The sequence below is a fragment of the Lycium barbarum genome, chromosome 11 (genome assembly GCF_019175385.1).
Source record: "Lycium barbarum isolate Lr01 chromosome 11, ASM1917538v2, whole genome shotgun sequence".
Lineage (NCBI taxonomy): Eukaryota > Viridiplantae > Streptophyta > Magnoliopsida > Solanales > Solanaceae > Lycium > Lycium barbarum.
The window spans coordinates 106014753-106138460 of NC_083347.1; the positions used below are offsets into that span (position 1 = coordinate 106014753).

Consider the following 123708-nt stretch of genomic DNA (forward strand, 5'->3'; position numbering starts at 1 on the left):
AAGATATCAAAGCCTACCAAAAGAAGAAGTTCTTGCGGGATGCTCGGCAGTACTATTGGAACGAGCCTTATTTGTTCCGAACATGCGCTGACAACATCATTCGGCGTTGTGTTCCTGAAAGTGAAGTGATGGCGATTCTAAAGCCTTGCCATGACTCTCCTGTTGGGGGTCATCATAGCGGAAATTGAACCGCAACTAAGGTACTTGAGTGCGGCTATTACTGGCCAACCATTTTTCATGATGCTAATTTATTAGTGCGGTCCTGTGATCAATGTCAAAGGCAATGGAATATTGGCAGAAGGAAAGAGATGCCTATGAATTTTGTTATGGAGGTAGAATTGTTCGATGTATGGGGGATTGACTTTATGGGACCCTTTGTGAGTTCGGGTGGCATGAAATACATCTTGGTTTCTGTGGACTATGTGTCAAAATGGGTAGAAGCTGTGGCTTTACCTAATAACGAGGCCAAGAGTGTCATGGGGTTTCTCAAGAAGAACATATTTACTCGCTTTGGTACTCCGAGGGCTATAATCAGCGATGGTGGTTCACATTTTTGCAATAGAGCTTTCGCGGGACTAATGGAGAAGTATGGGGTCAAACATAGGGTGGCAACACCTTATCATCCTCAGACAAGTGGGCAAGTTGAAGTGTCCAACAGGGAGATCAAAAGTATTCTAGCAAAAACGGTAAATGCAAATAGAACTGATTAGGCCCGCAAGCTCGATGATGCTCTATGGGCATACCGGACTGCTTTCAAGACTCCGATTGGGACTTCACCCTTCAAGCTTGTGTTCGGAAAATCTTGTCACTTGCCGGTTGAACTTGAGCACAAGGCTATGTGGGCGCTGAAGAAACTGAATATGGATTGGGAGGAAGCAACCAAGCTCAGGTTGTTTCAACTAAATGAGATGGATGAGTTTCGATACCAGGCATATGAGAGTGCAACACTTTATAAAGAAAGGATGAAGCAATACCATGACAAGAAGATCCTGAAGCGAGAGTTCTACAAGGGTGACCCTGTGTTGCTGTTTAACTCTCGGTTGAAGTTGCTGCCTGGTAAGCTTAAATCAAGGTGGTCTGGTCCATTTGAGATGGTAGGTGTTTCACCCCATGGAGCAATTGAGTTAAAGTTCGGGGATGGAACTCGGACGTTTAAGGTGAATGGGAAGAGATTGAAGCACTATCACGGGATGGTTTTGGAGGATAGGATTGTTAACAGATACAGGTTGAAGCACCTCGGAACGAACAATGATCTGGTGTACCACGATAAGGAGTGAATGGTCACCACCGTTGTGCCACGACATTAAATCAAGCGCTTCTTGGGAGGCAACCCAAGTGTAATGTTTATTTTTCGTTCTGTTGTTGTTTTCAGCATATAGGGTAATGTTTGTTTTGGTGCAGGATGCACAGATTAGACACTGGAGACGATCTACCGCCAGAATCTACGGTCCGTATAAAATATACGGTCCGTAGATGGAAGGGTAGATTAAGAAGAAAAAAACATGGCTCTCTGTTAATGATCTACGCCATAATCTACGGTCCGTATAAAATATACGGTCCATAGATGGAAGCGTAGAACATGAGTCTGGTAAAAGCTCTTTCTGTCCTTGATTTACGCCATAACATATGGACCGTACAAATTATACGGACCGTAGAATCTGGCGTGAACCAAGGATCGTCAGATCGAGTTACCATCGCAGATCTACGAACAGATCTACGGCCCGTGAAAGTTATACGGTCGTAGATTAAGAAGCGTAAAGGGCCAGGTAAGTTTAAGTGAGTATTTCACGAAAAAAAAATAACTGAAGGAATATAATCAATTGAGCGTTTATTCTTTTGCTTCAACTTCTAATCCAAAAACTACTGATCCTCTCCCTCTCAAATTCAAACACCCTGCATTCACTCCCTCTAATTCCTCCACTACCAAACCACATCCCTAAAAACACTCCTCACCCACCATACCTACGAAAACCTAAAAACCTTCTCACCCATAACAGTTGAAGCAAAGAAGCAAAAAGGCGTTTTATTAGTATTTTGTTCCTACTAATCTTCTTCAGTGAGGTTACTCAACTCCGTCCCTATCAGGTTTGCTAATGCTCTCATAACCTAATTATGATCGCATATGTGCTTCTTAGATACCCTTGTGGGTAAATTCTGGGGTTTTTACTGATTAAGGGTATAAAATTTGAAATCAGGTGGGGTGGGGATTTGATTGTGTTGCTAACCAGTGGACTCATGGGAAACGAGAAATCGAATTTCCCATTGGGTCGGTGGGCATTTCAAGTGCTTATGTCTTTAATTGATATAACCATTCGTTATGCCCACCAACTGTCCGACAAAATGCTTGAATGAGAAATAATGGTAGATTGGGGTGAAGTCTGAGTAACCCCAACATGATACGAGCAACATAACAGGGTTCCATGTCTAAGAATAAGGTTTGAATGCATAGGATCAGGAAAAGTCTGGGCAATTGATTTCAGAGCCAAGTATATATACGGATGAATTTACGAACCGTAGAAATTATACGGACCGTAAATTTGTGTCGTATATATACCATGTGCAATGAGTCTCTCTGTTCCTGTTTTACGATATAACTTATGGACGTATAAATTATACGGACCGTAACTTGTGTCGTAAAATAGTTGCCTCAGTTCCCAATTCCTTTTCCAAAATTTTACGAAGAGTTATACGGACCGTAAAAATTATACGGACCGTATAACTCCATCGTAAAATCTCCATGAACAGGTATATCATTCTGTCCCAAATCTACGGTCCATTTTATGGACCGTATGTTTTTCACGGCCCGTATATAAAAAAAACAGTGTGAATAATGTTGCATCCTTGTCTACATGTTCATCATTACATATACTAATATGCAGTCCACAGGTATGGCTAACACAAGAGGTCGTGCTCAGGGCACAGGACAAGGTCGAGGACGAAGCCGAACCCAAGTCCAAACTAGGCTCCGCGATGAATACCAAGCTCTTGTTGCCCGAACCACAAGGCTGCGAAGAGCAGCCCAAACACCGGCACATTCCCCATCTGATCAGAGGAGCAGTAGTGACGGGGAGCACTCATCAAGCTCTCCTGACTTGCCTAGTCGAGACGAGACGACTATTGCACCGGAAGAATCTGCTGATGAAGGGGCGACTAATGCATCTGAAGAATCTGATGTTGAAGAGGTGGCACGCCTAAATGAGAACAGAATGAAAGAGCAGTCTGAGCATGCTGTTAAGTTCTTGGTTCAAGGCTCGAAAGAAATATATGATAAAGGGCTAGAGCCAAAGGAAGGAGGACAGGGTTTCCGCCGGAACATCTATGAGGAGAGGCAGATCAGTTTCGAAGGGTTGGAACACTTCCCAACCATACAGGCTATCATTGATCACCATGGATGGGGATTCCTTAGCCAGCCACTCGGCACATATGTATCATCTATTGTGAGAGAATTCTACGCCAATTATGCGGCGGAGATAAACAACAGGTACAGGCCATCCCAACAAGCAAAAACAGTGGTACGGCTCCAAAAGGTGACGATTAGAGGTGTACGGATTGATTTCTCCAGCAAGGCTATCGACCGTTTTTACTTCAGGGACAACTATGAACCGCCGGCAAACATTGTTGAGTTAGACTATAGATTGGCGGGGAACAGGACTGACCAAATGAGAGAGGTACCGTGGGTGGTCTCGGTGATTGCTAGAGGGAATCCAGGTTGGCGCACAAATTCTGGCGTTCCGATAAAAAAGAAAGATCTTTCAGTGGAAGCACAATTCTGGTGGAGTGTCCTAATGCACAGGCTACAACCAACTCAGACAGATAATCAGCTCACTATAACCCAGGCGATTGTAGTGGCTTCCATCATGTCCCGGTATGCAGTTGATATAGGGAAATTGATAGCCGATGAGGTTCGAGTACGGGTAACTCAGCCTGGTCTTTCGTTGGTTTTCCCATGCTTGATTACGGCCCTTTGTCTGAAGGCTAACATCCAGAAGTTTCCTTACTGGGACCATAAGCTGGAGGCAAAACACATCTACAGTTTGATCAAGAGCAAAGACAAAGAGGTTAAGGACAGGTTGGCAGCAGCCCGAGGGGGTGTGACAGCCCCAGAATTTGTGCCATATGAGTATGATCAGCATGAGGAGGAGGGTACGACATTAGAGGATACCACTGCGGGTTTTGAGACTGTTGCCATGACAGTACTTGCTCCTACAGCGGGTCTGGAGTCATCGTCAGGCCCCACCCTTTCCGCAGCCCCTGGGGTTGCTACTGAGCTGGTTCCCACGACTGCACCACCTGCTACAAGAGTCACTTCCACATCTACAACACTTCCTGGATGTATAATGATTCCATTCAACAGACAGAACTTCCATGACTCCTATGTAAAGGCAGACAGAGCCAATCAACAAATCACTAGCCTACTAGGGGAGTTGGAGGAAGTTATAGCACGGGCAGTTCGGAAGGAGATGGAGCCGCTACAGGAATCCCTTACCCAGTCTCACCGTCAAATTCACTCAAGACTTGATGGGATTGAGAGGCGAGTACTTGAGTTGGAGAGGGTATCGTCATCAGCAGACCTGAGATCAGTGAAGAGGGATATTACTCAGCTCAAGGACGAAGTCCTTGCACTTCAGGTAAAAGAGGGGGGCATGTTTGAGAGTCCCTCCCAATCAGCTATGCCGATTGACTTGGCATCTTTGGTACCAGTGGTGCGACTTTCTAGGGAGAAGCCCTCAGCCCAAGATAGAGGCAAGAGGCCGAGGGCAGAGGATGATGATGAAGAGGTCGACATAGTGGAGTTAGAAGAGCGCCAGCTGCGGCTTGCCACGCGGCAATCTATGGTGGATTTCCACTACACAGGGGCATCGAGCAGTTTGGATCCCCCTGTTGAGCAGACGGTACCTAGCACTCAAGTACCAGAGGAGGCCGGGAATTCTGTTCCACCAGCGGACCTACTTCCGCAGACTCAGACCGAGCCTCCCAGCAGCATAGTTGACCCAACACCCACTGAGACTGATGCAGTGGAGGCTCGGTAGGAGGATCATCGCACATAGTGTGCCTCAGGTAGTCCTATCCCTTGTTTTGTTTTTGCTTACGCTGATACACTGAGGGCATTGCATGCTTCTTTAGTTGGGGGTGGGACTATTTGATAGAAGTATAGTGTAAATATGTGTTTAGGAACCCCCTCGGCTTTTCTTTGCCAGAGTTCTTTTCCTGAGGGGGGTTTTATGTTGTTGAAACTGGCATGTTTAGGATGTTGCTTAGGTTGAGTAGAGTAATTTTGACTTATTTGGTGTTACTTTGTAACTGATGGCATGTGTTGTGGTTTGTTGAAAATTTTGGACCCCTCGAAAATTTTGAAAAATGCATACTTAGAACAGTTATTGGTTGACATGATTGATTCTTTATATGACATTGTGATTATTGGGGTATTGTGTGTGATGAATGACTATTTAGGAGGTCACAATTGTAAAAATGATTGTCCTTATGCCAATGTGTGTGTGAGTTGTTAGTTTAACTCTGTTTAAGCATGTATAATCTAGAACTTGCCTGGTTGGTCTTGTTTGAAATCCGAAAGTTAGTTTGGTTGTGAAATGATCTTAGGCTTTCTTTGTGTAAATAGTCACTTTGCCTAAATAAGCCTTACCAAAAGCTGAAAATATCACTAGTTTCCCTTTTTGAGCCTTTTGACCCTTTTTCTTGGCTAGCCGAATGAAACCTCACCCGTTGTGAAATTTATCCATCTTCGCACCCGTTCCCTCCATGATGCTACTAGATAGATGAGGCAAAGCGCCTAAGTTGGGGGTGAATTAAATGTGAAGTAGATGTTAAAAACATAACTTGGGGGTGGTGGAGTTTGCTAGTAGAGAGTCGATGTGGTAGTTGCGTGTATATATATATATATATATATATATATATATAAAATCAGAAAAATGTAACACAAAAAGAATTGCAAGTTGGATAGGAATAAAACCACATCGAGGTCGAAAAATTGAAAGAAAATAAAGGGGTTGGAAAGAAAAGAGGCGAATCAAGGTGAAGAGATGTTGTAGTGTTCAATGAGGGTGAGTCACTAATATCCAAAAAGTATCCTACACATCCCTAAGCTGACATTACAAGCCAAAACAAGTCCTAATATGATCACAACCGAACGAGCCTAGGATGAAAACATAGAAAATAAGGGCAAGCCTATGGTATTTGCATGTGTAGATATGAAATTCTTTGTGAGTGTGAGTGTTTTTCTCTTCTCTTTCATCTTCGTCCCATTCTTGTTGCATATGTGTGTTGGGACATTCTTTGGTCTATGTGAGGGCATAAGGATGAGAATTGAGCAAAATAAAGTAATCGCCTAAAGTAGCGTTTGTGTGCATTATAATATGTTCGATAATGTAATGTCATGCATTGAAGCTTCATTGTTAGTCATAATATTCTTGGGTGGTGCATATGGGTTAAAATAAAAAAAATGGGGTGGTCTGTGGAAGGAAAACGTGCATGCCAGGAGTTCAGAGTCAAAACCAATGTAGACATTAGTACTCTGCGATATCTAAGTGGTAGATTGAGTCATTGTGTTGTGAGACTTGCTTGAGGACAAGCAAAGACTTTAAGTTGGGGGTGTTGATGTGCCGTGAAATTATGGCACATTCGATACTCTTTGGCTATGAGTTTTACTTGTTTTTAAGGAGGTTTTGGTCTTTTTGATGTGTTTGTGACATGTTGCAGATGTTTAACGTATTTCGGGAGCAAGTCATGTAAATGGAGTAAATATTTGTGCAAAGAAGAGAAAACTAACTGCAGCCTGATCTTACGGAGGAACATACGGACCGTATAAAATTCACGGTCCGTAAAATCCAGCGTAGAAGCTTGACAGAAAGGGTTCAAACTTGAAGTGGAAGTCCGGGAGGAAGTACGGACCGTATAATATTTACGGTCCGTAAAACTCACCGTATGTTGATTCCAGAAGAGTCTTAAAAGAGAAGAGGATTTACGGCAAATTATACGGACCATATAATATTTACGGTCCGTAAAAGTGGATCGTGCAATCTGAAAACTGGAGAGATTTTATGGAAGACTTCACTGATTCTACAGACCGTATAAAATGTACGGTCTGTACATTGTTCCGTCGAGGGCAATTTTGCCAATCCTATTTCGCACGGCTTGGACTCTTATAAATACTTGATTTTAGGTTTCTTGTTCATTATTACGACAGAGCTCAGTTTTTACTTTCCTTAGCATTATTTACTCATAGTTTTGAATTCTTTTGGGTGATTACAAACAATTGCAAGTAATTTCAAAAAATCCAAGTAATCAATTGTAAGCATTATGATTCCCATTATTTCTTATTGTTCTTCTTCTTCTATGAGTAGCTAATTTCCCTTGCTAGGGTTGTGAACCCAATAATGAGTGTTTTGTGATTGATATACACATAATGGATTATTAGGGTTTAGTTATTCTTCATTCATAATTAATGGTTGCAAACATTGATTACAGCTATAAACCTTGATTTATTTGGGAAAATAATTAGGGTTGGTAAGAATAACTAACAAGGACTCAAAGCTTTAAACTTTGTTTAATAAATTCACTTAGGAATAAGAAGAATTTACTTGGCATGATTAATCGTTCTTCATGGTTACTTTCTTATATTTGGGAAAATCATAGAAAGACATAATCTTTATTTATTGGGAAATAGTAGAGATTCACATAGAGATTAAGTGCATTCAGATAATGATCCATTATAAGTATATCAAGATCAATACCCATGATCATACATCCTATCTAGCGGGAACACAATCTTAGTTTCTTTTACCATAAATTTCCACAAAAGCAAAGTAGATAGCAATTAGTTATTGAAACACCAACTTTCACCAAAATAGTCGGATTAAGACATTAGACCTAGAACATAGCATCCTACGACTTTAGTAACCTTTTCACACCATATTCCCTGTGGGATTCGACCCCAACCTTGTTGGGTTACTATATTTAACAACGTCCGCGTTATACCATTAATAGGTGTAATTTGAGCGTATCAGCTTGTACGTGCAAATGCTGAGCTCCAAGCTGAGAATGCTTTCTTGAATGAGAAGGTGGATGAGCTTCATGATAAGCTGATTGAAAATCAAAGAGATGCTAGTGAGCAAGTGAATAATGTTCTGAAAGCCTTTGCTCGTGCTTCCTGATTCCTCTCCTTGTTCTATCCTCCATATTCCAGTCCCTCAAGCTCCCCCTCTTTTTCCTCTGTTTATGACATGATGTCTTAACTCTTTAGCTATCATATGTGTATTGTTTAGATTACTGCTTTTGGATAATGATTGTTACTTCATCCTATGGGCAAATTAATTTGATGAATGCAACGATTATTTTGTCTTTATGCCATAAGCTATCATCGTGTATATTTATGTTTCATAGGATGCATACTCATGAATCTTTTTTATGATGCCAAAAGGGGGAAGAACTGGAAGATTGATATGTGATGATATTATGGCAATGTTTGTCTTCCAGTTGAAATTATTATGTTGCTAACTTGTTACATGTGCCTTGACAATAATGGTATGCTTCGCAGGGGGAACAAGTGGGAAACTGGTTCTCAGGGGAAACATCCGTCTATGAGTTTGTCATCATCAAAAAGGGGGAAATTGATAGTTCCAAGTGCATTCGTGTTTTGATGATTGTCAAACGGTTTCAGAATCAAATAAGAGACCTGGTCTGTAATCTGCTCTCTATGCACCTTGCACTGTCGGCAGAGACAGCTGTAAAGCCGAGCCACTTGCTGCACACAATTACAACAATAAGCTGGCCCATGCTTTAGGTCAAAATTGAAGAGTGGTCTCTTTTCAACCCACATGCTCCCACTATATATACAACATGATGGAAACATATTTGGTAGACTTGAGAATCGAATCTAAATCATGCAAAGCTGCCAACACAAGTTCTCAAGATCTCTCAAGAACAAAGTCACTTTCAAGCTGAAGAATCAGATCCTGATATGAGTTTAGTCTATGTTCTTTAGGTTGTTGTAAGTCTTTGTTCATGTGCTTTAAACTGTAAACCTACTCTTCCCAAAAGGAAGCTGTTGTAGGTATATCAAATTCTTAGTAGTTGTTAGACAGTTTACCTTTCAATCTATTAAGTGATACCCTCAGCTAGATTTAACTTAGGTGTATTAGTTGGGTTTGGCTAGAGGTAGTCAACCTTAGTGGTCCTTAGCTAGAGTTAGCTAAGTGGAGTGGCTTGCAATCGGAGTATTGCAAGTGCGAAGGGACTACGGGGGTTAGTTCCTATGTTGCATAAGCGTTATTGTAAGGGTGAGGGATTATGGGAGTTAATTCCTAAATTACGATAGAGTTGTAACCTGAAGTTGCTCGTGTAGTGGAGTAGAAATCCTACTTGTGTAGATCGTGGTTTTTAATCCCTTGAGTAAGGAGTTTTCCACATAAAAATCTTGTGTTGATTCTCGTACTGCATTGCATAAGGGAACCGGTAGACGACCAGGTCCCTCACATACTGTTTGGTGAACGCATAGCCTGCATCAATATTTCTTCACTATCAAAAACTAAATTAAATTAGTTGAACCTTGGTAGAAAAGAAAACTTAAGCAAACTCAGAATTACATCCCACAACATTATCTAGTTCCGTCAAAACTCAAATTAAGTAGATTTCAAGACTTTTTCAAATCCATGATCCTTTAGTTTCTTTTTATCATCTTAACGAATTGTCTCAAAATTAGCCAAAAGCTGCTTAGGTTCAAGATTCTTTTTTCATGACCTCCAACCTAGTAATAGCCAAAACTAATCTAAATAACCTCACATACATATTCCTTTTCAACCATGTTTTGTTGATCTAGTAGTCGAGTAACAGAATAACAAACAGCACTAATTAAATCTTACTTAGGAAATACTCCCTCGGTGCCAATTTAAGTGTCTTACTTTCTTTATCTTCTGTCCCAAAAAAAATGTGTCTTTCTATATTTAGTAAGTTGACAATTCAAACATCCTATATGGAAAGTTTATAACCATAAGACTTGAAGTACATTTTAGTACATTATACATATCTTTAGTTTAGGACCATAAGATTCAAAAGTCTCTCTTTATTTCTTAAATTCCGTGTCTAATCAAGCTAAGACACTAAAATAGGACGGAGGGAGTAAGAATATTGCTTAGGCTATGTATTGAAAGAAATAAATATGTGTTGTGGCGATAAAAGGTGATTGATTAAATTACACACGTGTTAGGTCCATGGTCAAACCCCCGTATGATTGAACCACACTCTCGTATCTTGTACCTTTGGAGTTAAACTTACCATCAATGCAGAAGATAAAACACAAAAGGTTACCAAAATGATTGACAGAACTGAGTGCGTTACTGACCTTTGAAAATGTGTTCACAGAACATTTATTTATTGTCATTGAGTGTTCCTTTTAGTATCATCAATTGCTACCAAATTAACACAACTAATCAATGAATACAAGCATGTGCAAAATCAATTTTGCAACGACCGATTTTGCAGCGACTTGCTTAGTCGCTTTGAGCCTTTTGCATTATTTTCCCCAAAATTCTCTTCCCGTAGCTTCATCTTGGTATTTATGACTTGCGTGGATGGGTGTAGCAGTTCCTGAGGCAATCGAGCGGGTTTTAGATTGATTTTGGTGGAATTAGAGATTACTAAGTTAAGAAAATGAAAATATTGACCAAAGTCAACATCGGTGGTAAATGCGTCATTTTCAAAGTTTCGTTGATTCCATTGGGTCTAGAATGTGATTGTGACATAGTCAGACCTTGGTTGGGTCCCGAGGTGTTCGGGTGTTATTTGGATCATTGGTTGGAGATATAGGATTTTGATGGTTTGGAGTTGACCTTGGTCAACTCCGGGTCAAGACGACCTCTTTTGGGAATTCCGAGTGCTCGAGCAAGTTCATAGCATCGTTTATACTCAAGTTGCATATTTGGTTTGTGTATGGGGGGTTCCGAACGAGTTTCGGATGTTGAATCAGAGGTTCTTGAGACTTCACCATTTGCTGGCTCTAGTGTTTCGCACGTGCGCCAGTTGGGCCGCACTTGCGTAACGTGGGTTGCAGGTGCGAGGGAAGGGAGTTAGGCAGGTGGTCGCACTTGCAAGAGAAAGTCTGCAGGGACAGAAGTGCACCTGCGCCAAGTTGTCTGCACCTGTGGACATTGAGTTTTAAATGATGCGAGCTTCTGTGCGTAGGAGAGATCTCATAAGGGTGGAAAATGTGTTGCACCTGCGAGGATTGCTGGATAGAACCCCTAAATTCCCAATTCGAAATTCATTCTTTCTAAACACATTTTGGGAGCTATAGAGCTCGGATTTCAGAGATTTCAAGTGCTAGATTCAAGATTCTTCTTTGGGGTAAGTTCTTAACCTTAATCTAAGTATTTATTAATGATTCTATCTATCCATTATTTATTGATTCTTTCCATGATTTAAGTGGTAGATTAAGGGTTCTTCCATGGAAATGAGTGTTATTGAGATTAATGAAATTGAAGGTCCAATTGTGGTTAGAACTTCATGATTTCTAGGATTATGACTATTTAGACTAAGGGTAAGATGAATTTAAGTTGATATTCTAGTTTTTCCCTTAGGGGCTCGGGGTTACCTTTCTAGGTTTGTTTTTGGGTTCCGAATTAAAGAATAGCAATATGGGTATCATTGGATTCATATAACTCCGTAGAGTACTACTTTGACTATATTGAGCCCCATTTTCTATTGAAATTACAGCTTCGACCTTCGAGGTTTGGGATGGGATTTTTGGGTTGACTTCTTGGACTCGAATCCTTTATATGGCAATATGGGTACCGTTTTATTCTTATGTAGATACTGTATTTGAACAGATTGAACTCGTTCGAAAGCGCAAAGGAAGGGAAAGGCCTTTGAGTGACTCTTCGACTTTGGATTTAGGCAAGTTGAGACTTACTAGACCATTTATGTAGTGTTATGTGTTGGTTAAAGTAATTAAGAGGTGTAATTGGAAATTGGGGGTCCCGTACTTGTGTGACGAGAACTTGTGCGTGTACCGGTGTACTTGTATGGGTAACTAAACTATGTAAGAATTGTGCGAATGTGACAAAGATTAGGTGTTTAGCCTTTGGGACTTGGAGATGGTTGGATAAATTCATTAGGTTGGTATGGTTGTTACTTATATGATCGCCATGTTTGGTTGACATAATGTGAATATTGCCTTGTAATTCATTCATCACTCCACATCTCGTCTTAATTATGAAAGAGGAACTAATCTTGATAAATTGAATTGATATTATGCACTTGCATGATGTACGCATATCCATTACATTCATTCATGATATTGTTGGGATTTGATTGATAAGATACACGAAAGGGACCTTGGAGGCCGGATGTTGGATATGGTATATGGACGTATTAATGATAATATTATAGCCAGTTTGGCTGGAACCCGATATGATCCGGGAGATTTGGTATTCCGGGTGGGTATATGGACCTCATGAGTCCCCCATGGGTCACGTGAAACCTGCTGCAGGAGCGTGTGTATACCAGTACATATGGCCATTGCATTGCACATTATTCACTTGCATTGCATACTATTCACTTGCGGTTCATGCTATCTTTAGTTGTTTGACGTGTTCCTATACCATACTTGTCCAGAAGGTTGGAAAGATTGAATATTTATGACTATGCTTAACAAGGAACATACTTTATGAGTTGATCGAGTTGTGGATAATATCTTATCTAGAACTTTACCTACTATTTTAGAGTTTTGAATTAAATTACTTAAATCTTCATATCTTCAATAAGATTTTTTACAACAAGAACCAAGGTAGGTGTATTGTAACAAATTTCTAACATTTTATTAATTTAAAAAAGACACTTTTCCAATATAAATAAATATAATGAAAAGATGTATCTTATGAAACTAAAAGTTTTATCTCATGTGAGAATATAAGAGTTATAAACTATAAGCACGAAAATAAGACCAGCGATAATTAATTTATATATGCATATAGAAAAAACTATATACCTATTGTATCTCAACTAACCGATGATGCTCTCAAGAAATTCCCTCCTCCAACCTCAAAACAGTACCCCCGATGGGGTCATTTTCTTATGGTGTGCTTCTTCAATGATATGAGTCGTATCTAGACCATATTCATTATGGGGTTTTTTTATTGAATAAATTTGGATAATTATATCTCCCAAAAACCTCTCTATTGCTCGATAGTTATTAGTGTTTTCTATATGTCAAAAGTGGCATTGATAATGCTTACACGTAGCTATATCAAGCTGGCAGTTGGTACACTAATTTAGGGCTTGTGCTATAGTGGAAAATTAATTTAAGACCTACAACAAACATCTCCTAAAAATTTTAAATTCAACAATCAAGTTATCATACATGAAGTCAAAACCCACAAATTGAACGGGGTCGCAGATGCCCATCATATGGTACACCGTACTAGAAACACTTGTGTCACCGATCTAAATGAGCAAATATCCTTTTATATGAGACTGTTGATCCCATACTCTATGATCTGGGACTTTCAATCGGTTCAAAATCATTAATAGGACATGTTTGCAGGACACTGACCTACAATAATAAGACTTCAATTGCAACACCTGAGTGACATATTTGCATACGGTGTAACACTATTCCAGATGGTTACCAATGAAGTCAACATAAATGTGAATGGACAACAATTTCATCAAAGATCATACTCTATGATCTGGGACTTTCAATCGGTTCAAAATCATTAATAGGACATGTTTGCAGGACACTGACCTACAATAATAAGACTTCAATTGCAACACCTGAGTGACATATTTGCATACGGTGTAACACTATTCCAGATGGTTACCAATGAAGTCAACATAAATGTGAATGGACAACAATTTCATCAAAGGATAGAACCTCTTGTTAAACAAGAAGATACACTTGAAGCATTATTCAACAAAATATTGAGAAACATGGGTTGTCAAGGAGAGATAACAAAAACATTTTTCCTCCTGGGGCACGTTGTATTGGAACGGGAGAAAAAATCGTTCAGCTCCATGGAATATTTATAGGTGACTTCAAGACATAAAATTTTAATGTTTACCTTCAAAATGAGGAGCACCCCAACATACTTGACACAAAAGCAAAAAACATTAGCATTTGTTCCAAAGCTACCTTTTCCTTGGCTATGGTTACTTGAACATTTTACCTTTATTAATGCATTTCTTTTTTGTTGAAAAAAAACCCCGTAAATTAATTCTTGTTTTACCATCTTTTATATAACAAATCTAATTAGCTACTAACACTACTAAAAAACTAGCAAAAACCGACGACGAAAACCGACGGACCGCGTCGGTTTTTTCAATGAAACCGACCCTTTACGGTCCGTCGGTTTACATAGCCTCACTTTTTGAAAACCGACGGACCACGTCGATTTTTTCCGACGGATTGCGTTGGTTACGTGGTCTGTCGGATTTTATCCAATAATTTTAAAAAATAAAAAAAATCGACGGACTTAGTCGGTTTTTTTAATTTCTGATTTTTTATCTTATATAAAAACAATATATATTTTATGAAAAAACCGACGCAGTGCGTCAGTTTTTTATTTAAATTTTTTTATTTTAAATAAAAAAACCGACACAGTGCGTCGGTTTTTTCATCAAATTTAAGAATTAATTTCCAGAAAATCGACGGACTGAGTCAGTTTTCTAGAAAATTTCCAAAATTAATTTCCAGAAAATCGACGGACTGCGTCGGTTTTCTGGAAAATTTCCTGCATTTTCTGCAGCCACACCTACACAGAAGTGGATGACTAGCCTTTTCTAATTTTTTATAGAAGCGCATTGCTTCTTCATTAGGAGGTTCCTCAAAATTTTGCTCAGGTTCAAACCCAGACTGTACGCCAAAAGCATCATTAACCATATCATTAACTCTATCATATTGGACATGACTATATTCCTGCGACACAATACTCTCACCGACAACCATATTGTAAAATATACCATTGACCCCATCAGTCTCTCCATGATCAAACCAAACATAATTACTTAAACCCACGACTATATAAATGAATCCTAACCGCTTCCGGTTTCAAATACTTCATACTCCGGCAATGAGAACAAGGACACCTAATTACCCCTTCATTTTGAAAAGGGTGAAGTGTCATTTCATGTGTGATAAACCCATCAACACCTTCAACAAATTTATCAAGTACACCCACACGATTACTATTATTCATATTATACATCCACATACGATCCATCTACAAAAATATACCCACAAATTATTGAGGTTATAGAAATATATTATAACTTAAGAATTCTAACTTAAAATATAACTTAACTTAAGAAAACACAATCCCAACCACTTCTAACTTTGAATTCTCAATAACAATTCTAACTTTAATAATTTATGAATTCTAACTTTAATATAATTTTGAAAAGCACAATCCCAACCAATTCTAACTTTGAATTCTCAATAACAATTCTAACTTTAATAACTTATGGATTCTAACTTTAATTCTAAAAATTGAAAAGTAAATCTAGTCAAATAAAGTCTACATTTTAGTTTTGAGGTTATAGAAATATTATAACTTAATAATTCTAACATAACTTAATAATTTTAACTTTGAAAAACACAATCCCAACCAATTTTAAAAATTGAAAAGTAAATCTAGAGAAATAAAGTCTACATTTTATTATTGAGGTTATAGAAATACTATAACTTAACAATTCTAACTTTGAAAAGCACAATCTCAACCAATTCTAATTTGGAATGATCAATAACAATTCTAATAACTTATGGAATTCTAACAAAAAGCACAATCCAACAACAACAAAAAACTAGTCAAATAATTAAAGTATACATTTTTGCACATATTCAACATCAATAATATTACAAAGAATGATAACTAAGCTAACACAAATACATTGACAAAGAACATGAAATATAGCACAATCTCAAACCAAAAAAAAGACAAGTAAACTAGTCAAATAAAGTTTACATTTTTTTCACAAATTCAACATTAATAACATTGCAAATGATGTTTAACAAAGCTAAATAGACTAGAATTAGGCCTAAAATCTACAAATAAAACTAAAATTGAAAGAATTTTAAAAGCCCTAATTTAAGAGAAACTAACCTCAATTTATTAACTTCAAAATGGGTCTGGAGTAGGTGGGGACGCGCTGTGCAGGCGGCGGGGAAATGGGCGGCGGGGCTGGGCGGAGGGGAGGGAGGCGGCGGGTAAGGTTTGAGGGGAATGGGAGTTTTAATTGGGAAGAGGAGAAGAAATGGGAATAAAACCCGTCTGCCATGTTTTTAAAGAAAAATCGACGGGCAAAACCGACCCTGTCCGTCGGTTTCTTAAAAAAAAATTGTTTATTATTTTTTTACAAAACAAAATGAATTGCATATTATTTAAAATATTTTTAAAAATAAAACCGACATCGTCAGTCGGTTTTATATATTTTTTTTTTAATAAAACCGACGTGGGACGTCAATTTTTTTTGGGCGGAAATATATTTTCAAAATTCTACCAAAAAAACCGACGTCGTCTGTCGGTTTTCTAATTAAAATAATTTAAAAAATTAGAAATGCAAAAAACTGACGCAGTGAGTCTGTTTTCCGTCGGTTTTTTAAACCGATGCAGTGCGGCGGTTTTTTATCCGTCGATTTTTGGCAGTTTTTTAGTAGTGTAATATGGTTGTTTCATTAATTGGATATACGTTCAGATGCACAATGCATAAAACATTCGGGACATTTTTGCAAATTTTAGTAATTAAAATCAATGATTATCTGTAACAAATAATTCTAACGACTTTTCTTTTACATTTTAATTATATTGGTTAATTTTCATGAGAATTTAAAATAACGGTGTTAAGGGGGCTGGGTTAAGGGTTTTTTCGGGGGGGGGGGGGGGGTGAGGGAGGGCGGGGGATGTTAGGTCTTTTTTAGGGGGAAAAGGGGTCTGGGTTGATCTAGTGCTTTTCTTAGAGGGGCATGCTAGGGCTTATCCCTTATAGGTTTTGGTTGAGCCCGGCCCCTTAGAAAGTCCCTCTTATAGGAGTCAGACTTTTAGGGTTTGGGTCGGGCTTTTTAATGAGCTTCGGTTAGCTTTGATTTTTTTATTTCTTTTTGCTTTTGTGCTTTTAAAATTGTGATACAAAATAAGTTAACTAATTTTTCAATATTTTGTTATTAATTTGAAACTTAAAACTACTATTCTCTTCGTTCCTTTTTACTTGTTCCTTATGCTAAATAGAAATAAAAAGTACAAATCACAGCATAATTTTCTTTTCTTCAGAAGCCATTGGCCCTGCAAGTTGTATATGAACTCGTATCACTGCCTTTTTAAAAGAAATTCTATAAGTAATATCTTTCGAAAGTCAAACATAATAACTATTTACTATTTATAATTGGAAGAGGCATACAATGAGGAACATATAGGATGTGTTGGAAAATGTTTTCATAACACTGATCTAGGACCAATTTATTTAATGCTCTACTTAAGATTTTATTATATGCAATACTCCATTTACTACATATAATCCCCATGTAAAAAAATATCAGTCGCTACCAAGCCCGAGAAATAATTGTTTTTTTTCTTTTCAAGTGCAACCAAAGCAGAGAAACCAAAAGACACACTCTAATACCATAGCGGCAACAACGTAAAGGTCAGCAACAAACACTAAAAGCCAATAAAAGCACGTAATTCGTAGAAAGTCGAAGAAAGAATGAAGTCGGACGTAGCAATAGAAATAAAAAGTAGAAATCACAGCATAATACCCAAGAAGACTGAAAGACCCTAAAAGTAGTAGTTGTAATTCACACTTAAACGCAGATGAAGGATGTGTAAGAACGATGATTTCCAATCACCAACTAAAATACGAAGGCCGACCAAAAAAATCCAAAAAGGAGGAAACAACAGCAGTGAACAGAGCAAAGGCAGTGTTTGGACTAAACTGCCCTTCGCTTATGTCATCCTCCACAATCACATTTCTTCCCCTACACAACAGCCCAGCGCAATTTAATTCCCTCACGTGCCCAACCATGTCCGTTATTTCTTCCTGTGTATTTATCAAAGACTTTAAATTGTCTTTTCTCGTGTCATCTCATTCACATGACATATTGTAATTAGGAATAGGATTTTATGTCAGTTTAGGTTTACACTAAAGAACGACTTTCATTTGTTAGATGATTTATACAGATTAAAAAATGTTACAATATCAGGAAAAAAATTAAAGCAAAGTGAATTGAAGTTAGGCATCCAATCTTAGTTATAGTGACAAAGAAAAAATTAAAACGATCATTAAAAATTATTAAAAAAAAATAGAAAAACGATTATATCCAAGCTTTAAATTTATATAATTTGCTGATATAATTCTTACAAATTTTACCAATATAATATATACTTTATATAGTAAATAATTACTCTCTCTTCGTTCTCCTCTCTGCCTTCTCTTTATATTTTTCCTCTCTGTCTAATTCTTCCTCAAACCTCATGGCGGATGGAAACAAGACCATGGAGAGGCAGTTAGAAGGTATCAATGTTAGACTAGACAAAATTGATGAGGATATACAAGAGGGAAAAGAGTCCCTCATTTCATTGAAAATTCAGGTCTCTGATAAAGAGAAGGAATCCGCAAATGAGATTTCCAAAGTTGCTCAACTCAGCATGAATATGTGTCAAATCCAAGAGCAGATAGAGAATCTTTTCAGGGGCTTGTATTCTAGAAGAGACAACCTTGAAGAGTTCATAAACCCTGTTAAGGCTGAGATAGTTCCAACTGAAGAAGGCTCAGAAAGTTGTCAGGCTTACAATGTGAGTGGATTCCATGAGAACTTGCCGTTGAATGACCTAATGGGCAAATCACTGCGTAATTTCATTGATGAATCCACAGCGGTTAGGCTGGATGCATCAAAGCTGAAATCACACCTCATCTCTCAGTTCACACGCCTGATGGCAATGTTATTGCCGTCTCAAAAGTATGCCAAAACTTCCAAGTCTCTCTGGATGACACACTGCTTACCGTGAATTTACTTGTGGTGCCATTAAAAGAGGGTGACATTGTGCTAGGAGATCCATTTTTACGCACGGTTCAGGGGTTTTACTTTATGCATGCTGAGGTGAAGTTCAAATACCAGGGAAAGCAGTTTTCTTTGAAGGCACGAGAAGAGAAAGTATCATTTCTCATGAGCGAGATTTTGGGCTAAATGTATCCGGTCATTAGTAGTTGGTTTCTTATTTTGTACTTCTTTCTTGTTGAGTTGGTGGTTTTTCATTACGTATTGTTCTATTTACTGCAGATGATTTATGTTTTCATGTTTAGTCCCAAACGTTGACCCTTAAAAAAAGGGTTAATTACTAATATTCTAATGTCTCAAATAGTAAGGAAAGGAGTTTCCTATAATTTGCATGTGAATCTTCTTAAAACATTAATAAATTTCATGAAACAAATTATATGACAAAATTTGGGTTTTAACAAGCTTTACATTTGTAATCATACCTAATAAGGTGAATTTTTAAGTGCATAATACTAACTACTCTAACTGAAGCTAACAACGGACATGCCAGACTGAAACATAATTTATTGCAAACATATCTTAATAGCTTAGTTATCCTTTTCCTAATTAGAATATGTCATTTGAATGAAATGGCATGAGAAAAGACAATTTAAATTCTTTGAGAAATACATAGGATGAAACAACGGACATGGTTGGGGACGTGAGGGAATTGTGTGGGGGAAGAAGTGTGGTTTCATTAGAACTATTTAATAATTTCTGACTGCTTTGTGCAATTATATGGATGTGTGATGGAACCCGAATACAAATATGCAGAATGAGGTAAAAGACGTTTTCGAACTGTGCTTCTTCCCCGATATGTTGGAGACTATTTGTTTCACTTAGTTTCCTTTCTTTGTTAGCTTCAACTACTTCAAATGTCTATGATACTTGTATACTACTATGTTGTATGTCCAGGACCATTAAACAAAGTTTTTCTAGGCATTCTCTTCAATTAAGAGAAAGTATCACAACATTGATTTCAATTGCAAGACTTGTGCAGCTTGGAATATACTTCATATACTGTTATTATATGTGGTCGTAGTGACTGCTCTGTAGCAACCCTTTTAGCTTCTGTTCTGAGCACAAATACGTATTTTGGTTGCTCACTCATACGAAGATCTTATGAAAGCACTGAAGATCATCGCATTTCTGATGAGCGGAGTTTCTTGTTTGCTCTACTCTCATTATGTCCACAGTAATTGACTGCCGATAATCTTTTGTGAAGTCTAAGTAAGCATTTTGGGTACTGGAAACAACTGTTTCTATTAAGAAATTATGTGTGATGTAAATCTGCGATCCTTTACCACTTCTTGAAGGTTACACGAACAAAGCATAGAGCGTGTATCATAGTAATGTAACAATTATGGATTCTGTAGCATAGTACAACGTACAAACTAAGATGTCCGACCCATAAATAGCACAGGCGACATCCCACTAGTGTCCAATAGAAATGCTATGCATAAAAGTTAAAGCAAACCAATCTGATCATGAACAATATGCAACGTGTCCTTCCGAGACTCATGGAACATGCTCGATATCCCTGAAGTACGCATGTTCAAGGGCGCTCTTGGCAGTGATTCTCTTTCTGGGGTCCAAGCAAAGGATTTTCTGGAAAATAGTAATTGAATTCAAAAGATTGAAGCCTGTGCATATAATTAGTGGTATTATTAAACACCTACTTACTGTCCCCATACAAGGGAAAAAAGCACTAAGCCTTTGATATAATCCGCTACATGAAAAACATTGACTTGCAAAACAAAAACAGAAGTCCTGGCCCCATTAGGTGTTCTCCAGATATAAATTAAAAATTCAAACTAAGGGATATAAGAGAGGGAGAGAAGACGCGAAGAAAGAGAACAAATAGATTTAGACTTAAAGAGATCGAAACAAATATATATCATTTAGCAAATTAGCAGTGAATACCTACAAAAATTTCACTGGATTTTTTCAGAGAAAATTAAGCAGAAACGTTGGAGTTTCATCCAGAATACAAGAAAACTTTGTCTGAGTAACGTATAGAAGTGATTGCAATATAATTACTATTAAATGCATCTTGTGTTACTGCTATGCTACGTGGAGTTTTTTTTAGTTTTTTTTTTTTTTTTACAATAGCACATTTATATCTATCATAAAGAGCACCTTATATTTATTTTTTTCGAGCTGTAGCCTGTAGGCCTCATCACATAATAATGATACGGGAAAATAAACTCCCATCATTTCTCCAAACATACATATAGCTACCCGCACTAAACAATAACTAAGAGGAGTTCAGTTGTCGAGTTTAGTCTAGGAATAAAACAAAATAAAGCTCTTGCAAAGGATCCTGTTGAAAGCCCTATGTCCTCACAAATAGTGTTGATCTCCCAAGACTGAGGGATCACTTTGTTAAAGAAATGCTATCTAGAAAGAACAACAGAGCTAAAAATAGAGGCAGTAGGTAATAGGCTTTGTCTCTGGCTTCTTCTTCATCCAGTCATATATCTTCAGGGGAACTCCCTGTTGTTGGAAATATGCAACTCCTGTTGTTGGAAACATGCAGTCTTGTAGGCCAACTTAACTTTGAGGGATCGAACTGGAAGAAAACCAACGTCACCTTTTCTTTTTCTTTGGAGTAGAAAAATTAGCAAATTTTCTTACAAGAGATATTAGCATCTTTCTTAGTAACACAAAATTTGTTGTCATATATAGGATGAACGATGCTCTACTGACAATTCAGAACAATTTGATTTATGAGGTTGCGTATTTAGAGAAGTTGAACTAGTGAAGGCAACTATTGAGCATGAAGTTGGGATAGAGATTGAGGGTCAGGGTGCGTTGATCCAACGGAATGCATTTTTTCATCGAAGTCGGGATATCGTGTACTCATATCATTTTATGGGATTTGATAAAAATACCACATAAAACTGAGAGCCTGTCATATTTTGGAACGAAATTGATTCACTTTTTAATTGTGTTCCTTTTTACGGGGTGTTCTATTGTGGACTTTTCTGATGGATTAATTCATGCCCATAATATGGAAGGATATTGCCTGAAAGGACATTATGGAGTTGGTAGTAATTTTTTGCTTTCAATGCATAGGCAAATAAATTATGGTATGTCTACTTTATTTTTTTAGGATTGTTGGGGGCTTCTTTTGTTTATAGTGTGATGACTAGGTTTGCTGGATGTAATGTATTAGTCTTTCAAGTTATTGTAAATTACTTTTTAATTTTTTAAAAAATTAGTAAAACAAACCCCTAATGAAAAGTTTTGTAATAAATAAAAAATTCAACTTGTATATCCGCTCGTACTAAACTTTTTCTAGTACTTATCGACTAGGCACATTTATTTTATTATTCATTAATTAAGATGGTTAACACATGAAGTCAAAACCCGCAATAATAAAACTTCAGTTGCAACACCTGGGTGTGACATATTTGCATACGGTGTAACACTATTCCAGATGGTTACAAATGAAATCAGCATAAATGTAAGTAGACAACTGTTTCATCAAATGATAGAACCTCTTGTTGAACAAGGAGAAACACTTGAAGCATTATTCAACGGAAGACTGAGAAACATGAGTTGTCAAGGAGAGATAGCAAAAACAAGTATTCGTCTTGGGGCACATTGCATTGGAACAGGGAAAAATTCATCTGTCTGCATTGAGTATTTATAGGCAACTTCAAGACATAAAATTTTGATGTTTACCTTCAAAATGAAAAGCACCCCAACATACTTGATGTAAAAGCAAACAATTGTAGCATTTTCTCCAAAACTTCCTTTGGATTCCGTTACTTGAACACTTTACCTTTATTAATGCATTTATTTTTTGTTTGAAAAAACCAGCAAATTAATTCTTATTTTACCATCTTTTATATGACAAACCTAATTAGCTAATTTTACCTAACTTCATTTGTGGATTGTAATATGGCCGTTTCATTCATTGGTTATACGTCTGGATGCACAATGCATAAAACATACAAGCATTTTTGCACTTTTTAGTAATCAAATATTAATTATTATCTATAACAAACAACTTTAATGAGTTTTCTTTTACATTTTAATTGATGTTGGTTGGCTTTAATGAGAATTAAATATAAGGGTGTTAAGGGGGCCGAGATAGAGTTTTTTTTAGCGGGGTGTGGGGTGAGTTAGGGCTTTATTAGTAGGGCGAGGTGGGCCGGGTCAAAACTTTTTAATTACCGATCTCAATACTTTATATTGTCCAGAGGCTTCACTAAAGCAAAATCCATAAGCAACATGATAAACACTTTTCTCCCATTCGGTCAATTGAACCTTAAAATTCTCCCCCAAAAGAGGTGTTGGATATTTAAATTGGGTCACGGATCTCTCCATATGGGCTGACCCTATCCATTTGAAAAGGATAAGGATAGAAGTTACGGAATAACTTCCCTGAAGAGAAGTTACTGCCAAACGTGGTTAATTTAAGAGATGGGAAAATCAGTTTTCTGCTAATCTCTTGAACGCCCTTCTTAAGAAAAAGAAAACCAACTCTCTGTTCTTCTTCTTCTTTCAAGAAGAAAACTTTTCTCTGGTTGTGCTATGTTGACACAATTCGAAAGGCATTTAGTTCTTGAAAATCAACTTCGTTTTCTAGTGAATCGAAGTTCGACTTGGGGGAACTTTTTCGATGGTGAGTTCAACGATCTTCCGCAACGCTAGAAAGGTGCGCAATATTGTTCTTGCCCCGTGATTTATTCTTACATTGGCATCAGAGCCTAGGGCTTTATTTGCTTCTAGTTTGAATAATTCTTTCTTAAATAATATGGATGAAAGAAAATAGCCATTCTCAAAAGACTAGCAGTTTCGTTGCAATTTTGCTTTGCTTCTGCGGCCCCGTGAAAAGAGACGGCAATTGCTATCTCATGAAAAGCCAATCAAGCTTCTGACTTGGCTTTGCAGGACACTTATTTTTCTTAATTAAAAGGTATCATGTGAAGTTTTAGTATGTCTCTCGACTTTGATAATAATTAGTTTTCACATGTCTTTAATGGTGACGATTTACATGATAAAACGTGATTAGCACCATTGCGGCTATTTCGATTTACAGTTTGCTAAGGCAAATTACAAATTCACTTGAAGTTGCTTGTTTTTTCATGTTGGTCACATCTCCTCTAAAGAACTGGTGACCCTAGACTTTAAAGAAAAGTGCTTTGGCGATTCTTGCTATTTTTTTAAAAAGTAATTCACTGTGAAAAGGGACTTGTAGTCCTATACTACAGAGAGATTTTCTTTGGGCAAACTTGATGACAAGTATTGTTGATATGACTTCAACTGTGTGGAATTACCAAAGTTGCAAAATTGAAATATTAGTGAGCAGACATGGCTTTGTAGTCATTATTATTGGAGACAATGCAATATGAGTTTCAATCAAGTTGTTATTTCAACAAATGCATATTACAGTTACACGGATTGAAAATAGCATATGTTATGTAGCTTTCTATATGAATGTATCCCATTTCATGGATTTAGTTATTAAAAAAAAAATCTATGTATATAGTCAACTCATTATTCCTTGGAGTGAATGGATTTAGCCAATTCTTAGTGATTTTTTATTGATACTTGAGTGGTCCTGAAAGGGTCTATAATTTATTTCAATAAATAAGAATGACCTTTCTCTTCTACGAGTTAATGTGACATATGTTGTCACTTAACCATCCTAGTTGTATCCTTGTTCCCGTTTCAAAAATAACTGGAGGAGGACGAGCTCTAAGTTCTCCAAGTGAGAGTGATACTGAGAGCGGAGTTAGGGACAACGTAGAAGAGTACGTCGACACAGGACAATTATCAGGTTTGATGGATATGATTCTGAGATCGTCAGGTCTAATGTTTTGACGACGATATGAAGGATCTTTAGAGATAAGAGAGATTGTCATAGGGAAGGGAGAAGAAAATATGAGGAAATTTATAAAGTAAAAATGGACCTTTCTGCTACTATATCGTATTTGCCTATTTGGGGCGAAATTAGCAGAATTGATAACTCATTATTCATTGATTGAATTTTGGGTTGCTTTGTTCATATCGAGGAATTCTCTCCTAGAGTCTTGGGGAAAATTATTGGATAATATTTATCATGAGTATAGTCTATATTAGTCCCTTTGTGTATATACTCTGACACTTGAAGCCAAGTGGGAGGAGAAAAAGGACATAGAAGCTAAGCTTACCAAGTCTTAAAGAGTAAAGAGATGTCCTACGCCTTGTTTTTATCAACCTTCTCCTATAGACAAGCTAGATAAGAATTTGGCTTAAAGAGTTGTAAACTTTTTTTTAAATGAATATGTGTTGTTTGTCTCTTCTGCTATATGTTCTGCTCATTTGTTATGTATAGCATAGTATGTAAGAGGATGTGACTTAAAGAATCTGTGTGATTCTAGTCGCAAATGTAATTTGATACATACTAAGAAATGATTCCCATTTTTCATTAATCATTTGGAGAGTAGATGATGATTGGAAATTAAATGACCTTTCGATTCTACACTAAATGTGAAGTCATTATGGGAATTTATTTTCTTGAGTATGTATATCACATGCATAATTGATGAGTCTTACTTGCATGATTGTGTCTCATAAAAGACTATGGCTTCAAGAAGTATAATTGCTGATCTGAATAAAGGTGATAAGTCGAACGGCGAAAATCATGATACGTGAAGCCGTAAAATATGGTTTGTACTGAAAAATCAAGATGCTTTAAAGAGTATAAACCTCGTGATGTATCACCCAAAGGAGGGTAACACTACCTAATATAGGAGAGATCTTCATACTTACAATGCGTAGAAAAAGAAAGACTCCACTACATGTGGAATTATTGTAAGTTCAGTTGTTAATGATCTCATCTATGATGTGAAATATATTTTACTGCTCATGTAATGTAGGCACACTTATAAGATATATATATATGTGGCAGTACAATTTTGACTCGCCTGAGACAGTTGAGAATCAAGTTTGACATGTAGATGAAGTGAACTGCTCATCGTGTCAAGAAACACCAAAGGGTGATGTTTGGAATGATTGTTCGACTTAAAAGTGTTGGTCATGTTCTATTGGATGAGCAGTAAGGGCAGGCAGTGATTCGGTCTCTTCCCAACATTTGAGAATCTTTTAAAGGATAACTTGACACCATAAAGATGGCATCAAAACAATTATCAATGTTAACCATCATGTGGAACTTGAAGATGAGCGGCTTGGTGCCGCTAAACCAATACCTAGTGCTTATGTGGCAAATCAAGTGGTATAAAGAAACTTCCACGCTTCAGTGCAAGAAACTTAAATAGGGTCAAAGAGACTGAAGATGGATCCTCCAAGGAAAGAAACCTATTGAATTCCAACAAGGAAAAGTGGCATTACAAGAAGAAAGATAAAAATTGCAGTACTACAACTGTCAATATTTGTTCTTCTTGTATATTAGGTTTCTCTCTAGCAATAATATTGTGAAAATTACTCTAGAAAATGTCTTCTATGGTTCTGGACACCGTTATGATGGTTTATTTATGTTAAATAGTAATCAGTCCACTTATGACTATTATGTGGACTAATATATTATCACATGCTATTTGAGTAATAAAGATGTTGTTACTACATGGCATTTATTACATAGCATGTAAGATTGGGTTGCATTGGGCAAGATAGAATGAATTGATTGGCTAAGGAAGGACACTTGGGTTCTTTCTCCAAAATAGACATGCCACTTGTCAACATTATCTTGTCGGAAAGATTACATATAAACCATTTGGGAAGGCTAAGAGAGTTGACTTCTTATTGCAATTAATCCATTCAGACGTCTGTAATTCACAAATACGAAGGCTAGGTCTATTGTGTTTCTTTTCATTATGTTTGTCAATGATTTCACGCACTTTGATTATATCTATTTGATTTCTCATAAATATGAAGCACTTGAATGCTTTAGAAGATATATGAATGAAGTTGAGTATCAATTAGAAGGCATGAATATCTATCAAGACAATTTGATAAATTATATAATGAAAAAGGCATTACCAGATGGTTAACTATTCCTTACACACCTCAACAGAATGGTGTAGCAGAAAGGAGGAATAGAACACTATTGGACATGACAAAGTCCATAATGGCGCAGAAAAATTTACCTATCTCTTTCAGGGGAGATGCGTTATTGACTGCGGCCTACATATTAAATAAAGTGCCTTCTAAATCAGTTACTTTCACTCCTTATGAGCTATGGACTGATCATAAACCGAACCTAAATGGTCTACGACCTTGAGGTTGTGTTGCATATGTAGAAGATCACTTTAACAAGTTTGGTATACTGGGTCCAAAAGGCAAGAAATGTATCTTTATAAGATACTCTGACACTCCAAAGGGTATGTGTTCAATGGTGATTAAAGGATAGAAGTGTTAATCACGAGACGTCATATTTTTGGAAAATGATTTTCCAAAGTAGGGCGAAATAAAGAATTGAGAGCCTCTTTATGAAGTGTTGAATTCAGATAGTTATCAAATGTCTTCAGACATGATTGATAATTAATATATGAAGGATTGGTTCTTGATCCAAGTGGGAGTCTTGAATCCCAAACTTTGTCTGAGGAATCTGAATTTCAATTACGTAAGAGTACCAGAAAAGGTATACCTAAACGATCTTATGAGATTGAAGATTACGTTTTCTTGGTAGCTCCTACAGAATTAGATGAGCCTAATTCTGTGTCTGAGGTTTTAGCGTGTCCTAGAAAAGATGAGCGAATGATAGAAATGAAAGAAGAATTAGAGTTCATGAGAACCAACAAAGTCTGGGATCTGGTTGACCTTCCTCTTAGCATAGAGATATTGGGAACAAATGAGTTCTCAAAATTAAACGCAACGCGGACGGGTCAATAGAAAGATACAAGGCACGATTGGTAGCAAAAGTTTTTACTCAAGAAGCTGGAATAAATTATGAGGAAACTTTTTTTCACCAGTTGTGAAGTTTACCTCAATTCGTCTACTTTTGGCTATTGTTGCACGTTTGGATCTAGAATTACACCAAATGGACATGAAGACAGCTTTTCTCAATGGAGAACTAAATGACGAACTCTACATGGAACAAACTGTGGGTTTCATCGTTGAAGGCCAAGAACATATTGTCTGTAAATTGAAAATATATATTTATGGCCTGAAGCAGTCACCAAGGCAATGGTAATTGTAATTTCACAAGGAGGTGATGTTACACCCTGTAGTTTTGTATGTCGAGATTCGAGTTACCCTTCAGGAGGTATATGAGATTAGATGCGCCTATCTTATGTTTATGAGGGTTTAAGTTTATATAATAACCTGCGGAAGGATTGGAGGGCAAGTGAATCAAGAAAATTAAGTTTTGTTGGACTTTGGAGGAAATAGGAGGGGTAATTTTGGCCCTACTTGAGGAAGGAATATCTTATGGTATACGAGGAGTTTTGAAGTGAAATAAATGCCTAAATTGAATTTCGGGAAGCCTAGTTCCCAACGCAACAAACCCCGCATCGATACAACGTCGGAGTAGAGAATTATGGACGTTACAAGTTAGGCGGGCAGAGCAAGGCGCGCTGCTACAGTGCTATAGTGTCAATCGACTCTAACCCACTATATAAGGGGCAAAATCCCATTTTTTCTTCACAAAATTTTTCCAAATATTCCAAAAAATTCAGCAAGCATATGAGGGCATATCTACACCATAAAAGTGAGGATTTTGAGTAAATTTCGAGTGACGGAGTATTAATCGAGGGCCGGACAGCGTGTAGTCGCGATTATAGTTTTGTTTTGTGTTGGAGTTGGCCCGGATTCAAGTAGATATTGAAGATATTCCTTTCTAGTGAAGGTATGGTGTGAATTTCTCTTTATTAATGTTGATTTACGAATATTTATGAGAATAAGAGTTATAATTGTTGTGTTGGTGTTGTTGACTTATGGATGCAAGTTTGAAGAGAGTTTTGGATGAAAATATACATATTTGTCTTGTACAATCTTGATGATATTGTTGTTGATGTTGTTGGTATTGTTTGGGAGTTGTTTTGGTATTTGGAGGAAGTGAATAATATGGGGGAGATGCTGCCAAAATTTTCGTAACCCAAATTAGCCTTCAATGAGTAACACTTATAAGTTGATGGAAATATGATGGAAGTATAATTAAAGATGTATTTCTCAATTTATAGGTTCGGGTGAAGGGCAAGCATCGGAGTAAGGGATTCTTTAAGTGGTGGCTTGACGGATAAGGTATGTAGGGTGTTTGTTTCTCTCTTTCTTTGGCACGAATCCAACTAAAGCATGAACATGAGCGTCTCATAACAAATTCATTCCATTCCTATGCTATGTATTTCAAATCTTAATGCCTTAATTACTTGACTGATTCTACCATATTATCATGTTTATCATCATTAAGTTATTTCCTTGGATTCGATACGAACTCCATAATTCATTCGGAGGTTACGACCTTATGTCACTCCGAAAGGCCGCTGTTACTTCATATATATATATATATATATATATATATATATATATATATATATATGTATATGTATGCACTATTTTACTACACCGATTTGCGCTATAGTCGGCCAGGTACAACACCTATTATGCAACCACTGATCAGTTGGTATTACACACCGAGTCCCGAAAGGGTCGGGTACTTACACACCGAGTCCCGAAAGGGCTAGTTACTTATACACCGAGTCCTGAAAAGGCCGGGTACGTTATGCTGATGATACTATTTATATATATATGAGCATATACCTGCATATGATTTTAAAACTCATGCATTGTATATTGTACGTTCTAAGATGGCAGGTTACTTCTATTCTCTTTGTACCTCTGTCTTACTTATGTTATTGATTCCAGCCTTAAATACTCAGTGCTTTTATCCGTAATGACGTCCCATTGCACGGGACGCTGCATTTCGTGCTGCAAGCACTGACAGGGTTATTGTGGAGCGACCGCATTAGGATTTTCCAGCTTCAGCGGTGTTAGCAAGTGCCACTTCTCCGGACTTGCTGTCATTTGGTATTTTTCTGCTAGTGTAGTATATGTTCATAGGTACACTCTTAGAGGCTCAAAGACATAGTGGGGTATGTATATATTGTGTATGGTCACGTTAGCTTTGTCTTGGTCTGTGATACTTTCCTGTTAGCCTTGTCGGCTTTATGATACTCGTGATGTTGTGGCGACCTTGTCGGTTCGATTATGTACAAATATGTTGGATTATCGGATATTTCTATGTTGGGTCTTTTCTGTGTGCAGGTGTTCTTTGAATTACAGTATATGAAGTTCAAAGTAACTGCTAAGTCTGGTGGTCTCCGGCCCATGGGGCGGAGCCCGTCATACTCCTCGTCGGGGTGTGACAGGTGATCTCATATAGTCTTATCATGATCAGTGAAGACCATTTCATCTAAGTGAAAAAGTCCAATAGAATGTTTGTAATTCATTTCCTTTACGTGGATGATATTTTATTAGCCGAAAATAATTTGGAGTATGTGAAAACTATCAAGTCATGGATTTCAAAGTTATTTGACATGAAATACATGGGTGAATCTGACTATATATTGGGTGTTAAGATCCAAAATATCATTGCAGAAAAGCTTTTTGAGTATGTATCAAGAAACATAGATAAGGAAAGTTTGGAACGCTTTTGAATGAATAGTTGTAAACCCGTGGATACTCCTATGGCAAGAGGTGAAACTTTGAGCCTTGATCTGTGTCCAAAGACTAAAAAATAAAAGGAAGACATGCCTCGAGTTTCAAATTCAAGTGTTGTCAGGATCTTGATGTACGCTATGAGGTGCACTTGTTCAGACATTTGTTATGCCATAAGTCTGGTAGCAGGTATCATGGTAGCAGGTATCAATCCAATACTGGAAGAGATCATTGAAATATGTGAAGAGGATTTTCTGATACTTGAAAGGAACTGCAAATTATTCACTATTCCATAGTGGATCTGATTTACTCCTGAGAGGTCATATAGATGTTGATTGGGCTGGTGACCAGAATGATAGAAAATAAATTTTTGGCTATGTTTTCTTACTTACTGGTGGTACTATTTCACAAAGTAAGAAACAAACTTGCACGGTCCTTTCGTCCATGGAAGCTGAATTCATGGCTTGTGCATCTGTAGTACAAGAAGTTGTTTGGTTAAGGATTCTTTGAGCATTATCATGTTGCAAAGAATTCTCAGGGTTCCATAATTTTATATAGTGGTAGTCAAGAGGCTATTGCATTTACAAAGGATCCTAAGTTTCATAATAAGATCAAACAAATTGATTTCAAATACATATAACTTCGTTAGACATCATGGCAAGTGGAAACATAACATTGCAATACATGTCTTCACAAAGATGATGGTTGATCCTCTTACAAAAATCAATATCTAGAGACATATTTGAGAAACATGTTGTGGCTCTAGGTTTGCGAAGGGTATGTTGAAATTTATGTAATGCAAAATATACTCATCGATGAATTATGATTGAGATTATGTTGATATTCTATATGCATGTGATGATATCTTAGTGAAGGATGTAAGTGTGTCGAACAAGTCACGAGATTGGCTCTCTCACACGAGCAATTTCCTCTTACGTTGAGGAACATGAAGAGATGAATTCTACCACCATGTTATGACTTGTTTGTAAGCCAGATATGAGTTTCTCTAAGAAGATGAATTTGAGGATCATTGAAGAGAAAAACTCTGGTTAGACATCTCAAGGTGTCTAGACCAAGATCTGTGCAGTGTTGAATGAGAAAAATAATGAGACATGCGCGCTAACATAAGGTGAGAACACCGTAGCACGTGTTTCATACCACGTGTGCTTAGCGACTAATGGGTTAATGGGAAATGGGTCTCTGCTTCTTTATTTTGTGAGACCCAGAAAGTTATAATATTGACTTTCCATTGGAACACCCTTTGACCTTTTACTGTTTCTTGAAGTACAAATCAATGTTGCTACTTTATCATGTCACTAATAGCTATGAGTGATTCGACAATGCAGTGCATTTCTAGGAAAGCAATTGATTTGTCACTACTAAAAAAACAGCGTTTAGTGACGGACGTATTCCGTCGCTAATCAGCATATATCTGTTGCTAAACATGTGTTGCGACGAATTAGCGACGGATTAGCGTCTGTTATGATTTTGCGCGTTGCTAACCTATTAGCGACGGAAAATTTAAATCCGTCGCAAACTTAGCGACAGAGCAGCGACGTATGAGATCCGTTGCACATTATAGCAACGGATTATTTTTGTTGCTATTGTTATAAATTCCGTGACTAATTTCATATTTCATTTCGTCGTTTTAGTAAATTAGCGACGAAAACCATTGTCGCTAATCCGTCGCAAAATATTGAATTATTTGTGCCTGCATTTAGCGACAATAGAATATTTGTCCCTCTAGCAACGACCAAAATCCGTCGCAAATCTATCACAAATATTTTTCTTCTGTTTTTTTTTTAAATACACCTGTTGAAACATACTAAATACAAATTAATAAATACCCTTAAAAATAACTGACATTCACATAAAATAATATTTATAAAAAAAGTTCAAAATAGATAGCGAAATCCCAATCGTTAAGTCCAAAACACCAACAACACCAAGCTATCAACTACCAAAAGAACCCACACATCCATCAAGTATTGTTAGTGCATAAGTTTGTTCTTTCCAACAAAAAGCGGATAACATAAAAAACTAATGCATGGGTGAAGGACTACGATCACCATCAGAAACTAAAGGATCAACATCGTCAACGTTGACAGTAGTAGGAGGAAGCACTATGGGTGTCACAACTGATGGTTTGTCGACAGGAGTATTTAGATGATGTGATGGTGAAGAAATCACTCCGCGTGCCTTCTCAATAAATAAAGGAAGCAAGCGATCAGTCAGTGTAGGAATCAATTGCATCACTAACTCCTCCATATTTTCTGTAGGGGCTGATTGAGAAGTTGAAGGTGTTGTTGATGCTGAAGCATTAAAGGCAAAATTGACGCAAAGATTCGGCCCATAATAACTTTGTGCTTGAGATCCAAGACCATATGTTCTTCTCTTCCTTGTTCCCCCAGCAGCTTCGTAATATGCTTCACATTGATCAATATCAGACTGAGACTGTGATTTTTCTCGTAATATTTCTTGATATCTTTCCTGTAATAATTAGTGAAATTAAAACATCAAGAATACTAACCATTCAATTTTACCAAATAAAAAGATAAATGAATTCCAAAGATAAGAGAGCAGATATTTATCCATTTTTCGTTGGTGTACAAGTAATACATACTAACAGGCACAAGGTTGCATAAATGCCGCACTTGTTGCTGCTGCGAGTCAGCAGGGGAACGACGAACATCAATTAACTGCACAATTATGCTAAACACAGTCTTTATGCTCATCAGTTCATCAGTCTTAACAACATCCTAAGCCAGATTTCTATTCATTTATATCCAGGATTTCTTTCACAAGTTAAGCAAAGGATCATGCTTCATGGTTCACATGCTTCAGGTAAGAAAAAGAAGTCAAAGCTTGCAAAACAGCAAAAGGAGCATGCTAAGAAGCTGGTAGCCATCAATGAGCTCAAGAAAAAGAGAGAAGAAATGAAAATTCAATTGGCAAATAAGGAATTTTCAGAGGAAAAGGAAGAGACTTTCAGAAAATTGACTGAGAAGTATCAAAGTGAAGTTGAGTTCAGTCATTTTTCAAAACTACCAAGTACTGGAAGAAGGCTTATCAACATGGATAAGTTTCATATTCCCAACCTTAGCCATATTCCCAACCAAGTACTGTTATTGTATGGTTTTTAATGGGCAGTATTAGCTATGCTCATTCCTATTGAAAACTTGCAATATCTGGCTAAGTTTGACACATATAGTAATACAAAACTACATAGCATTACAACTACTGAGAGGAACAAGAAGCACTTACATATTGAGCTGGTTTGATGACACTGGTTTGTGGTTAACAGCAAACAAATGCATGGAAGCAAACCAAGTTCATATAGTGATAGGTGCTGGGCAATGATTCATAGCATATAATTTGTTTATTGTTGTGCTTTTATTTTGACAGTGTTACTTGTACAGCTGATTGGTTTCGTTTGATATATAATAATAACCACTAAGCAACTTAGTCGTATATTTGACTGCAGAACACCAGACTATCTAACAGGATTCATAATGTATGCTTCACATCTTAATATAGGATCCTACATAGCTTTACAAACATATCACAACCATCATACCAGTATTTATGCTAAACACAGTCTTTAGTTATCATTAACCACACCTTCGACAAAACACTGTTGTTTACAGCAGCTAGGTAAAAGATTCTCCATTAATTCTGAAATTCTGAAATTAGTTTACCACACCTTTACGAGTCATTAGTTTAATTCTGAAATTATAAAATTTTGAACTTACATGGACATCTCGGGCACGCTCATCAACAAAAGATTCTCCATCATGATCATGTGTATGGACATGCAAATGTACCTCACCTGGTGTTGGATCTCGACCCTTTGTAACAGCCTATGCAAAAGTTACTCATTTCAGAAAATTACACCAAGAACAATAGCAGTATAACCAGCAATAGAAAAATCTAAATAATTCAAGAAAGACAACAACATAGTAATCAAGAAAATAGCAATATATATACCTAGGTAAACCAGAATCAAGAACTGCAAAAAACACCTTGAAAAAACAATTTTCAAGTAGTATTTTTCAAGTAGTAAATATAAAAAATTTAAGAGTGTATGAAAAGAAATATATATACTTACAAGTCTCTTGCGATGCTCCCCAATGCAGATAGAGCCACCCGTGTGAGTCCCGGCAGCAACTTCTTTCCCTCCACAACGATTCTTTGCATTTATCTCCGACTTTTCGACACACTTAGGATCCGGCCAAAGTTGCAACCAGCGTTCCCACACATTATCAGACACATAATCCGGCTTAATCCTTTTTTGTTTAATTTTGCTAATGAAATTCGTATACTTTGTTGCTGCCTTAGTATTCCAATGTTTTTTTATTACACTCTCAGGAATCGAAGAGTCCCAATGGTATGTCTTCCGAAAATAGTTTATAAACTAATATTATTAGTATCCTAACTATAAAAGCTAATACACTTATAAAACGAATTATGATGAAAGTTATACCTTGAATTCCCCAAAATAAAAATTTCTAGTATCTTCTGAGACACCTTTCCAATTGATTCCATTGGGATCAAGTTGATTTTTGAAAGATGCGGATATGGTATTAGAGCATTCTTTAGAAGGTTCCAACCTGCATAAATTTGAAAATATTATTTCAAGGCCTACCACAAATTATATATAAAAAAAAAATACAAGCATGGACTAACCCTGCAGGAGTAAGAGTAACAAGTGTAAGTGTCCGCTGCCTACGACGACTACTGGACTCTTCTTCGCTGACAGTGTTGCTCTGTTTTGATGTACCCTCATCTACTGGGCCGCTCAGATCAGGTGTAATGGGAGATAATTCAGGGATGGTTGGGTTACTACCGTGATCTGACGCTTGAACCGGTGGCGTACCTAAAGTTTGAACATGGTTTATAGAATCTGGCCCACCTATGGAACTCGTACCACCTTGTTGAGGACTACCTTGACCTTTTCCTCGAGCGATATCTACAAAAAAATGTGGACGTGAGGAAATTAAAGCAACCATCAGTAAAGAGGTTTTTATACAAGTTGTTTGCAAGTCTACAAATATGACTAATCATGATTTACAAAATCTGCAGCTTGATTTACAAAATCTGCAGCTTGTTACACAAGCAAACCTACAATTTATAGTTTCTATTATGAGAGGCAGTAATAAACAGACCTGAGGCTTGAACCGGTGGCGTACGTAAAGTTTGAACTTGGTTTATAGGATCTGGCCCACCTATGAAACTCGTACCACCTTGTTGAGGACTAACTGTGGTGGGAATGGGAATGGTAGGCATGTTTGCACGACCAATAGAATCACACCTTAATGAGGACTTTCCTACACGACCTCCGCTACCTCGACCTCTGCCTCGATCCATATCTACAAAAAAAATGTGGACATGGTTAAATCCAAAGCATGACTGTCAAAATATCCAAAGCCGGATGTCACAGTCATGACAGTTTAGCATGCTTTGGGTGTTTTGCAAAATTTAAACAACGAATAAGGATGTTTCAAACAGTCATGATGAAACAGTCATCCTTAAATAAATCCGGACAGTCATGATGCTACCCACTCAAACAAGTCACTTGCATTGAGATCAATCTTCAAACAGACAGACAAACACACACACACTGTATATACCTATTATGCACACATTCAGCAAACAGCAGCAAAATTTTTAAATAGCCAAATAACAACACTAAGTTGCAGTTTTAAATCACAATCTATAGAGATCAACTTCTGTGGCAGCAGTAGCACAGTTACGAGAAAGCCTAATTTCTGTACCAACTTCAACAAAGACAGCAACATATGGTGGTTTCATGGTTTACTAGTTTAGTTGTTGGTTTACAATTAGCACTTTGATTAATGTGATGAGGAAAAAAAAAAAAAAACCCCGATGGAGCAAAAGGTTACTGGTGGTTGTTGTCTGCTTGATGAATTACTTCACTTAATGTGGTCTATGAATCAAAGCTAAAGGAATGGTGGTTGCTGAAAAAAAAAAAAAAAAAAAAAAAAAAAAAAAAAAAGAGAACCCTGGTGTGAACCAGGAAGGAAATAGACAAAGAAGGCTGGAGGTTTCTGCTAAACTCCTGAATACTACTGCTGATGAAAGACAGTAGGGTGTCGAGGTTCTGCATGCTCATGGACAGCAAACTTTCTTCACTGCCAACATGTTTTCTACTAATGGGAAGTATGGAATACAGGAGTAGAAAATCATATATGCTGCAGTGACACGGGATATTTTTCAATAAAATGTCAATAGAGGGAGAAAGTACATAGGCTGCTGGTGGCTGTGGTTACCTATGATGAAGTACTGCATTTGGTATGGTTTGATCAGCAGATTCAACACACTGATCTGTTGGTTAATGATGCTCATATGCAACTGGTGGTAATAAACAAATGCTTCCTTATTGCTGTTGGTGAACATCAGAAAGGGAAAATACACACTCAGACACACACACACAAAAGAGAAAGGGAAAAAAAAAATCACTGCTGTTTACATTCAATGGACAGTAGCAAGTGCAAAGAGCTGTTGTTTGGAAATTTAGAACCATGCATGGGCACAAACACAAAGAAATGATTCACAGGACAGGACCTATTACAAAGCCCAGAGGTGACAGGCTAAAATGAGGTTGATCTAGTGTTATCATGGCAACTTTTTGAGGACTTGGAAGCACAAGGTGGCAACTTTTTGAGAGGAAAAAAAAATAAAAAAAAAATATATATATATATATATATTTTATTTTTTTTCTACTTCAGAAGAAAGTACTTTTTTTATCACTTAAAAAAAAAAAGTACTTTGTTTCAATTGATACTTTTTGAGAGAAAAAAAAAGTATTTTTTTCTTCTTCAGAAGAAAGTACTTTTTTTATCACTTAAAAAAAGTACTTTGTTTCAAAAAAAAAAAAAAAAAAAACACCTGCTGGTGCGATTCTGCGAAACATCAAATGATGAAGCGTAATGTGAGACGGGGATGCAATCTGATACACATGGAGTATTGGCCAAAGAACACATGAAGGAACATTAAGCAGTAACATCATATGCAGCAGTGGTGAAAATGAGAGCACAGATACTTTGCTTCTTTGGTAGAAAAAAAAAAAAATCAACTGCAGCAAGAAGCAATATATGTTGCAGGTCATATGCAAATGTGGCACTGAGCTTAATTTCCACCATCTCTTCCTAAGAAGGGGAGGAACTTCACATTACATAGCATCAATACTTGGATGTGCTGTTTGTCTGTGTGAACCAGAAAAAAAATGCAGATATGAAGTTATATGAAGTGTTCTAGAGTGAAATATGAAGTGTTCAATAGCCTTCTAATTGTTGATCAAGGCTGTGAACAGTTGTGTTCAAGACACCAAAATTACACCAGTTTGAAGAAAAAAAAAACCAGAACTTCAAACTTGACCAAATAGATACTTCAAATGTGCAACAACTAAATGTGGACAGGGTCTTAGTTGGAAGAACAGCTGTTGAGTATCAAACACTAGCAATGCAGCATGGATGCTAAGAAGAATCAATCACTGATTTACTTTAGCATATGCTGCTGTTGGAATGTACCAGAAAAAAAAAAAAAAAAAAAAAAAAAAAAAGAGGAGGAAGGCTGGTTGCAGCAAGGAATAAACACCAGAAGTCTTGGAGAAGCAAGATTTTTGACTTGGAGAAATTTGGCAAGTTGTCAAATAGCAGCAATGCAGCACCTCACCTGTTTGCAGCATGGAAAGGCACAAGGTGCTCTTGCAGCCTTGGTGTGCACCAAAAAAAATAAAAAATAATATACAATGTGCAGAGAGGTGATCAATTTCCACATCAGAAGGAATAAGGAGACATAAGGGTGTTGAATGGTGCCTAGAAAGTTAAATGGATTAGCAATCTTGCTAAACCACCATGGAATTTGATTCAATCTCTTGAGAGGCTACAAAGAATCTCTAAGCATTTTTTTGAATGCAAGCATAATTTTAGAGAGGCAAATACCACTGCAGATGCATTGTCTAAACACACCATTGCACAACAAGGAGGACACAAAGCAAAAAAAAAAAAAAACTGTTGATTTCTGGTGTCTAAGCCTATACTGGTGTTCAGGTCAATGACATGTCTGTTGAGGATTACATCACAGCAACTGCTAACAAGCATTCAGTGCATGCGATGGGTCATTGTTGATGCTGTTATCAACTGAGAGCCAAGAGAAGATGCTACTCCCAATTCGTCGTGTTAACCAGGCAATTTATTTGCAGTACCAAATGAAAAGGATTGCTGTAGCAACTATGATCAGCTGTTGTATTAAGCCTGAATTGAATCATCAGCTGCTCAAGATCATCAAAAAAAAAAAAAATTAAAGGTGCAATGCTGGCTTTCAGGAACAACAGACAGGTGGTAATCCAGGCAGGCAGGAATTGGTGGTACTACAACTCAAGGAAATAGCAGCCAGAAGCAGCAGCAAAACTGCAGAGATCACACAAGCATGGCTACATGGTATGCTGGGATATCAGATATGCTGCAGGGACTGGGAAGTGATGTTATGATAGCACAAGGGGAAACAAAGAATGCAAGCAGATGTCTTTCAACAAATAAGTCATAGGGGCACAAATTGTTAACTCAGGGCAAGCTTGAAAGGAACAAATGTCACAATCTCAAAGGCTACAGATGTGCAGTTCTCTTGAAGAACTGCAGTCCTGGTTTACTAATCTTGTTAAGCAAGTTTAAGACTAGTAGCAGCAGATGCAGATTTGCTACTACAGGTCACATAGCAATTTGATACATTGATGAGAATCTAGACTGTTACAGCTTCCAAGAAGATATTAACACCACAACAGAATCATGACAACATAATCACATGGTATGACACACATGATGAGTTAACAGTTTGCAGAATTTCAGAAAATGCAGAATACATGACAACACAAGCAGTAGTTTTCATCAAATTCAATTTTGGCCATACTTGCTCATCAGTTGTAGAAAAAATGTAGCAGTTCTTTGTCATCAACAACTGCTATTTATCATTTTATACAAATCAATAGTCAAGTTACTGTACAGAGAGAGAGGAGATAAATAAACTTAAGTGAGAAGAACTTCAATACAGGCAACAATACCTCAACAACAGCAGCTAAAATGCAGAACCTTCAATGAGTAGCACGTCAATGAATTCTGACCAGCTGTCCACTACGTATCGTTCAGAAAGTGCAAATTGGATAAAATTATCTACACCGGTTACAAAGCTAGAGTTTATACCCCCTCGGCCATCCAACCTATTATACATCCAATCACGCTCTAGATTATTCATGTTCCTATTAATGTTGACATAAACAAAGCAATCAAGTTAATGTTCTGTCTTCATATCATTAATACAACTGAATGACCTCTAAATGGAAGAACAAGCTGAAATAACTTAGTGAAACAGACCATATCATTCACCTTTTAGTTAAAAAAAAATGACAAAATGAAATTAACAAAACTGAAACTGAAACAAAGAAAATCGAGTAAGAAACCCAGTTCACTAACACTGATTTCAAATCACAGATTATATAAAGAATGTTGAGTTCTTCAAGCTTTTTCTCGACATGCAATAAATTAAAACAAACTTTAACCACCAAATAATATTATCCTACAAGATTTAGCACAAACAAAGGTCGAATTTCCATTTTCATCAGATTTTCGCCCAAATAGAGATTCCCAATACTTAACCTTCAAATAAATTATAAACCCAACAGTTTTCAACACACCCAACTTCGATTTTAGCAAAAACAAAACACTTAAAACACTCTGTCATTTAGATAATAAGCAAGAAAACACAGATATCTTAATTTCGTTTTAGATTTAATGTCAGAAAACACAAAGAAGGAGGTAAAGAAGAAAGAAACTGCCCATAACACATACAAAAATCAAAACATACCTTTCCTTTAGATAAAAGTTGCAGTAGAAGAAGAGAAAAACACAATGTAAACCCTAGATTCACATTATTTTGATCTATGTTGTGCTCTCTCTCTCTCTATGTTACCAATTTCGCACAGTCTATCTCTTTATCCGTGTTGGCTACTGTGTTGGAAATGAAAGAATGCGTAACCTAGCTAGGAGATATCTTTTGTTTTTTACATTTAACGACGGAATAGCGACGGATTTTATAATCCGTCGCTAAATAATACATTGATTTCTTTTAATAGTTAATATTGCGACAAAATTTTCCGTTGCTGCAAATATATATTTTTTTCTAGAAAAATTAAAGGCCTAGCGACGGATATTTCGTTGCTGAATTCGTCGCTAATTAAAAATAAAATTTGTCGCGCCTCTTCTGTTGCTAAATCTGTAGTAAATTTAAGGCGCCAAAAATTCGCGCTAATTATTAGTAACGAAACTCATTGTTCGTTGCTAATCCGTCGCTATATAATGAGATAAAATTTTAGTTTCTTTTTTTGCGACAAAATGAGGTATCCGTAGCTAATCCGTCGTTAATTAGCGACAGAATATGGTCCGTCGCTAATATTCCGTCACTAAACGCTGATTTTTTAGTAGTGTGTGATGGATAGTTTCGAGTAGAAAGGGAAGACAACTAAGATTAACAATGTAACTTGTATTCACAGGTCGATCATTACACTTACCATAAGGGTAACAAGTGTAATTGTGGATAAAGTTATACATGAACTCGAGTTCATCTCTTTGTGAGGATGAGGGATCGGATAACTAGCTATTAGAGTAGCAAATGATGTCTGGCGTATTGCGAGTAATAAGATCCTCATGTTTGGTAGTGAATTCTTTCCGCATGTGATTGATTTCCTACGTGGAGCTCTTGTACAACCTTAATAGGTAAAGCTCTTGATGTTCGTGGGTCGCACGAACTACTTCCTAGTGTGAATTACGTTTGTTATTGACATAATGCTGAATTCGGTCTAGCCCATAATGAGCGAAGTGGGAGATGTTGATATTTAAACGGGGTCACGGATCTCTCCATATGGGCTGACCCTATCCATTTGAAAAGGATAAGGATAGAAGTTACGGAATAACTTCCCTGAAGAGAAGTTACTGCCAAACGTGGTTAATTTAAGAGAGGGGCAAATCAGCTTTCTACTAATCTCTTGAACGCTCTTCTTAAGATAAAGAAAACCAACTCTCTGTTCTTCTTCTTCTTTCAAGAAGAAAACTTTTCTCTAGTTGTGATATGTTGACACAATTCGAAAGGCATTTAGTTCGTGAAAATCAACTTCGTTTCCTAGTGAATCGAAGTTCGACTTGGGGGAATTTTTTCAATGGTGATTTCAACGATCTTCCGCTGCAGTAGAAAGGTGTGCAATATTGTTCTTGCCCCGTGATTTATTCTTACAAGAGGATTGATAATGTAAACATAATGATTAGTAGAATCCATATGTTCAATCATCAAACAAATGAACCCATTACACGAAACAATTATTCTCAACCTATGATAAGAAAAACCAACACCAAAATTAATATCAATCAATCTAGGATTTAGTGGAGGGAGGTGAAACTTAGGGCTCAACACAATGGGTCTGTTTAAGGACTGAGAATTATAATCATAATATGCTTTGAGTTCAAGAATCGAAGCTTTCGAGAGACCATCCAAAAGCAAAATGCAGGGAAACTTAGATGATCTTGTGTGATACAACTTAAGAAATAAAGGGTTAGAAGTTAAAAGATGATACCACAGTTTGCAAATAGTCTTACAATAGAAAATGGGCTTGATTTGTAATCTTGAAAGAATATCCACCATAATCACATTTGGAAGGTCCATAATTGTGACCTCACAATCACAGGTCCTTGTTGGTTTGCAATCACAATTGACATATACATATTCTTTAATGATTTTTGTTTTCTTGAAGAGAGGTAAAGAGTTGAGTAGTATTTGTTTGTCACTTGCGAGTAAAGCTTCGAGTGGCGATTGAAGAACACGCACCGAAGGGCTTCACATGAGAGGTGTTTGTTTTGTCTTTGCTATTGCGAGTAGAGCTGCGAGTATCAATGGCGAGTAGCATTGTTGGGTTTGAGACGATGATTGGAACATCATCGTAAAGATTTTCTGGTTCCATTTTTAACCCAAAGCCTTAAAAAGTCTCTCTTATGGGAACCGGACTTTTAGGGATCAGGTCGGGGTTTTCAATGGGCTTCGGTTAGTTTTATTTTACTTTATTTTGCTTTTATGTTTTTAAAATTTTGATACAAAATAAGGTAACTAATTTTTCAATATTTTGCTATTAATTTGAAACTTAAAACTATTATTCTCTTCTTTCCTTTTATGAAAAAAGGTTTTTTTTTGCTTGTCTATCTTAAAAAAATCAAAGAGAATTATTCTTTCTTTTAATATTGTCCTTATCATTAAATTATTAAATCAAACATAGATTTTCAAAGCATAATTAATAAGGGTAATTTAGTAAACATAAGTCATCTCTACTTTAACAGAAAGCTATTTCCCCTCTTCAATATGGACATTGCAAGTGATGCTTCTACCCAAAGATAAAGCCCTAACACTGATCTCACCTTTCAAACTCGTGAAACTACACTTATGTTGGCTCAATTCAGTTCGGAAAGCAATCATCCTCCTGATTTCATCATTGGTGATGGATCTGTTGACCCATTTGTCTATTAAGCACTAATTATTATGTTATTGAATTTGAAGATTAGGGTTATAGAACTCGAACGCATTTCTTATTGTTGGATCTTCTTCTTTTCCAACGGAAAACTCTAACATGCGACTTGGCATGTAAAATCTTCACCATGTCTACGTCTTATCTTTTTTAATCAACTTTTTCCATTCATTAATGTTAGTAAAGACAATTTATTATCCTAGAGAGGCTGAACGATATTCTACTGACAGCTCACGACAATTTGATTTATGAGGCTAGGGTACTCAGAGAAGTTGAACTAATGAAGACAAATATGAAGATTGGAGCTCTAACATGCAACTTAGCATGTAAAATCTTCACCATGTCCATGTCTTATTTATTTTTTAAATCAACTTTTTCCATTCATTAATGTTAGTAAAGAAGAAATTTATTAGCCTAGATAGGTTGAACGATATTCTACTGACAGCTCACGACAATTTGATTTATGAGGCTAGGGTACTTAGAGAAGTTGAACTAATGAAGGCAAATATTAAGGTTGGAGTTGGGGTTGAGATTGAGGTTGAGGATGGGTGCGTTGATGAGGTGGAATGTATTTTTCATCGAACTCGGGCTATCCGTGTACTCATATCGTTTTAGGGGATTTGATTAGAAGAAAAAAACAACATAAACTCGAGAGACTGCCATATTTTGGGACTGGATTGATTCATTTTTTTATTGTGTTCCTTCTTACCGGGGTGTTGTATTGTGGATTTTTCTAATAGAGTAATGCACATCCATAACATGGAAGGATTAATTCCCCAAAGGACATTCTGGAGTTGGTCTCAATTTTTTGCTTTTGGGGCATAGCCAAAAAATACTATGCTATGTCTAGTTTATCTTTTTTAGCGCTGTTGGACGTTTTTTTGTTTGTTTTTAGTGTCATGTCTAGGTTTGCTGGATGTAATGTCTTAGTCTTTCAAGTTATTTTAAATTACTTTTTAATTTTTTTAAAAAAATAGTAAAACAAACCCATAATGAAAAGTTTTGTAGTCAAGAAAAAATTTAACTCGTATATTCATTCGTACTAAACTTTTTGCATATTAGGAAGGGTTCTCATATGCCCTTCATACAGTACATCAAAGTGAAAACACTTGTGTCCTAGATCTACAACCAGCAAATATCTTCTTAAATGAGACTGTTGATCTTATACTCTGCAATCTGTGACTTTCGATTAGTTCAGATTCATTAATAGGAGATTATTGTGGGACACCAACCTACAATGATAAAACTTCAGTTACAACACCTGATTGTGACACATAAGGGGTTCATGCTGAAGCTTAGCCCAGAGTAATAGCATGGTGTCTCTACATTTGAACATGTACGCTTGCTTTCTGGTGTTGATTTCCTTCTTTGAAGTTACGAGGAAGAAAGTAGCGACGACAAAAGTTTGGCAACTTGGTCATCACGATCGCTTCAGGGACACCGCGAACGCGTAGAGTGAAGGGGCCGAGCTGACTACAATTAAACATTCAGTGAGATCATGACTAGGGCAGCACGATCACGAAGGGTTAATCCCATCTGTAACACCTCGTACCTTTAAACTAAGCAGCGTCTATGACTCAAGGATCCCGGAAGCCAAAAAGGGGAGTTTAAATCGCAAAACCAGACTCAGTTCTGCAGGTGACACTAGACAGCCAATGGGATAGACCGTCAAAACGCACTATCCCTAGAACCTTGTTTTGCAAACTCTCTGGACTTTCTCAGGCTGCTGACAGTACGGTTGAATTGACTGACCGTCAATGATGCACCGTAAAAAATCTGACTCAGACCATCAAAGCAACTCGACAGGCCATCGAATTTCGAAGGACGTCAAAGTGCACCGTTAATCCTCCCCGACAGCAAACAGTATAAATACGACACTTCATTCTAGAAAATCAGTTTTCACGAATCCCAAGCCCTGGCACGAAGGTTTCTCTTCCCAACCATCTCCTACATCAAGGTAAGTCCTTTCCGCGTATTTTCAGGCGATTCTATCATAGTATAATCAATTCCTACGCGAGCTCCACTATTCTTAACCTACGGTTTTCAAGCAAACCCATCTCAAGGTTCAAAGTCCAAGCTTTTGGAATTCCATTGCAAGTTTAGAGCAATAACAGGTATGTAGGGTTTCTATCTACATGCAGTGGCGAAGGCAGGATTTTTAGTAAAGGGGTTCGGGATATGAAGGAGTAACTCGCGAAAATCAAAGGATGATAAATGGAGCGGGGTTGGGCGGGGCGGCGAAGATTAACCTTAACCCTCTAAATTTAACTCATGACCCATTTAATAATCTTTCCAACTTTTGCCCTTCTCCATCAAGTGTCTTAAAGTTTCTCGCGCTTTTTTTTTCTTTTGACTTTGCAATTTTCTACTTTCTTTTAAACTTTATTTTTTGTTTCGAATTAGTACCCCTTCAATCATATATTATCTTTGAAAATCGTCAAGGTTCTTGAATGGAAAAAAAATAATACTATAATTTATGAAATAAGAGGGGTGGGGGGCGGGGGGAATATAATCTAAATGTCTCCCTAATTTTCAGGAAAAGGTAAAAAATTATGATAAAAGTTGTAGTGTTTATTAATCCTTCTGTTTCAATTTATGTGAACCTATTACTATTTGGGGAGTCTACGAGGTGATTCTTTGACTAAGTTTTCCTTATATTTTTTCAAAATAATTTGAAATATAAATTATCATGACTTATAGTACTTTTTATGTAATTTCTAAATATATAAATTTTATTTTTACTAATTTGAAAAATCTATATCAAAATTTCGGTCAAAATTATAAAGTTTGACCCTCATACTCCGAAAAGATTCACATAAATTGAAAATGGGGAAGTGGTATTTTTTTTAAATATGCTACATTTGTTATAAACTCTGCTAGTATTAAAATAATCCAAAAATTATGATCTTAATATAAACATTTGTTTATAAGAGACCTACAATGTAAAATAAGCAATTATATACGTGGGCAGTTGGGCCTTACTTGGACTAATGCTGGAAAAGGGTATCTGGGCCTTGCTTGGACTAACGATGGAAAAGGGTGTCCTATGCATGAAAGAGGGAAAGGAGACAGAGCTAAGTGAAAATATTGTTGTAAGTAGATATTGAACTCGCGACCTCCATGAGGTTGGCAAAAATCTAAACCCCTATGACCACTGCACTAAACATCTGAGTTGTTCCGAGGGGGTTCAATATGGATTATATACACGTAAAAATCAAATTTCACCTTACATATACAATGCAATTTTTCGGCGAAGGGGGTTCGGATCCCTTCCACCACCCTAGCTCCGCCCCTGTCTACATGTGGGAACATCTTTGTTCTTCCCCACGCCACATGCTTCCATGAAAGTATGAAGTTACACCAAAACTAAGGTTCTAGCCATGTTCATGATAACCTTAATCACATTTACTATGATATACCATGATTGTACAGATAATTTGTTATTGTTTTCTTAATACTCCATTTTGGTTATTGAGAATCTGTCTGTAATCAATGAAAACCCATGCTTTAAATTCCATGGGTTCTTAAATACAAGTTATGAACTATTATGCTTAATTTCATGAAAATCCTGCACGTCTACACGTTTTCATGCAAGTATATTATATAACTATATTCATGTTATAGTACAAGTCATTTTATGAAATTCATGGGCTTCTTAGCCAACTATATCATATCCATGTTTTTGGGAGTTGCACAGATTACCGAGAAGGTTTTATACCTGAAACTACGTTTTCCAGCGTAGGATAAGGATCGATCCACCCAGTTAGGATGATTCCTTCATATTGTCCCCATTGAGGGATTTGGATCCATTCATGTCATGTTCATTTCTTGTACCCCGGCAAGGTACAAGATGGCTTAGCTGATTGGGTAGAGATCAGACACCACGTACTAACGTGGTGGTTTCATGTCTGTTACATTAATGCTCTCCCACAGATATTTTTACTTATGTTATATATATACATATACATACACACACACATGTTCATGTTCATGTTCATGACCAAGTTATAGTTTCAGTTTTATCATGTTATTTCCTATGCTATGTTTATTTCATTCAATTGCTTTACATACCAGTACATTCAATGTGCTGATGTACCTTTTCTATTGCCCGGGGTCTGCATTTCACGATGTAGGTACGAACTTAGAGGACGACGCATCTACTCAGTAGGACATTGCACGTATCAGCTGTTGGTGAGTCCCATCTTCTTCGGGGGTATTGTCATTATTTCTTTTTATGATAGTTATACAGTTAAGGTATGCTGGGGGACTTGTCCCGGCAATCATGTTTAGCAGTTCAAACTCATGTTAGAGGTTTCATAGACTAGTCAGTTATGTTATGTCAGATATTCAGAGTCATCTAGCCATTTTGGCTCATTATTATTATGTTTATTCAGACTATTCCACATTATGATATTATGATATTTTCAGACTTACGATTTATGGTCCCACGCTTTACTTAAATTATGCATGTTCATAGTTTATTCTGCATCAGTTCATGCCCATGTTGAGTCAGCAAGCCATGTGATTCGCTCGCTCACCTGCAGTCAGGCATTGAGTGTCGTGTTACGCCCATGCCATAGTTCGGGGAATGACAAAGCTTGGTATCAAAGCCTAGGTTCATGTGTCTTAGGGATTCTATGAAACCGTGTCCAGTTGGGTCATTTTTATATGTGTGAGGGCCCTACACATATAAACAGTTGACCGCCAAAACATTCAGGATTGTCTCACTTCTTTTATACTCTCGATCGTGCAATTAGAGCAGTACTTTCAGGAATTCTTCTAACTCGTGTGAATTACGTATGTCAGAAAATAGCTCCGAAAAAAAAGTACACGAAGAGGACTTCAGCTACCAGCCAAAGGGCTGCTGCTGATGCAGCTCAGGAAGAAGACGTTCAGATTCAGACAGCTGCTTCAGACCCAGCAGCCCCTACAGTTACACCTCCTAGTGCTTCAGATATGGATGTCAGAGGAGCTATCCGGTTGCTCACCCAGATTGTTGCTAATCAGGCTCAATGTCAGGAAACGGCTCTTAGCGTCAGTGCTAGTAGAGGATCTACTAGTTCCATGACTCAGGAATTCTTGTGGATGAAACCTCAAGTGTTCACAGGGACTAAGGCAAATGAGGATCCACAGAACTATATTGATGGGCTGCAGAAGGTGTTCCGCATTATGCATGCTACTGAGATAGAAGCAGCGGATTTTGGTGCCTTTCAGTTACAGGATGTGACCCACATTTGGTATGAGTCATGAGAACAATCCCGAGAGGAAGATGCACTTCCTACTACTTGGGATGAGTTTGCAGATGCTTTTCTTGACTACTTCATGCCAATTGAGGTCAGGGAAGAAAAGGCTAGTGAGTTAAGAGACTAAGGCAAAATAACATAACAGTCCAAGAATATTATCACAAGTTCATTTCGTTGGCCAAGCATGCTCCCCATATGGTTCCTGATATAAGGGTTGTAGTTAGGAGATTTGTGCTTGGACTCAAATCTAATTTGCACGGTGATGCAAATATGGCTACTCATAATAACAACATGACCATTGCCAAGATGGTTGCTTTTGTGAAAGGTAATGAGGATCGAATAAAGGAAGAATAAGCACTTCAGAAAGAGAAATAGAGGGAAATCAGTAAAAGATCTAAGTCTGCAGGTAACTTCAGTCATGGGGGGGTTAGAGGCAAAAAATTATTTAAGAACGGGTCATCAGGACCCCCTCCATCTGCTGCTGGGGCCCTAGTCCCAAAGTTCAGGAATGATCAGAAGAAACAGAGTTTCAAGCCAGCAGGTTTCTATTCTCAGGCTAGTGTAGGTCAACAGACTTATACTATTTTAGTTTACAACAAGTTGGTAAGAGACACTCAGGTGAGTGTTGTTTGGTTATGGTTGTATGCTATCGTTGTGGCCAGTGACGCTATTTTCAGAGAGATTGTCTGACAGCTAGACAAGGTACTAGAGGTAATGTGGCCCAATCCATAAATTCAACAGCTCCTTGTAATTCTCAAGCCCAGCAGAAGCGTGGAGCCGCAAAGTCCGGCAATATGGGCGATGGTCAGAACCTTTTGTATGCGCTGGCAGGTAGTCAAGATACAAAGGAACGTGTAGGTGTTGTCACAGGTATACTAACAATCTTCACTTTCGACGTTTATGCCCTTATTGACCCAGGATCCACCTTATCTTATGTGACCCCATTTGTTGCTAAGAAATTTAGGATTGAACCAGAAAAGTTGCATGAACCCTTTGACGTGTCCACCCTAGTTGGGGAATCAGTTATAGCTAGACGTATTTATAAAGGTTGCCTAATTTTAGTCTATCACCGCAGAACCATAGCCGACTTAGCAGAGTTGGATATGGTAGACTTTGATGTAATCATGGGTATGGATTGATTATCTTCATGTTATGCCACAGTAAGTTGTAGAACCAAAATAGTGAGATTTGAGTTTCCTAATGAACTAGTCATAGAGTGGAAGGGCAATTCAGTAGTACCCAGGGATAGGTTTATTTCCTATCTAACAGCCAGAAAGATATTTCCAAGGGGTATATTTGTCACTTAGTTCGAGTTAGGGATACAGATGCCCAGACTTCAGCCCTCCAGTCCGTTCCAATCGTTAATGAGTTTCCAGAGGTCATTCCAGAATATCTTCCCGGGGTCACTCCTGACAAGGAGATTGACTTTGGAATTGATCTATTTTTCGACACTAAGTCTATATCCATTCCGCCAGACAGAATGGCTCCTAGCAGAGTTAAAAGAGTTAAAAACCCAGATGAAAGATCTCCTTGATAAGGGATTTATTAGGCCTAGTGTTTCACCTTGGGATGCGCCAGACTTGTTTTTCCGAAAGAAAGATGGTTCCTTACACATGTGCATTGACTACCGCCAGTTGAACAAATTCACCATTAAGAACAAGTATCCTCTCCCTAGAATAGATGACTTATTTGACCAATTTCAGGGTGTCCATTGTTATTCTAAGATTGACCTCAGATCAGGTTGCCATCAGTTAAAGGTTAAGGAAGTTGATATTCCTAAGACTGCTTTCGAAACTCGTTATGGTCACTTTGAATTTCTTGTTATGTCTTTTGGGTTGAAAAATGCGCCAGCTGCTTTCATGGACCTTATGAACAGAGTCTTCAAGCCTTATCTTGATTTATTCGTCATTGTCTTCATTAATGATATTTTGGTGTATTCCCGTAGTGAGGCTGAACATGCAGAACATCTCTGAATAGTGTTGCAGACACTTCAGGACCGTGAACTTTATGCTAAATTCACAAAGTGTGAATTTTTGCTTAAGTCGGTGGCATTTTTAGCCCATGTAATTTCAGGTGAAGGTGTAAAAGTTAATTCTCAGAAAATAGATGCCGTAAAGAATTAGCCCAGACCCACTTCAATTTCTGATATAAGAAGTTTCTTGGGTCTGGCAGGCTATTATAGACGTTTCGTAGAGGTATTTTCCTCTATTTATGCTCCGTTGACTAAGTTGACTCAGAAAAAGGTTAAGTTTCAGGTGGTCAGATGCATGTGAGCAAAGCTTTGAAGAGTTGAAGAAGAGGTTGACTTCTACTCCAGTTTTGATGTTGCCAGAGGGAACCAAAGGATTCGTAGTTTATTGTGATGCTTTGGGAATTGGTCTCGGATGTGTCTTAATGAAGCATGGTAAGGTGGTAACTTATGCATCTCGTCAGCTTAAGACTCACGAAAAAAATTATCAGACTCATGATCTAGAATTGGCAGTCGTGGTTTTTGCACTTAAGATATGGCGTCATTATTTGATATTTTCACTGATCATAAAATCCTGCAGTATATCTTCAAGCAAAGGGAGTTGAATCTTAGGCAGAGAAGATGGCTCGAATTGCTTAAGGACTATAATGTGGATATTCTCTATCATCCAGGGAAAGCGAATGTGGTAGCCGATGCTCTTAGTCGACGTTCCATAAGAAGTTTAGCTCACGTTGAGGAAGATAAAATAACTATGACCAAAGAAGTTCATCGTTTAGCTAATCTAGGAGTTCGACCCTTGGACTCCAAGGATGGTGGTGTGATTGTTCAGAACAGAGCTCATTCCTCCTTAATAGTTGAAGTTAAAGAGAAGCAGTTTAGCGATCCCTACTTGTTACAGCTGAAAGAGGGGATTCACAAGCATAAGCCAATGGCTTTTGAACAAGAGGGAGATGATGGTACCTTGAAGTACCGAGGCAAATTATGTGTTCCAGATGTAGATGGGCTCAGAGAGTGAATTATGTCAGAAGCTCACAATTCTAGGTATTCGATTCATCTAGGTTCCACTAAGATATATCATGGTCTTAAAGAGATCTATTGGTGGAATAATATGAAAAAGAATGTGGTAGATTTTGTGGCTAAGTGTCCAAATTGTCAGTAAGTAAAGGCCGAACACCAGAGGCCTGGTGGTTTGGCCCAGGTTATTGATATTCCTGTTTGAAAATGAGAGATGATAAACATGGACTTCATAACAGGTCTACCTCGTTCATCTCGTAGACGTGACTCGATTTGGGTGATTGTGGACCGACTTACTAAGTCAGTGCACTTCTTGCCAGTTAAGACCACCGATTTAGCAGAAGACTATGCCAAGTTGTATATTTGCAAGATTGTCAAATTGCATGGGACCCCAATGTTTATTATTTCAGATCGTGGTGCCCAGTTCATAGAGAACTTCTGGAAATCCTTTCAGAAAGGATTGGGTACCAAGGTAAACCTCAGCATAACTTTCCACCCTCAGACAGACGGTCGGGAAGAGTGTGCCATTCAGACTCTTGAGGACATGTTGAGAGCATGTGTCCTAGATTTTAAAGGTAATTGGGATGATCACTTGCCTCTCATTGAGTTTGCTTATAATAACAATTATTATGCTAGTATCAAGATGGCACCGTTTCAAGCTTTGCATGGGCGAAGGTGTAGATCTCCTATTAGTTGGTTTGAAGTTGGTGAAGTGGAATTGCTAGGACAGGATTCGGTCTACTAGGCTATGGAGAAAGTCAAGTTAATTCAAAAGCGTTTAAAAACGGCTCAGAGTCGCCAGAAGTCCTATACAGATGTGAGGTGAAGAGACTTAGAGTTTCAAGGTGATGATTGGGTATTCCTTAAAGTCTCACCCATGAAGAGTGTTATGAGTTTTGGAAAGAAAGGGAAGTTTAGCCCTAGATATAGTGGACCTTATAGAATCCTGCGAAGGGTTGGTCTAGTAGCTTATGAGCTTGAATTGCCACAAGAGTTGGTTGTTGTTCATCCAGTATTCCATGTGTCTATGTTGAGGAAGTGTGTGGGAGACGCGTCGTTGGTTGTTCCTGCTGATACTATAACGATTAAGGATGGTTTGACTTATGAAGAGATCCCCGTAGCAATCCTTGATCGTCAGGTTCGTAAGTTGAGAACTAAAGAGGTTGCCTCAGTAAAGGTTTTATGGAGGATTCAGAAAGTTTAAGAAGCTATATGGGAAGACGAAGAATACATAAAATCCAGATATCCCCATTTGTTTGAAGAGCAAGCAGAGAACGCTCAAGGTAAACCTTCCATAATCCATGCCATGTCTCATGTTTCACGCTCATGTCATGCGTCCAGTGCCCATGTTCCACGTCTCAGTATGCATGTTTCCATGTAACCATGTCTTGTTAATTCAGTCTCCATGTTTCATCTCATGTTTCCTTCACGTTCATGTATTCAAGCCATGTCCAGACCCAATCTTAACCATGACTCATCATTCGAGGACGAATGATCCCAAGAGGGAGATATTGTAACACCTCGTACCTTTAAACTAAGTCGCGTCCATGACTCAGGGATCTCGGAAACCAAAAAGGGGAGTTTAAGTCGCAAAACCAAACTCAGTTCTGCAAGTGACATTCGACGGCCAGAGGGACGGACCGTCAAAACGCACTGTCCCTAGAACCTCATTTTGGAAACTCTCTAGACTTTCTCAGACTGCTGACAATACGGTCGAATCGACGGACCGTCGACACTAGGGGTGGGCGTTCGGTTCTTTGGTTCGATTTTTCGGTTTCGATTTTTTGAAAGGGCACACCGAACACCGAACCGGACTAATTCGGTTCAGTTCGGTTTTTTGAAGTTCGTTTCGGTTCGATTTTTCTAATTTGGTTTTTTTCAGCATGGGCCTGAAATGGGCTAATTTCTGGTTGTAAAATGGACTTTCTTTTTGATTAAAAATGAGTTATTTTATGCTTTTTTAATTCAAAATAGGCTATTTCAATTAATGATTACATCAAACACAAGGAAATGACCACGTTATTTTAGTTGGCATGCCTAATTAATAGGCATTCAATTTTCGCATGAACTTATAACCAATATAGTAGTGAAACACAAGTACAGAACATAAATTACTGAACCAAGCCCAGCTATATAGGACGTTGAAGAAATACTATTAGAAATAGCATGAACACAAAACAGTAATCCCATGGAATTAACTTGTTAAACGTTCTAATTTACAGCAAAGCAAAAATTAAAGTTTAGGGAGGGTGTTACTAGTTACTACAGAAGTTCTACCATTTACAGTGTACCCTAGTACATCTAAAACTTATACTATCTATAATTAGTCCAAGCTAAGACTTCCAAGTTCAAAGTTATAAGAGATCTAAACAAAGTGATATAGTTGAGGTTATGACACGCCAACATCTGCAGATACATTAGCATTTAGCCACACCAACAATAAAGGCAGCAGTGTGGAAGACGCCACTGCTTCTACACTGTTGGTGGACTCTATGTATCATTGTATAGCAATAGTAATGTACATTTATAATAAATCCACCGTTTTCAATGGCTACAGACCTACAGCATTATAATACAATACCTTAAAATATAAATTTAGCTTTAAACACACTAAGATAAGCAGGCAGCAGCAAATTCAAAATCAGAAAGGGGAATGAGCAAGTAGGCCTTTATAGAATCATGCATCGACTAGCTATTTCTTAAGGAAACAGAAGAGGCAAACTAAACTCAGCCCAGAAACACTGTAGCAACTTCGGTTAAACCGAAATACCGAAGAACCAGTGACCCGGAACCGAACACCGAATTTGTTATATAAAAAAAACCGAAACCATACCAAAAAATCGAAACCGAAAAACCGAATTAATTTGGTTTGGTTCGGTCCAGTTTTTTGGTTTTCGGTGTTTATGCCCACCCCTAGTCGACACGTCGACGGACCGTCAAAAATCTGACTCAGACCGTCAAATCAACTCGACGGACAGTCAAAGTGCACGGTCAATCCTCCCCGATAGCAAACAATATAAATACGACACTTCATTCTAGAAAATCAGTTTTCACGAATCCCAAGCCCTAGCACGAAGGTTTCTCTTCCCAACCATCTCCTACATCAAGGTAAGTCCTTCCCGCGTATTTTCAGGCAATTCTATCATAGTATAATCAATTCCTAAGCGAGCTCTACTATTCTTAACCTAGGGTTTTCAAGCAAACCCATCTCAGGGCTCAAAGTCCAAGCTTTTGGAATTTCATTGCAAGTTTGGAGTAATAAAAGGTATATAGGGTTTCTATCAATGTGTGGGAACATCTTTGTTCTTCCCCACGCCACATACTTCCATAAAAGTAGGACATTGCACATATCAGCTGTTGGTGAGCCCCATCTTCTTTGGGGTCTTGTCATTATTTACTTTAATGATAGTTATGCAGTTAAGATATGCTGGGGGCCTTGTCCTAGCAATCAGGTTTAGCAGTTCAAACTCAGGTTAGAGGTTTCATAGACTTGTCAATTATGTTATGTCAGATATTCAGAGTCGTCTAGCCATTTTGGCTCATTATTATTATGTTTATTCAGACTATTCTGCATTATGATATTATGATATTTTCAGACTTACGATTTATGGTCCCACACTTTACTTAAATTATGCATGTTCATAGTTTATTCCGCATCAGTTCATGCCCGTGTTGAGTCAGCAAGCCATGTGGTTCGCTCGGTCACATGCAGTCAGGCATCAAGTACCATGTTACGCCCAGGCCATGGTTCGGGGTGTGACACCATTAATCTCGCAGTCGCGCAAGGATATCGTGATCGCAATGAAGGTATTTAAGTGGCAGTTATGAATTTTAGCAGTTATTTTCATGGGTTTTGAGCAAGTAGCTTTCAAATTTGATGATTCAAAAGGTGGTGTTTCAGCTCCAAATTTAAGGTATGGATTCCTTATATCAATCTATTGATTATGCGTTAATTTCTTCGAGTTTATCTGCGAAATCACGTAACTTAAAAGTTTAAATTGCGGATTTTGACCTGAGACCTAAAAGAGGACATTTGGACTTTAGATTTTGAAATTGATATCAGAATCAGGTTTTCATTATAGAATTGAGTTTCATAGCTTAGGGTAACACGTTCACAAATTATGTATTATAATATGTATATTTTTTCTTAATATACAAAACATATAAATTAACCCGCTATTACGTCTTAGAGCGGTCTAAAAATGTAATTATCCCAATTTTAAATGCACTGAACTAATAAATGAACAGTTCATCCCGGGGTGGGATGAGTCTTGTTTTTATAGACTAATTTTGCTACCTCTAATCTTAAGCACACTAATGCACGTTCATTTTTCGAAGTGGAAACTTCTCTTTCATCTTAATAAATGCGCAACTTTGGTGGTGAGGTCATTTGTACATGAAACTGGTAAATTTGGTCTCATATTCCTTGAATAGGAATAGTTGAGTGTTTGGTGGAGAATATTCATCTCACCCGTAGAATTGTTTGGTAAACTGGAATGGGTAAAGCCTTCATCTCTTTTGTCCAATTTTAGATTGACAATATTAACATGGAGAGAAGGCAACTCTCTTTTCTAGCTTCTTCAATTCTTTTCTACTTGCTTACCAAATAAGTGGTAAGCAAACCAACCTCAACGCCTTTCATCGTACTTCCCTTCCTAATACCCTACGTTATTCTCAATTTTCACACTAAATGTTAGTAATACCGTAAAACAACCCCGAGAGAAGGAAACTGAAGATTATATCTCAAGTTAAAACATACGCAAAAATGCAGGTTGAATCCTGAAGCAACACACCTTTCCATAGAATATATCGCCAGGGTCAAGGCAATTTACATCTTGACAAAGATTCTCAATGAAGTGTTAATTCTCAAATAATACACTCCACTCGTTGAAGATGACTTTGGATACAAAACGACGAGGGCTATTGAAGACAATTCATAATCATCAGAGCGAACTTTGGGAAAAAGGCCACGAGGGGTAAATAGATGAAAACCAATTGCTCAAATGTTCCCTGATGTTCTTCTGCCACTCTTGAATTCAACTTATCCACACCTTAATCGAAATAGATGAAGATAACAACATATGCTACATTACACCATAAGCTTCTTCTTTCCAACAGTAAGATCAATAGAACAGGCTATTGCGTCCTCATCCTGCTATTCTCTGCAGCCCTCACTTGCAAGAAATAAGGATGGGCCTGCAAAACAGGGAGAGAAAAACTAGATATTAGGTTTATGCCAGAAATCTGAGAACCAATACAGATACGTGGTATCAAATGCACTGGTGAAAATGGTACATTTACACACACACATGCAAAACACCCTTTGGCTGTGCATATATATCATAAACACATAGGGATAGCAACAAAATAAAGAGCCCCCGTCATGATGAGGTGATAATTTCCACACACAGAAGAAACAAAGAAGTTTAAATTCCAGGAACCTCCATCTAGTTGGATCCTTCTCTTGTCCACCACACCTATCCCCCTATAATCTCTCTCCTGAGACATGCGTCCTGTTTAAAACTATTATTGTAGTTGGCTCTTTATAATCTGGTCTTAATGCTGTAGGTTTTCAGAAGTCACCTAATCACTTGCTACTATTCTTAGGAATGCAGCAATACTCATTTGGTAACAACCAAAAGCATATACAAACAGAAGTTATGACCCCAAATAGCAGCTCAAATTATATGGACTTACCATTGCTTCTTGTGCTGTAAGTCTATCCTGATGATCATAACGGAGAAGCTTGTCAAGAAAATCTATAGCCTGCAATTACACCTCAAGATCAAAGGATCAAATTCTGAGCAAAGATTATTTGTTTTAGCAAGTTAAACCAAAGTGGTTTTATCTTAAAAAAAAATTATAACAGATTGAAAGGCACATACCTCTGGTGACACTAAATGCTGATTATCTGCATTAATAAATTTGGACCATGGCTTCCTACTGTGTCTGCAGGAGAAGTGACTATATTAGCCATCAATAGCATATATTTTTTACTGCAATCACATATGCCACAATTCTGTGGAAGCTGAGTGTTGAGTTTTATTTCAGTAACCCTGTTTAGTTGTACTCCCTCCATGCCATTGTTTGACCAACTAGATATTTCCATACTTCTGCCAAAACTAGCTACTGATTATCTCAGTAAGTCAGCAACCCTATCTAGTTAAAGCTCACAAGTAATTTGTACTCCCTTCGTCCTATTTTCTCTGACTCGCTAACTATTTCAGTTATTAGTATATTTCTAAAAATAAAGACCTATTTCCTTAAATATCAGTTTCAACAATGTTCAAAGAGTCAAATGTGTTGTAAACTGCGTTACATTACTTTGAATTTTCTCCATACGTCTATATCCTTTTCAAATTGTCCACCTCTCACCTTAACTCATGTCTACCAAACTCGAATGTAATAAATCACTCAAAACTTTATCCTAGGTTCTGAAAAAGTCTAACCATGCAAATCTTTTTTATTTATAAGGAACAACAATGTATATTAACAAGGAATTGATTAAACAATTCATTTCAATAGGTTTATGATTGGTGATGAAATATTAACAAGGTTAAAGATGAGAGCCTGAAGCATACCTCCCAACCATCGCCTCCAGCTGAGGATCAAGTTCTAGTTGATACTTGTGCAAATATGCATTCAACTCATCCGTTCCAAGTACCTAAAAAGATGATTCTCCATCAATCCCAATCGAGTAGGTAAGATCTACTTGCACCTGATAACGTTTCAGCTCTTACTAACAACTGACTACTCTACTGGTTGATGTAACTATTACCTTAGCAATTTTGACAAGCTGGTCCTGGTTATCATGGCCATAGAAGAAAGGTTCCTTGCGGAAGATCTACACAAAGAATAATAGTCCTATTAAGCACAATAACAAGAAGTGGATAAAAAATAATGCACACTGCAATCTCTAACAACTTGTGGTCCTAGTTTCAGATGGCCCAAAATGGCAAACCCTCAGATCTAGGAAAACAGATGAAGCACCATGTAATGGCTTAAAGCTTCTTACCATTCCTGCAAACATGCATCCAAGACTCCACATGTCCAAAGAATAGTCATAGTCTTGCAAGTCAACTAGAAGTTCAGGGCCCTTGAAGTATCTGAAAAACAAGCAATAACACATTCAAACTTGCTGCGATAGTCTTTTATAGACCAAGAAGACAGCACACAATCAAACCAGCAACGGCCACTAGAAAATTTTTGATACATTATGTACCGTAGATTTACACTATGTGTCCAACTTGACCTTAAACTGGTTCTCGTTTAACCTGAAACCTTCTCTAACTTTCTCCAAGCAAATATTGACCGCTGTGGTATCATTTATGGATTCATGGAGAACAATCATAGATTCTTTTGCCAAGTCCAGGAAACTTACAAGCTGGAAAAGGAAACATTCCATTAAATGGTTACACTCCTAAGAGCTCCTCCTGGCAATCTTAACTCTTAACAGTAGATATAGTGAAACCCAGCCGCCTATTACTGCTAGCGTATCAAAGTGAATGAAGTTCCCTTTGAAGGAGTCACCCATGAACCTCGTGGTTGGGAAGTGGCATCACAAACATTTTGAGATGGAAAGAAAAAAAAAAACGAACTCCAAAAGACAACCCCAAATAGATGATAAATATCTTATGTTTTCTGAGGCAGTGTAGTCTGTAACTAAACAGCCAACTTAACAAAGACCTACAGGACTACAAGCTCAAATTTCCCAGAGAACAGTTTGTAAAGTGAAAGTAGAAAGAAATATTTACACTAAGAAACTGTAAATAAGACATATTTTGCTGGCAAAGCAAATTGCACCTATTCCACTAATCAGTTTTAGCAAAATATGCCTTACCTTGAAGCCACACGAACATTATATTCCTTTCCTGGATGGTAAAATTCAGCAAGACCCCAGTCTATCAAGCGAAGCTTCCGCAACTCGTGGTCTATCATAACATTATGTGGCTTCACATCTCTATGCATTATTCCTTGCGAATGACAATAGTCTAGTGCCTGCGGGGTCATAAAGAAGTTTCAGTTCCCACTTCCACCACATAATGTATACGAGGAATAGGCCAATAGTGAACTAAACAACTGTTATAAGAAGCTTTATTGTCAGAAGTAGGTCAACTTTAAAGACAGTAACAAACTATGAGTTTTATTGTTTAGCAACTTGCTAGTCTAAAGAAGGTTTCCTTTGAGCATCAACATGTAACTGAAACAGACTTCTAAGACAGAGGTTATCGCGGGTTGGAGGAACCCACTTCCTCTTGGAATTGTTGCATACAATATACCCTTCAGCAATCTATTTGCAAACTCCCCTTCCCCCCCCCCCCCCCCCCCCCCCAAAAAAAAAAAAAACCCTTCTTTTCCTATGGGTTTTTTTTTTAATGGGAGCCCATAGATGGCTCCAAGACCTAGTTAAGTTTAAATAAAAAGGACGAAACAGTTGTTACATTGAACTCAAAGACGACAAAAGTCCCATCTTCTTTTTCTCCTTTTAAACCCTTACTTTCCAAGAGAACCATAACAGGAAAAGAACAAAGAAAAGAGAATACACTACAACAACAACAACGACCCAGTGAAATCCCACAACGTGGGGTCTAGGGAGGGTAGAGTGTATGCAGACCTTACTCCTACCAAGGTAGGACAGTTGTTTCCGAAAGACCCTCGGCTCAATAGAAAGCATAAAAAGAGGTCAGGTAAGGCCAAAAAATTCAAAGTGATATGGGAATGAAAATAACGAAAGCGACTAAGCCATGATGAAGCAGTTTGCAAAGGGGCAGTAGCTATCACAGATAAAATAAGATAATCAAAGTATAGAAAATAACAGATAATAGCATAAATCAAAGCACAAGAACTTACATCGCGATAATGCGACTACTAATATGACAGGATAAACGATACTATCTACTAGCTTTCTACCCTAATCTGAGTCCTCCAGACCCTCCTATCTAAGGTCATGTCCTCGGTAAGCTATAACTGCGCCATGTCCTGTCTAATTACCTCTCCCCAATACTTCTTCGGCCTACCCCTACCTCTTCTGAAACCATCCATGGCCAACCACTCACACCACCGCACTGGGGCATCTGTGTCTCTCCTCTTCACATGTCCAAACCATCTCAGTCTCGCTTCCCGCATCTTGTCTTCCATTGAGGCCACTCCCACCTTGTCCCGGATAGCCTCATTCCTAATCTTGTCACTCTTGGTGTGCCCACACATCCATCTCAACATTCTCATCTCGGCAACTTTCATCTTTTGAACGTGAGAGATCTTAATTGGCCAACACTCTGCCCCATACAACATAGTCGGTGAGAAAGAAAAAAAAAACATTCTGGATAAACAAGATACGTGCGTACTTTTAAGGTACAAGTCAGTCTAGAAACAAGGAACACTACAAATATTTTAACTTTAGGTCCCTACTCCACACAAACCATCTGCAGTACAGGACAGCTCAGGAAGTTCATTTTCTTTCTACGTACACCAGAAATAAAACATATAAAAGCTAGGTAGCTTTCTCTTCGAGTAAATTGCATCATATGAACAAAGTAGCTTAAAGATAGAAAAGTAGGATTCCAGCGTTGGGGCTTGGCCCTTGCCTCTTGATACAATTATGCATCTACTGTAGGTCTCAGGAAAAAATCAGTTCCAAAGATCAAGCTGAAAAACACTATTTAACTCCAATGAATTAAGCAGTTATGGGAAACCAAGAGTACCGAGAGAGTTATTTTTTTTGAGAATGAGTACCTAGAGAGTTATCAGAATCATGAATCCCTAGTGACAATGGATATTTTATCGGCCTATCCTCAGAACCACAGTGGAATTGATAGTTGTGCATTTTTCTTTGGTACACTTATCTCCTAAAATAGCTGCAACTTCGAGGTTCAAGATTACTTTACACCGAAATAATGCCTCGTGAAATCCATATGTCTATCTATTCCTTATACTTAAGACAGTCACAAACCAGCCAAAGTACCCCATATCTATGTTGCTCGGACTCGGCTGCAGGTACCTAATATAGGTGCAGATCTAGAGGTTGGATTCGTCACATAAATACTGCAATTCGAGGATATGGATCCGCGTACAGGATACAACTAATAAGTATAAAAGAATTAATATATTACAATTAGCTATTTAAGATTGTTGAAACATAACTTTTATTTTGATTAACAGGGTGATATAAATCCTATGTTGCTCAGCTGTCATGGAAAAGCAAGTGGATGTTCATCAAATGGCTTTTTTAAGGGGAAGACAAATTATGGATGCAACTTTACTTGCAAATGAGCTGGTGGATTCTAGAGTAAAACAGAAGAAACCCAGGATTTTGTGCAAGCTTGATACTGAAAAGGCCTGTGATCATGTCAATTGGGCTTATTTGCTGAACATTCTAAAGAATATGGGTATTGGAGACAAATAGATTAATTGGATCAAATGCTGCATATCCAATGTGAAGTTTTCTGTCCTAATCAATGGAAGTCCAGAGGGTTTTTTTTCATTCTAGCGAGGGTTTGAGACGGGGATCCACTTTCTCCTTTCTTATTCCTACTGGCTATGGAGGGTTGAATTACATGATCAGAAAAGCCAAAACAAATGGATGGATAAGGGGCTTTGGGGCTCAAAACAACAGGGGAGAAGGCATGGAAATAACACATTTACTATATGCTGATGACTCCTTGGTGTTCTGTGAGGCAGAGGTTGACCAAATCAGACATTTAAGGGCTATTTTGACCATCTTTGAAGCCATTTCTGGGCTTCATGTCAATTGGAATAAAAGTTGTTTACATCCAGTGAATCAGGTGAATGATTTACAAGTGTTGGCAGGTAATCTGGGGTGTCAAACTGAGTCACTGCCCACAAAATATTTGGGAATGACATTGGGTGCTAATCATAAGGCAAAGGAGATATGGAATGATGTGCTTGAAAGATGTGAAAAGAAATTATCAAGATGGAAAAGTCAATACCTTTCACTTGGGGGCAGACTGACATTGATAAATTCAGTCTTGGAATGAACCAATGGGCAACAAATGAAGTGAATGCTGCCAATGGATGTAGCGTTTGGAAGACTATTAGAAGAATGTGGAATGAATGTTGGGAGAATTTGAGCATAAAGGTGGGGGATGGGACAAAAACTTCTTTCTGGGAAGATCAATGGATTGGTCATTGTAATCTCAGAAGTTTGTTCCAAGATTCACATCATCAGTCTCCAATAGAATGAAAAAATATCTCAAATGTGAACAGAACAGGGATGGAATCTGGTGTTTAGAAGGGCATTGAATGACTGGGAAATAGGGAGAGTGTCGGATCTGCTTTTGTTGCTTAATTCCTTCACTGCAGACATACCGGTATGGAAACTATGCAACAAAGGGAGCTTCACTGTCAAGTCACTATACTGGGAGAAAAACAAGGTTGTGAACCCGTCACTGATTTGGCCCTGGAAATTTATCTGGAAAGTCAAAATTCCATATAAGGTTTCTGCTTTTGTGTCGTTAGTTTTGAAGAGGGCCTGTCTTACACAAGAGGCCTTACAAAGAAGAGGTCTACAGATATGCTCAAGATGTCTATTTTGTGGGGAAAATGCAGAAACAAATGAGCATTTATTCCTTCATTGTGAGACAACTGCACATCTGTGGCACATGTTCTTTTGTATACTTGGGGTGAATTGGGTATTATCAAGATCAACTTTAGAACTCTTATGCAATTGGAAAGCAATTGGAAGAAGAAATGCACAAGAACACTGGTGGCAAGCCATTCCAGCTTTTATTTGGTGGACAATATGGAAGGAGAGAAACTCAAGACAATTTGATGACAAAGAAAAATCTATTCAGATAGTAAAAACGAAATGTCTTAGTCTCTTGTATTTTTGGTGTAAACAAGATATGGTGGGGGAGATAGGAGATTTGGTAGGTTTTCTAGGCAATATGTAAATTGTAATTTGACTTCTACCCCCCAGGCCACTGCTTGTGGTTTTACTTGTAAAGTACCTTGAGGAGCAGCAGTTGATATGCTGATACTTTTGGATGAAATACAAATGTTACCTTATTCCCAAAAAAAAAAGGTGCAGGTATCCAACACGGGGGTAGATCTAGATGTCGGATTCTTCATCACATAAATTTTAAGATTAAAGGGTATAGATTGGAGTGCGGGAATTGGTGCTTTGATACAGCTAATATATATATACATATATATAGGTTTTTCTTGGGTCAATTTGGGCTATGTATTCACCGCAACTTTTAGATGGATTGCATTGGGCGAGTCAAAACGGGTTGAGTTAATAAAGGGTGTGTCATTAACCCTCCCAAACATGGACAGGTTGAACAGGTCATGTTTTCATGGGCTAACTTTGCCACCGCTAGTCACTGCACCCAAGATACGTTGACAAAATCCAGTGCGGATCTCACACCCATACCCAAATCGTAAGCGACAAAGGTGTGCAGCGAGGATTTTGAAAACCTTAGCAGCACAACCCCAAACAAGGGTGCAGATTTATAGTTACCAATCCCAATTCCAAACAACTCCTTGTGAATAGTAACTTGAACCAAAGGGCCATCACAAAACAAAAGAGTGATTCTGCATATTAATATGGAGGGAACTCCCAAATCCTGGCCAACATAAAAAAAATTATACGGGATAGGCAAACCTTTGGCTAGATAAATAAGGCATACATAGAACTGATACCTTCAGTAATATGAGAGAATGAAGGAAATTGAAACAACGCATGCGATGAGGGGGAAGAAATAGTGGCTGCAATCAAATGGATATATCCTTTTACCTTGAGAAGCTCATATATGTAGTACCGTATATCATAATCTGTTAACGTTGGGTACAGTACTTTGAAATCTGTACTGTTCACATACTCAAAAATTAAGCTTGGTGTTTTTGAGTGCTCGTCTCGGACAATATCAAGGAGTTTGACAACGTTTGGTCCGCCACAGAGGTTCTGCAAGATTTTGATCTCTCTCTTGATCTACACAATTACCATCAATAACAATTCAAAAGCATGTAAACAATCGCAATCAAATCATTTGGTGAAGCAGTTCAGAATTAGAGACAAGAGAAATATGCACCAGTGGATACATAAAGATATCAAACTGACTAAAATAAGCTCAACAAAAATAGACCTATATTTTAGGGATTCAACATGACTGAAGCAACCAATTTTACAGACATCCTACTTTTTACAGAGTTCCACATGAGCAAAAGCTACCTACTACACAGATATGCCTAGACAGTGAATCAACACGTGAACAGATTTGAATTGACCATAAACGAGTTTCATAAGATAGATAAAACTTTCTCTATAAGGCTGTTAAAATAGACGATTTTCAACAAATGTTCAGTTAACATAAAGTACTATGTGTTAAACAACACAATAGGAACTTTATACAAGACAGGAAATAACCAATTTTACAATTTTTTATTTTTTATTTTTACTTTTCCTTTGAGAAGCAGAAACTTTTTATTTTTATTTTTTATAATCGACAAATCCTTGAGGCCCAGGTGGTGCACGGTTCAAAATTCGGTGGAAAATGTACCCACCCTTTTAAACCTTCTCCACTTAAACACCAGACTATTGTCCACAGGGTTTGAACTCGTGACATTTGCCTAACCAACAATACTCAAATAAACACAATGTTGCCACCTGTTACATAAAGTACCGGTAAACCTAAGGTTAAAATACAAAAATTCATACCTTTTTCTTCTTAACAGGTTTCAGGATCTTGATTATGCACTTCTCGTTGCTGTTAACATTTATACCTTCAAAAACTTCACTATATTTTCCTCTTCCAACTTTCCGAACAACCTCATAGTCATCCTGATCACTGGAATAATAAAGCAGGAGGAAGGTTAGTGAGAATAATGCAATACCTTAGGATGTATTAAATTAGAACTAGTAAAAGGATTGTGAACTGAAACAAAATCTAATGAAATTAGTGGTATCATCATCCTAATAGCATTCGCTGAAGCAAGATTAAATTGTCAAGTGATGTGATTCCAAAACATCAGAGGCCTTGGAACTTGATCAAAACATCACAGGACTTAGATTAACAACCTACATACTCTCTCTTTAGCAAGACAAGGTTTTATAGTTTCTTTCGAATTGTTTTTAACTTCAAGTAAATACATCACCAATGACTTAAGGTCAAGTAAAATGGTTATAAAAATTTATACATGTGGCAAGTAACTCAGAAAGGATCTGGAGGCATCATTGGGGACAAAAGGAGATGGAAGTGCAATGATAAGCTTGGACAATATTCTGCGACTGTTATGATGGAAGACACCAAAACATGCCTCAATTTGCATTTACTGGAGTACATGGGCCCTGCGGCAGGAAGATTGAGCAAGAAGCTGTGGAAAGAAGTAGCTGTTATTAATGTGCTGATTGTTAGTCCATGCACAGTGAGGGGAGATTTCAATACAAACAAATTCGAAAACGAGAAGCTGGGAAGGGAGAAATACAAGATCAATGAGGGATTTCTCTAGAACTACAAATGACCTTTCTTTGACTGATCTTCCAATTCATAGAGGCACATATTACATGGTTCAGAGGCATTTATAATCACAGTGTTTCAAGGCTGGATAGATTTCTTGTCTCAGAGACATGCGATGAGATTCAAATTCTCAAAGCAAAGAGTGTTGTCCAGAACAACGTCAAATCACTGGCCTACTATTCCTGAATGTGGAGAATGGGGAAAGGCTATATCAAGTTCAAGAATATGTGGTTTGAGCACGCGGGATTCATTGAGATGGTAGGAAAATGGTGGAACTCTTATAATGTATGAGGAAAAACTGATGCTATGTTAGCTAAGAAGCTAATATTACTGAAAAATGACATTGAAATGGAAGAAAAAAATATTTGGAAGCTTTGAAGAAAGGAAGAATAAAGCTATGAAGAGATTACAAGAATTGGACCATCAGGAGAGGAGGGGCGGGGGGGTGGTGAGAACAGGAACAGAACCACTGTAGCTGAAAGGAATTTAATTATCAAGGAGCTTGAAGGTATTGTAAACCTATGTTGCTCAGACTCTCTAAAAATGATGCCGCACCCGTGTCGGATCCTTCAAAAATGCACTACATTTGGAGGATCCGACACGCACCCGTGTCCATTTTCGAAGAGTCCGAGTAACATAGTTGTAAACGCATAAGAACTGTTTACGAGACAAAAATCCAGATGCCTTTGGGTCAAGCAAGAAGATAAATACAAAAAAAAAGAAAAAAATCATAAGATGGCAAATGCACACAAAAGATACAATGTTATTGATAAACTAGTTATTGAAGGAGATTTGGTGGATAATGAGAAGAGAATCAAAGATCATATCTTGGAGTTCTATGAAGATATCTTTTTTGAACCTGAGCTATGGAGACCAACATGGTAGAAAGTAACTTGAAGATAATTTCTGAGGAAGAAAAAGGGCGGCTGCAGAAACCATTCACCATGGAGAAAGAGGAAGGGGTAATGAAATTGTTTAAAGGATAGAAGGCACTAGGCCCAGGTGCTTTCAACTGATTTTTTTTTTCCAGAAGTGCTGGAATAAAGTTAAAGATGATGTGTTAAAAGACAGTAGAATTGTTCTTTCAAGAAGGCACCTTTGTGAAGAGTTTCAACTCTACTTCTATTGCCTTGGCCCCCAAAAAGAAAGGGGTGGTAAAAGTGAAAGATTTCAGACCAATTAGTCTGCTCGGCAGTGTTTATAAGATTGTGGCACAACCGTTAGCTGAAAGACTCAAAATGGTGATAGATAAATTGATTTCAGCAAATCAGACTGCATTTATAAAAGGTAGGCGGAGGCGGATTACTGAAGCAGTTTTGGTGTCCAATGAAAGTGTTGAATGATTTTTTAAGAATCATCGAACTTGATTAGAATAAGCCTATGATCATGTAAACTGGTCATGTTTATTAAATCTTGTGGAACAAATATATATTTGGAGATAAATGGCTAAAGTGGATTCAGTATTGTATATCAACTGTCAGATTTTCAATCTTAATCAAAGGGAGTCCCCAAGGATTGTTCAAATCCCAGAGAAGGCTGAGGCAGGTGATCCATTGTCCCCATACCTTTTTGCGTTGGTGATGGAGGTCTTATCTTTTGGAGGAAAATTGACCCTAGTTAAGCAGTGTTTTGGACGGAATCTCTACATAGGGTAACAAAAGAAAAGAAGAGTGGAGTACTGGGAGTTAGAAATTTCAAGCTACACAATAGAAGATTATTGTTGAAAAGGTTATGGAGGTATAATACAGAAAACCAATACCTCTTTTCAGTTGGCACTTTTTCTCCCCAGTAAACAGCGTGGATAATTTTTTGGATTTTGTTAGCTCCCTAACTCTAGCACAGTAGGGTCTTAGGGGATATCTTTTTGGATCTTTTGACTGGTTTACAGATTTTTGCTCAGCTAGCTTCATGTTAATTCTTGTTTGAAGCAGCTCTATGCTTAGTTGTAACCTCTGCATCTTCTTGATGCCATTCTAATACATTTTAATTACTTCACCAAAAAAAAAAATACAGAAACCAATACCATGCGGAAAAAATTGATTGATGCCAAATATGTAAAAAAGAAATGATATTTTGGAGCCCTGCTCCAATCCTAGAAACTGCCAGAGGTGGAGTTTGGAGAAGCATTTGCAAACTGTGGGCAGAATTTCAGAAGTATATGAAAGTAGACATGGGATGCGTGATTAAATTCTGGAAAGATGTTTGGGTAGGAAACGACTGCCTTAAAAAAAAATTCCCAACAAAGAGTAATTGTTCTAGTAAGAAGGAAGGATTTCTGGCTGAATTTTACTCAAGTTCAGGGTGGCAAATCAATTCTAGGAGAAGGTTAAATGACTGGAACTTGAAGAATTCTTCCAATATAGCAGTTGAATACCACCGTTATAGTTGAGGATAAGGTGGATTCTTTGATCTGGTTAGCCAGCAGTGAGAATTAATTATCTGTAAAGAGAAGTTATAGAGCATTACAGAAACATGAGGGCCAATGGGAGGTATCATGGCCATGGAAATGCATTGGAAGACTAAGGCTCCCACCAAGGTTGCCTGCTTGAATGGACTGCTACTTTGGAGGCTTGTTTGACCCATGACATTATGACAACCTCCAAAAGAGAGAAATTGCACTGTGCAGCAGGTGTTTTCACTTTTCTATGTGAAGAAGCTCAGGAGACTGTTAATCACCTTTACTTCATTGCAACTTCTCTAGGTAGTGTGAGTATTTGTGGTGTAACATGTGTGATGCCAGGAAATGTCAAGAGCTTGTTGGAATGCTGGCAGAATCAGAAAACCAAGAGGCCTAAACAGATACCGAGAACAATTCCACTTTGCATCCTATGGACCCTATGGCTGGAAAGAAACAAGAGATGCTTTGAAGATAGAAAGAGTCACATTTCTATTGTCAAGAACAAGTGTATTCATAATTTGTAGTTTTGGTGTAAGGAGGGCCTGATAGAGGATATGGACCAATATGTTGACTTTCTAGATAAGCTGGGAAGTTGTGTGTGATGGCCAGATAGAATTGAGATTCCTGTTCTGATGTAATTGCTCCACCACCTTGGTAATTTATTAATAAATCTTAATCCTACCTTAACAAAAAAAGAAAACATAGACCTTACCTTTTTCAAGAAAAATTTATGCTTACCAGTTTAATTAAGGTCTCAATAGCCTACTCCGATTTCTTGTCTTCATATAGAGCATGCAAAATGACTTAATTCCAAATAAAACTGGCATAAGGATTGATTTGTATGAACAGACGGTAGCAAGGTACCAGCCATCAGAAATGAAAAGAAATGCCACATACATGCAAAATTCTCTTTCTTTTCCTTTTTTTCTTTTTTTCTTTTTTTTTTTTGAGAAAGGTAACAGTATGCATACATGCATCTTTATTTTTTTATCAGTTGCATACATGAATAATTCTTGCAATATATCAGTTTCCAACTTACTCTAAACGTTTATAAATGTCAAAAATGAAGACATTGTAAGTTTTGGAGCCCATCCCTGAAGCCATAGGCTCCAATCTAGCTAAGAAAATAATCATTAAAGCCAGCGTAAGCGGAAGACTGGAAAATTCCCTCCTCGCATGCATTTCACATCAGAGATGAGTTCTCCAAATGTGAATAAAAGGCTGTTTTTTCCTTATGTCATTTAAGATTAGGAGTTTATCAGCCAAACCAGCACCCATACCAAAAACACTCAGAATTTTCTTCAATAATTAATCAACCAATCAATCAACTATGCCTGAATCCATACTAGTAAAGCAACTATATGAATCCTTAATATCCATTATGCCACATTTGGACCAGAGGCGGATTCAAGATTTAAACTTTATGGGTTTAATCTTTAAGGTTCTTAGCATTAAACTCATTTTATTTTAAAGTTATGGATTTCTATCTACTATTTATTAATCTTAATAGACTTTTACACATAAATTTATGCTTCACGTCGAAAGTGTTGGGTTCAGATGAAGCCGGTACTACTATGCTGCACGCGCCCCTGATTCGGACTCATTTAGCTCCCAATACTAAATAATTGTCTCTTAAAGTTCTATAAACTTAAGGTACTCAATCTACACTTGAAGGGTTTATCCCAATAATACTAAATAAAAAGGATTACTAATATGACATATCATAATATACAAAAGTATAAATTACATAATTTCAATCATCAATTACTAGATGATTAGAGATAAAAGGAAGCAGAAAAAGATGCCCCCATTGTACAGTAAGGGCTTCATAACCCCTTCAGCAATAAATCAATCAACTATGCCTCAATTCATACCAGCCAGGTTGACTATCTGGAATTTGGTTCCTGATACGACATAATTGTCTTTTAAGACAAAAGTTCTATACAATTAGAGGTCGTTTGGTGGCTGGTCAGAGTTATGCAGGTTCTTAATAATGCAAGGATTAGTTGTAGGATTTCCTTATTCCATCTTCTATCCTGCATATAATACATAGATTCCCTCGTAACTTAAACATGTATTATTTATGCGGGATCCTAAATTACTACCCAAACACCGTATTTTGGCGTGCTGAACTTTATACATAGCAAAAACATCCTACCAAACATGGTACTTCCTCCGTTTCAATTTGTTTGTCTTACTTTCCTTTTCAATCTTTTTCAAAAAAAAAAAAAAAAAACCTCTTTTCCAACTTTCCACGTGGCATGTTTAAGGCCACGAGATTAAAAGGGCAGTTTGGTACATTCAACATATGTTTAGTTTAAGCTAACAAGATTTAAAAGTCTTGTTTACTTTGTACCAAGCCAAAACCAGACAACTACTAAATAGAATGATTAACGGAGATGGTAATATGACACATAATAATATACAACAACAACAACATAATTTCAAGAAATAAAAGGAAGGAAGAAATAATTACCCCCACTGTACAGTAAGGGCTTCATAATCCCAATATTCTCTAGGTCGAAGCACATTAACATCAGTGTAAACTTTAGCTTTCGACATAATTTTACCGTCAATCTCCAGTTCCGAACTATTGATCTTATTATTAAAACTGATGAAAGTGACTGGCTGTAGCAGGTTGTTAGGAAGGGGAGCACGATAAGCAACAAGGACGGCACACACTAGAGTAATACGGACGAGGAGAAATTGAGTGCATCTTCCATGTGATGAAGCCACCTCCAGTGGTTTAATTGTAAACTAGTATGCAGTCGTCAACATGTTACAAGGAGAAACAATTGGGGTAATATTTGGAGTGTTAGATGGAGTTTTGGGTGTGAAGTTGGATACTATACCTGGTCTAAGGACCTGGACCGTGATTTTGCGGGTGTGGGGAGTTTGGGTCTGAACCTGAGCCCTAAAATTATCTTTAGTGGCTCATGATGGCAAGTGGTACCTCAAATTATTTTTGAATGGTATATGATTTACACTCTTCATTTTATATAAAAATATTGCTAAGTATTATCTATGTGGATAAATAATGTCACAATGGTACCTAAATGAAAATTAAAAAAAAAAAAATATATTTGTTTTAAAAAACAAACTGAAACATAATATTTTTTGTAAAAAATTATCAAAAATTATAGAAAATAAAAAAATAGTTTAAAAAATGGAAAAGGTTATTTAAAAAAAATAAGAAAACTGATTATTTAGTTTTCACATTTTTTCTTTTTTTTTTTTTTTGAAAAAAAATCAATTTTTCCATTTTTTAAATCTTTTTTTTCATATTTTTTAAAAAAATCTAGATTTTTTTAAATGCTGATTTAAAAAAAAAATAATGCAGTTTTTTAAAAAAACTAGAAAGTGATAGTTTAGGTAGTTTTCTCAACCTTATAATAATTTAGGTATGAAACTCCTCTATAAAAAATTAGTAAATATAAAGTTGGTGATGGATATGACTAGAGGTGGTAGTTGTGTTAGAGGTGGTAGTTGTGTGTTACGATTGGGTTTGGAGTTGTTGTTGGTTGTAGGTAGAAGTTGGTAGGGATGGTGGCTGGCAATAGGTTAACTGTGGTGATTGACGGTAGCAGTTGGTGGTGACAACTGATCTTTGTGGCGGATGATAATAATAACAATAGTTAATTTTAGTAGTAAATATAACGATGTTTGGCAATATATAGTGGTGTTTGATGGTGATTTTCAGCGTTGTCGTGGTGAAGGTGGTCGGTAGTGATGATTGTAAATGGTGGCCAGTAATAGTGACAGTTGATTGTAGTGATTGGGAGGCGGTGGTAGTTGTGGCTGAGGATGGTGGGTGGTGATAGTTGATAATGGTGGCTGGCGGTAGTTGATAGTCATGAATTATCACCTTTGTAAAATTATTCAATGGACATTTTAATAATATTATGATGTTTTAAAAGCATACACACTGTAGCATCCCCCGAACACATGGTTCTCGAATTAATCCTACGAACAACCTGGTGCTCGACCTAAATAACTCTTGTCGAACAATACCTGAACCTAAGTCCCCGCTTATGACCTTACTATCCTCCAGCCAAACTAGGACTCGTGACATCGGGGCATACGAAACATGGGTCACATCTCACATCTCAGCCTCGCACGAGTCAGACCTCCACCTTGCAAGCCACGCCACAAGCCTCTTCACACCCCTTTGACCTAGTCTCAAGGGAGAAGATACATCTCTAACAAACTTCTTCAACGGCCTTCATGGAGATCGGGGAGGGAATATCGGCCCCAACTGTGACGGCTCACATTTTCGCAGGCAGGGTTAGCGCTCGGAAAAAACACTTCAAAATTTTAGCGCTAGGAAAAAGCTACTTCGAATTCCAATGTGTGAGTATTTGCATGAACTGTTTATTTAGTGTTTATTTCCCGCAAAAGGACTGTCATGTGCATATCATTTTTTTAAAAAGAGTTGGATAAATTCCCTTTATATATAGGGTATTTAGATTCAGATTTATGATATCTTGGTATAATTAGTTTCTTTTACGTATAAGGATTGTAGTTTTTCTATAGGGAAAGATAGAAAGTTTATTTATTTTTACGATTTGGGTGAACAGGTTTTATTCATGTTTTACTCACACGTGGACCGGGTTAATCCGTTTAATACATTTTCAGAATATCCTTACCCAAATTTTGTTTTATAAGCGCAAATTGGACTGTTTTGATTTTTTAAGAAAGGGGTTCTTTACATTTTGCCCATTTGGTCTTTTTTAGAAAAATGTATTTGTGGGTCCAAAAACTTGTGCATATGTTTCCTTTAAAAAAGGTACTCGCTATATATTTTTCTATAAAGTCCCAGATTTTATCTCGGAAGGAAAGGTATTGATTTTAAAAATCCATTTTTTGTCCCAAACTACTTCGCTTTAAAATTCGCTTTATTTATTTTAAACTTGGGCATCGGCCCAGAAATTTTTTATCCATGGTTTATTTATCTAGAAAAACTCAGGTGGGTCTTGGCCTAAAGAAATGATTTTATTGATCAAAAATACCGAATCAAATGGGCTCTGGCTCAAATATATTTTTTGAAACATCCAGTTTAAGAAAAGACTCGAGTTTTACCTAACAGTGCCTCTAAAAACATCCAGAAATACCACGTTTTTTCTGACTCAAAACCCAAAAAAAAAAAAAAAAACATGTTTCAACATTTTGAAAAGATTAGTTTTCCGCCTAATGTGTTCCTTCCCTTAATTTTGCACAAGTTGTTATACCATTTTTGCTTTCCCAAAATCTTTTCAGTTTATTACGTATTAAGACTAAAGCAGTTGCTACCCATTTTTTAAATCTTCAAAATTAGTACCCATTTTTTCCTAGATTTTCGAAGGATTGTTTTAGGTGCTAAAGTCAATCTAAACGGCATATGCACTATTTTGCCTAAGATGCCTAATTCACAATATAATAGTTCTAATAATGTTTGTGGGTTTTACAAATAATGAATACAATACAAGAAATTTAAGTCCGAACCCCGTGCATAGCGGGAGCTTAGTGCACCGGGCTGCCCTTTTTTTTAGAGAAAATTTAAGCAAATAATGTACCATGCCCCAACCATTTTCACCCATGGTTGGGCCTTCGTGACATTTTTACTCATGACTGTGCCTTCAATATATTAGCTTCCCTTTCTTCCCTTTGGACTCAACGACACTTGAAAGAATTTTTCCTATTGGGCTTTTAACCCAATAGGGTGGCTAGACCTTAGCCCAAGTGGCCATGCAGTAGAGAGGAGGAAGAAACAAAAAACCCTGGTTAGTTTATATTTTACTATTCCTATCATACACATGATATACAAACACTACACAATGCATTACTGTTTACAAGTTCTATTCTATACATAAATATACACATATACCATTAACGTATCCTATTCATTCATAAGCCCATATGATAGGCATATATGTTTTCCATGTCTTTGAACTCAAACCCAAACCTAGGTGGTGGAAGGCTAAGTCATCACCCCCCTTATTCCTGATGCCGCACAAGTTCCAAGAGGCTTCATGAACCTCCGGCATGGCTGGTCACCAGGGGAAGGTTCAAACTAGACCCCCATTTACCTAACAGTGCCTCTCAACCAAACACAACCATGGAAGACACAAATCCACATACACACACATATGGCTTAGAATAAATAGGATAGGCCCAACATACATGTATATGGAACAACTATAAGCCAACAAGAGCAGATGAGACAAGGAGGAAATGAATGAATAGATTCAGCAGGAAAGTTAATCTCATGAACCAAAATCAAGGCATTAAGTATGACCTAAACATAAAAAAAGGCAATCTACATGGCCACAGTATGGTCAAGGCCTATGGTCAAGGCCAAACTTAAACCAAGTAACTACAACACTGGCAGTTACATATAAATAACACAAGTCTTAACAGTGTTGAATCAAGTAAATATGGCAAAGTACAAAGGCACACAAGGATAAGGAAAAACCAGTCTGTAGAGATGGTACCATCACAACAGGTTTGGTATTCATGGATTATATGTAGAGTTGTTTGGACAAAATCCTCAAATGAGCCTAGACATTTTGTGCACAGTTCAAGTTAAGGGTTCTTGCCACTTTTAAGAATTATGTTTTAAAATCTAAGTGATCCTCACAGAGAATATAGGGAATAAATAGAAGGAACCAAACTGTAATTCTAACAGGTATGATATGACAAATCCCAATAGGTAAAAATCAAAACTCTCTTTTAAATGAAACAACCATTTACTAGTATAGTGCCGCAATACTTCTCAGCAGAATCCAGTTTAAGGTATTAGCAAAAATTGAAAACCAAACCAGGATTATTTGTAGAACAATTGCCAAGAGGTTTTTAAGTCATAATGATCCCATGTAGAATATGCAACCTTAGGTACAACAATTACACCTTTACACACAACTTAAGTAAGTAGAAAAGCCAAAGTCCCATGACTGCACAAAAGTTTCACATTTTTTAAAGTTCAGAGTTCAAAATTTTTTCAGACCTTTGCTCCTGATTCTATTCTATTACAAAAAAAAAAAAACAAGTTGATTTTAAAGGGATGCACATGATTTAGACAAATTCACAAACAATGGCCTACTCTTAGTTTTCACTTCTTCAGAAAAACTGGACAAGTACCTCATCTCCGTAACTGGTTTTAATGCTACACAGAGGGGAAATACACCTATCCAACATGACCAATTAAGTTCTTTATCTGCTTAGACCTTTTTTAGATTAATGAGCTCAGAACACATCTCAGAAAATAGAAAGAAAACATGACATTGGCCAAAGTATCACGAAGAAAAGGGTCAAATATACCCCTCAACCTATATTGCCACCTTGAATGAAATGCAAAACATTCTTAAGAAACAAATCTCATAACTATAGTAAAAGATTCAGACCCCGATGACCCCTAATATGCAACACGTACTACGGAAGACTGTGATAGAAAATTTATCATTCCGGTGGTCAACGGAGCACGAGGCACACCGGAGACAGGGTATAATAGCAATAATGGCCTGATCAATGATGTGGCCCGTGAATCGCACCCAATAGAGATCGACAACATCCTTCGGGCCACAATCCACAACAATTTGAGGAGTTAGAAGCATGATTGGAATGCTTTCCCCGCGTGCCACCTCCTTGAAGAAGACGCTCGTCTCTCGTCAATAGTATGCTGACGGACCATTCAGGGACTCAATCGCAACCGCAGAGTTGTCGCCAACGTTCGTTCCACCAAAGATGAGACAAAATGAAGGGACAACGAAGCCGGGTGATCATGTAGCCTCATTATTCGCAAGAATTATCATCTTATTCATCCCAACACAAGGGAGGCATCCATGTGCAAGAGATTTAGATCTAATATGCAACCAGTAGACTGGTACATAAACCTTTCCCCAAGGTCCATATGTCCTTTCATAGAACTAATGGACACTTTCGTCACCAATATGCTAACAGTAGAACAGAGAGAAATGTCCTTCAATTTGTGCTCTTAGTCAAACACTAGCTAGCCCAACTGCGCAATCGCATCATCTCAGTGCTATTGTGCTCCTGGTTAAAGTTGACTTTCATTGTGACCGCGGTCATTTAGCAAGATAGTGTTTCTTTGCATAATATTTCATTGCACAATTTATCCAAAACATAAAAAGTATAGTCCTCTTGTTCAAACGAACCTATACTAACATTTGAAACGTTATTTATAAACTCAACTTCGTGTTTTATAGTAAAAAATCATCTTCGCAGCAACTATGAATATTTGTTTCTAATAGTAAGTTTTGAATTATTTGAATAAGAAAAGTGTAGGCATTTGATTAGGACTAAATATTATAACAAGATAGATACACTATCATAATATAATTAACCAATATAATGCTTATAACATTAATCAAGTAGACATGTTCCGCTATTTGTTTATTTCTATTAGATAAGTTTTGAACAATTAAATAAGTTTAATGTATATTAACCAATATAATGCTTATAACATTAATCAAGCAGATATGTTCCACTATTTGTTTATTTCCATTAGTATAAGTTTTGAACAATCAAATAAGTTTAATGTAAATGTAACTATACATTATGTGATTAGGACTAAAGAATAACTCTCTTACTAATTCAAAAGTTAATAAGAAATACAGTCTAACATTACGTAATTAATAGTTATGATTGTATAACTCTCAAATAAATCACATTAATCAACTAAACTTAGTTAAATAATACTAAAAACTTATAATATAATCATTTATATGAACTTACCAATGTCTAATCTCTATAATTAAAGTAATAAAATAATGTAGCACACATATAATATCATTTAATGGTCTGTTCCAAAAGGTACAAATGTACCGTCAATTTATCCGAATAGCTAAAAAACCCATAATACTACTATGTTAATTTTATTGTCAGGTGTTAATTTTATTTTCAGAACTCCCTAGAAATTTATTTTCCTCCAAAGACTTAGACTTTCCTTCTTCTCTGCTAGTCTTTCTTCGCTGGTAGTAAAATTCTTCTTTGGTTCATAAGAATTTTTTCATCCATTTCAAAATTCTTTTATCTATTGCTGGAAAAGAAAAAGAAAAAGGCTTTCTAGGACCAACAAAAAGCGCAGTAAATTTTGATAATACACTCTTATGAATTCATGTTAAAGCTATCCAACTTGCTGTCAATGGTGGTAGGAATAGAGTTTGGTTATATATGCAACTATTGCAGCAAAAGGGTAACTGGGTCATAGTATAAAGTCAAAGGACATCAGTAGTAATGTATGTGCGGCTTTGAAATTGGAGCATGAGCAAATTGACTATAAAAAATGTCCATCCAAATTGATGCTAGAAAAAAAGATTACCTTTCACTAGTAGAAGGTTCTGATTTAGTACAACAGAAAAAGAATAAAAAGGTACAGAAGGTAGAAGCCATTGAAACATCTTTCAACATTCATCAAAGAAATAATGCGGACAAATTGACAACCCATATGTTCTTCACATCAGGTTTATCCTTTAATCTAGCAACGTCTCCATATTTCAAAAAGTATTCATAATTTCTAGCAGAGAATGTTTTACCTAGTTATATTCCTCCAACATATAATAGGCTTAGAATAACTCTTTTAGCTCAAGAAAAGACTCACATTAGTAGAAAGTTGCAGCCAATTAAAAAATCATGGAAAAAAGAAAAGGTTGTCAATTTGTTCGGTTATATGACAGGATGTTAAGAGACGGTCATTAATAAATTTGATGGTGGCATCTAGCGGGGACGAATATTTTTGAATTCCATTAATTCAAGTGGGATTGTGAATATGTTGCTAATCTATTTATTAAAGCAACAGAGAAGTTGGTTCGAAAAAATGTTGTTCAAGTTATAATGGATAATGTTAGTAATATGAAACTTGCCGACAGTATCATAGAGCAATCTTTTCCTCACATCCTTTGGACACCATGTGTAGTTCATTGTTTAAATCTAGCATGTGTCAACCTTTGGAAAAATTAACGCACTTTATAAATTGCAAACGGATAGTAGAGTTGATTAGTCAATTGAGCAATTTGAAGAATTTTTTGGTGAATCATGACATCGTCCATTCTATCTTTCTAAAATATTCGGACTTGTGTTGTTTAAGAGTTTCCGAAACAAGATTTGCTTCACATATTAACAAGGCTACTCGCGTTCATAAAGTGAAGTCGTTTTTAGAGAAAATGGTGATGGAAAATGGATGGAAGCACTATAAGGGAGATAACACGTGAAATTGAATCTCTTATAATGGATGATGAATGGTGGGATAATGTTGACTTCTTTTTAAAGTTTACGCAACCAATCATATCTATGCTCAGAAGTGTCGATCTTGATTGTCTAAAGTTGCACCTTATTTATGACATGTGGGACACAATGATCGACAAAGTTGAGAAAATTATTTTTGAGCATGAGGGGAAGGATCTTCTTACCGGTCAATCGGATCTATTTGATATAATTCAAGGAATTCTTATGGCTAGGTGGAACAAAAGTAATGCCTGTTGCCTTGTATCACACATTCTTTGGTTCCAAAGTACTATCATGAAATATGGCTCAATGGGGAAAATAAATTTGAAGGCAACCATGTTAATGAAGATAGTGAGATTTCTTTGAATAGGGTAAAATGCTTTCAAAAATATTTTTAAAATTCAGATGAAATTTCTTTGTAATAGGGAGAATTTTGTGGTGACAATAATTATTTTGGCGAGCCTCGTGTTATTGAGGTTATGAGGTATAAGGAACCTCTTTCTTGGCGGACGAATCATGATGCTTCAGCTCCATTTTTATAAAATTTGGCTTCCAAATTGCTTTCGCAATTGGCTTCTTCCTCTTGTTGTAAAAGAAATTGGAGCACTTATTATATTATTCACAATATCAAGATAAACAAATTATCAACTTCATGAGCCGGAGATTTGATATGTATACATTATAATATACGTTTGCTCTCTTGCAACAAAAGAAAAATATAAAAATGGTCCGAACAGGTATTGGATTTGGGTATCTGTACAATTTCTTGAATAACATATTGTATGATAAATTTTTTCCTTTGAAACATATCTATTATATTCATTTTCATGTTGTTTTAGGTGGAAATTATTTTGATATTGATGAGACTTCTAATGGTTTACTTGAGCTCTCGACAAAGGAACCTCAATTAGAAGTGGTGGTCTTTGGAGAAGAATTTGAAAATTTGGAGGAAGTTGAAGATATTGAAGAAGAAAGCTCATTTGAATATGACTCGACTCTCTCTTTATGTCTTTTTTAACATGGCATGAAGTGTGTATAAGTCTTTTTGAACATGACTTAATTCTACGTACAAGTCTTTTTGAACATGTGTCTCTCTGTTGATGTCTTAAACTTATTAGATTTAAGATTTTACTTTGTTTAAGTTGGATTATCTTAATCTCATTTACTTTATAAAGTTATGTTTTGTATCTTGATTACTGAAGGGGCAAAAATGTGGAGTAAGATCAAGAGTTGTGCAACTCTTGAACAAAAAATAAATTTTCTTAGGCTTTATGTAAAATTATTTTAGTCATCTTTGTTATGCTTTTATATGTTTTTAATATTTAGTTTGCCACTTTGTTGTGTGAATTGTAGAGAATGGATGAAATATTGTCCAGACCGGAGAATGCAATCTAGAATTCTAACTGCCTGAATGGAATACAAATTACATATAAGTTTCACAAAATATCTCTCATAATCTAAGCATATTTTTGTAGCTATATTCTTAGAATTTTGAATTATTTTTTTCCGAATCCCATACCCGTTTTCCTACCTGGATCCGTACCCACAAGTCTTAAAATTTAGATCATGCCGAATTCAACCTCTAGACCAGTACTCGTATTCAACACCCGCACCCGAGTTTGAGAAACATAGAGTGGTAGAATATGCTCCATCGTCTATGTACAAACCTTTTCATTTTCTTCTCACCAATTAACCAATGGAGCGATCGGTTTTTATCGTCACTAATCATTTGTTTGCTGCCACACCAATCAGATTTTGGTTGGTAATTCTTCAAAATTGACCGTGTTAGGTTAAGTTTTTCCACACGAAACTAACCCTAATTTTTGTACATCCACCACGTCAATGATATTAATCTAAAATATGGACAATTGAACTCCATCAATCCAGTTCAAACAATTCAACATGATCCATTTTCGGGTTTACAAATTGGCATCAAACTATCCAAATTCATTCTTCTTTATTACATCCGTTCCTTAAGTCAGGTATTTACCTCACTTGATGAACCATAATTTTTCAAAACTAGAGTTCTTGAGCAGTTTTGAGAATCCTTGAAAGAACTTGAATTTCAAGTAGTTAAGATGTCAATACATGTATTTAATGAAAGGAAATTGTAAAAAATCTTCAATAAATACTTACTTTAGTGTGCATTTATGGTGGAGTCACTCCTCCTCCTCTAAACTCAAACCTTGCAAAAGAAATGGTAAGAATATATCTCTCTCCCCAACATTTTGGCTTTTATAGGCTTGAGACTAACCGTGACCACGGTTGCGCTATCGTTACCACAACTAATCACTGACTGATGGTCCTCAAGGGTTGACCATGGCAACGGTTAGGAGATCCCTGCCACGGTTGGCTCATGCCTCCTCTTTCCCTTCACTCTATAAAATTTCATAGTCAAATTGTGCCCATGGTTGGAGGCCATGGTAACAACTTGGGCTTAACTCTCTCTTTGAAGCCACATCCCTTCTCCTCACTAGAACTCATCACGCTTCAACTTGTGTCCACAATTGAAGTCTAATCCCTAGGTTAAAAAATGTGCTCTATCCAATCCTATTGCAAACAAGAATTCCTTTTTCAAGTTCAATTCAAGATTCATATATATTTAATTTTTTTTACCAACAATCAAATAATTAAGCACAAGATATGAATAAATAATTCAACATTGATAAATTAATCTGTCAAAAAGATATAAGAAATTCAACATTCAAACTTGGATTCAATAACCCCAGAAATAAGAAATTGTAGAATTAAGATGGAAAAAAAAAACTAGGCGTTGAAGTCTCCAAATTATTGTTGTTGTGTGCTACTCCTTCAACTTGTGTTTCTACATATCCAGAGAAGAGCCCCTACAACCTCCGAAATTTTGCTTATATATTGTACAAACTATATGGGTGATTTACAAGAATAACCTTGGAAGTGGGTGATCTTGAACTTTTGATCCTGCTTGCCTATTTAAGTCTAACAAGTTTTAGCCTATCGACAAAACTTTTGACTTGACTGTGAAGGTTTTCACGTAAGGCAACGGAAGATCAAAAGTTCAAGACCAATCATTTCCAAGATCATTGGGTGTAATTTCCTAGAAATTTATCCTTGGACAAATCAGCTACACAGCTTTGCTCGCTGCACTCTTGCTGTAGCAAGGGCAATTGGCGCGAATGCCCCTCTTTTGGGCTGGTCTTTAGATTTTTCCCCTCAAAATGATGGTCTTTAATTATTGCCCTTCCGAGCAAAAGCAACATAGTAAAAAGATATTACTACCCCTAACCGTTACATATAAAAACAAATATCGTTATTCTCAAATCCTTCCCTTCTTTCATATCATTAACCCAGCCCAACTTCGTTCCCAATTTTTCACATTATTCAAATCGTTGTTTCAAGCCGGATTTCTCAATTGATTTTGCTGCTACAACATCAGTAAAAGGTACAAATCTTAATTCAACTCTATTTAACGATTTTATTGAGTTTAGATTGTTAATATTTGAAAAAAATCATCTTCTACGACCTGATTATTAAGAAACAGATGACATACAACTCAGATTGAACATTGCGCATGATAAAATTAATCAGTAAAATAGAATTGATTGGATTTATTGCTTTGTTCTGATTTTAATTACTTTATACCTTAATTAAATTAGTATACAATGCTTATTTACTTGAAATTGTAATTATAGTAAATTCAATTTAAATCAGGCAATGCTTATCGATTTAAACTTGAATTAAGGTAAACTGTGTACAAATTTAGAACAAGTATGCCGGAGGAGGCAAAAGTTCAATTTACAAAAGAGTATAGTATGCCGTTACCGGAAATGTTCTGAACCAATTTCATAACAAGTATGCCGGAGAAGACAAAAGTTCTGGTTTATATAGAAGTATAAATTAGTCCAGTTGCGTCAATCCTCTAATTGGAATAACTGTTGCAGGCATTTGATTTAAATTGGATGAAGGTAGAGGAGGTTTTCATTTTTTTTTAACCAAATACAGTTACTGCATTATCATCATCAAAACAAAAAGTGTTTATGCCGGAGGAGGCAAAAGTTCAATTTACAAAAGAGTAGAGTATGCCGTTACCGGCAATGTTCTGAACCAATTTCATAACAAGTATGCCGGAGAGGGCAAAAGTTCTGGTTTATATAGAAGTATAAATTAGTCCAGTTGCGTCAATCCTCTAATTGGAATAACTGTTGCAGGCATTTGATTTAAATTGGATGAAGGTAGAGGAGGTTTTCATTTTTTTTTTATTTTTTTTAACCAAAAACAGTTACTGCATTATTATCAGCAAAACAAAAAGTGCTTATGCCGGAGGAGGCAAAATTTCTGGTTTATATAGAAGTATAAATTAGTCCAATTACGTCAATCCTCTAATTGGAATAACTGTTGCAGACATTTGATTTAAATTGGATGAAGGTAGAAGAGGTTTTCATTTTTTTTTTAACCAAAAACAGTTACTGCATTATGTTAAGCAAAACAAAAAGTACTTATGCCGGAGGAGGAAAAAGTACAATTTACAAAGTAGTAGAGTATGCCGTTACAGGCAAAGTTCTAAACAAACTTCTGAACAAGTATGCCGGAAAAGGCAATACTTCTGTTTAGAAGCCATTAAAGTAAAATTCTACAAACCTAAAGAAACTTACACTTCATTAACATACATTTAAATACATATATGTCCACAAAACATAAAATCCTAACTTCATAAGTACCAAACTACCATCATCAGTTCTAATTTCATGTGTACCCATTCCAAATTGCCCCATCGTCAATTTGGCCAGTGTGCTGGAATAACCTCTGCCTTACAAATCGTAATTCTCTTCGCAGATCATCATTTTCTCTACTTAGAGCACTATAAAGAGCCTTCTGAAAATCTATGTCTCTTTTGATATCAGCAATTTCATGAGTAATTTGAAAATTTGCAATATTAGGATGGATTTGGTTATGAAGATGGACATGTTCATGTGCTTGCCCGTGGCCACCATTAACATGTACAATATGTTGATTTTGGTTCATTTTGTATGTGATTATATCTGGTTTTCAGAAGTAAAGTGTTTTTTTTCCTTCTTCCAGAAGTTGTGTTGGTTTATATAGAAGTATAAATTAATCCATTTTAAATTGGAATAACTGTTGCATGGATTTGATTTAAATTGGATAAAGACAGAGGAGGTTTTTCAGTTTCATGAAAATAACTGTTGCAATTTCATTGGAATAACTGTTGTAGAAACAGTTACTCCATTTTTGAAGAATGCTGGTAGCGGCAGAACTTCTGTTTACAAAATGGTAGAGTATGCCGTTTCAGGCATACTTCATGACTTTACATACAAAGTCTGCTGGGAAGGGCAGAACTTAAATTTTCAAAGATAACAACTTAAATACATTTCATTTTGGTTTTTTCTCAAGTGAATCTCTCTTTATGCAGGAAGTTTAACAAAAAAATGTGTCACGCCCCAAAACCCACCCTAGACGTGACCGGCATCCGACGTCATGAACAACATCGGAAGAACCTAAGCAACACAATAATGATACTTGAACCCGCCAGGTTCAACATTCGCCTCCAACAGTTTATAAATTAAATGTAACAAATCATGAATACATGAATTAAATCAGCGAAAGTCTTTATAAGTAATAGTCTAAAACGTGGCAAACACCCATTAAGTCGTACGAGACTTTTGATAATCTACCCACAATTCTGACAACTATCTATGGAGCTTCTGAGAGACACAACAATCGTCTAACTTCGGGACGCAGCCCGGAAATCTAGAACAATAAAAGAAACAGGAAGTGTCCCACTAACAAGGATGTGGGCTCACCAAATCAACAACAACAGCAAGTTCTCCTAAGCGTCGAGAGTATCACGAACCTGCTCTTCTCTGTTACCTAACATACCATAAAAAACAATAATGGTATGCCTGAGTACTTTCGTACTCAGTGAGTGCCTCGGGGACAACAAGTATTGTAAAAATAAAATATAATAATACATAAAGAAATCAGTTCTGAAAGGATAGTATAAAAACAGTCATTCCACTTTGTGATTCTTAATATCATTTGTTAAACAGTTTACAAAGCCATTAGCCAATATGAAAACAGGTATTCAGCATGTGTATCTCAATAAGAATTATTAAAATCGATTATAAAGTCTTTTGTCAAGTTACAACTTTCAATTATGCCTTTCAAATTGATCATGATTGTCAACAACAGTTCCATGAGAGAATACGAATATCACACATGTCAATACAGGCCCAAGAATCAATCACATCGAGGGGATGACCATAGGGTTCCCTTGTCAAAGCGCACCACACCGGATTATAAAATCCTCGGTGACCACTCATCCTCCCGAATGGCTAGGCATAAACACACCGAAATATGAAATCCTCGGTGACCACTCATCCTCCCGAATGGCTAGGCATAAACACACCGAAATATGAAATCCTCGGTGACCACTCATCATCCCGAATGGCTAGGCGTAAGCACACCGGAATATGAAATCCCCAGTGACCACTCGTCCTCCCGAATGGCTAGGCGTAAGCACACCGGAATATGAAATCCCCGGTGACCACTCATCCTCCCGAATGGCTAGGCAAAATCACATCCACAGAGTTCATAGCATAAAAGCCGAATTACAATTCATCCCAAGGTAATCACATCACCATTTATCATTAATCAAACCTATAATAGATTTCAAGATTGTAAAACTAATTCATCATATCATTCAAAACATGATTTTATAAAGAATCGATCTTTCAAGAGAGTTTGCAAAAGAGACATATAAATTACCTTTATATTCAAAAAAGATTTTATTTTTAAAGAGACATACATTAGGGTTTTGTATGAGAAGTTCACCCTTTTTATTCAATAAAGAACTTTCGAGAAAAAGACATATATCCATAATAAGGTTTTTAAAAGAGAGACATACCTTAATTTGTTAAACAAGGTTTAACAAATCACTTTTCTAATGAAGAACACCCAAACCCTAGCTTGAATCACTTTGGGAAGACTTATGTTGCAAACCCTAGGTTTTGGTCACAAAAATCATGTTAAGAATCATGGGTTTGATGTTAGAATGATTTAGTAATGTTAAGGATGCCCTTACCTTTGATTTGAAGACTTGGGGGAATCATTTTCGTCCTTAGGGTTGTTTAGGAAGTGGAGGAATAAACAAAACAAGGGTCTTATTTATATTTTTCTGGTGAAAACGGGCCAAACGACGCCTCTGAAGGACGGACCGTCCTTCCTGTTACGGACCGTCCTTTAGACCGTCCCTTAGTGGAAATTTCCAGAGAGTTTCTGGAAATTTTTGAGACGTTACGGTTCATGTTACGGCCAGTAACACGTGTTACGGTCCGTAACGTCTCACCGTAACACAGGCAAAATTTCCAGCGAAGACAGGTTTCAGTAAAACGGGCATAACCGTTTGTACGCAACTTTGTTTGGGCTGGGCGACCTACCGTTGAAAAGATATTTCAAAGATCTACAACTTTTATCAAGGAAGTGTTTCCAAATTCGCAACACATTTTCATAAAAATCGCTCAGACGACAGACCTACCAAAACTTAGGCGAATTTAAGAGCCCTTAAGAACTTCACTAGTTGGTTTGACTTCAAAACGACCATCCTCCACCCGAATTCCTCAAGAATGGATTCATATAGATAAAATATCATCTTAACACTAGATTTTTATATATTCACACCTAGTTCAAGTTTACGGGTAGTTACAAAATGACACCAAGATGCATCTACGTAGCCTTCAACGGCAAATGGGACGCCGCCTACAATTATGTTAATCATGAAACCAAGCTAATACTTGTCAATGATGGTGTAAATTTTCAACAATTCACTCTGTTGACACCTAATTTTGGCTCGACGTGCTGAAAATTAACGTTTGGGGGGGGGGGGGGGGGGGGCTGATTCGTTAAAGAGCGCGAAATACACTTTTTACACATTTTTACATTTTTCGACAATTTATTGATGATTATCCTTATTTTAGGAATTTTATCAATTTATTGTCATTTTTTCAAGAATCATTATTTTGCACATGTACAGCGTAATACTATCATTTTGTGCAATTAATAATGGTCTCTTTATTTTATAGCAATACATTTTCATATCTTATACATTAATAATTACATTTTTATACTTACACATGTATTAATTAACTATATTTTAGTACAGTCCGTCAGTGCAGAGAAAATCAGAGCAATTAATTTTAAACACAGCGCGAAAATTCGATCAAGTCAAGGTCTCGTCACTTTTTTAAAAGTTGACATTTGAGGTGATGGGTTGGGTTCTTAATCCATTGATTAATAAATTTTTATACATTGGTTAAAAGGATGAAATTCCCATTGGACAATAACCCAAGGATTAAAATAAGCATTGAGGGGACAAAGGGGTGCACTCTTTTATTTTTTGGATAATAAATGGGGTCATTTTATATTATAAGTAAATGCGAGGGGGCATTTCTATTTTTGACACTCTAATTTTCAGAATTTTAACTCCTGCCTCTTCTAAAAAACCTAAACATTTTTTCTCTCCCCTCACTTCTCTTTCCAGCCGCCACCGCCGCCACCACGCCGGAGCTCGGAGCTCCGGCGACGCAACCAAACGACAACCACCGCACAGCCCCCTTTCGTTCTCCATCTCCCACTGCCCTCACACCTCTGTTTCTCCTCGCGTCGCTCCAATCAACTGCTCCGGCGAGGAGCTTCTAGCTCCGGTGAACCGGAGCAGCCACGCGACCACCAACACGCAACCCCCATTCCCTTTCCCCTCTTCTTCCCGCACTGTTTCATCGCCATCAACGACCCAAACCAGCGCCACCACCCAGCTCCGACGAACCACCATCTCCGGTGAACAACAACTCCACCAGCGCACCGCGCCCTCCGTTCTCCGTCCCTACCACCACTGAACAGCCCACCTCGTCTTCTCCAACAACCCCCCTATTCTACATTTTTTTTTCCATATATTACCGTATGTGTATCTATTTGTGCTATGTTTTTTGGACTGATTTCTTACAAGAATTTTATGGGTATTGTTGCTGCCATGTTATGCTCCATCTTGCTCGTTGATAAACCAATCCTTCTACTGCTTTGTTGCATTTGTGTTCTTTAGTTATATTTTGTAGTATATTTCTAGTTCTGCTAATGTTTGTTATCGTTGGGTTATTTGTTGTGATGGTTCACTGCTAACAACTTCACTAGCTACTGTTTGCACGTATTTCTACTCGTTGTACTGATTTTACATTTTTTTTTTTACTAAATACATGTTGGTTTTGTGCCCGGATAATACTATTCTGGCGGCGAACGGGATTGTTGTTGACACTTTTACCCTTTTCATTGTTTATCTAAACTCATTTGGGCGAATACCAAACCCAAATGGCCGATGAAGAAATTTCCGTCGATTTCCAAGGCCTCCCATGTACAAAAGACGGGTTTTTTATTTTAAGTTTATTCATTATTTTTTTAATTCATCCGATAGTTATTTATTCTCTTACTAATATTTTTACTAAGTGTTTATACAGGTACCCGGAGATACATCCCGAAGACGACACTCGGAAGGAACCCAAAGACTTTATCGAATCACTGTTTGTATTTACTTTCCACATTTTTTTTATAACTATACAAAACATAAACTCATAGTATAGTGGAAACTTTATTTTTTGGAATGACGGGTTGATATATTTATTTACTTGTCGCCTTGTTTGTTAAACTTAAAATTGTCGTTCGCTTTAGGCAAGACTTAGGCCGTCAATACTTTCATAACTGTATTAAATTGACTTGGTATAAATACTTTGTTAAATAAATTCACACTTTTGACGTTTAGGCAAAAATACTAGTCCATCCTTTATTTTATATTCTTCATACACTCTTAATACAACTTACATTTTATATTGTTTCGTGTACACTAATACATATTTTAATTAAGTTAAAATCCACATTTTGACGCTAGGCAAATATAAAGTCGTCCGTTTACAAATCTTTTATTCTTTAGAGGTATTACACATTTTCACTCATTTTTTATCCACGATCCCTTATACTTATTTTTTACCAATACTTTTTACAATTATTTTGTTCCTTATTCTTTTGATAGGATATTCATTAAACAAAAACTCTGTTTAACTAAACGGTAGAAACAAGTCAAATAAACTTCACTTTTCTGAATAATTTCGTTATATAAAATCTTTACACCAATGAATATTCGTAAATTATTTTTACATTCTTTATGCACTAACATACCTTACGTTTTAGGTTTGACGCACACTCTTTTACACTTGAAATATGTTCTTTATATGTTTAATATACATACATTCTTTTAATATACATAGACGCACATTACATAGACGCACATTCTTTATATCCTTGATATATTTATTTTTACATAGTCTTACATTTTTTTTATATTCTTAATATAATTACACATTCTTTACACTAACATATAAATATACACTCTTTGTACTAACAGATATACTTTTATACTTACGAGGTACATTCTCTTTATACTCTTTTATATATTCTTTTTTTACTATACATTCTTTATTAATACTTGATATAAATATATTTTTATACACTGTATATACTTAGGATATTATCACCTAGTGTAGCTTTTCATGAAGTTATAACATTTTGAAAACAAGTAATAATAATGATAAACAGATAGATAATCCCCCTTTAGTGTTCAGTTAAACTAAGTCTAAGGACTGTCTTTGGGCAGGCTCTGAAAGATGCTTAATACCTTCCCCTCGGAGTAAATAAAAACCTTATCTAGAATCTTATAGGTTTCGTGGACTAAAAATGGAGTAGACACACAAATACATATAGGTTTCCTATTTTTCCTTAAAAATTAGGTGGCGACTCTAACCCTTTTAAAACCAGTTAGAAGAACCGTGAAGTTGCAAACTATATTGGACTCATTCAAAATAGGGCGTAACACACTCAACAGATATTTGCGGGGCATACACAAGATACTCAGCAAAAAGTGGCCAACACATGGTTTGACACTAGTGAGAAAACATCCAAAGGGATGCGTGTAACAAACGACATTGATCTTCACACTTGCTTGTACTTGCTCAACAACAATGACAACTTCAAAAATTCCCGTTTCATATTAGAGTTCAATTCAGCTGATGCGGAGAACAACCCATTACAAGAACATCATAATGACTCTATCTTTACGACAGAAGGACAAACCAGAGAGGAAATTGATAGACAACTCTGCATTGCTTATGAAGAAGACATGTCTGAAGTTGGATTGGATGACGAACAACACAGCCCTATTGGACATAACCTTGGGATTCCACATGAGCAGAGCGAGATAGTAACTCCTAACCAGACACCTCAGCAGCTACAATGGCAACCGCTTAACATTGAGCAAGTTGTAAACAATGACCTTTCTCAGCATCCAACTTCAATGAATGTTGTATCACTTACTCCGAGCATGATAGTTGAAGAGACACAAACACAGCCATGCAACAAAAGAATGACACTAAAGAGGAAGAGGATACAAAATGATACACAAATTTTGACACCTAGTGCATCGATTGATCAAATAGAAGTTGGCATTTTATTCAAAGACAAAGATACCGTGAAAAAGTGCATGAATAACATTGCAATTACTCGTCATCAACAGTACAAGGTAGAAAAGTCATGCAAACAATGGTATTACATCAGATGTGTTGACGTTTCCACAGTTCAAGGTTCAGAGGATCAGAACTTTTCAAAGTAGTTAACTTTGAAAAGAGACATAGTTGTTCAATAAATTTCATCACCTCTGACATGAGGAATGCAACTTCAAAAGTCATAGCGGAATACATTACAGACCTAGTACGCCATACACTACAAGAGATAACACCTAAATTTGTCATTGAAGAAATGAGAAGCAGATATGGCTTGCACATTGGTTACCACAAAGCATGGCGTTCCCTCCAACAAGCTTATAATGTCATAAGAGGAAGCCCAGAAAATGACTACACACTTCTACCGCAATATCTTCACATGATGAAATTAAGAAATCCTGGAACAGTTGCTAACATCAAATGGACCGCTGACAATAAGTTTAAGTATGCTTTTTTCGCTTATGGAACATCAATTGAGGGTTGGAAACACTGCAGACCAGTAATGATAGTGGATGCAACCTTCTTGAAATCAAAATACTGCAGTGTGCTCATGATAGCAGTAGCAAAAGATGGAAACAACAGCATATTTCCTCTCGCATTTGGTATTGCAGACTTTGAGAATAATGAATCCTACAGGTGGTTCTTCAGACACGTGAAAAAGGTGTTTGGCACGCGTAAAGACCTATCAATTCTTTCCGATCGCCACGCATCAATTGCAACTGCAATCAAAGAAATGTATCCAGATACCCAGCATGGAATATGCCTCTACCACATGGAGAAGAACTTGCAGAAATATTTCCCATCCGAAGCGATCCTATCATTGTTCTACAATGCAGCAACTACCTACAAACAGGCAGAGTTTCATACCTATATGTCACAGATACAACAAATCGACCCAAAAGCTGCAGAATACATAGAAGAAGAACCACCGGAAAGATGGGCACGTTCATTCCACACCAACAAGCGTTACGGCATGCTCACAACAAACAATGTCGAGACAATGAATTCTGTATTGAGGAAAGCAAGGGAGTTGCCAATAATGGCATGTATTGATTACATCCAGAACAAGCTGCAAAATTGGTTTTACCAGAGAAAATTGGATGCAACAGGACCGTCCCATGACCTGACATGTTGGGCTGAAAAGATTCTGCTTGAAAAGATAAGTAGAGGCTTCACAGTGAAAGTAAGTACATTTTACCAACACACACATCAATATTAGTTTGGTGAGCAATGCATAGTTTAATTTTAACCAAACAGAAAAGTTATGCTGGATAAAGGAAGAACTATGACCCTATTTTTATACTTCGTACTGCCGGAAGGGGCAGACTCTTATTTTAACTAGCATGGAATTATGCCGGTAAGGGCATAACTATGACACTGTTTTTATGCTCACAATGAAAGTAAGTAGATTTTACCAACACACACTTCAATCTTAGTTTTATGAGCAATGTATAGTTTAAAATTAACCAAACACAAAAGTTATGCTGGACAAAGGAACAACTATGACCCTATTTTATACTTAGTTCTATTGGAAGGGACAGACTCTTATTTTCACTGTACAGGATGTATGCCGGAAAGGGCATAACTCTCACATAATCTGAAAATTGCCACAAAAAATATCACTCATTTATATTGTCAATTTCCACAGGTAGAAAACATAACTCCCGTCAAATTTGTTGTGAAAGATGAAGGATATCAATACAATGTAGACCTGAAGAATATGACTTGTGAGTGCTTGGAGTTCCAAACTGACGAGTTACCGTGCACACATGCCATGGCAGTTAGAGACAAAAGAAGTTTGCCAAAATCTACATACTGTGCGGACTGGTTCAAGAAACAAGCCTGCCATGAGATATACAAAGGTGAAATATATCAGTTGGAAATCAAGACTCGTGGATTATTCCACAAAACATTATGGATATTAAAATAACGCCACCTGATGTTAAAATAAGACCTGGAAGAAAACAAACAAAAAAATATCGCCCAAGAAGAGAATCGGCAAAGTACACATACAGATGTGGTTGATGCAAGTTCTTTGGACACACTAGAGCAACCTGTAACCACAGTTCAGCTCTCAATCCATATTCAAGAAGATACAGGAAGAGGAAATTGTCATCGTAACATCACACTCTTATACATGGTTTATATGAATTTATCTTATGATTCTTGACGCATAATGCACACTCTGCCTGAAAGAAATGGCAAAACTTTGGTATTACTAAGACTGAGACTTCAAGCATCTTATCACACATTTATTCTTTTGTCCATTCTTTCTTTTATTATTTTCTTTTACTAAGTTGTTATCTTCTTGTTGCTGATAATAAAAAACTATATAATAGCAAGAGATAAATGTCCCTACATGAAATCTACAATTCTGTATCATAAAAAATTGAGGAAAAAGAAAAAAATCATCAACTTTAATTATTCAGTTTTATAATTTATGCCTCTTGTGGCAGGTATAACAGTTTTTGCCGGGAAAACAAAATTGGTATCTCAAAGACTACATCGTGGTAAGTTTAATAGATGTATGCCTTGGGACTTAACAATATTGTTTCTCTCTATTGTTTTCATGTTTTACATTTATGCCAGAACCGGTAGGTCTTCCGCTTACAAAATAAATAAGTATGCCGTTACGGGCATACTTATGTGCTTTGTTGTTTATAAAATATTTTAAAATGCTGGAAAATTGGATAAAACATTCAGCACAATACAATTAACACTAAGTAAAATATTTCGTTCATTCATAGCAAAATTTCATTCATACAAATATTGGAGAGGAAAAAAAAAAAAAACAACAACATAGACTAAAAATAAAAATTCATTCATACTAAAACAACAATTATGGCGTCTCAACTAATCCCAATAAAATGCGTTCTGACTATTCAAAAAAGTTAAAAGGTTTTGTCTTTGTTGTTGGTTGTAGCAAGTTCTCTGAACTTAATTTCTGCCGGAAAGGGTGGAACTTCTGTTCATAAAATGAGAAACTATGCCGACCCCGGCAAACTCCTATTAAATAACCACCATAAATTTGGTTTTCAACAAAATAACAGCTTTCCGTCACAAATAATCCCCAATAAATGCATTTTGGCTGGTCAATAACTTCAAAGGGTTTGTCTTTGTTGCTGGTTATGGCAAGTTTTCTGAACTTAAATTCTATCGGAATGGGCAGAACTTCTATTTACATAATGAGAAACTATGCCGACCCCGGCAAACCTCTATTACATAACAACCATGAAGTTGTGATGGAAAGGGTATAACTTGGATTTTCAACAAAATAACAGCTTTTATGAACAGAGAAGTTGAGATTAAAAATGAACACCATCAAATTACAAAGGGGCTTAAAGTTAAAATTTATAACACAAACAAACTGTACAATCTTATAACATTTGCAAAAAACACAAGGGCGCACGAAAGAAAAAATTACATAGTGCAAAAATAACTAAGACAAACTATTTTTTTCCTTTCTTCACAGATCTTGCTCAACTAAAACAAACTATTTTTTTTGCTTTCTTCACAGATCTTGCTCTCTTTTTCATGTCATACTCACACTCCATATCGTTATGCTTATGATAATCACTTCCTGCTATATCTGGTGGCGTGTCATAACCCATTTTCAGCTTATCTTTCGCATGACAAACCAAATTGATTGACCACTCTTTCATGTAGTCCATCAAACCAGAACCATCCCAATCAGCAGGATTTTGACAGCTAATCAGCATATCAGCAAACTTGATAAAAAAACGACCACAATTATAATCTCTGAAAGTCATAAAAGAGAGATGTTTTAGAACAACAGAAAAGCAAAAACAATAAAAAAAATAAAAATCAACAAAAAACAATGGAAAAAGATAAAAAAAATATAAGAATGAAACGGACGATCCTTGCTTTGGACAGGCAGCCGAGGTATATGTTAGATTACTGAAGTTATTGTATGATGGCCTGAATAATTGAAAATCATTGACCATCAACAACTTAGGGATCATACCACAGTAGGCCTCGACAATGCGAACCAAATGATCATCATTATGATTGAGTGAGTTATAAACTACCAATTTACGCTCATCAATCATGAAAACAGCAAGTACATAGTGAGAAATTGCTTTAGGATCATCATATCTTGGGCGAATAGGAATTAATACCTTGTCGATATTCTCCCATGATATACAACATTTTCCTCTTCGCCCATACACAATATTACTCAGCAAAAATGCATCATCACTACCGCCAGCAAACCAGTGGTAATTAACCGGGTCTTCGTAGTATTTATTGATGTCAAATTGCACAAGCTGAACAAACATCATATCTACGGTTGTCTACTTAACAGCATTGGCAGCTGGAGGATGATACATCATTTTCTTCCTCAAATAATATAGCATCACATCAATATGCTGTGTTAAGCAAAAAAAAAAAAAAAAAATAAAATAGCGATTCAGCGATAAACAAAAAAAAAAGGAAGCAAGAAGCAATAACTAATAGAACAATAAGAAAAGAAAAAGTAATAGACAATCACGAACCTCATCATTAAGCGCATAGACATCATGGTACAGCTCCAAAAAAAAACATCCTATATTTTGGCTTAAAATCACCCAACTGATAAACTTCACTGAGTTGGTTCAACTTCCAAGGATACATTACCTCGTCTTCAGCCCTGATTAAAGAAAAGGGAACAAAAATGACAAAAATACAGGCAGAAGTTTGGTTCACAGAAAGGGAAATTTATGAACAAGTTTTGAACAATATGCCGGAAGGGGCAAACCTTATGCTTGAAAAAGGGAAAAGTATGCCGGAAGGGGCAAAAATACAGAGATTGTACTTAAAAGACTGAAAAAGAAAAAAACATAAACCCAAAATAAGGAAGAAAAATGCATGAAAGCACACACATAACTAACAACTTACCCAGTAGGTCGAAAGTTACTTGGTGGAAGATTTCGAGGATTGATAAATTTTTTCCAAAAGTTCACAACAACTTTGCTTTTGATGTAATGGAATGGGCACGTCCTTCTGTACTCTTCATTCCAGTCACTTTCGTCCTTCCATGACCCAAAAGGAAGATCACTACGTGCTGAATATAGCATCCATCCGGGATCCGGGGTATCACCACTGCTTTCCTTTTCCTCCAGCGCCTTGTTTTCAAGGAAGATAGCACTTCCGCCACTTCAACAATAGGTTCTTCTTCAGCAAGAGGATGGGTTTGAATAATAGTACTCTCTTTGACAGCGGAAGAAGCAACATTTGCAATATCTTTAAAGGATACATATCGAAAATTATCCTCCATTCCTTGAGAGTTATCACCCTTTCCATCAACAAGAGCAGACTCCCTTGGAGTACTGACTTGAATCGGGTCTGCATTGGCTGGTTCGCTCCTCAATGGCTCAACCACTTTAATAGGCTCGGCATAACACCAATATGAGGAACAACAACGCGTTCATCACCCTCATTAGAAACTTGAGCTTCAGGTGTTTCACGTCTTATATGCTCAAGATTTTGAGGCATATGTCCTTTCGGTGGAGATACGTTGGATTCTTCACGATTGGCGTCACAAAACTGTTCACCGCCCAATTGTTCCTCCACAACAACCTACATAAAGTAAAAAATTAAGAAACACAACATCCATCATCGAAGCAAAAATATTAACATAAAAAATTAACAAATTCTGCAAGTGGTAAAAGATTGAAAATTATGTCAAAACAGGCAGGAGTTAGGTTCCCAAAAAGGAAAATTTATGAACAAGTTTTGAACAATATGCCGGAAGGGGCAAACCTTATGCTTGAAAAAGGGAAAAGGATGCCGGAAGGGGCAAGATTTAAGTTTCAAAAAGTAAAAGTATGCCGGAGTGGGCAGAAAATAACTTTCCAAAAGAGATAAGTATGCCGGAGGAGGCAGAACAAGAGTTTGCAAAATAAAATGTGAAAGTATACCGGAAGGAGCAAGAGCTAAGTTTCAAAAAGTAAAATTATGCCGGTGTAGGCAGAAATGTAACTTTGCAAAAAAGGTAGTATGCTGGAGTAGGTAGAACATGAGTTTGAAATAAAAGGGGGGATTATGCCAGGAGGGGCAAAACTATCATTTGCATAAGCAAAACAAAAAAAGAGCACACAAAGTGTTAACTGCCAGAAAAGCGTGCCAGGCAACTTAGGTTTAGAAAACAACAAAGTATAAATGTAAATTTACCGAAGGCAATTCAGCCTCAACATTTTCGGTTGCATTTACTTCAGCTTGAGATACAATAGATTCATCATCATGAGGCGACACCAACGTATCACCTTCTTCTGTCTTATCATCTGGCAGGAGATAAATCTCGTTCGAGATTATCAGCAACCACCGTAGCATCATCTTGAGTTTGCTCTAGATTTTCAGGCATATGTCCTTTCGGTGGAGATACATTGGATTCTATGCGATTGGCGTCACGAAACTCTTCACTACCCAATTGTTCCTCCACAACAACCTACATAAAGTAACAAATTAAGAAATACAACATCCATCATCGAAGCAAAAATATTAACATAAAAAATTAACAAATTGTGCAAGTGGTAAAAAATTGAAAATTATGTCAAAACAGGCAGAAGTTAGGTTCCCAAAAAGGAAAATTTATCAACAAGTTTTGAAAAATATGCCGGAAGGGGCAAACCTTATGCTTGAAAAAGGGAAAAGTATGCCGGAAGGGGCAAGATTTAAGTTTCAAAAAGTAAAGTTATGCCGGAGTGGGCAGAAAATAACTTTCTAAAATAGATGAGTATGCCGGAGGAGGCAGAACATGAGTTTGCAAAATAAAATGTGAAAGTATGCCGGAAGGGGCAAGAGCTAAGTTTCAAAAAGTAAAATTATGCCGGTGTAGGTAGAAATGTAACTTTGCAAAAAAGGTAGTATGCCGGAGTAGGCAGAACATGAGTTTAAAATAAAAGGGAGGATTATGCTAGCAGGGGCAAAACTATCATTTGCATAAGCAAAACAAAAAAAAGAGCACACAAACTGTTAACTGCCAGAAAAGTGTGCCAGGCAACTTAGGTTTAGAAAACAACAAAGTATAAATGTAAAATTACCAAAGGCAATTCAGCCTCAACGTTTTCAGTTGCATTTAGAGATTGAACTTGTTCAACATCTGTCTCCATAGGACATGTCACATTTGTTTGGCCTTCTCCAAAAACATGTTCAAATGCATTGTCCCTATTAGCTGCCATATTTGTAGATTGAGGACCATCCGGAAGCCATGGATTAGGAGCAGCATCTACATCTTGTATTGTCTTGTGTAATTTTCTTCTCTCGTAAAACCGGATTTTACCTCCCAACTCTGTCTCATCAAAGGTTCTTTCACTAGAAACGGCTTGCACATCTTCCATCTGAATTTCTTGATTACTTTCAGCCTCAACATTAGACAAATCAACACCAAACGAGTTGCCCCCCTCGTCTCCATTGGCAGTTTCAGTATCCCAAAATGCCTGTTCAATATCAGCAATATCTTCACCAACATGAGACTGCACCGATCTTCTTCGTTGGCCAACGGAAGATTGCTCAACATTTTTACAAGACCTGGCTTGTTTAGTTTTCCTTTTAGCAGCAGCACTTTTACGAACAGATCTCGTACTCTTGCGTCTACCCTTTTCAACATGACAAGGAGAATCAACATGTCGATGAACATTTTTAGCATCAGGAGCAGTTTGGGATTCAAAATTTAATCCTGCTTTTTGCAGAGCAGAAATCAGCTGATCCATCCGGACCATCTCCTGCTGTTGATTATTCAAAATCCTATCCAATTTAACATCACAAACATTTTCCAGGAACTGTGAAAATAAATAAATACAGCAAAGCATTAAACTCAAGAGAAAAAAAAAAGAACAAAAATTTTAGAGGAAAAATAGATAGGAACGATGAGAAATACCTCAATGCGACGCTTTAGAGAAGAGCTTTCAGTGGATTTGCCAGCAATATTGGTATCTTCAAATTCACTTCCATCACCACTTGAATTGTCCGGAGATTCATCAACCACCCCTTTACCTCGCTATTGAAATAAAATCTATATAAAAAAAAAAATAATTACATCAAAACAGAAAAAGAAAACCACATTAAAAGTTGACACGAAAAGTAAAGGGCAATAAACACCATTACCTTTCCTCTCGTGTACTCTTCGGATACAAGCAATTTCTTGACATCATTGAAATATGGAGATTTATTACTGACATAAGACAACATCAGGGGTTCACGACAATCGCCAATAATTTCAACATATTTTCTGCGATAGTCATTGAACCTAGACCAAACCCAAACGCTAAAGCCATAAACAAAACCAACAACACCATAATCAATGGTATGTCTGTTTATCCCTTACTTATATATTGATTTGAAACACCTCAGGAGTTCAGCAAAACACAAAGACCCTCAATTAAACTGCTCAAACAATTCACTGTCCTCTATGTAAACAATATGCTGCCATAATACCTTCTTATCAATCCTACCGCCCAATAAGACACGACCAAGAATGTATACCTCTGCTAGCATCACCGCATCAAGGTCATCTTCAAAATCAACATTTTCAGCACTCATCACATTCTTCAAATCCCTCATTTCCAAATTCTTTTTACCATCTTTAACACCAAAATATCTTCTCAAAAGACGACTGCCATTGGTTTTGTTATATTTAGCATAGAAAGATCTAGGAGGTTCAGTAATTGATAACCCAGTGACTCTCTTAAATGATTGGTCTGTAAATGTCACAAGTTTATCTTGTATATTAAAATGCATTTCATTTGTTTCAGAACACTGAATGTTACATCCCGTATTTTTGTGTGTTGGAAAGCGTGCGAGTTAAACGACATTAGTAACGAAAGCGAGGTTATCCCTCAAGCTCATAGGTGGTTAGAGTGATGGTACAGATGTAGTGAAAGGATTAGAAGTCACGTGAATTGAATTCATTTAGGTTCAACGTTTATTTGAGGGAAATACGGTCCAAGCTATAATACCCCGTATTTTTGGATTAGGAAATTGAACCTCCAAACATGAGCAAATTTACTCGAGCCTGGAGAATTTGATCATACTCAAGCATGAAGCGAATAACTTGGTGTATACAAGGGATGAAGTCCCGAAATAATTTAAGATGAAAAAGTGTGACGACAATGACTGGAATAAGATTCTATGTGTGGCAAATGAGACTATGGACTAGAGCCACGTCATATGAGCATAATAATGAGTATATGGAGTATGTTAAAAGTGGTTTATGTTTAAGTGAATTGAGATCAAGAAATTAATTATGTGTACAATTGATTAAATGGAAATTGTAGTGGAAATAATAATAAACACAATTAGTGGAAGTGATGAAGTGGCATTACTTTTTTCTGCCACACGGCACCATAGGGGCTAAGAATGTAGTGACTAAGCACTAACTATAATGGGTGGCATCATTATAATATTTGAAAGGTGGTGAGAGGGAGTGGAGGCCACGGCTAAATGAAGATTGATATGTATTAGGTCCTTTTTTTTTCCTTTGAGAAAGGTAGTTTGGGTGGAGAAAAACGTACAAACACATATTTCTTTCACAAAATAAAGCAACACAAAACCGCACCTTCATTCTAAAAATAGAGCGACATTTTTATCTTTTTGGAGAGTAATACCAGCGTTTTTCTATCTCAAGAATGCCAGAAACGTGTAATTCGCATCAAGAACAACACGCGGATTTCGCGCACCGCTTCGATCTCGTTGTTCTGTTTTATCGCGTTGTTGAATCCGGGCTTTCTTCAAAGTGAAGTAAGGTGGAAAAAGAGTACTTCTTTGCATATAAGGTAATAAATCCTCTCTCCTAGATGTATTTGAATTATCCGAGTCGTATCTACGTTGCTAGATAAAAGAATTACGAAAACTATATCGGAAATCGGATAAATTGTTATTGTTATCATGTGGGCTGTTTGGTGGTTGTTATGAATTGTTTTGTGGGCTGGAATATCGTGGGATTGGCTGTAGTTGTTGTTGTTATACTATGTATATACGAAAACAAAGAAGTGTATACAAGTATCGGTATAGGAATGTATATTGGGCTGTTTTGGAGGTGATTTGAGGATGGATTTGATTCTATTTGAATATGTATTTACTGATATTGTTGTTGGTATTGTGATTGATATTTTGGTTAAATTGTGGGAATTGATGAAATAAACTCAAACTTGAGAATAAAATCGTCACTTGGAAAGAGTTGACTTTGTGGGCTGCTTTCTCGTTATAATCATATGATTTATTGATAGAATTTGTAGTAAATGACTTCATTATCTTATTGAGAATGTTATTAAGTTAAGAAAGAAGCATACAAAAGGTGACATGGGTTGTACAGATCCTACTTCAAGCTTGGCGATCATTATAAAGTATTATGAGGTCATTATGGATATATATGTTGTGTTGTTGAGATCTATTTTTGTCATTTTGGTTGTTATTGAGATATATGAAATTGGGGAAATTCTACGTGTTTTGTTTTAGGATCAAATTATCAATTGATATACACGATATACGAAAGCCATCTAAAGTCATACATGTATTTCCTTGTTATAGGATTAGCATCAGCATTAAGACGAGTTCGTTTTGGGTTTATATTGGCAACTTAAGGTATGTAAAGCTAACCCTTCTTTCTTTTTGGCATGATCTTTATAAAACAAATAGACGATGAGTATATGACTCCAAAGAAGCTCCTATTCTTAGAGACACTAGGATGGCTAATGTTCTTGATTCGCAGAACTTATTTTATTATGTCTTGATACGTGTCTATGATTCCAGAAATCCTATTTGATATAATCCATTGTGACATTCGAAGGGTACTTGATATGATTATCGTTTTGATTTTCAAATGATAGTTCATTTTGATTATTCTATCGAGTCTCAGATATGACTTAGTTTGCATAGGGTTGCTCACTACTCTGCTCGTGCATGCCTCAATATATCTTTCACCGAGTCCCGGGCCGGGTATGTTTTCGTGCACAGTTTCACTGCATTGTTCACCGAGTCCCTCACTAGAGGGCCGAGTACGGTATATATATATATATATATATATATATATATATATATATATATGATGATGATATGATGATGTGATGACTTTATTCACCGAGTCCCATAATGGGCCGGGTATGATATATGATATTGATATACATGATTTACATTTCATAAGGCAAGTGTATTGGTATTTTGAATGTCATACTTGTCTCCTGTGATCTCTATTTCAGTCATGATCCTCTTTATTGTATTTCATGCTTTATATACTCAGTACATATCTCGTACTGACCCCCTTTCTCCGGGGGGCTGCGTTTCATGCCCGCAGGTACAGATACTCGATTTGGCGATCCTCCAGCTTCGGATTTCCACTCAGCTGTCTTGGAGAGCTCCATTGTTCCGGAGCCTAGACTTTTGGTACAAATATTTTGATGTATATATATGTTTATCCAGGGGTACGGCGAGGCCCTGTCCCATCATATTTCACTATCGATACTCTTAGAGGTCTGTAGACATATGTGTGGGTTGTGTGTAAGTTTTGTTCAGCTGTGTCTACACGATGTGCTATGGATATGTTCGTCTGTAGTGGAAGCCTTGTCGGCTTGCGTATGGTGACGATATGTATTGGCAGCCTTGTCGGCTTGCGTATCATGTTGATATATTGTGGCAGCCTTGTCGGCTTGCGTATCATATTATGTTTTGATCAGTTGTGACTCCTCAGGAGAAAGGTTATCTGGATATATATATATATATATATATATATATATATATATATATATATATATATATATATATATGATGACGTTATGAACCTTTGGAGTTCTTTTGAAAGTTTCCATATTGATCTTAGCTTCAGTTTGACTATATCTAACAGGTACGTATGCGAGTGTCCAGGTCGGGCACTAGTCATAGCCCACGGGGTTGGGTCATGACACTGAACTTCCGACAACAACATAAAATTCACCAAGATACCCGACATTTTTATATTATGTAATTCCATAAATTTGCCAAAAGGACGATTCTTCAAAATTACCAACTGTTCTTTTGTAAGAAATTTCTCAACAAATTTAACAAACTTTTCATCCCCTCGCCATACAGCACTGATGCGTGTGTCTGTCCACTCTTCCGGAGGAATATAATAGTCAGCAACTTGTCCAAATTGACGTCTCATGATTTAGCACACTAACATGAGCAAAACATAAAATTCAATCAGGAAAAAAAAGGGAAAACAAAACACATAAAAAACATTACTAACAAAAATACATTAACACAATGCATTACGAAAAACGTAAAAGAAAAAAAAAACCAGAAAACCCTATTCAAATAAAATACAGACACAAACAATTGAAGGAAATAACTTATCAACAAATAATAAAATAGTAACTAATAACTTACAGATGAAATTGAAACCCCACTAAGAGAAATCAATGAAAAAACTGATAAAGATGATATAGAAACGTGACAAAGCAACTGCCTTCTTCAGCTTTAAAGTGAACAAATGAAAATAAAAAGTAAATTACAGGAAGAGCGGGCAAATATATATTGAACAATTTTTTTTTTTAAACTGCACACGTGCTAACCACGTGACAAAATTTATGCCGAAAGAGGCATAATGTAAGTGTGCTAAGAATTAAAGTTTGTCGTTGTGGGCATAACTGTGTGGCTTTATATAGAAGTTCAAATTAGTCGATTTTAAATTGGAATAACTGTTGAAACGATTGGATTTCAATTGAATGAGGATACAGGGAGTTTTGCAGTTTTTTCTAAAAAAAGACCAAAACAGCTAGTGAAATTTGAATTGAAGTAACTGTTGCAATTATTGACAAAAATAAAAAGAGTTTTTCAGTTTTGTTTTTTTAAAAAAGAATTAATACATTTTCAATTGGAAGTAAATGTAGCAATATCTATTAGAGATATTGGGAATAAGAGTCACTTTTTCATTATCTTTTTTTTTTTTTTTTTTTTATTTCTAGCGAAAAAAAAACTGTTACTTCGAATTTAGAAGTATGCCGGAAGGGGCAGAACTTCTGTTCCCAACGGGCAAACTTATGCCGGAGGCGGCACGATTATTTGGCTTGCCTTTTGCATATTAAGCTCTTTGGATTTCAATTGGATGAGGATACAACAAGTTTTGCAGGGTTTTTTTTTTTTTTTTTATATTTTTTAAACCAAAAACAGTTACTCAAATTTAAATTGGAGTAACTGTCGCAACTATTGACAAAAATACAAAGAATTTTTCAGTTTTTCTTTCCATTTTTATTTTTTTAAATCAAAACAATTAATACATTAATTGGAAGTAACTGTCGCACTTATTCGAGATGTTTTGGAACAAGAGTCACTTTTTAATTATCTTTTTTATTTTTAGGAAAAACAATTACTTCCATCTTAGAAGTATGCCAGAAGGGGCAGAACATCTGTTCACAAAAATGGCAAAAGTATGCCGGTTAAGGCAGACTACAAGAGCACAGTTCGAAAAAGTGAAACTTCATTATATGTACAGAAATGAAAGACCAATTTACATATACATCATTCGAAAAAGGGGGAAATGTTATACCCTATTTTAACCAAAGTCAAAATAGTTTACAACATCCCGGTAATTCCGGGGTTTAATTAATCTAGAGAGAGTCGCCACCTAATTATTTATAGTGAATTAGGACACCTAAAGTTAATTAAAGTAATTATCTAAAGTTAACTCCGTTTTAAAGTCTACAAAATCAAAATCTAGGTAAGGGTTCAACTAACTTAAAGGGAAGGTATTAGGCACCCCTTAAGATCCATTAACAACGGTTAACCGACCGGACTTACAATTAATTAAGGCTATGGCTGAAATTAATGTTAAACTACTTTATGCCAAAGTGTTTAAAGGGTAACTTTCATAGAGAAGTGTTCAATTCGAGGTTTATAGTAAAACATTCAGTGAAGTAAATAAACCTTGTAATTAATGGTTTAACAGTCGATGAAAGAGTTTTGGAAGTTTAAGGTAATATGAATCGCCTATCCTGATAAATAATAAAAAAAAGTGACTTTGAAAAAGTTAAATTCAATAGTTAGCTAACCTGAAACTTTCAATTTGAAGTCGATTAGATGTCCCGGAATGATTAAGATATATTAGAGCATTTTGCTCAGCTACTAATTCTTTTATCTTTGTACCCGGACCATGTATCTTAATTGTCTTAAATGTTCAGGCGAGAGGTCATTTCTTAATTAAGCGAAATGTCGGCAACTAGGATTATACTAATTACATGTCTCGCTAAACACTGAAACAGAGAATGATAAAAAAAAGGTCAAGACATACGACAAGTCATCAAAGTAGGCGTTAACTGAAAAAACGAATTGCAAAGCAACTGAGGCAGAAAATAATATTCATAGCTGGTGAGTAAGGAATGTCGTGATAGAACGTTCGCCATTTCTGGCCCCTTGTAAATTCTGCCCGGGATGTATTTGGGTGAGCGAAGGGCCCGGAGGAGATGTAGATGTATGTTTCAGGCCTTGCGGCGACGTTGAGTCCCAAAGTGGGACTTTTCGGCTCCGGTGTGGTCATGCAAAAGAAAGGGAGATAAAGGAATTAGAACAATGACATGATTTCAAATGAATAAAAAAAAGGGAAAGATAAATCAAGTAACCATCCTTATTGTTAGCAGAACATGTTCTTTTTAAATTTTTTAACAACATAACAGAACAGTGACAGAAAAGTCTGAAACAATGCTAGCCTTTATATCTAACAACCAAAACTAATTAATTAAAACCTATTAACCTAGAATACCATGAACGAGGCATGACACTAAACCAAAAGAAGACTCAAACGTAATGGCACAAACAACAACCTTCCTTCACAGCTCAAGAAATCTGCTAACACTTGAACACATCTTACAACATGCTAAGGAAAAGAAGCTCCTGGGAGAAGGCTAATAGATTCTTAAGATAGATTTATTTTCTTAAAGCTATAAAGTAAAGAATGAGCTTTCGAGTTATAAGGACTGTCAGCACTAGCATTCGCAATAAATTGAGGAAAAGGACACAATATGTTAACGACAAAACTCATTTTTCACATAGATAGAAAAGGACAAACCAATTCTCTAATTTAACAAGATTTAACTAATCTACAAAAAATGGAGAAATGCATAGAACTGAAAATAGGATCATGCTTCACACAATCTAAATTAAAGCAGGGAGCAGAAATGAACCTCACATTATCGAAAAAATGAAATTTAATGAGAGTAGAAAAGAAAGCAGATTCTAAAGAGAACGAGGATTACTTGACCATAAATCGAACAGCCACAACACTAAAAACTGAAACAAACTACATTGAAACAAAAGTGAGAAATAAGAAAAGAAAATTTCTTGGGACCTTTAAGGCTATCATCAGTTTGAAAGATTCAGCAGTAAGCTAGTTTATACAAAATGGCAAGTTCATATTATACTTAAATCTGTTAGCGGCTTAGAGGTATCATAATAGACATGTAATGGATGGAATTTTTTTATATTGCTCAGTCAACTTGACTTATCAATAAATCATGGACTAAACCATATTAGAGTTACACCATATGCTAATAACTCGATTAGATATAGATTACAGCAGTGATTAAGTTAAAAGGGCAAAAGGAAACAGGCTAATGTTTAACTCAAACTAACATACATTTTGCTAAATAGCAACTGCCTAAACCAAATTGAAATAATTGAACCTATAAGCAACCAGCAATGTCCAATCAATCCCATGCTCAAATCATTCATCCAATTGTCCAAACATGAAACCAAAACAAGTTCCAAAAAATAGGATTAAGCATGAATAGATTTAGACTAAAACAGGCATGCTACAAGTAAAAGATAAACATAAACATTAATCAGAAGCATTCGATATGTCTTAAACTAAACTAAACTAAACAGAACGAGGGTAAACTAACAACAATCAACCAAATGAAACAACAAACTACGTCATATAAACATTTAAGCATACCCTAACGACACTTAAGCTAAACAACAGACTAAGCACATAAACACCTTACATGCAAGAACTGAAAAGTAAAGAAGGGAACGAAATTCACCTTTTCCGGAGGCAGTGAACGGAGGCAGGGGTCCACGGAACTATGCTCGAATCCGAAGTAACAGCAGAGTAAAAGAATGAGTGATTTTATATTTCGAAGAAATACCGAGTAGTGTAGAAGTGTTAAAATGTTGATGTCTTTTAGAGGAGAATCAAGGCGGCTGTCGAAGAACCTCTCCCAAATGGGTCAAAAAACATGAGTATTTATAGGATGATTTTTTAGGGTTTGCTTGGCTCGAACGAGCGGGACTTTTTGGTATATGATTCAAATTGAGTCAAATGTACCGTTCAAATCTGAACGTTGAAAGTGTTTTTGAGCAGATGGTCACGTGATTCGGCTTCAGTACATCCGAAAATGATTCGATTCTCTGTCAAACGACAGAGCTCAGGTAAAGCAACGTATGGACAACTTGTGTATGAAAATGGGTAGACAGAAATCTGCCATTGTTGAAGGCAAATGAACCCTTTGTTCGAAAATAGAAAGAGGTGAGAGAGATGAAGGGGAAGGGAGAGAGAAAGGGGGAAAAGAAAGAGGGCTGCGCGCGTGTTGCTTTGTTTAGGGTTGGAAAATGAAGTGAAGAGGTTGGGCCGGGTAGTGGGTAATTATTTGGGCTGGTCGGGTAGGAAAAATATGGGCTGGCTAATGAATTAATTAGAGTATGGGCTGACCGGGTAAGTGGAATAATGGGCTTGATGAGTTTGGGCCATTTATTAGGCTGAAATTCCTCTTCCATATTAATTATTTTTGGGCTTCTAATTTAATAACTAATACAATATATACTATGATAATTAATGATTAATATGTAGCAAATAAAGGACTTGATAAAGTATAATTAATTTAACGAAAATAAAGTGATGACGAACCCTTTTGAAATTTGTGATAAAGTGATGCTAGTAATAGTAAAATGAAAATAACGATGTTAATAGTGAAAAATGTTTAGCTCGCCAATAAATTTAGAAGCCCACAGAAATAAAAAATAGGAATAAAGGAGGGACGAAATTGGGTGTCAACAGGAAACACAATAACATAACACTTGCCGTAAATAATAACAAAAAAATCAATTCACTTTCCTAACTCTTCTGCAGTACAGTATATATCTTTAACAGCAGAACTCAACCGTTTCTCAACTGGAGTAATGCTTGGTGTAAGCAAATACCAATTAGGATAACCATCATCTTCTTTGTTTCTATCTTCGCATCTCAGACGTTTTCTACTATCTTTAACAGCAGTTGCTACTTTATTTACATTTTGTGATGCTTCATTAGAAGAAAACACATAATCTCCGCATTGAAAAGAATTATTAATTGCAGCAATTTCTTTAAGTGCTTCTTTTTTTGCGCGGTCTTCATTTTCTTTCACAAATTCCTTTTCAAACTGAGAAAGAGTTTGAGTTTTATCAGACAGTTGACTTGATGAAGAAACAACAGCATCACAGAGCATATCGAGCATGGGAGACGTCTCATTTTTTGTAGACCTTGCTTTACAAAGCATATTCTCCATACATTCCTGCAAATCTTTTCCAAGATGTGCATCTAACTTCACCTCATCATTCACTGAATAACCCAAATCAGGTTGTCTTTTACCAGATGCACTGTTATATCCTGCATTTTCGAACGTCGAATTATTTGTAAGCTGAGGTGGGGCCCACACGCCAAGATTTTTTTTGGGACATGTGACAAATTATATGAATCACATATGTGAAGTTAAACACAACTCAAGAAGGACCCTTGGGCCAAATCAAAGTGGAAGCCCTCCAAAAGGACAATTTAAGGAAGCATTTTCGGATGATCTGACTTCTAGGGGCAAAAACGGCATTATAAGTTTGGAATTTGGGAAAACGCCCAGAAATAAAAGTTGTAGATAATTGAATTATCTTTCCATCCATAGGTCGTGGGCCCTCATACGATATCGGGATCAAACGTTATGACCGTTTTACTGAACGAACATCCAGTCAGAAATTTTAACCCTGTGCGAACGCGCCCAGAGGGGGCGCGAACGCGCAGAAGGAAATCATTTAACTCTACGCGATCGCGCCAGAAGGCAGCGCGATCGCGATGAGCACTTTTCTAGCTGCTTCTGGCAGCTTCCAAAACAATTATAAAGAGGGGGAGACCCCCTCATTTTCAGTCCAAAACCACGAACACCACCCCAAAAATCCCAGAAAATTTCCCAACTTTCCACCACCAAAGTTTAGCCTAAACCAGGTATAATTTCCCAATTTCAGTCCGGATAGCGTATAGTTTTCACTGCAGAATCGTATGGCAGTGCGTTGTCGCATAAAACTAAGGTGAAAAAGGGAAGATACAACAATATTAAAAGGAGAAAGGTATGAATCTCTTCCTATTTGTGTTAATACTAGTTTATTTACGAAGAAGACGCGATTAAATAATTGTATACTGAGTTAATTACTTATAAAAGTTGGAAAACAGCGTGTGGGCTGTTTTATGGAATATGTTGATATGAAAAAGGATAGTATTGATGTTGGTATTGTTGTTGTGTTGTTGACTGCTGAATTAAAAATTCGGGCTAGGCATATGAGCAGGGGAGATGCTGCCCAAATTTCTGTAGACAAATAGTGAATTAAAGAATGCTAAAAGTCTTACTATTGACAATTGGTAAATGTGACCATTTGTAGATTTTGAGCGAAACGAGAATTGAATTTGGACAAGCGTAAGACGCAGCTAAGGTATGTAAAGTCTTTCCCTTCATTCTTAGGCATGTTCTGAACATAATAGGCTCGGCCGCGAGCCTTAAATACGACTCCGTTCCTCGGAATTCGATATGGAAATCGGTTCCAATTCCTTCAGTAAGATTGAAACTATGTCCTTATAAAATATCTTTAAAGTATGCTTTTGTACGAAACCTTCCTAAACGGAGTCGGAATACTTTCGAATGATTATGGATGACCTCATAAGGTCTTTTATCAGTAATTTATGTATCTTGCCTCGAGTTGGTCCGAGGTGGGCCCACGGAGCCCCGATACCCCGTGAATGATCTAAATTGCCTCATTTCCGTCCGTTTTTCACAGGCAACATCTGAACTATCATTTTGAACATAATATGACTGTTTTTATATAAATCTCACAATATGATTTTGATATCTGAAAATCTAGTTCGGGTTATGATCGGTCGTGCCTCCCCAAGTGACGTGTAGGCGCGTAGTTTGAAAACTATCTGAATACTTTGATTCGATCTGCCAGTTGGCCTATTTCTGTTCCGTTGAATCTGTATGACGATCTGTACGTATGTGGTTTTTCATTAATCAGTTCGTGCATGTGCTATGATTCCTTTCACCGGTTCCCGGACCGGTACGTATATCGTGCGGTGGGCCGCCGAGCCCCATATGTGAATTCCGAAGTATGATGTGTCCGGTTTCGGGGTACTGTGGTATATGTCCGTCCCCGATTACCGAGGATATATATTACGAAGTATGATGTGTTCGGGCTCGGGGTGCTGTGTTATCTGTCCGCCCCCGGGTACCGTGGTTATGTTATGATGTGTGACGGAGATCGGAGAAGAATTTCTGATATCTGACGTATTGTGGTGCCAATGGCAGGAGTGGCGACCACGTTCTTGTACCCTATGTGTGATTCTGTCTGTCTGTATGATTTACGCTTCTGTCTGTCCGTCTGGATTATCTGACCGACGGGTTACGATTCTGTCTGTCCGTCCGAATCATTTGTCCGACTGGTTATGATTCTGTCTGTCCGTCCGGACCATCTGTCCGACTGGTTATGATTCTGTCTGTCCGTCCGGATTATCTGTCCGACTGATTATGATTCCGTATGTCCGTATGGATTCTGATTCTGTATGTCCGTAGGGATTCTGATTTTGTCTATCTGGACCATGATTCTGTCCGTCTGTCGGGACTATGACTCTGTCTGTCCGGCTTATGAGCATGTCTATTATATTTTTGTGCTTCCGGTCCAGATCATGATTTTGTTTGATATATTTCTGCTTTACATACTCGGTACATTTTTGTACTGACCCCCGGTTCTTCGGGGGCTGCGCTAGCGTAGGTTTCTGACTCTGCTGTTTGAAGAGCTCCTTCGATCCGGAGCATATACTTTTGGTATATATCTTCTGTTCTTCCGTATGTTCTGTATGTATGGAAATTCTGGGTACGGCGGGGCCCTGTCCCGTCATATGATTCTGTATGTCTGTAGAGGCCTGTAGATAGATGTGTGGGTTACGGGTTTTGTCTGTATGTTAGCCTTATCGACTTATCTGTAAATGTCTGCATGCTCAGGTATATACATATATATATGTTGCGCGCGTGTCGTATCTGTATCGGCCTACTTCTGTAACATCTGTTTAAAAAAAAAAAAGAATCTGTATGATATGAGATTCGGCCAGGTAGGTATGTACGGGTACCCAGTTAGGGTACCAGTCGCGGCCCACGGGGTTGGGTCGTGACATGCACAAGCTTTACAAGATTTGTTTTCGCTATGCAGTCGAACTAAACTTTCAACACAATGCATCACATAATCAAATTTACCACTGTCAAGTCTACTTTCTAAACAAGTTCTTTTAGCACTTTTAGAAGCTGCTACACATGACTTTGTTTCATCATGTACACGAACTATGCTATTCACAACATTAATCGCACCAACAATTTTTTTATCCAATTCTTCGAAATGGCTATCCAAAGACTACAAAACAAGGAAAAAAAAATTAAACAAAGAAGAAAAGAAAATGAGAATAAACAAAAACAACGAATGCGACATGCAAAGTATACATATCATATTAACAAACTCAAAAATAAAAAAATAAAAAACCATACCTTTACTTGATTGACAATTGTAGATCGTTCATCATCAAGTTGCTTCTTCACACTAGACAAAACACCCCGTATAACAGATCAATAAAACAACGCATTACTTTGATGTCATTAAATTAATGTTGAACAAGTATGCCGGACCCGGCAGAAGTGAAGTCTAAAAATGAAAACAGTATGCCGGTAGGGGCAGAATTGAAATATGAAAGGAGAAATGTATGCCGAAAGGGGCAGATTTTAAGTTTGCAAAACCAAAAGGTATGCCTCAAGGGGCATACACTTTCATTTCCAAAATCAAAACAGAGAAGACTGCTAAAAATGTGTTACCTACTAAAATAAGTCTGAAAATGAAAACAGTATGCCGGTAGGGGGCAGAATTGAAATATGAAAGGAGAAATGTATGCCGGAAGGGGCAGATTTTAAGTTTGCAAAACCAAAATGTATGCCTCAAGGGGCATAAACTTTCATTTCCAAAATCAAAACAGAGAAGACTGCTAAAATGTGTTACCTACTAAAATAAGTCTGAAAATGAAAACAGTATGCCGGTAGAGGCAGAATTGAAATATGAAAGGAGAAATGTATGCCGGAAGGGGCAGATTTTAAGTTTGCAAAACCAAAAAGTATGCCTCAAGGGGCATAAACTTTCATTTCCTTAACCAAAACAGAGAAGACTGAAAAATGTGTTACCTACTAAAATAAGTCTCAAAATGAGAACAGTATGCCGGTAGGGGCAGAACTGAAATATGAAAGGAGAAATGTATGCCGGAAGGGGCAGATTCTAAGTTTGCAAAACCAAAAGGTATGCCTCAAGGGGCATAAACTTTCATTTCCATAACCAAAACAGAGAAGACTACAAAAATGTCACCTACTAAAATACTCTACCAGAAGGCCTCTAACCCAGAATTCAGTTAAACAACCAAAAACACAAAAGGCAAACTACAACTTACATCAACTATCTGAGAAGTAAGTTGAGTGGAAAAACCGCACTGGAAGAACAAGAGCCTGAATCATCAGGAAATTTAAGTGCAACTAGATAATCCAACATCTCATGTTCCGTACCAACAATAACAGCATGGACAATAAATTTCTTGAATCTCTATAACACAATATAAACACATCAATTAGACAAAAACACAAAAAATAACAAGAGGGAAAAAGAACCAAGAAAAAGAAACATCAACAAAAAGGAAACACATACTTTTTCAGCATGGAAGAAATTATCAGTAATAACTTTATAATCAACTTCCTTTGAAGGACCCCAAGACAATATACGAGGAGACTTCAGACCATGAAAACTTGAAAACCCTCGAAAGATAGGGAAAACCTCCAACAAACACATATTTAAAGCGTAAGGGAAACCACTAATCATATAACGTGTAGATAGCATGCTCTTGAAAGTCTTCACACAACCACGAATCGACCGTACCAACCAATTAAAACTAAGAGAACCCCAAGGATAAGACACTCGAAGACTGTCATCATCAATTATCTTCATTAGATGACCTTTAACAACACATTTCTCGTTACGACCCAACAAAACCCTCTCCATTATATAGACCTCAGCAAGTCTAACAAGATCACTAGATCTTTCCCAAAAATCACCAGTACGATTACTTGACTTGATCTGTACGAAACTCTTGAGATCACACAACCTTATTCTATCCTGATTTGGAAAATAAAGTCTCAACAATCTATTTGGTCTGCTAGACACAACACTAAAATCGCCAACACAAGAATCCAAACCAGTAATAAGACGGAAAGACTCGGAATCAAATACACACACGCGATCAAATATCTTAAACTTTAACGCACTATCATTACTAGATGAAAGTTGCGATAAGATCAAGCAATGAAAAATACTATCACTCAGGTGGACATCAACCAAATCAATAAACTGTCCAAACACACCCTTTTTCAACAAGTCTAATTGAGAGACACTCAAAAAGGACAAAATCAAACTCCGAAAATGAAAATCACCACTCCACATGCCACCTCCTTCAACCCAGTGTTCAAACTTAACCAAGGGATGTTCCTCCTATAAAAGAAAAATTAATGTCAACAGAAATCAAGAATTTACATAAGAATAAACAAAAAATGAGAATGAAAATAATTAACATATATCATAATAAAAAATCAGCCCTTAGACCGGTACACAAATACCTGCATAATAGAAGAAAGAACCAAAACACATAATATTGCATAAAAAGCCAGCATTATTAACAAAACAACACCAAAAACACATAAGATTGCATAAAAACCAAAATTATTAACAAGACAATACCAAAAAACCAAGACACACATAAATTAACTTAATTCATGAAGTTATGCCGGAACAGGCATAACTTTATGCCGGAACAGGCATAACTTTATGCCGGAACCGGCATAACTTTAGTTTCAAAAACCAAGAACTCTGCCGGACCCAGCATATGTTGCCTCAGATAAACACAGTCTTCATGAAAACACAGGTTACTAAACAAAAAAAACACCAAAAATCTTAAACTAAAGTTTATAATCAGGAAAACATATAAACGTTCATAAAAAACAACATTATTAACAAAAAAAAAACACCAAAAAATCAAAACACATACAAACTAACTTAAATCACGAAATTATGTCGGAATAGGCATAAATTCAGTTTCAAAAAACAAAAATTCTGCCGGAACAGGCATGTGCCGCCTCGCACAAACACATTCTTCACAAAAACCAGATTATTAAACAAAAACAACAGCAACAACATAAAACAGCTGTTCACAGGCAAAACTTCAAAGATTCAACAAAGAGAAAACCAAAACGCATATCAAAATAACTAAAACATATTACGACATTCATAATACGACATTAAAAAAACCAAAATATATACATGGGGAACGAAACTAAAGTTCAAAAAATCATACAGACACTTTAACAAAACACTATAATTTTAAATAAAAAAGGATCAATTAAATATAAAAAACGACAAGACAAAGATATCAATTCAACAAACCACAATTTAACATAAAAACAAATATTGAAACGAGCAAAAGATCCAAATTCGTACCTAAATTTTAGAACAGATAAGACAGACACAAAACAGAGGAGGAACGAAGAAGCAAAAAAAAGAAAAGAAAAGGGCAAATGACGAAATAGAAAGAGTTTTAATGGGGTAAGGGTAATTTCGTCAAAAAACTTTCATTAAACAGGCGGCAGGGGCAAAAATTAAAGAAGGCATAAATGAGGGACAAAATATAAAGACCAGCCCAAAAGAAGGGCACTCCGCGCAAAAAAAAGAAAAAAATCTGTAGCAAGACAATCTTCACGTTGGGCCTTGTTTTTGGGCTCGGTCCAAAACTTGAAGTTTTTAACTCAGCTTGCCTCAAAATTCACTTGAACTATTCTTAATAAAATCACATTAACACCCAATTAATACAAATTCAAAACTCAAGCTATTATTCGCCATATTCCACACCAATTTTAACCGAAGAGCGGTAAATATACAGAGGCAACTGATCTCAAAACATATATAACTACTTCGGACATCAACAATCAATAAGTTACACTTTAAATCCAAATTAGTTAGCGATAACTATATACATCCTAGTAATAGGAGCAACACACGAAGCATTTTCACTAATTTCTACCACAATGCCAAATTTACAGTTTGTTTGGCCAAACTTGAGAAAGGCCAATAGTGCTTTATTTTTGAAGAAAAAACATTTATTTTATAAAACGAATGTATTTGGCCAAACTTTTTATGGGAAAAAATAAATACTTTTGAGTAGTAGCAGAAGCTATTTTCTAAAAACTAAAGAGAAGGTAAACAAAGTAGTTTCTCCCAGAATTAAGTACTTTCAATTTTTTTTGGACAAGAATACCTATATCCCAAATTAAAACTAGTAGTAATATTTTTTCGTAATTTGACATGTAAAAGTATTTTAAAAAAATATTGATCAAACATAAACTACTAACAAAAGCATTTCTCAATAATTTAGCCAAACACAAGTTGCTACTCTACCAAATCACTCTTTCAAAAAACACATTTAATAAGAAGTACTTCTTAAAATAAGCTCATTTCCACAACTTAGCTTAACATTTAATCTTTTGTGCAGTAACATCTGGTGTATCTTTGAAAGTTGTAAGAAGCCGTTAAAGAGTACTAGAATAGATTGTTGCTAATTGATCAAATGACCAACAATAAACAAGTATAGCGAAGTTATCTTTATTCTCAATTTCAATTGCGACAAACAGAGATATTATAATAGAGTCAAAATCACATTTAGAGTCCCATCGGAATAAAAGGAAGAAATCCATAGTATTATACAAACCTGTGTGATTTATACAACTGATTACACTGGACAGAGTCGTATTACCGTGAAAACCTTATTGGATGTGGTCAGAATAGCATCTTAATTTTTCTCTCTAACTCCAAAAAAGTTTAGCGTGGACTAGGAGTCAAATCCTTTTGTCCCATTTGATTGTCTGGACATGACCCACTCTTTGTGGAGAATTGGATTTAGCGTAAGCACGTTGAAGTCTGATATGGTGTTCGGCACAATTTGGTACCGCATTTGATATTAAAAATTGGGACACTAGTAGGGAAATGTTGCAAAAGGGAGTCAACACATACATAAATCCACAATATACTCTCTTTACTGCTTTCTCCATTTCCTTATGTATGTTAGCTTCTTTATAGTTTGTTCCGACAAAGAATATCACATTTTGATATAATATTGTTATTTTATATTTAATGACACTCGCTTATAGAAATCACTCGTTTTGCTTTTTTTTTTTTTTTTTTTTTTTTTCATTTTTTTCCGTATCAAGACAACAAGAAAATCATGGGCCACGGCTGCGACATGAACTTACCACCTACCAATAGAGGTGACTCACTTAAGCTGAAATACAAAATCCATGAAGAAAAGAAGATATACAAGACAGGAATAATAAGCTTTAGTAACTGGTTTTCATTTAAAAAAAAAAAAAAACTTTTTGACGAGAGAATGATTTCCAATTTAAATAAGAATGATTTCCTATGATTATTTACATTTTAAATAAATAAAAACTTATAGAGATTTTTTATATTTTATTTATTGATCTCATATATTATTTTTTACAATTTTAACTAGCTAAAAGAATATTTAAAGTGAATCACAAATAATGTAATTGAGTACATGAACATAGCTTTTGCACATATCAAATATTTATAAATATTTGACATTGAACCAATTATTATTATTATTATTATTATTATTATTATTATTATTATTATTATTATTATTATAGTATTAACTTGAGATCAATGTAGAATCTGTCTTAGCGAATCATGATGCTTCATTCTAGCATGTTGATTAGTCTGACAACTTCATTGAGCTTCGCTGAATTGCGATGCACGATCCAACATGTTTATGATAGTGTTTATTTGAAAAAACAGAGATTTTGAAGATCAGACTTGTTTAGTGCCTTGAAGAAATTATAGCAATTATAAAAGTATAGTATATTAGTATCCAAGATCTAAGTTCACGAATCACTGACCTAACATTTCTTCCTCTGTACCTAGCAACCAGCAATTATTCTGGTGATGGGCACAAAACCAAAGAGAATCCAAGTAGTTCACTATACCAAGACCAAGTATTTCTATTAATTTAACCTTGATATAATGGCGTGTCTGCCATATGCCAATATTTTGCGAGTTACAACTTGACAAAAACTAGTTTTGGAATCTTATGTTGGGCATCTTTTTTTATGTTTGAATATCAATTGCACCATATTTTTACCTTTTATAAAAATGTAATTTGAGTGTTAAATATACCCTTCTTTACCTAATTATTAATATTGTGGTTTTGGGAGCTTAAGAATTGAACTGGAGCATTATAGAAACAAATTGAACAAAAAAGAAGCAAAGTGAAAAACCTAGGAACTTGCGCCTAATTAATGGCACTATTATGTACTTCAGGCGCGAGGCGCGAGGCGTGAAGTTTGGAAGCTTGAAAAGCAGTCTAGCCAGAGCAATGGCAGTCCACCGCACTACAATGTGACTATGGTGTCACACATGAAGAAAAACACTTGGCTAGAGGTGAATTTAGGATTTAAACTTTTGGGGTTCAACCTTTTAAATTTTTTAACATTGAATCATTATATTTCTAAAGTTATGGATTCATATATCTATTATTTATTGTAAAATTTTACATATAAATTTATACACCGCATCGAAAGTTTGGGGTTCAATTGAACCCCAAATTATAATGCTCCATCCGCCTGTGGACTTGGCATGAATGAGGTAGTACAGTGTTAGATGTACCAAATATGGAAGGAACGCGCTAAGTCATGTAATGAAGCACCATACTAGGAGCCTGTTTGGATGAGTTTATTTTAAGCAGCTTATAAGCTGCTTTCAGCTTATAAGTTGCTTTAGATAAGCTAAGTCAAATGACCCCAATTATTTTTTTAAGCTTATTTTAAGCACAAAATGACTTTAAGCTGGCCAGCCAAACACTCAAAAAAGCTGAAAACAACTTATAAGCCAATCCAAACGGGCTCTAGAGCTATAACATATTGTCACGACCCGATTAGTGTTAGGATTTTGAATCCCAAATCCGACCTTTGTAAGAAGGTTCCCAGGAAAGATTGGAGAGTCACAGCTGCACCACTTAAATACCAACCTCCTTAGACAGAACCTACTTACGCCGTGATGTAAGCGAAGAATAAATAGCACACACAGATTTATAGTGGTTCACCCTCAATGTGAGAGCTACGTCCACGTTGCTGCTGCAGATCTTATTAAAGAAGAAATATTACAAGTGTTTACAACACTCAACCTCACAACCCCAATCCCAATTACACTCAAGAGTTTTTTTTTTTTTTACTAAAAAAATCTCTCAAAGACTTCTCTTACTTAAGCCTTTCACTAAGAGTATTTCTTTTAGATTTTTCTCTCTTTGGGATGTGTTGTCTTCTTCAATTTTTTTTTGTGTCTAGCAAATGAGAAAGCTTCCCTATTTATAGGTATGAGATGAACCTATTGATGTCATTAGTGACTCAAGCAAGCACTTGACAATTTTTCAAAGACAAGGAAGATGTTTTCTTCCTCAAAACAAGGGAAGTGTTTTCTTCCCTAAAATAAGGGAGGTGTTTTCTTCCTCAAAATAAGGGGATGGACTCAACAAATCTCCCACTTGAAGACTAATTTTAATTTGTCTTCACACTTTGATCGATGCAGCAGCTCTTTCCTAGTTTCATACTTCGTGCAGGCCAACTGAAGCTGAGCATAGCTTCAGTTTGTCTATCATCACTGCTTTTGTCAGCATGTCTGCTGGATTCTGACTCCCTGCGATCTTCTCAAGCATTAGCGCTCCATCTTCCAAAGCTGATCTAATGAAATGGTACCGGAGTTGTATGTGTTTTGTTCGAGCATGGTAGACCGGGTTCTTTGCCAAATGAATGACACTTTGGCTATCACAATATAGCACACTTCCCTCGTGGTCCTGATCCAATTCCCGCAGAAAAGATTGTAGCCACATCATTTCCTTTGTGGCCTCCGTCACAGCAACGTACTCAGCCTCACAACTATAGAGAGCTACTATCTTTTGCAACTTGGAACCCAAGAGATTGCAGTACCTCCGAAGGTGTAAACATACCCGGATGTGCTCTTTCTGCTATCAACATCACCACCGTTGTCAGCATCAACATACCCTTGCACTCCTGTTTCTGATTTTCGAAAATACAGAGCTGAACTCGAGCTGCCTTTCAAATATCTGAATATCCACTTCACAGTCTCCCAGTGTTGCTTTCCCGGATTGCTCATAAATCGGCTGACAACTCCCACTGCATGTGCAATGTCTGGCCTTGTACATATCATTACATACATAAGACTACCGATTGCAGATGCATAAGATATCTTGTCCATCTGCTTCTTCTCATCCTCGGTTTTCGACGACTGATCCTTTGACAATCGAAAGTGTCCAGCCAAGGGAGTGTTGACTGGCTTGGCATCATGCATGTTGAACCTTTTGATAACTTTCCTCACATATTCTTCTTGTGAGGGTTTGATGCCCTCCTTGCTTCGGTCGATTCTCATCCCAAGGATTTGCTTTGCAGCTCCCAAATCCTTCATTGCAAACTCCCACTTAGTCGATTCATCGACTTGCATTGCTTCTTCATAACATTCCGGCTCCCCTCTATCAGTGAGTAGAATGTAGTTGAGGGATGGAGAGTACTTGTGAATCGACTTCCTGATCCTGGATGATCTACGTAGTTCTGTGATTGGCGTCTGCTTATTTGTTTCAGAATCGACACTTTCATCAGCACCTTCTCGGATTGTTTGTTCCTCTGCCTCGGCTGCACCTGGCTGCGGCTCAGGTGTCGGGAAGTCCCTCAAATCGACTATTTCCGATTCCTTGTCCTGACATTCTAAATTTTTTTGCATCTTGTCTTTGTACAGTACCTCTTTGTTGAAGACAACATTCCTGCTTCGGATGATCTTCCGATTTTGTTCATCCCAAAATCGGTAACCAAGCTCGGTGTCACCATAGCCAATAAAGTAACACTTCTTTGATTTTGGATCAAGTTTGCTTCTAGCCGTATCATCATTATGAACATATGATAAGCAGCCGAACACTTTCAGAAATGAAAGATTTACCTTCTTGCCACTCCAGACTTCTTCTGGAATTCTGAAATCCAAGGGAACTGACGGTCCTCGGTTAATTAAGAAGGCCGCGGTATTGACTGCATCTGCCCAGAATGTCTTGGGCAGTCCAGAGTGTATTCTGATACTCCGAGCACGCTCGTTCAACGTTCGGTTCATTCTTTCGGCTATTCCATTTTGTTGCAGCATTCCAGGAATAGTCTTCATCATCTTGATCCCATTATCGGCACAATACCGTTTGAAATCACCATCGGTGTATTCTCCGCCGTTGTCGGACCTCAAACACTTCAACTTGAGGTTTGTTTCATTCTCGACCATGGCTTTCCATCTTTTGAATACACTGAACACATCGGATTTTTTTTTCATAAAGTAAACCCATACCTTCCTGGTTGAATCATCAATGAAGGTCACGTAGTAGTGTGATCCTCCAAGAGAGAGGACAGTGGTAGGTCCCCACACGTCTGTGTGCACCAATTCCAGCTTCTCGACCTTCAACTCCCTGCCTGCATTTGAGAAGCTTACTCGCTTTTGTTTTCCGAGAATGCAGCTCTCACACGTATGAAGGTCCACCGTCTTCAGCTCCGGAATTAAGCCATTTGTCACCAACAGCTTCATTCCCTTCTGGCTGATATGCCCCAGCCGACAATGCCACAAATCTGTCTTCTTTGTGTTGTCAACCACAGCAATAGTATCACGACAGCTCGTCGTCATGTAGAGAGTGCCATTCTTCTTTCCTCGGCCAACTACCATAGCACCTTTCGCCACCTTCCAAGACCCATTACTAAAGTTGAGATCATATCCCTCATCATCAAGCTGACCTACTGAGATCAGGTTTCGCATTAGCTTTGGAACATGTTTAACTTTTGTAATCTTCCATGAGGATCCATTTGACAACTTCAAATTAATGTCTCCCGTGCCAACAACGCCTAGCGGCTCTCCATCGGCTAAATAAACTTTGCCGAGATTCCCAGCCACGTAGTTTGTCATTATATCATGATGTGGGATGGTATGAAAGGACGCTCCTGAGTCAAGCACCCAAGAGTCTATCGGGCTGTCAACCGATAGCAACAACGCATCGCCAATGTCTTCCGTAGCAGTGTTGATTCCAGCCCCCTTGTTGTCCTCCTTCTTTGGCGCCCTGCAGTTGTCACGACCCAACCCCGTAGGCCGTGACTAGTGTCCGTGCTGGACACCCAAACGTACCCAATAGCCCAAACTAGAATATTAGCAGAATATATCAATATCAAAGTCAATTGGCGTTACTAGATACCGCATATGCACAGGTATAGGACGTGGAAGCCGATAGGGCCATCACAGATCATAACAACCCAAAAACATATACAGAACCCACATGCATGTCTACAGACCTCTACAGACATAACAGAATCATAAGACGGGACAGGGCCCCGTCGCACCCATGAATGGCGTACATATATACAATAGCAGAAGACTGTACCAAAATATAGGCTCTGAATAAAAGAGCGCTCCAAAATAGCAGAATAAGGTCCTATGCGGGTGGATCAGCAAACCTGTCGTCTGTACCTGCGCGGCATGAAAACACAGCCCCCGAAGAAAGGGGGGTCAGTACGAAATATGTACTGAATATGTAAAGCCTGAAGTACAGAAACAAAATCATAACCGGAAACAGAACGAACAGAAAAGGAATGCAAAATCCAGAATATCAAATGCATATTTTCAAAACATAAGAAGTGTGTACAGAAACATATGCCATATCATATCCGGCCTCCGCCAAGGGACTCGGTAGACAGAACGTGGTCACCCTCCCGACACTGGTGCCACAACACATAAGGATCAGAATAGGGGATAACCCCGTAACATAGCATATCATATCAGATGGCCATATCAGATCATATTATATCATATCATATCAGAATAGTGTACATGGCACAGCATACTCCACAACCCATGTACATGTATACCTGCCCCCTCACATCGAGGCACGGCGAACAATGCAGTGGAAGTCGCTTGAGAACATATCCTGGCCCGGGCTCAGTGTGGGAAACATTGAGGCATCCACGAACGGAGTGGTGAGAAACTAAATGCAATAAAATACCATATATATTTCCAGAGACTCAATGAGGCATACCGAATGACAAACCAAATCCATGAAATCGGACGGAATCATAGTAAGTGAATTTCGAATGTCATAACGGGTTACGGAGGCATAATCTTTTCTGAGATCGTTTCCAAGATCCAAAACGGTTTATAAGACTTAATGGAGTATTTCAAATGATTTGTTTAGTAGTTAAAACCTTTCCTTTAAAGCCGCTCAAAGACAAGACATAAACACAAAAGGGTAAAATCGGAAATAGTGGGCCCACCTCGGGACAAGCGAAGCGGTGGGCTCAAATTACGTGTTTTAAGCTTATGGTGTCACCTATAGAGGTCCTAGGGACATTTCATAACATTCTAAACAATTTGTGAAAGTTTGCCTAATTCTTCCATCAAAGCATACCTAAAGGGTTCAATTCTATTGAATATTAAAGTGACAATTTCAAACGCGGATTTCGATGGACAGAATATATTTCGAGTCTCAAATCCGATCCTAGCACACCTAGGACATGCCAAAAGAAGAATCGGGATAGCTTTACATACCTTTTATGCTCTTTACACCTTTCCAAGTTCACTTCCCGTTTCGTCCAAAATCTGCAAATGGTCACATTTACCAAATGTTAACCATAGGACCTTAGGACTTAAATCTCAAATCAACACTTTTCTATAGAAATTTGGGCAGCATTTCCCCTATACATATAGCATCCCTGAGAATTCAACTCGGCCAAAACAATCAACAACAACTCAATAACAACATCAACAACAACAACAATCACAATATAGCACAATATAATGCAACTAGTTCTTCTTTCCGACATAATGCAATAACGTTCATTCCGACTTCACACTTCCAACCCAATCTCAATATTTTCATATTCATCATTAATCAAGATCATCACAATGCAATTTAAAAGCATTTCATATCATATCTACAGAATATTCACAAGATATACAAAATATACAAACTTTCCGCCAAAGTCATAATTCATCCAAAGCTTCTAATCCTTGGCATACATATTCATAACATGTTCCCATCTTCTAAGTTCATCAACAACCATCATAATTTGCACCTTAACAACTTCATTTCCATAATGTCATAAAATCGTACTAAAACGACATAAGCTTCTACATTCCATTTCAATACAAACTTACATCATTTTACCTTTATTTACATAGCAAGCATCACAACAACACAACTAACATGTTAAACAAAATTGATTCATTCCCATTCCTTTAAGAGGTACCACACGGCCAAATGCTCTTTTTTTTACAACTTCAACCAAATTTATTCCACTTTCATTCTCAATATGAATTCCATCATACTCACGACTAGAATACAACATAATTTCAACTCACCACAGGTATACATCATATATACACACACGGCCACATACCATATTACATACCCACTTTGCAAACTTCCATATTTTCATACTTTCAACTCATTTCTACATACTACAACACAAACAAACCTTCATAACATAAAAAAAAAGGATGAATTCTTACCTTTTTCTCCAATCTTCTTCACTTGAATATAAGGTCAACTTGATGAACCAAGTGCTCCTTCTTCCAAAACAACTACACCAAGTTGTAGAGGACACTTAATTTAGTAGGAAAATCACAAGATACCAATTTTTGGAACAAGATTTTTGAAGGTGAAATTTAGGGGCTAGGGCCGAATGCCCTTCAATTTTTGCTCTTCTTGTTTTTTGTTCTTTCTCTTCTATGTTTCATGAACATTCCAATAGATAATGATCTTCTTATATTAAATTGGCACATGGAAAATTAATTAAAATCATGGGTTGGGCCTTGACTTGGCCGGCCACCCCTTAGCTATTGGGCCTAAATTTTCTTTTCATTTATTTGGCCCAATGGATTAAAATTCTTGTTTTGTAATTCCCGAAACCAATTTCTGAAATTCCAAATTTGCCCTTAGCCTTCTTCAACACTTCAACATTAATATTCTTTCATAAACAACTCATGTGTTAAATAAAATCAATTATGACCTTATTTCTTACAAGTCAAGATTATTTCCAATTTTCCAAATATGCGAAAACACGGGATATAACAGCAGTTCTTCTTGAGGTGACCTGGTTTTCCACAGTTCCAACACTCAA

General features: G+C 36.9%; 2 protein-coding genes and 1 long non-coding RNA gene across 7 annotated transcripts; 1 reads left to right on the forward strand and 2 right to left on the reverse strand.

The window, feature by feature from the left end:
- Positions 1-23286: 23286 nt before the first annotated feature.
- LOC132617141 (uncharacterized) lies at positions 23287-32435 on the forward strand. Its single transcript, XR_009573604.1, has 3 exons — positions 23287-23699; positions 29167-29227; positions 29849-32435. It is a non-coding gene; the product is annotated as an uncharacterized LOC132617141 (long non-coding RNA).
- A 69-nt stretch (positions 32436-32504) lies between these two features.
- Positions 32505-42720, reverse strand: LOC132617140 (uncharacterized). Of its 5 annotated transcripts, none has more exons than XM_060332072.1 (9): positions 42301-42720; positions 39720-39914; positions 36931-37043; positions 35806-36009; positions 35327-35609; positions 35124-35250; positions 34749-35033; positions 34393-34500; positions 32505-33130 (listed from the first exon to the last, which is right to left on the reverse strand). In XM_060332072.1, the coding sequence occupies exons 3-9, from the start codon at positions 37004-37006 to the stop codon at positions 32681-32683; spliced, it is 1533 nt and encodes a 510-aa protein (XP_060188055.1). In that variant the 5' UTR covers positions 37007-37043; positions 39720-39914; positions 42301-42720; the 3' UTR covers positions 32505-32680. The 5 variants fall into 5 exon arrangements, with proteins under 5 accessions (XP_060188055.1, XP_060188059.1, XP_060188058.1 ...); XM_060332076.1 differs by lacking the exon at positions 36931-37043 and adding an exon at positions 38740-38933; XM_060332075.1 differs by lacking the exon at positions 36931-37043 and adding an exon at positions 38703-38933.
- A 13495-nt stretch (positions 42721-56215) lies between these two features.
- LOC132616570 (casein kinase II subunit alpha-2) lies at positions 56216-71216 on the reverse strand. Its single transcript, XM_060331069.1, has 10 exons — positions 70792-71216; positions 65119-65248; positions 64198-64392; positions 59284-59441; positions 58459-58549; positions 58222-58287; positions 58025-58107; positions 57329-57392; positions 57141-57209; positions 56216-56639 (listed from the first exon to the last, which is right to left on the reverse strand). Exons 1-10 carry the CDS (start codon positions 70875-70877, stop codon positions 56580-56582), a joined length of 1002 nt encoding a protein of 333 aa, XP_060187052.1. The 5' UTR covers positions 70878-71216; the 3' UTR covers positions 56216-56579.
- Between the last annotated feature and the right edge of the window lie 52492 nt (positions 71217-123708).

Coding starts and splice junctions, on each gene's coding strand:
- LOC132616570 (XM_060331069.1), bottom strand. CDS start 70,877: ATGTCGAAAGCTAAAGTTTACACTGATGTTAATGTGCTTCGACCTAGA. Junction 65,249..70,791: donor GCCCTTACTGTACAGTGGGG/GTAATTATTTCT, acceptor TTATTATTCCAG/TGATCAGGATGACTATGAGG. Junction 59,442..64,197: donor ACATATATGAGCTTCTCAAG/GTAAAAGGATAT, acceptor ATGACCCCGCAG/GCACTAGACTATTGTCATTC.
- LOC132617140 (XM_060332072.1), bottom strand. CDS start 37,006: ATGAGCATCATTAACCAACAGATCAGTGTGTTGAATCTGCTGATCAAA. Junction 35,610..35,805: donor GCCACCGGTTCAAGCCTCAG/GTCTGTTTATTA, acceptor ATTTTTTTGTAG/ATATCGCTCGAGGAAAAGGT. Junction 35,251..35,326: donor GTTACTCTTACTCCTGCAGG/GTTAGTCCATGC, acceptor AAATTTATGCAG/GTTGGAACCTTCTAAAGAAT.